Here is a 123,414-nt window from a genome sequence, read left to right as displayed (position 1 = left end):
CGCACAGTGACGTCACAAACTGGGAAGTGGCATTACTGTTCTTCACCAAGATGAAGGCCCCCATAAAAGGACCTTTAAATAAAAATTACTCTCAATTAAAAAAGCTTATGATTTATTGAACAGTATGAAATAATTTTATATTTAAAGTACTTTCAGCAGTTTGAATTCTGATTTTGACCGGACTTCTCCTTTAAGCCATCTGGCTCACCACGGGATCCAGTCCCTCCTCGATTTTTAAGGTCTTTCCCAGTATTTCACAATATGTCCTCACCATTGTTAACTGCAGTCTTAACCCTGGTGTGGTTCCTGCTAAACTTAAACATGCAGTAATTTCACCGCTTCTTAAGAAACCTGGGCTAGACGCACCATATTTTCACCATTACTTTGGTACTACCAACATTGCTGAACTTTTATTATCCATTTCAATAGCACATAACTTACCGTTTACTGCATTTTTGCACATATTATTTTACACTGCAACATACTTTTCCATAAGAATGTCTTTTTGCACCATTATTTTTAAGCCTTAAGCCTCCCTGGTAAGGTCTATTCTGGGGTTCTGGAAAGGAGGGTCCGTCAGATTATTGAATCTTGGATTCAGGAAGAGCAGTGTGGTTTTCGTCCTGTCTGTGGAACACTGGATCAGCTCTATACCCTCAGCAGGATTCTGGAGGGGGCATGGGAGTTTGCCCAACCAGTCTACATGTGTTTTGTGGATCTGGAGAAGGCATTCGACCGTGTCCCCTTGAGGGATCCTGTGGGGGGTACTCCGGGAGTATGGAGTACTGGGCCCTTTAATAAGGGCTGTCAGGTCTCTGTACGACCGGTGTCAGCGTCTGGTCCGCATTGCCGGCAGTAAGTCGGACTCGTTTCCGGTGAGAGTTGGACTCCGCCAAGGTTGCCCTTTGTCACCGATTCTGTTCATAACTTTTATGGACAGAATTTCTAGGCGCAGCCAAGGTGTTGAGGGGATCCGTTTTGGTGGCCTTAGGATTGCGTCTCTGCTATTCGCGGATGACGTGGTCCTATTGGCTTCATCAGGGCGTGATCTACAGCTCTCACTGGAGCGGTTCGCAGCCGAGTGCGAAGCGGCCGGGATGAAAATCAGTGCCTCCAAATCAGAGACCATGGTCTTGAACCGGAAAAGGGTAGAGTGCCTTCTCCGGGTTGGGGAGGATGTGCTGCCCCTAGTGAAGGAGTTCAAGTATCTTGGGGTCTTGTTCACGAATGAGGGGAAGATGGAGCGGGAGATCGACAGGCGGATTGGTGCAGCGTCTGCTGTGAAGCGGGCGCTGTACCGATCCGTTGTGGTGAAGAGAGAGCTGAGCCAAAAGGTGAAGCTCTCGATTTACCGGTCGATCTACGTTCCTACCCTCATCTATGGTCACGAGCTTTGGGTCGTGACCGAAAGAACGAGATCCCGGATACAAGCGGCTGAAATGAGTTTTCTCCGTAGTGTGTCTGGGCTCTCCCTTAGAGATAGGGTGAGGAGCTCAGTCATCCGGGGAGGACTCAGAGTAGAGCCGCTGCTCCTCCACATCGAGAGGAGCCAGTTGAGGTGGCTTGTGCATCTGGTCAGGATGCCTCCTGGACACCTCCCTGGTGAGGTGTTCTGGATATGTTCACCCAGGAGGAGGCCCAGGGGAAGACCCAGGACACGCTGGAGGGACTATGTCTCTCTGCTGGGAACGCCTTGGGATTCCTCCTGAGGAGCTGGCCCAAGTGGCCGGGGAGAGGGACGTCTGGGCCTCCCTACTGAAGCTGCTACCCCCGCGACCCGACCCCCGGATAAGAGGAAGAAGATGGATGGATGGATATTTTTGCACATAAACAACAGCTGAATGTTATTCTGCACACTGCTTTTCTCCTGCATGGTTACATTCTGATTACTGCTGCACTCTATATTTTAATGTTGCCTTATTCCACCTGCAATCTCATAACTCTGTCGTAAGATGTATGCAACAAAATTTCGTTCTGTGTGAACTTTGTACATACAAAATTACATTAAAGTTGTCTAAGTCTAAGTTATTGACAACTGTCTTACCGTTGATCTGGGGGTCCAGGATTATTACGGAAGTGTATAGGAAGATCCTTGGACTCATCACTCTTCAGAGAAACACAGCTGGGTGCTGGAGGCGCTGGTCTGTTCTCCTCCATCGTCCTCCAAATGTTCCTCTGTGTTTCCCAGCCTGAAGCCTCACTGAGAGGGAAACAGACAGTTAACATGTGATTCAGTTCCAGTTTTCTCAGCTAGCTGCTCTCTGAACCATCCTGTAAAGCAGGAGGCTGATTACATCCTGTGTAAAACTCTTAGTTCACCCACTGATGGCTCACAGTGTCTGAACATCACATCAGCTAATCACAGCAGCAGAGAGTTTTTGAGCTTGGGATGATTTGATGGTTAGTTTCTGCTGTAATATCAGAGCACGGTGATGGCAGCTGTATGCTGAGGTTCTCATATTTCATCTGATCTGATGACCTCTACTAACATTTGTACTAAAAACAATCAGTGAACAGCTGCTGATAGAGAGGACAGCATGAAAAACGACCATGTCTGCTGTGTTTCTCTTTTTTCACTTGAATCAATTTGTTTTTGTTCCTGAACAGCAAACAACTAGATGATATAATGAGGCAGAAACTGAGTAGTTTCTCTCTGAAAATTATTCAGTATTAGTTTTCTTATCTCTGTTGGGTTTTAAACTGTCAACAATCAATTTGAGATTCATTGTGAGAAAAGTTTGGCAGTAAAAACCAGGAAAACATTTGTCTCCACTAGGGGTGTGCATAAAAATTGATACAAAGATTAATATTGATGTTTTTAAAAACAATTTAATATTGATATTCTGGCTTTCAATATATATGTACCTCCCAACCCCTAGGGGGCGATATTACAGCCCACCATTACTATTCACAGTGAGGAAGAGCAAGTGAGACTAATTTGAGGAATGGCCGACAGGATTTTAGAAGCGTTTTCATCCCTAAAATCAGACGTTTGAGCACATTTTTTGGTTTCTGTGACACGTTAAATGCATTGAACAGAATGCACTTTATCTTCCTGGTAATATATAAGTGTTTAATAAATTGAACATAAATATAATATGCGACTGGTTGTGTTAATTGAATGACTGTGCCCATTAATTTGAAAGTAATAAATATATTGATATTGGAGTCATATCAAATCAAGCTGAGCTATATTGAGAATCGTATTGTATATGCTGACGACTGCCAGCTCTATCTACCCCTGAAACAGGGTGATGGCTTCTCAGTGCTGGCCCTGCTGGACTGTTTGGAAGACATTAAAGCCTGGCTCGCCCTGAACTTTTTAAATTTCAACAATAAGAAAACTGAGGCTATACTTTTTGGACCAAGTCGCTCCTGTGACCTAGCACTGTTAATTTGGGACTCCTGACAACATATTTTAAACCAAATGCTACAGATTTGGGTTTTAAGTTAAACAACGATTTTAAATTAGATGGTCAGGTCAGAGCATGTGTTAGATCATGTTTTTATTCACTAAAGGCAGCTGGTAAAACTGAAATTCTTTCTGTCAAGACAACTCCTTGAAACGTTGATCCATGCTTTTATATCATCCCGCCTGGATTGCTGTAATGGACTCTATGTTGGAGTGAATCAGTCTTTGCTTTCTCGTCTACAACTGGTTCAAAACGCTGCTGCTCGTCTTTTAACAGGTACTTCGAAAACAGAGTGTATTACCCCTATTCTGGCCTCACTCCATTGGCTCCAGGTACATTTTAGAGTTCATTTAAAATTCTAATTTTCGTTTTTAAGTGTTTGAATGACCTTACCCTGCTATACCTCTCTGAGCTTCTTCATCCCTTCCTACCTTCTCGGCCCCTCAGTTCAGCTGAACTGCATCTCTTAAAGGTACAGAGGTCTAAGAGGAAGCTCAGAGGGGGCGGAGCCTTTTCTATTGTTGGTCGTTAATTGTGGAATAACGACCCCTGGACATAAGAGAAGCTCCTTCACTGCCCATCTTTAAAACTTGCCTTAAAACCTACTATTATTCTATGGTTTTTACCACTAAAGAGACTTAATTTCATTCTAAATCTGTTTTATTGTTTTGTTTAAGTGTTTTCATGCATTATCATTTATTTAAGTTTTTTAATGGATGTGTTTTAGCTTGTAGCCATGTACAGCACTTTGTTTTAGCTGCTATCTGTTTTTAAGTGCTTTGTAAATAAAGATGGTATGAGAATGGTTATTGACAGCTGTCTTACCGTTGATCTGGGGGTCCAGGATAATTACGGAAGTGTATAGGAAAATCTCTGGACAGGTCACTCTGCAGAGAAACACAGCTGGGTGCTGGAGACGTTGCTCTGTTCCCCTCCATCTTCCTCCAAATGTTCCTCTGTGTTTCCCAGCCTGAAGCCTCGCTGAGAGAGAAACAGACAGTTAACATGTGAGTCAGTTCCAGTTTTCTCAGCTAGCTGCTCTCTGAACCATCCTGTAAGCAGGAGGCTGATTACATCCTGTGGAAAACTCTTAGTTCACCCACTGATGGCTCACAGTGTCTGAACATCACATCAGTAAATCACAGCAGCAGAGAGTTTATGAGCTTGGGATGATTTGGTTGTTGGTTTCTGCTGTAATATCAGAGCACGGTGATGGCAGCTGTATGCTGAGGTTCTCATATTTCATCTGATCTGATGACCTCTACTAACATTTTTGTACTAAAACAATCAGTGAACAGCTGCTGATAGAGAGGACAGCATGAAAAAATACCATGTCTGCTGTGTTTCTATTTTTTCACTTGAAACAACTTGTTTTTGTTCCTGAACAGCAAACAACTTCATGATATAATGAGGCAGAAACTGGGTAGTTTCTCTCTGAAAATTATTCAGTATTAGTTTCCTTATCTCTGTTGGGTTTTAAACTGTCAACAATCAATTTCAGATTCATTGTGAGAAAAGTTTGTCAGTAAAAACCAAGAAAACATTTTTATCCACTAGGACTGTGCATAAAAATTGATACAAAGATTAATATTGATGTTTTTAAAAACAATTTAATATGGATATTCTGGCTTTCAATATCTATGTACCTCCCAACCCCTAGGGGGCGATATTACAGCACACCATTACTGTTCACAGCGAGGAAGAGCAAGTGAGACTAATTTGAGGAATGGCCAACAAGATTTTAAAAGCGTTTTCATCCCTAAAATAACACGTTTGAGCACATTTTTTGGTTTCTGTGACACGTTAAATGCATTGAACTGAATGCACTTTATTTTCTTGGTAATATATAAGTGTTCAATAAATTCAACATAAATATAATATGCGACTGGTTGTGTTAATTGAATGATTGTGCCCATTAATTTGAAAGTAAAAAATATATTGATATTGGAGTCATATCAAATCAAGCTGAGCTATATTGAGAATCGTATTGTATATGCTGACGACTGCCAGCTCTATCTACCCCTGAAACAGGGTGACGGCTTCTCAGTGCTGGCCCTGCTGGACTGTCTGGAAGACATTAAAGCCTGGCTCGCCCTGAACTTTTTAAATTTCAACAATAAGAAAACTGAGGCTATACTTTTTGGACCAAGTCGCTCCTGTGACCCTAGCACTGTTAATTTGGGACCCCTGACAACATATTTTAAACCAAATGCCACAGATTTGGGTTTTAAGTTAAACAACGATTTTAAATTAGATGGTAAGGTCAGAGCATGTGTTAGATCATGTTTTTAATCACTAAAGGCAGCTGGTAAAACTGAAATTGTTTCTGTCAAGACAACTCCTTGAAACGTTGATCCATGCTTTTATATCATCCCGCCTGGATTGCTGTAATGGACTCTATGTTGGAGTGAATCAGTCTTTGCTTTCTCATCTACAGCTGGTTCAAAACGCTGCTGCTCGTCTTTTAACAGGTAGGCCTACTTCAAAAACAGAGCTTTTTACCCCTATTCTGGCCTCACTCCATTGGCTCCAGGTACATTTTAGAGTTCATTTAAAATTCAAATTTTCGTTTTTAAGTGTTTGAATGACCTTGCCTTGCCGTACCTCTCTGAGCTTCTTCATCCCTTCCTACCTTCTCGGCCCCTCAGTTCAGCTGAACTGCATCTCTTAAAGGTACAGAGGTCTAAGAGGAAGCTCAGAGGGGGCGGAGCATTTTCTATTGTTGGTCCTTAATAGGGGGTTTTCACCGACGTCACTGGCCAACTTCCGGTCCGCCATATTGGGTGGTACACTTCCTTATCTCTAGTTGTCGTACACGTATTATCGTATCGCGAATGGATAAGTACGCCAGCACGCTAGAGCGACCAGATAAGGACGTATATCTGAGGAAATGTTCCGTGATCGACCATATGGACCCCTATGCCCTCCACGGTGCCTTGTTTAGCCGTAATCCAGATGATTGGCCAAATGTAGAGCACGGCGACATAGTGCATTACCTGGTGTTCGGTGAAAACCCTCTGCACACTCTTGAGGAAATGAGAGCTTACAAGGGTCTAGAGGCTCACAACTAGTTCACATCTGGTTATGTACATCAAGGAAATCGCCATCATACATGGACGGGTGAGTTTTAATAAGATGGTAAAAATGTAAACAATCCGACGCAAATGAGTCGCATGCTTCTGCGGTGGCTGGCGGCCGGCGGCGGGCGGTGCGCGAAGGCGCTAGGCTGCAGGGCCGATCGACGCCGCTCGCGGCTTTAATTATTTAAGCAGAACAATGACCAGTGCAAAATTAAGTTGTATTTACCGTATTGGCGCCGGTAGGAGCTGCAGATCATAAAGCCAGCAAACAGTGGGAACACAGTAACTCGTTCAAAGGTAAGCTGTGCTCAGACGGGCTCTGGCACATGCTAACCGTTAGCGCTAACAACCACTCACGCATGTAATGTACTTTTAACTAGCTGCTATGTGTTTTAAACGTTTAGAACACACTCTCATTGACATCGGGATACTGTGGAAAGTTATGTTCGGTCGACTTACAGCCGCGATCCAAGCGAGCCGACGATCTCTTTGTTATCACTAACAGTTGTTCTCCGTGGTTGCGCCTCCAGGCAGGAAAGCGGTGGAAAATTAATCTGTTTCTATGTTTTTCCCATGGCGATCATGTGTTGCGCTGTTACAGCCCACAATACAGCAACGGTTTACCATGGTTGAAATCAAGGTGAAATTAATCAAATTAAAACACGGCTGAGAGAGGGAGTACAGTACGCGGTAGTAATAGGCAGTAGAGGCGGCGGAGGCAGTCAACATGGCAGCCGCGTAAAGTAATAAGTCATAACGCCCAAGCCCTATTATTAATATATTCTTCTTACATGTTTTAAATACTTAACAGTTAATTACCTGTGACAAAGTGAGCACCGCAGACTCTGGCGTATTCCAGCTTAACACCGTCCAAATCGGACCTGGATATCCGTGTCAGCCATAGGTGACGGCGTTGTTCAGACAGCTGTTTTTTTTTCACACTGATTCACTATTACAGCTGGTAGGCGATAGAAAGAGCGTTGATCTCCACCTCCACGGGCCGTGCAACCAACCATTAAACACGTTTTCCCCATTGTTCACTTCCAATACTGCCTAAGGCGTCATACAATGCTGGTCAACGGTGCGAAACGACTGCCACCCAATATGGCGGACGCGCTGAGTAGTCACGTGAGCGTGACGTCAGCTGAAAACCCCCTATTGAGGAATAACGGCCCCTGCACATAAGAGAAGCTCCTTCACTGGCCATCTTTAAAAACTCGCCTTAAAACCTACTATTATTCTATGGTTTTTACCACTAACGAGACTTAATTTCATTCTAAATCTGTTTTATTGTTTTGTTTAAGTGTTTTCATGCATTATCATTTGTTTAAGTTTTTAATGGATGTGTTTTAGCTTGTAGCCATGTACAGCACTTTGTTTTAGCTGCTAGCTGTTTTTAAGCGCTTTGTAAATAAAGATGGTGTGAGAATGGTATGGTTATTGACAGCTGTCTTAACGTTGATCTGGGGGTCCAGGATAATTACGGAAGTTTATAGGAAAATCTTTGGACAGGTCACTCTGCAGAGAAACACAGCTGGGTGCTGGAGACGCTGCTCTGTTCTCCATGTTCCTCCAAATGTTCCTCTGTGTTTCCCAGCCTGAACTCTCGCTGAGAGAGAAACAGAAAGTTAACATGTGATTCAGTTCCAGTTTTCCCAGCTAGCTGCTCTCTGAACCATCCTGTAAAGCAGGAGGCTGATTACATCCTGTGTAAAACTCTTAGTTCACCCACTGATGGCTCACAGTGTCTGAACATCACATCAGCTAATCACAGCAGCAGAGAGTTTTTGAGCTTGGGATGATTTGGTTGTTGGTTTCTGCTGTAATATCAGAGCACGGTGATGGCAGCTGTATGCTGAGGTTCTCATATTTCATCTGATCTGATGACCTCTACTAACATTTGTACTAAAAACAATCAGTGAACAGCTGCTGATAGAGAGGACAGCACGAAAAAGGACCATGTCTGCTGTGTTTCTCTTTTTCACTTGAATCAATTTGTTTTTGTTCCTAAAGTCATTAATAGCAAATAAATGGATGATATAATGAGGCTGAAACTGGGTAGTTTCTCTCTGAAAATTAATCAGTATTAGTTTTCTTATCTCTGTTGGGTTTTAAACTGTCAACAATCAATTTCAGATTCATTGTGAGAAAAGTTTGTCAGGAAAAACCAGGAAAACCTTTGTCTCCACTAGGGCTGTGCATAAAAATCGATACAAAGATTAATATGGATGTTTTTAAAAACAATTTAATATCGATATTCTGGCCTTTAATGTCGACATACCTCCCAACCAATAGGGGGCGCTACTACAGGACACCATTACTGTTCACACCGAGGAAGAGCAAGTGAGACTAATTTGCGGAATAGCCGACAGGATCGGCTAATCAGACATTTGGGCACATTTTTGGTTTCTGTGACACGTTAAATGCGTTGAACAGAATGCACTTTATTTTCCTGTTAATATATCAGTGTTCAATAAATTGAACATAAATATAATATGTGACTGGTTTTTTTAATTGAATGACTGTGACCATTAATTTGAAAGTAATAAATATCGATATTGGAGTCAAATCAAATCAAGCTGAGCTATATTGAGAATCGTATAGAATCGGCTCATCCTAGATGATACCCAGCCCTAGTCTCCACGTAGCGCAGGGCTGAGCCACCTTGTCGGTATACATCCTCACCACCTCTCTGTCTGCTATTCTGCCTTTGAGAATCTCTGCTGAGCCCAGTGGTCAGATCCTTCTGTCATGATTTGGGTTTGATCAGAACCAAAATGCAGAAGTCAGGAGACCTGGGGTCCGTTCTTCGTACGTTGCTTTAAACATCCACGATCAAATGACACATCCAAGATGATTTCATCCGGCTAATCCTGATCCGGCTAATTGGGTTCCTCGAACACACCTGTTGTTTATGATTAGTATGGCTGGATTGAGTTATCTGAGACAACTGCGCGTTCATGTGTTTGTTTAAAAGGGGAAATGTATCGATAGTAGAAACAATGATCAGCAGCGCTGCTATTGGCTGTTCAGCATGGCCAAAGAACGCCCACAGTTTTTTCCCCAGCAGAACACAAGCTTTTAAAAGAAGGTTATGCCGAATTTGAGTCAATTAAAACGACAGGGAACATCTCAAAGTCTGCTAAAACCAGGAGAGAGGGCTGGCAGAAAGCAGCAGCAGACAAATTAAATTGTAAATATTGTCCATGATAGATGTTTCTATCACTTTCTACAGTATGTATTTTTGCATTTTAATAATTTCATAAGTACTTTGTTCTTTTATGTCAGAGCCTCCATGGGAGCCACTAGAACATGGGGAAAAAAGTGAAGTACAACAATATTCTACAAAATGATAGCCTTTAATTATTATACTGTATTTTAAAAAGCAACTTCTTCCTCTTTTTTAAAAGCCACTGTTAAATTATGTGTTTGTCTGTTTTTAACAGCCACCAATAAGAAGGCTAAAAAAAATCGGGTTCTTTTTACTTTTACATGTTTAACCCTTTTTCTTTTTTCTTTTTTTTTCACAAAATGACTCAAGGTGCCCTCTGTTCCCTATATTAACGGCATCTTCAACAAAAGAAAAAGTATTTTGTCCTGAAAAAACACAAATTAAGAGGAGAAATTGAACTCCACAACGTGAAAATGAGAAAAACTGCACTAGAGATCGAGTTGCTTCAAAAGGACCTTCAGAGTAAACTCTGATACACCATTTTACATAGTAGTATTACTGACTTTACATAACTATCTTTTACTGCAGGCAAAAGATGACTTGCTGACTTTTCTTTTTAAATAATTATTTAAATAAAACGACAGGAACAAAGCATTATTTGTTTCGTCTTTTATTGAACATAAAAAAATGGTGTTCCACAATTCTGTCCCTTCCTCTGACACTAGGTGGTCCAAGTGCGCTGGCTAGACACAGACTTCCCTATCTCCTCCGCTACGATCTAATCCTGTTTACATCAAATAAACCTGCTCGGGAGCAGGCTCAACTTTGCGCACATGTTGCTATGACAGAAAGTCCGGGATGAGTTTCGAAGAACCAAACGATCCAAGATCATGCCAAATCGTCAACAATGAAATCCAGCTAACTGAGTTAGCGACATACGAAGAACGGACCCCAGGAGCGAGGTGAATAGAGACCTTAGTAAAGAAAACTAGACAGACTGCAACAGAGCAGAGACAGCAGGCTGTGGACAGCAGAGGATCTGACATGGAGTTACTGAACCAAAGGACATGAATTCTGGAGAGTCTGATGACTGAATGCAACACAGGAGGAAAGGAACAGATCAACAACAGCTGCTGTAGTATTGTTTGAAATTATTCAGCCTGGGCTAGATCACACCTTGATGGCTAATTATAGACCCATTTCTAAGCTACCATTTGCTTCAGGAATTTTAGAGAAGATTGTTTTCTGTCATTTTAGCTTGTAGCCATGTACAGCACTTTGTTTTAGCTGCTAGCTGCTTTTAATCCCTTTGTAAATAAAGATGAGTATGGTATGGTTATTGACAACTGTCTTACCGTTGATCTGGGGGTCCAGGATCATTACGGAAGTATATAGGAAAATCCTTGGACCTGTCACTCTGCAGAGAAACACAGCTGGGTGCTGGAAACGCTGGTCTGTTCTCCTCCATGTTCCTCCAAATGTTCCTCTGTGTTTCCCAGCCTGAAGCCTCGCTGAGAGAGAAACAGACAGTTAACATGTGATTCAGTTCCAGTTTTCTCAGCTAGCTGCTCTCTGAACCATCCTGTAAAGCAGGAGGCTGATTACATCCTGTGTAAAACTCTTAGTTCACCCACTGATGGCTCACAGTGTCTGAACATCACATCAGCTAATCACAGCAGCAGAGAGTTAATGAGCTTGGGATGATTTGGTAGTTGGTTTCTGCTGTAATATCAGAGCACGGTGATGGCAGCTGTATGCTGAGGTTCTCATATTTTATCTGATCTGATGATCTCTACTAACATTTGTACTAAAAACAATCAGTGAACAGCTGCTGATAGAGAGGACAGCATGAAAAAGGACCATGCCTGCTGTGTTCATATTTTTTTCACTTGGATCAATTTGTTTTTGTTCCTAAAGTCATTAACAACAAACAACTAGATGATATAATGAGGCTGAAACTGGGTAGTTTATCTGAAAAGATAAACTAATACTGATTCAGTATTAGTTTTCTTATCTCTGTTGGGTTTTAAACTGTCAACAATCAATTTCAGATTCATTGTGAGAAAAGTTTGTCAGGAAAAACCAGAAAAACCTTTGTCTCCACAAGGGCTGTGCATAAAAATTGATACAAAGATTAATATGGATGTTTTTAAAAACAATTTAATATCGATATTCTGGCCTTTAATGTCGACATACCTCCCAACCCATAGGGGGCGCTACTACAGCACACCATTACTGTTCACACCGAGGAAGAGCAAGTGAGACTAATTTGCGGAATAGCCGACAGGATTTTAGAAGCGCCTTCGTCCCTAACATCAGACATTTGGGCACATTTTTGGTTTCTGTGACACGTTAAATGCATTGAACAGAATGCACTTTATTTTCCTGTTAATATATCATTGTTCAATAAATTGAACATAAATATAATATGTGACTGTTTTTTTTTAATTGAATGACTGTGACCATTAATTTGAAAGTAATAAATATCGATTTTGGGGTCATATCAAATCAAGCAGAGCTATATTGAGAATCGTATAGAATCGGCTCATCCTAGATGATACCCAGCCCTAGTCTCTATGTAGCGCAGGGCTGAGCCACCTTGTCGGTATACATCCTCACCACCTCTCTGTCTGCTATTCTGCCTTTGAGAATCTCTGCTGAGCCCAGTGGTCAGATCCTCCTGTCATGATTTGGGTTTGATCAGAACCAAAATGCAGAAGTCAGGAGACCTGGGGTCCGTTCTTCGTACATTGCTTAAAACATCCAAGATCAAATGAGACATCCAAGATGATTTCATCCGGCTAATCATTATCCGGCTAATTGGGTTCTTTGAACACACCTGTTGTTTATGATTAGTATGGCTGGATTAAGTTATCTGAGACAACTGCGCGTTCATGTGTTTGTTTAAAAGGGAAAATGTATCGATAGTAGAAACAATGATCAGCAGCGCTGCTATTGGCTGTTCAGCATGGCCAAAGAACGCCCACAGTTTTTTCCCCAGCAGAACACAAGCTTTTAAAAGAAGGTTATGCCGAATTTGAGTCAATTAAAACGACAGGGAACATCTCAAAGTCTGCTAAAACCAGGAGAGAGGGCTGGCAAACAGCAGCAGACAAATTAAATTGTAAATATTGTCCATGATAGATGTTTCTATCACTTTCTACAGTATGAATTTTTGCATTTTAATAATTTCATAAGTACTTTGTTCATTTATGTCAGCGCCTCCATGGGAGCCACTAGAACATGGGGAAAAAAGCGAAGTACAACAATATTCTACAAAATGATAGCCTTTAATTATTATACTGTATTTTAAAAAGCAACTTCTTCCTCTTTTTTAAAAGCCACTGTTAAATTATGTGTTTGTCTGTTTTTAACAGCCACCAATAAGAAGGCTAAAAAAAATCGGGTTCTTTTTACTTTTACATGTTTAACCCTTTTTCTTTTTTCTTTTTTTTTCACAAAATGACTCAAGGTGCCCTCTGTTCTCTATATTAACGGCATCTTCAACAAAAGAAAAAGTATTTTGTCCTGAAAAAACACAAATTAAGAGGAGAAATTGAACTCCACAACGTGAAAATGAGAAAAACTGCACTAGAGATCGAGTTGCTTCAAAAGGACCTTCAGAGTAAACTCTAATACACAATTTTACATAGTAGTATTACTGACTTTACATAACTATCTTTTACTGCAGGCAAAAGATGACTTGCTGACTTTTCTTTATAAATAATTATTTAAATAAAACGACAGGAACAAAGCATTATTTGTTTCGTCTTTTATTGAACATAAAAAAAATGGTGTTCCACAATTCTGTCCCTTCCTCTGCCACTAGGTGGTCCAAGTGCGCTGGCTAGACACAGACTTCCCTATCTCCTCCGCTACGATCTAATCCTGTTTACATCAAATAAACCTGCTCGGGAGCAGGCTCAACTTTGCGCACATGTTGCTATGACAGCAAGTCCGGGATGAGTTTCGAAGAACCAAACGATCCAAGATCATGCCAAATCGTCAACAATGAAATCCAGCTAAGTGAGTTAGCGAAGTACGAAGAACGGACCCCAGGAGCGAGGTGAATAGAGACCTTAGTAAACAAAACTAGACAGACTGCAACAGAGCAGAGACAGCAGGCTGTGGACAGCAGAGGATCTGACATGGAGTTACTGAACCAAAGGACATGAATTCTGGAGAGTCTGATGACTGAATGCAACACAGGAGGAAAGGAACAGATCAACAACAGCTGCTGTAGTAGTGTCTGAAATTATTCAGCCTGGGCTACATTACGCCTTGATGGCTAATCATAGACCCATTTCTAAGCTACCATTTGTTTAAAGAATTTTAGAGAAGATTGTTTTCTGTCATTTTAGCTTGTAGCCATGTACAGCACTTTGTTTTAGCTGCTAGCTGCTTTTAATCCCTTTGTAAATAAAGATGAGTATGGTATGGTTATTGACAACTGTCTTACCTTTGATCTGGGGGTCCAGGATCATTACGGAAGAATATAGGAAGATCTTTGGACCTGTCACTCTGCAGAGAAACACAGCTGGGTGCTGGAGACGTTGCTCTGTTCTCCTCCATGTTCCTCAAAATGTTCCTCTGTGTTTCCCAGCCTGAAGCCTCGCTGAGAGAGAAACAGACAGTTAACATGTGATTCAGTTCTAGTTTTCTCAGCTAGCTGCTCTCTGAACCATCCTGTAAAGCAGGAGGCTGATTACATCCTGTGGAAAACTCTTAGTTCACCCACTGATGGCTCACAGTGTCTGAACATCACATCAGCTAATCACAGCAGCAGAGAGGTTTTGAGCTTGGGATGATTTGGTTGTTGGTTTCTGCTGTAATATCAGAGCACAGTGATGGCAGCTGTATGCTGAGGTTCTCATATTTCATCTGACCTGATGATCTCTACTAACATTTGTACTAGAAACAATCAGTGAACAGCTCCTGATAGACACGACAGCATGAAAAAGAACCATGTCTGCTGTGTTTCTCTTTTTCACTTGAATCAATAAAGTCATTAACAGCAAACTCGGCGCTGCATCGTGGCAGCCCACTGCTCCCCAAAGGGATGTGTTAAATGCCGAGAACAAACTTCATTTGAATGTATGCTAACATAGACTATAAAGATTATTATATTTGGACCCAGAAAAAAGTTTATACATGAATCCTAAATATCAGATACATGAACTTTATTGAAACCAGAAACAGTGATTCTTACCTTTTGGGGGAAGGAGAAGAATCCTTCTCCTTTAGTCATGAAGTAATGTCCTTAATTTCTGAAAACAATACGTAACAATCGGTTCCCACTGACTCTCTGAACTGTCCTGTAAAGCAGAAATCTGGTTACATCCATGCATGTAGGAGATCAGACATGAACACTAAGAGGCTGGAGGTACAATCTAAACTGATTAACATATTATTGTATATTGTAGACACAAAGATGACAAGCTGTTAGTGGATTTAACTTAATTTACTTTTAGCATTTACAGCATACCTGTAAATGTAGTTATGACCAACTGCTGACAAATGGGACCCACCCTGAATGGCTGACAGAGGGCAGAACAGCCCCTGAAGGGGACGGCCCTAACCAACTATCGGCCAATAACCTGTCTCTCCACAACATGGAAGCTCTTGTCAGTCATCATGGCGGCTAAGATAAGTGTGCACATGGATCAACACATGACACAGGCCCAGAAAGGCATAGGTAAAAACACCAGAGGAGCCAAACACCAGCTGCTGGTTGACAGAAGAGTCACCTAAGACTTCACTAGGCCTCTGCCTCCTTCTTTGCGCTTAGTGTATAGCCTGTGGATACTGGATTTGGGGTGGAATCCACCATGCATGGTGAGTAGCTTTCATGTTTTAATAACAGTGGTCTGGATTTCCTCATTTGGCCAATTTATTTATCCACCAGGGTATGTGATTGCTGGCAAGGCAGAGCTGTTGATTGACCAGACCTTGTTGCCATTGAGCTGTCTTCTCAGAACTTGCCTTACTCGTTGCAGGTATTTCACTGTTTCTGCTTTCCTTGTGGCCTCTTCATGGTTGCCATTAGCTTGTGGTATTCCAAGGTACTTGTAGCTCTCTTCAACATCTGCTTTTCTCCCTTCTAGGAGTGCAATATCCTATGTATGGATTACCTTCACTCTCTTTGTCATCATCCGGCCACATTTCTCCAGCCCGAATGACCTTCCGATGTCCCTGCTGTAGATCCTGGTGGTGTGGATCAGCGAGTCAAAGTCTTGCTTACTCTTAGCGTACAGCTGAGAGCCTGCAAGGTGAAGACAACACTCGGGCCAGTAATCCCCACTCTGGAGAAGAGGCTCCAACAGATACCTGGAGAAACATCAGACATCTCAGTCCAGAAGAGCGCAATCTTAAGGACAGCTAAGATTCTAAAGCCCCATTTCCATGCCGAGCTCGGTCCGAGCTTGGATCAGTTAACCAAGCCAAGCTTGGTTCTGACGACCATTTACACATCACGCTATCTCGGTTCCTCGGCTCCTCCTCGCCTCCAAGTGACGATCTGCACTACTGCTCTCTGGGTTTTAAGGAGGGACCAAGCTAATCAAAATGGCGGCACCCGTAACATTCAGGCAGTTATGCTTGGTTATAATTGTGATACGTCGTTGTTCTTCACGGTAAGGAAGCTAGTATTTTTATGAATGTCTGAAATGTCCGCTGGCTGTAAGGAGATGACGCGGTCTGCTCATGCGCTCTTTGTTATTAGAGAACCGAACCAGTGAAAAACTGGGCCAAGTCCACAGATGGAACTGGTCTGCATTCAGCGCGCTCCGGTTGTGTCTGGCTCGGTTCAGTTCAGTTCAGTTTGTGTTCCATTTACACTCGATAGTTATCTCGGTTACCGAGCTCAGACTGGTCTCGGCACGGTTAAAAGGGGGTAGTGTAAACGGGGTAAAAGAAGAACCCCTTTAAGCTCCCAGACCTGTGGTAGAGGACCTGAGCTGGAGAAATGGAGAGTCATCCACCCTGCTTAGCAGTATGACGGGTCGGTGAGAGAGCAGTTTTTCTTTTTATATGAATATCCTCTAACGACCCAGAACGGTCATTGATTTGCATCTGACTTAGAATGCGCCTAGAAGGATGGGCCTCCATGTCCTTAAAAACAGCAGCGCACCAACAGCAGGTTGCTCTAGTGCAGTGATTTTCAACCAGTGTGCCGCGGCACACTAGTGTGCCGTGAGAGATCATCAGGTGTGCCGCGGGAAATTATCTAATATCACCTAATTAACCACTGTCGGGTGTCTGTGCTGTAATAAAGTGTAACAGATAATGTAATACTCTTCTATTCCAGAGGGTGGCAGCAGAGGGTCATAAATGCCTGTAAAGACAATAGAGTTAGTGCTGCACGACGCGTAACAGTTTGGGATCTCAGCAAGACGAGCAAGTGACAGTGATGGAGAAGTTTTTGAGAAGGGAAAATGCAAATGCCGAACAGGGCCCTGGACAAAATTCTGACACAGATGAAGGCACTAGTATGAGTGGTCAAAAGAAAAAAGACAAGACGGTGAGCTTGAGGCAATACAGCGAAAGCTATCTTTCATTTGGATTTACTTTCACCGGGGATCCGAATGCTCCGACGCCACTGTGCTTGGTGTGCGGTGAGAAGCTATCCAATAGCGCCATGGTGCCAAGCAAGCTTAAACGCCATCTCCAAACGAAACACCCTTCCGTTCAAAACAAGCCGATGGACTATTTTGTACGCTTACGTACAAACAATGAGAAACAGGCAACTTTTTTTAGAAAAACCACAAAGTCAAACGAGAGAGCCCTCAAAGCTAGCTACCTTGTTGCTGAACTCGTAGCTAAATCAAAAAAGTCACACACTGTGGCAGAAAAATTAATACTGCCAGCTTGTAAAGCCATTGTAAATGAGATGCTAGGCCCTGACGCGGCCAAAGAGATAGCTAAAGTGCCTCTCTCAGATAACACAATTGCCAGACGTATTGATGACATGTCTGCGGACATCGAAACTGTTGTTTTGGAAAAGATGCGCATCAGTAAGAAATTTGCCTTGCAACTTGATGAGTCAACGGATATTAGTGGACATTGTCAGCTCTTGGCCAACGTTCGTTTTGTGGACACCGATACCATTAAAGAAAACTTCCTATTTTGCAAGGCACTGCCAGAAAAATCATCAGGAGAGGAAATATTTCGGGTCACGTCGGAATATCTTGACAAAAGCGGGCTTACGTGGGAAAACTGCACAGGTGTCTGCACTGATGGAGCCGCAGCCATGGTCGGGCGTGTCAAAGGCTTCGTAAGTAGGGTCAAAGAAAGAAACCCAGATGTTATTGTTACTCACTGTTTTTTGCACCGTGAGGCCCTTGTTGCAAAGACCTTACCAGCAGATCTAGCTCCAGTGTTGGATGATGTTGTGCGCATAGTGAACTTTGTGAAGACGCGACCTTTGAAATGTCGCTTATTTGCGTCTTTGTGTGAGGAAATGGGAGCGGAACATAAGGACTTACTGCTCCACACGGAGGTCCGGTGGCTGTCGCGCGGCAAAGTGCTGGTCTGTGTGTATGAGTTGCGAGAGGAACTTAAAGTATTTCTGACAAACGAGAGGTCTGATTACTCAAAGCTGCTTGCAAGTGATGAGTGGTGTGCAAAGCTGGCATACCTGGCTGATATATTTTATGATCTGAATGAACTGAACACATGGATTTAAGGCCAAAATGAAAACCTGCTTACAAGCACTGATAAAATGAACGCATTCCGTTTAAAGGTGCAGCTCTGGCAACAACATGTGCAGCGTGGCAACCTTGAGATGTTCCCGCTCACCGAGAAACGTCATGATGGCAACACTGCTGTAATGTGCAAGGTGATTGGCACACATTTGAAAACTCTGGAGGAGAAGTTGTCATTTTATTTCTCTTCAGCCTTCACAGAGTTCTTTGACTGGGTTAGGGACCCATTCAGCTCAGCGTCCGTTGCTGGAAAGGACATGACTTTAAAGGAGCAAGAGGAACTTATTGAACTGAAACAAGATCGTGGTTTAAAGCTAAACTTTGCTGATCTTCCTTTGGACAGTTTTTGGTTATCTGTTGCCAAAGAGTTCCCCCTTCTGGCCAACAAAGCTATTTTGACATTGCTTCCGTTTTCAACCACATATCTATGTGAGCTGAGCTTCTCAAGCTTGACTGCGATAAAAACGAAAAACAGAGAGAGACTGAGAGCTGTTGAGGAAGAGCTTCGAGTGTGTCTTTCTGCTATTCCTGCCAGGATATCCATTCTGTGTTCATCAAAACAGGCCCAGGTTTCACACTAAGTGAGTGTAAATACATTTTGAAACTATATTATTAACTATATGTATTGTATGTACTGTGTTAGAGTGTCATTTTGGTTGGTGGTGTGCCCCAGAATTTTGTAAGTGTAAAAAATGTGCCGTGGCTCAAAAAAGGTTGAAAATCACTGCTCTAGTGTGAGTCTCCAGAACTGACAAAGACTCCTGGATAGGTGTTACAAAGTTTTCAGAAAATGTGAGCCAAAGTCCAGTTGCTGAGACCTAAGAATACACAGATTACTCTGGTTACTCATGATCGGGTGTTAGGCTTATGGTCCTGTTTTGCATGTGAGCAACTGGTTTTATTGCCGTTAAACTAATCGATCCACTATGTAAAGCCACTCATTATAAGGTTTACCTTCAAGTCCTCAGACTAAAAGAGTCTCTTAGAGAACAGACGAAACATTTTAACAAAGAAGAACCGTCCAAAAAACCTGATCAATGTTTTTATAACTTTATTATTAAGGTGCATCAAGACTTGATTGCTCTGTGTTTAAGAATGTTTTTTTAGTTTGAGCAGAAATTAACAGAATGAGCAGAAATTAGGATGTCTCTAAATATCCTAAATTCTGTATTCATCTTCTAGAGTAAAATGATGAATTAGGATTTTTTTTAATTAATCGTAAACTCAGTCTCTTCTTTCTTCACTTCAACTACTAAGAATTAAAACCAAGTAAAATTACTGTAAAACTTTTGTTTAAAATTTTTCACTTAATTAAAATTGGTCCATGGCGGAGAACTGATACAGCATGTTCTATATTAATTTATCATATAATGTTTTTCCTTTGCTCAATGTTTACGTCAATGTTTACCCATATATTCTACTCTTGGTGTTTTCTTTAGAGCTAACTTAAGATTTTAGATTTAGTTAACTTTTTTCTTGTATTCTTTATTTCTTTTTCAGAATCACTAATTCTGAAAAAAAAAAACAGATTCTGAAACAGATTTTTCAGAATCTGTTTTCCACTGTCACATCTGAATTTCCCCATTGTGGGACATTAAAGTTTAGTTTAATTTTAAATTACTTGGAAACGAAGTAGCTGTCACATGAAAATTAAAGTATTTTTGAGTTAAAGTCCCCACAGACCCTAAAAACACTCCTTGGTTAATCAAAGTTAATTAATGTTTTAACAAGCATATAACCATATTTTCATATAGGACCAAGTTGGTATGGATAGCTTCTTTCCTTATTATCTGAAATTATTTTAAAACAACATTTTCTGTTTACTCAGGTTATATTTGTCTCACATGAAAATTAGTTAGATGAGCTGAAATATTTAATTGTCACAAAAAGCACATCAGGAAGAAATGTTATTTTCTTTTGGTATAACAGGAGCCGTGTTGATTAGCAGGAACATCTAAACGGACCAGAACAGAGTTTAGGACTCATTGAATCAAAGTCAGTTCCTGTTCTCACGCAGAGCGCTGATAAACAGGAGTTTTATGGTCGGCTGCCGTTGGAACCAGTCAGGACAGAACCAGGCGTTGCCCCAGCAACCTTTGCTTTAGCAGAGATCTGACTATCATTGCTCCTCCACAGTGTCATGATTTGGGTTTGGTTATGTGTTTTGTTTGTTATTTGATTAATTACTTTACTCTCCTGCCTTAAGTTCAGTTTCTAATTTTGGTTCTGTCTTAGTGTTTGATTTTGTTTTAGGTTATAAGTTTATCCGGCCTGCTCAGACCATTTCTGTCACCAGTCTAAGTTCAGTTCACCTGCCAGCATTCTTTTGTCTTCCTGTCACTCCCCTTCACCAGTCACCATCCAATCGGCTTCAGTTTACTCCCAAGCACTTCCCTGTTCCCGATTAGCTCCACCCATGTCAGTAATTAGTTTCACTCCATTCACCTGATCACTCCCTTACTTATACCTGCCTCTGCCCCCTGCAATCTGCCACATCATTGTTTGTTTTTTCTGTGCCCAGTTGGTGAGTCAAAGTCAGCTTTCAATGCTCTCTGTTTCCCTGTTCTTCTGACCCTGTTTGCCTCTGGATATTTGAGTTAGCCTGTCCCCTGTTTTTGCTTATAGTTTTGTCTGTGACTGCCTTTTTGTTATTTTTGGTTATTGGATGCAGTCTTCCCATTTTTGTCTTGATCCCCGTTTTGGCTTTTGCTTTTTGTAAATAAATGTTCTTTCAACTAACCTCTGCTTGTCTGGTTGAATACTGGGTCCCCTGTCTCTGATTCCTGACAGAATGATGTGGCCATAACCGGACCCATCGCCAGACAAGTACGTTGTTTTTGTTTTTTTTCTCTCCTCTTTTTTTTTTTTTTTTTTTTTTTTTTTTTTTTTTTTTTTTTTTTTCCACCATGACCCGACCACAGGAGGATCAGGCTCTATGGGAGAGGGTTTTTGCTCAGGTGGTATTCCTTCGAAGGCTGAGCAGAAAGCCTGAGAGGTTGGACATGGAGGCGATCAGGGCGGAGATCCCGTTCATCCTCCGTGAAGGACTTCATCCCCTGCCTATTCCCCGCCTGGTCCCTGCCTCACAACTTCGCCTAGCAGCGCCCAGCCGTGTTTCCCCTGTGCCACCCAGCAGTAGTCCAGCAGCTGCATCACACGCCACGGCCCAAGTCTGCGTGGGTGTGGAGCACGCTGCGCCGCCGGGCACAGAGGTTCCTGCCGCGCACGCCACGGCCCAGGTCTGCGTGGGTGCGCGCACTGCTGCTGCCTGTGCGGAGACGGTGCATGTCGGAGCATTGGGCACAGAGGTTCCTGTTGCACACGCCACGGCCCGAGTCTGCGTGGGTGTGCATGCTTCAAGACCTCTGGCCTTCGCCGATGTCCCATCTCAGCCTGGGGTTTCTGACTCACCGGAGCTCCATGAGGGGGTCCAGGAGGACCTGCCTCTTCTCAAGCTCCATGAGGGGGTCCAGGAGGACCTGCCTCTTCACAAGCCCCAAGAAGGGGTCCTGGAGGACCTGCCCTCAATCTCAGCCCCAGTGCCTGCTCCCCGCAGCTTAAAGACTGAGTGTCCAGTGCCAGCTCCTTGTAGCTTTAGAGCACTGTCTCCAGTGCCAGCTCCTCGTAGCTTTAGAGCACTGTCTCCAGTGCCAGCTCCTCGTAGCTTTAGAGCACTGTCTCCAGTGCCAGCTCCTCGTAGCTTTAGAGCACTGTTGCCCGTAGCCTGTAGTCAGGCCCTGCCCGAAGCCTGTAGCCAGGCCCTGCCCGAAGCCTGTAGCCAGGCTCCCGCACCAGTCGCCTGTAGCCAGGCGCCCCCTGTAGCCGGTAGTCCGGCGCCGTTCCCAGCTTTTAGTACAGCGCCGTCCTTAGCGTTTAGTCCGGCGCCAGGGTCTGTTTTTTCCCTCTCCAGGCGAAGGCCTCCGAAAGCCCTGCTCCGCCGACGTTCTCTGGGAGGTCCGCCGGAGAACCTGACACGCCGGGGCCGTCCTTCGGGACGCCCACCAGACATCCTGTCTCGCCTGGGTCATCCTCCGGGACGCCCACCAGACTCTTGTTTTGCTCTGTTCTCTGATTGTTTCTGTTTTCGCCCTGTGGTTGGTTTGTGTTTGGACATTTGTTTGATTCTGACCCTCCGTCCTGAAACCCCCTCCACCCGCCCGGTCCAGTCTGTTTTCTTTCTTTTCATTAAGGTCGTCTGGAATCCGCCCTTGAGGGAGGGGCTCTGTCATGATTTGGGTTTGGTTATGTGTTTTGTTTGTTATTTGATTAATTACTTTACTCTCCTGCCTTAAGTTCAGTTTCTAATTTTGGTTCTGTCTTAGTGTTTGATTTTGTTTTAGGTTATAAGTTTATCCGGCCTGCTCAGACCATTTCTGTCACCAGTCTAAGTTCAGTTCACCTGCCAGCATTCTTTTGTCTTCCTGTCACTCCCCTTCACCAGTCACCATCCAATCGGCTTCAGTTTACTCCCAAGCACTTCCCTGTTCCCGATTAGCTCCACCCATGTCAGTAATTAGTTTCACTCCATTCACCTGATCACTCCCTTACTTATACCTGCCTCTGCCCCCTGCAATCTGCCACATCATTGTTTGTTTTTTCTGTGCCCAGTTGGTGAGTCAAAGTCAGCTTTCAATGCTCTCTGTTTCCCTGTTCTTCTGACCCTGTTTGCCTCTGGATATTTGAGTTAGCCTGTCCCCTGTTTTTGCTTATAGTTTTGTCTGTGACTGCCTTTTTGTTATTTTTGGTTATTGGATGCAGTCTTCCCATTTTTGTCTTGATCCCCGTTTTGGCTTTTGCTTTTTGTAAATAAATGTTCTTTCAACTAACCTCTGCTTGTCTGGTTGAATACTGGGTCCCCTGTCTCTGATTCCTGACACACAGAGCCAAAAACTATCATTATAAATACATTTATAGCTGCTGACACCAAACACTGTAAACAGCGCTGCATACGCAGATATAAAAAGTAACCCTCCGTAAAAAAGATCTGGATGTTAACAGAGGATCAAACAGAGCTCTGATTCTTTCTCTTCATAAAGAGAAAAACTCACTAAGCAACAGTAAAGTTAGAAGAAAATGGGATTTTACCTTCAGTTCTGATAAAAACTTGTTTTAGGACATTGTTCTTCGGAGACAAAAGTAAGTCTGAGCTTCTGTTTACTTTTTTCTTCCTGCTTCAGAGTAACATGAGAACCTGGAAGAGTTCAGACCCCTCCTGTCCTCATTTATAGGAAGTCAGCTGGGTTTCTCTCCGGTGTGTCACACAACATGATGTGTTCAAGGACATCCAGTAATATTCATGGTATTTTATCATATGAAGCCCTTTAATGAGACAAGATGATATTTTCTGGTTAATTAAATATATGACAGTCATTTTGTCTGCTGCTCTATTGTTCTACTTTAAATCTTGGCATTTCTAGTTAAATTTCATAAACAACACCTCCCTGAATTCCCACATGTATCAACACCATCCATGAGTCATAGTTTTTTACCCCCAATTTAGATTCATCTGTATTTAAGCTGTTTGTCATTTGTTGATGGGTGTTGGTGGTTCTTTTTGGTTATACTGGAGGCTAGAAAAAAGAAGAAGAAGAAAGCTGAAAAAGAATAACTCATTTCTCCTCACATAATTTGAACATATCGTTGATCGTTATTGTTTTGGTGAGAAACTGAGACGTGTTGTAGGTTTTAAACCGATGCCTCCGCAAGTAAATACAACAGCGTTCAGGAGTCACAATCTGTCATTTCAGGAATGTATCTAAGTCTTTCCCCAGATTTATATTTAGTAAATAAGCTGTGATCACTTTTTGGCAAGTGAAATAGTTATATTTTCTTTATTTGGTGGAATTTTTGGTGTGGGAGGGGTTATGTTCAGCAGGATCTATACAATATAATCGCTCTAAATGAAATAAAGCCATTTTAAACAGAACTGACATTTCAATATTCATATAAAAGCCATAATCTATTTTTGACAAGTCGTCCTATTTTGTCCTTTCTGTTAATTTATGCAGGGTGGGAAGTTCAGATCAAGATCAATCAATTATAATCCTTCCTTGAACCTTTGCAATTGGGCACATTACTATCTGTACTTACATTTTTCAAAATAAATAGAAGTAATGCCCTCTGTAAAAACAAAATACAATAAAGAAATATATATTTTTAATAATTTATTGAGTAACATCCATCACACTACAGTTATGTGACAGAATGGATCAACTCTAAGCAAGCTCAGTGCAGATAAAGTTTATTTTTATTGTTCCATTTAGAAAGTAAATTTGCAGTTATTGATCAGGGCAAACACGTGAAACTGACACTTTCACGCATAGAAGAGGAAAAGAAAGATAAACGAGACACACTTTTGATTGGTCATACAAATAAAAACTGTTTCATTAGCGTTCATATTGTTTGATTTTAACAACTAAACCACAGAGAAAGACGCAGGCCGTGCTCGCTCCCGCGGTAAGCAGTTCCTCTTCCTGCTGCTCCGAGAACGCGCAGGATCATTTTATGCAGACCATAACTTAAAATGGCGTGACGATCGTATCCTCCATATAAGTTCTCCATAAACCACCCTTCTCATTGCATTTTTCATTCCGATTGATCTTAATCGATCACAATATTGTTATATTGTTAGCTATTGTGACTTTTCTCTTTAGGGCATCTAAAGTGGGTTGAGAGACTCAGAAGTGAAACGACAGACGTGTCAGAAAGTCGTAAAGAACCCGTTTAAATACCAGTCTATCTACATAAAGGCATTTTGACCAGTAAAACATGTTAATCAAAATATGTTTCTCCTCCCCTGTATTTAATTCAGTCGTACATCCTTGATCACTACATTTATTTCTAAGGGGACGGGAGGAATATCACTCAGTTTTATGACGTCACAGCACATTTTAACCGACTCGCACTTACAAATGTTTCAACAAAAGTTGGTTCTCACTGAGACGGAAGGGTTCGGTCCTTTCTCTCTTCCACGACCCGAAAACACATAAAAAAGCTTTAAAACGGAACCGACACAGTTTAAAAAGAACCAGGACTCACCCGGCAGACACACCGTCAATGCCACAGATGGCTCCACAAAAATGGAGTCCAGAACCGATGAAAAAAAGTTCTGAAGAACTTTCAGTTTCAGTTCTGAGCTGGGTGTGTTCTATGAAGCTAAATTAAAGCCAAAAGTTTTGTTAATTTGAAAAATGAAAATTTAATTTAAAAACGTGTTCTGTCTATATTTTGAAAAGAGATACTCATCTATTCAACATAAATAAAGTGTTTTTTCCAGTTTTAACAAAACACTGATTTGATTGTGGAAGTATTTTCAGTTCAGAATAAAAGCTATTTTTTTTTTTTACAGCTTCAATTTTTTTTTCAATTTCAGATCTTTTTCCCCCCAGGTTTATATCCCCTAAATGCAAAAATTTTGTTTTAAAAAAGAACAAACAGTTAACAGTAATACGTAACAAATTGTACATTGAAATTGTCTGAAATGCTTGTTACTGACAGCAGTGAGGCTACACAGTATAAATAGTACAAACATTGAACTGCGTCTCAGAGTACTAGGTTGCAACTTGTGAGACAACATGATGCAAATCATTCAGACATATAGATGAGATATCAACAAACTACTTTTTTTAAAATATTGTAGCAAGGTTACTTTCTTAACCGTAACTTGTTTGTAAGAAATGTTCAGCAGTACTGCTATTAAACAATTAAATGTTTGCTCTTGAGTAATTCCTCATTCAAAATATGATTACTGGATGACTGCATTAAGAATTATGTTTTATTAATCAGATTACAAGTAAAAGTATAGCAACTGATGATAAACATTTAGCATTTAGGTTAGGAAAATAAGTCAAAAATGGTAAATATTTACACCAAACTAAACTGTTGGCCTAGATGAAAAGCCGTATTCAGAACCTTTTTGAATTGGTCATGAGGCCTCATGTTTGTAGTGCATTCCTCTTGGCACATGCTGACACAATGGGGTAACGCACACTATGATGACCCAAGTCCGACCTAAAGTCATGGTTAAACTTGATTATCACAACGAAATTTTTCTTTGAAGTCATGGTTTTAATTAATGACTCAAATTCGGCATAACCTTCCATTAAAGCTCGTGTTCTGCTTGAGAGAAAAACTGTGGGCGTTCTTTGGCCATGCTGAACAGCCAATAGCAGCGCTGCTGATCATTGTTTCTACTATCGACACATTTCCCCTTTTAAACAAACGCATGAACGCGCAGTTGTCTCAGATAACTCAATCCAGCCATACTAATCATAAACAACAGGTGTGTTCAAAGAACCCAATTAGCCGGATCAGGATTAGCCGGATGAAATCATCTTGGATGTCTCATTTGATCTCGATGAATGTTTTAAGCAACGTACGAAGAACGGACCCCATGATGAGTTTCGAAGAACCAAACGATCAACAATCAAATCCAGCTAACTGAGTTAGCGACGTACGAAGCATGTGTCCCTGCAGGAAGCTGCTGCTCTCCCTCTGTGTGCCATGCAGCAGCGCCACCTGCTGTCCACACCAACTAACTGCAGCCATCAATCCTTCCTGTCTGCATCTGCTTCAGTTTGTCTTTAAACCATCATCTGTGTTGCTGCTCTGCTGGAATCAGACAGGAATCATGGAGGAAAGTTCAGATCTCTGCAGGAAGGAACTAAAAGATCATCTGAACTGAACGCAGTCAGAAAAAGATGGAAAAGCTGCAAATATTCAGCAATTTGGGGATCATGATTTCCCTGCTGTAACCTACCTGACCTTTGACCTCACAGAGCCCAGCCTGGAGGATCTTCTCCACCATCACTGTCACTATTTAAACGAGCAAATCAATCATCTGTTGCTCAGATAGAAAAGTTCAAACTGTTATGTTGAGTAAAGTTTCTCTCCTATCCTTGCTTTCTAAATGCCAACAGCCTGACAAAAGGATTCAATCTATGTTGCGCGGTTGAAGGCCTGATTGTGTTTAGTCTCAGAGAGAGAGCCAAGGTTGAGGAGCACAGATAGCGGTAGGCAGAAAGGAAAGCTGCAGGCGTCGGGGAGTCGCTCTTGAAGGCTGCCTCTAGTGAGCCAGATCTAGAAAAGAACATTTCTCTGTCTAGTTAGAGCAGATTGAACATCTTCCACAGACTGGTTCTGTTCTCCCTGCAAGGATCCAATAAATGCTGATTAATGAAGACCACCCATCTCCTCCTTGTTAATTCAGAATAGTCATTTATTTCCATCAACATGTCAATAAAGTCACGTCTTCATCTTCAAACGTCCTTGATCCTCAGCGAGCTCTGAGCAACCAGAGCTAACCTTCTGGTCTGAGCATCAAGTGTTGGAGGAAAGAAACCTGCCTAAAACCAGCAAAGTTCAACCAGAAAATAAAGCCACAGAAGTGAGAAAGTTTCCTTTAGACCTCGTCTACAAAAGCTTTAGAAGCCAAACTGTCAGATATTTAGCAGATAGAAGCTGCAGCCGTAGAACAGGATCCTAAAGAAGCACTTTGCAGATTTTCCTGCTTTCATTTCTAATCATCAGAGGATGGAACAAGTCGCTGCTTTGCCTCTTTTTTCATCACTCCACCATTTGGACTTTTTCCCTCTGCAAGGTCTGCAGCTGGAAAGTTAGTGAGAACTGCTTTTCTAACTATTGCTCTGTTTTCTCTTCTGCTGGGGAGTCCAGAGTCCGTCTGAGCAGCAGAACCGGTTCCCCTCGTCTCTCATTTAGCTTCTTAAATGCACATGAGCAGCAACACTGGAAAAAACTGAACTTTATTAAAAAATCTTCCTCCCAGAATCATGTCTACAAAGTAGCTAAAAGCTGAGCTCCTGGTTCTGAATCTGCTTTTATTCTGATCGGTTCTGGATCCGTTCAAAGCTAAAGATGATATTTGTGTTTAAAAGTTCATGAAAAATAAAGTTAAACATTTAACTTCATAAAGAATATTTTAAAGTTGTTCAAAGGTTCTGGGGAAACAAACCAAAGGCAGCAGGAGATGGTTTCCACATTCCTCAGACAAGGATCATTATTTAATGTCTAGAACTGGACCAGAACCAGCCAGCCAGGTTCTGCTCCTTTAGCCAAATCAATACATGGTTCTGGTCGGATGGTATTAAGGTTTTAGGACAATAAACAACTGCAACATATTTCCATCATTATCAACAGGGTTTAGTGCTTTCATTTGCTTTGTTCTGGTTCTGAAAGCTAAAAGTTCTGGTCCAAATGGTCCTATCAGCTGATTAACACACATATTAAACCAAACCTTCCTGCATCTTTGTCTTTTTATTCCACATGGCAGCTGCCCGCTAACCTTTAGCTAACATATTTATTATAAAATGAGCAGTCAAGGTTCTCCTGAGGAGATCCATATAGAACCAGAACCGATCTGATAGAACCTCTGCAGGTTTTAGAAGCAGCTGCTATTTGTTTTAAAGTCAGTCAGGCTGTTATCAGCCAGTGAGCTGAACCACCTTAATGACTCCATCTAACAGACTAGTAACACAGCAGTAATAACGCCATCAGTGGAAATATGGAACATACTAATAAACTGAGATTTACAGATGAAAATATGAATCTTAGTTATTGATCACAGGTTCTACAGCGGCTGGGTTCTGGTCCACAGAGCTGGATAGAAAAACAGGCTCAGAATAGACGTCTATTTTCCAGGTAGAAGCAGCAAATCTTCTAATGGACATGTGGAGGTAAAACAGCTACAGAACAGATATTTACTTCCTTTAAACAGAGCCTCTGCCTCCAGATTGGAGAAAATTACAGATTTATTCCTGACAAACGTTTCATTGCAGAGAAAAACACAGCAGGGATGATTCTAGGAGGAATATGTTGCTTTCTTTAACTTGTTGTCCATTTTATATTAATTTATTGATATTGATTTATTGATATTGATTTATTGATATTGATCAGATTTCCATCTCTGGGTTAAAGCGTTTCTTTTCTCTAATCAGTAACAGCTTCATGTTCTACGTCACAGAACTATGTTCACTAAAGCAACACTTTTTAGAACCAAGTTAATGATGGAAAAGGACAATAATATGTTGAGATGACGGTTAACAGTGAAGCAAACAGAACCAGAACTGTTGTGGGAACTGAGCGGGTCCAGAACGGTGCCTCCTTCCTGTTTTCCCTCCTTTCATGCCAACAGCAGCGTGCTGTGTGTTTTCTCCCTGGCCATAAATGCCCTCATGGTGGCCCACAGCCCTCTAGATCTCAACCTGCAGCAGCACTGAGCGACCAAACGTCTCAGCAAATTCCTGCATGTAGTGGAAGTTCAGCGCTGAGCAAATATTCTCCCTGGGTCCAAAAAACAGCCAAAGTTCTGGTTTCACCGCAGCATTTCCACCGTTCTCCAAGATCTCAGTCCAGACTCACCGCAGATCTGATCCTTGTTAAGGTTTAGAGATTAAAAAGTTAAAGGCCAACCGAGCAGCACCACAGAACTCACTGGTAGAAACTGGATTCTACTGAACAACCTCAACCTGCAGTCGGGTTCCTGAGCCCGCTCCAGGGTCCGACTCCTACAGAACCGCCTGGAACCAAAACGTCTTTAAATGAAACTCTGTTAGGACTGTAAACTTTTCTGCAGTAAAAGCCCATTCTCTAGTTTCTAAGGTTCTGTTTTAATGAGCCTTTCATGGACCACGGTACCTTGATCCATAACAGAACCACGGCTGCTGCTTCTTCTCTGGGTTCTGCTGGGTTCTGGTGTCGTGTGATGACTGCAGCTCTGTGATGTCCTCACAGTCTGATTTCTAAATGATGAACAATGACAAGCGGTCGGCTCTTTGGCCAAATCTCCATCTGGCTTCATGTTGAGCTGCTGGAACTGGGCTAGAAAAGCTGAAGGATGGAAACATTTCTGAGAGCCTCCATGTTGCTTTGCTCCCCATTCTAGAAGCTCCCAGCTTTCAGCTTCCTCTGACTCCCAGAAGCAGAGATTTCTATTTGCTGGATTAAAGATGGAGTTTTATCTAACATCAGGGCTGTTAGAACTGCAGCTCTTCTCTTCCTAAAATGCAGCGTCTTATTTCTAACGGTTCTACCTTCAGACTTCAGAGTCTCCCTTCAGTCCAACTCTGCAGTCTGCTCACTGCTCAGAGAAAACCTTCAACTGCTTCTGCTGCTAGGAAAGTTTACACACCATCAAAGCTGAGCACATTCATTTTCTCTGGCTTTTCATCCACACATCAGCTGCTCAACATCCATCACCTGCTGCAGAGTCCTGCTAGCAAACTTAGTTACAATACAGGCCCCTGCTAAAGTATTCACACCCCATTAAACTTTGTCTCATTTTATCAGCTGACCACCACAAACTGCTGATTTTATTGGGATTTTATTTGGCAGATCAACACAAAGCAGCACATCCAGGCTCATTAGTGGAAACTTTTTCACACTGAATAACTTTATCTAATAAAACTGAAAATGTCTCATCAGTCCACAGAATATTTCCCCAAAAGTCTTGATGATCATCAAGATGTTTTTGGTAAATGTGAGACGGGTCTTTGGGTTCTTCTGGGTCAGCAGTGGTTCTGGTCTTGGACCTCTCCCATGGAGGCCATTTTTCCCAGTTTCTCTCTAATTGTTGAATCCTGACCTCTGACCTTAACTGAGGCAGTGAGTCCTGCAGAGCTTCAGATGTTGTTCTGGTTCCTCTGGGACCTCCTGGATGAGTCCTTGTTAAATCACTCAGTCATTTAGATTTTACTCAGATTTTTATGCTAGATGTGCTTCGTTCCACCGGCTCGTTTTTTAGCTCGGCTTTTTTCACTTCATTCCACTATTCAGTTTAGAGCATTTTAGGATTCTAGATTCAAACTAAAGACAGCTGACCACATGGAGAATTGTGATTTTCTGGTTAAATTTCATGTGTGAAACATTTATAAATGTGCTAAAATTGAATGTTTTGGCCTCTTTTAATGTTTTGTTTCCCCACGTGTTAAAATGACTGCTATGCTGGTTAAGGCTAGTGTCTCGTGTTTTGTATTAAACGATTGCCTTTCTCCTTGATCTGACTTTCTAGCTTTATTCATCTGTATCAGTCTGTTGAATATTTCTCCATCATTATTCTTCTGGTGCTTCAATTTGCAGACGGTCCCTAAGCATCTGCGGAGCAGCGAGCTCTGCATAGAGTCCAATGTAATTCTCCCAGCGCGGTGGGAGACTCGTTTTGAGGAAACTACGATTGTAGCTCACTGTCTGCCTTGCTGTGGTTGCAGAGAGGTGTCGCTTTGTAGAAGAAATGATCCTCCGATGAGTTCTTGACCCGGAAAAGCCCAATCTGTGAATATCTTTCTAACTTTAGCGAAGTGATGTGAACTGGCTCCGCCGTCTGTTGCTCCGCATCTAGAAACCCTGCGTGCTGCGGTGACGTCACAGACTCGGTGCTCGTTAACCGCCAGATGATTAACAGGAAATCAGTTCTTGAAATGAATAAACGCTTGTGTCCATTTCCTTGTTTTCTCCGTCAAAGTAAACTTTGTTGTTAAGCAGCTTCCATGAATTTGGGGCGTCTGCAGGATTCTATGTGGAGGCGGCGCACAAACCATCAGCGCACCTGAGCCACACCAACACTACTCCTACCACATGATGCGTGTGGCGCACAGAAACAGCGCATCCATCCACACCATGGCCCAGTGCGCACCACGTGACGCACGCTCTCACCAACAAACGTAGAGATATGCCCACACAGCTGATTTCTAAGCAGTGATGCCAGGAACGCGTTACTTAGTAGCGCGTTACTCTATTGTGCCTACTTTTTTAATGAAGATCAAACAAACGCGTTACTTTTTCCAAACTAGTAATCAGATTAAAATTCCTTATCCAATCCACTCTACGTTACTTTTTTGGTGATTTTACTTTGGGGGGAAAATGGTTTGCTTCTCTGAGAGTGACGTTGCGTCACCTCCACCACACGAGGAAAGACGCAACCGGTGACACACACGTCAATAACAATGCAGGGAGAGGAAAGGTGTGCGTTTTCCAGCTGGAAATATAGTCCTTACTTTGAGTTTGTGTCATCTAAAGATGATAATATCAAGGTTGGTTGTACTCTCTGTGCTGGTGACAAAGTGTTATCCAGCTTCAAAAACACAACGTCAAACCTGAAGTAACCTTTGACCTCACAGCACAGCGCAGTCAAACTAAGCGGCTTTGACTGCAGGTGGTTCCAAGCAAAGAGCCGTGACTGCAGGAGGGCCCCTGCCAGCCAAACAACAAAAGCTGCACTTCGCTGCCAAAGCAGTAAGTGGTGGAGAGCTGAAGAAGTTGGTTGGGCGATATGTTGTTGAAGAAATGCTGCCCTTAAACACTGTTGATTGGCCCTCGTTTGGTGCCGTCATAAACCAGATTCCTACCACTATCAGTGCCGAGCTGCCCCACACAACATCCTTTTCATCTGACCTGGAGAAGGAGAATGCAGAGATGGAGAGAAGTCTAAAAGCTGCGCTGAAAGATGTCCACTTTGTTTCCACTGCTGCTGATATCTGGTCTGCTAACAACAGAAGCTATCTGGGCCTAACGCTCCACTGGATCAGTAAATCCACATCGGAGCGCAACAAGGCTGCATCAGCATGTCGGAGAATTCACGGTAGACACACGTATGATGTGATCGCTGCAGAAATGGAAAACATCCACTCTTCTTATGGATTACTCAACAAAGTAGCTGCAACAGTGACCGATAACGGATCCAACTTTGTTAAAGCGTTTCAAGTTTATCGGCCAGCTGAAGAGTCTGATGATGATGATGAGGAGGAGACGGGGGAGGAAGAGTCCACTTCCACAGACGATGCTGTCATTTTCTGGGATGTGTCAGAAATCCTCTCAGCTGAGAACCAAAGTGACGGCCAGCTGTGTCTCCCACCCCACCGCAGATGTGCTTCACACACCATAAACATCATTTCCACCAATGATGTGGAGAAATATTTAACAAGCAATGCAGAGAGCAAGGCTGTGTTCAGGAGCAGCAACATGCACAGCTCTCTGGACCAAATCAAGGAGATCTAGCCTTGCATCAGAAGCAGTGGAGGAAGTCAGTGAAAGAAAGCTGCTGCTACCAACATCCACAAGGTGGAATTCATTTTCTGATGCTGTGAATAGAATCATAGAAATGCCCATGAGTGAGCTGAACATGCTGTGCACCAAGCTGGGAGTTAAGTGTTTCAAAGACAAAGAGTAGCAGTTCCTCCATGAATACTGCTCTGTCATGAAGCCTATGACTGCAGCCCTAGACATTCTGCAAGGTGACTGCCCATGTGGGACTTTACTGGCCACACTTGAAGTCCTGATGCAGAGGACCCTGGCAGGTAAAGATGTCCTCTCCAGGATGACTGCAGGCCTTCCAGATGCCACAGTGAAGGCATGTTCCATCTTACACTGCTAATGAATATGGAACAGAATATTCAGTGTCATTGCAATTCTGGGATAAGAAGATAAAATTAATACAAATTTTAATAAGTAACCTAAAACAGAATTTGATCCATGATGCTGATCCCACAGTACAAGTAATACATTGAAATTACTTTTTGGCCTTATAGCCATAAACATACAGAATCTATTATATTTTTCAGGCTATCCATATTGGTTTTGCTGCTGTGCTGGATGACAAAGATGATCTTCTCACAGCTGCCAGTTGTCCAAATTTAAACTTGGATGGCTTAGAGCTGCAGGTAGGAAGGATCTAGTAAAAGAACTTCTACCAACTGCTCCTGCTGCACAGAGTCCTCCAGGTGTGGCCTCCACATCTGCCAGCCAAGGTGAGATGGACTTTTTCTCCTTTGAGGTGGAGCCAGAGGATGACACCTACTCTGCAGAAAAGGAAGTCATGGACTACCTGAGCTCAGCATATGACCTTCACATTCTGCATCAGTTTTCAAACAGAAAGAATATTTTCTTGAAGTATAACACTCCAACCCCATCAAGTGCTCCTGTGGAGCGGCTTTTCAGTCTTGGAGGTTTGCTGCTCACGCCTAGGAGAAATAGACTTTCTGATAAGACGTTTGAAAAACTTCTGTTAATGAGCTACAACCACTGGTTCAATGGCACCACTCCACTGTTTCACTTCTAGCCATTACAGAATAAAAATAAAACAAAGAAACAAATGCAGACAATAGAGGTTACATTTGGTGTTATAAGCTGTTGCTCTTTTGTAGAACCACACTTTGCTGCTCTAATGCTGTAAATAACAGGTTCAGTGTTTATAAAATGTTTGCTGTTCTCTTGGAAAGGTTTAATAATAGCTAGATTAAAAAACAGTTTAAACAATGTTGATTATAAATGGCAAATTTTGCATTTACAATATAAGCTGTTCAATATATCAGGATCAAGGGACTGTTATTATTTTATTTAAAGAAAAAGTATTTTTTGTGAAGTCAAGGACTGTCTTTGTTTTATTTTTTCAAAAAGTATGTATGTTAAGTAAGCTAAAAAATACTTTTTATTCATTTTCAAAAAGTATTTTGGCAAAGTCAAAAGGGACAGTCTTTGTTCATATATATTTTTTAAAAACATACTGTTTTCAGTTAAAGTTCTTAATTTGAACTTAAAATTTCAGAAGTTGTTAATTTTATTGATGAAAATTTGCTTCAAATAAAGTGAGTATTGGCTAAACTGGTTATGGTCTTTATGGTGAGGGGGGCGGGGGGGGCGTTGCCGGCAGCTGTAAAGGTAATGTAGCACTTTTAACCCCAAAGTTAGGAAGAAACCACATTCTCTAGGTTCAGAAAGTTGGACTCTGAGTGGAAGTTGAACAATGATCATTTATTGCATTCAACAAGTATTATTTCTTTTAATACAAAGAATTAAAACAATACCAACAAAATAGAGCTCTTTGATAAACAAAAATATAATAGAAAAGTTAAAATAAAAGTGTCCTTTTCTTCGATGCCAGAAGAAAAGCTTTGTTCTGTGTGGTGTATGTGTTGTCTGTTCATTTACTCTTCTACTACCCGGGTAGGTTTTAGTTCGTATTGAGCGCGCTTATCTGTATCAGAGAAGTAGGAAGATGTCTGCAGTTCTTGTGAAGTTGATCCCGTTCTCCTTTCCTGTCGCCACTGAAACATGGAAGGCTCAGAATTCTTCCTGTAGATCAATTCCTGATCCAGCAGAAATATAAAACCAATCTACACACATGGTGCAGAAACTAATTTCTATTAGTACTATATTCATCACTACTCTTACTCTGATTCTCTGCATTTTCTTAACCAAATCATTGTAAATGATAGTGTACAAAACTTTAGTGTTACTTCAACACAATTATACATTAAGAACTTATATTCTTAACACAAATGGACTTCACAGTCTTTTAAAGCAGTATTTGTATCAATAACCAGCTTTTAAATCAATATTTATCTTTTTTAACTAGAACACTTTATGTCTTTTAACCTTTTTAACCATGAATACATTTTATCCATTCACTCTTTTTAATCATCATGAGTATTTGAATAACCACAATGAAATAAATCACATTATGTACACAAAAACAGTACATAAGAACAATGTTCTTGCATCTTACCATCAAATTTTATCTCTCTCTGTGTCTAATGACACAGTAGCATTGTAGGCTACCTGTGCTAGCATAGCAAGCTACCCGCGATTAGCGTTAGCACTGTAAATAGCCATCTTTTCAGTTATTTTTCATAAAGCACAATGATACACAGTACCACGGTGGGTCAAACATTGGATAATAACTCCGACTGGTTTTATGAAACTGCCTCAGCAAATAACATCCTCACTCCTACAAGCTAATAAGCGAAGCCCAGCATCTTAACATGCTAGCACGTAGCCCAACTCTTAGCGGAGTTCAGAGGGCTTATATGTGGTCGAAGCAGCTCCTCTCTTCCTCTCAAGGCTCATAAGATTCTCTCTCCTAATAACGAAAGATTTATGAACACTCTACACGAAAATGTATTGTAAATTTATGAGTTTGACTTTATGTTCTTACTCAGTCTAATTAGCTCAACTGGTGTGTTGCTCTCGGCTCGGTCTATCAGTGTGAGTGTTTATGCTCACTGGCGGTGACCTGATACAAAGCGCCACCATGTGGTAAGAGGTAATAACTACAGTTTTTTTCTCTTTTTCTTTTAAATTACATACATGGGTCTGGTAACCATGTGGGTTACAGTAAATAATAAAGTAACTTGTAATCTAACTCAGTTACTTTTATATTTAAGTAATCAGTCTTGTAACTTAGTTACTTTTCAAAGGAATAATCAGTAATCAGGCTACTTTTCCTAAGTAACTGTTTCTAACACATTCCAAAAGGAAGAAAAGTGCTAAGCCTTCACACACGGGTTAAATCCTAACCCACAGCTTAACTCCTAACCCTGATCTGCGTGATCAAGTCTGCGTGATGCTGGTGAGAAGGAGGACTGCCATTCCCAGGTTGGGGCGCTGTGTCTGTGACATCCAGAGGAGCAGCTGAAGCCACAACATTCGCTTCATTTCTGCTCTCTGGAAAACCTTTCAACCACATTTAACAGCTTAAAAGTCAGTTTTTATTTTTAGTTAGCTTCACTGCACAGTCACAGTAAGCTCATGGAAAAAGCCTCAGTCAGCAGAAAAGTAAATTCAGTAATTAAATGTTACTAAGGACGTGTGTAGGTTTAGCCATAAAAGACAATTTCTAACAGTTTCTTCACAGTTTTGGTCATGATAAACAGAAAAAAAAATCAATGAAAAGTAAATTAATTCTGCTCAGACTCTTTAAATCACAGTAAAATCATGTAGGGTAGCAGCCGTCCAGCTGCAGACCCACTGAATGGTTTTCTTTCCTCACCATCTCCAGTGTTAGAAGACCGGCCAAGTTGGTTTCTGCAGCACAGCGCCAAACTGTGTCCTTGCACCAGTGGAGATTATTTCCTGTTGTCCTGCTCAGGATTTAGATATCAGTTGCTTTTATTGATGATCAGCATTCTCAATAAATCACCTGGATAACTTTTAGAAAATGAAACTCATATTTTACATAGATTTCTTCCACTTAAGTGCAAACTTTCCTTCCATCAGAACAGAGGACTTCAGACACTGAGCAACAGTCCAGCTGTTTCTCTCCTCAGTCCAGCTCAGACGTTTGTAGCCCATGTGGAGGATCCGTCTGTGTGTGGCGGCTCCTGATACACCGACTCCAGCCTCAGTCCACTCCTTATGAAGCTCCCAGATTCTTGGATGGATTCTGCTTCAATCCTCTCAAGGCTGCGCTTCTCCCTGCTGCTGCTGCACCTTTTCCTACCACACTTCTTCCTTCCACTCAACTTTCTAGGAATCCTTGGATCCAGAACTGTGTGAAGCAGCAGCTTCTTCAGCAATGACCTTTTGTGTCTTGCCCTCCTTGTGGGGGGTGTCAGTGAGCGTCTTCTGGACCTCTGTCCAGTCAGCAGTCTTCCCCATGATGGTGTCGCCTACTGACCCAGACTGAGACCATTTAGAGGCTCAGGAAACCGCTGCAGGTGTTTGGAGTTAATTAGCTGATTAGGGTGGGACACCAGGAGTTTTATTATTTAACGCTTTTACAAGATTCTAATTTTATGAAACTGAATTTTGGGTTTTCATTCTTTGTAAACCAGAATTAGAATAATTACAAGAAAAAAAGGCTTGAAAATTTCACTCTGTAACAAATCTATGAGTTTCACTTTCTGGAATAAGTGACAGATAAAATAGAACTGTTTCACAATATTCAACTTTTGTTAAATATACTTGTAAATAAGTATGTTTAATTTCTTTAAAAGTCTAAATATTCATACATATTTAAGGATTTTTAGATCAGTTAAAAAAATAAAAATTTCACATGTAGTGCAAATTAGATGGTAAATATTAAAAATATTCAGATATCTGAACTAACTCAGGGAAACTGAAGTCATGTTACAATGATGGACATTTTAAAGCATTTTCACATCAGACAATAAACAGATGGATTGTTATTTAATAAACATTAAATAACTTAAAAACCTGCGTAATGGCCCAACACTAAATCAACCTTTTTAAATCCTCCTGCTGTTTTTACCAGAGGTTAACGTGCTCTACAGAGCCCTGGTGGAGAATCCATTTCCCAGTTTGGTCACTACTACTCCTGACCAAGAACCTTAGCGGCTCTTTGGGACCAATGTGATGATGGGACAGCAGGCCCAGCAGGTCCAAAGGTTGGACATCATGATAGAAACTGCAGAGCAGATTTCTTAGAAAGGATTTCTATTAAAGCTTCATGCAAGGATCATGTTGAATATTCTCTTAGATGTCGTCCAAGTTCTTTATTATCTCATTAGAAAATGTGCTGACAAATCAGAAATTCATCAGTGATTGTTGCTGTTTCTGTTTCAGACTGATGGCACCATGATGGTGACAATGGATGCCAACTTTGGCCTTGCGAGAAAAAGGAGCTCTGGAAGAAGTGTGACAGAGGCCTTGATGGTAGCAGCATGTTTGTGAGGATGATGAAGATGGAGAAGAAGATCTCCTGTCACATCCTGATGGCTCCAAACCAACTGAAGGGAGAAAATATTGTCATATTTCTCCTGTCATTCCTGTGTCATCAGTCCTCATTGCCTCTAAATGATGTTTCTGATAGAGAACAAACTGATTTCTGCATTTGCAGATGTTAAGTGTTGGGATCCTGAGTTTCTGTGAGATAATCTGGATTTTGTTCCAGTTATAATATCTTGACTGACGACCTCTGTTTTCTGCATTGATCAGGACTGTAGCAACTTCAAAGCTGCAAATTTACTTGGATCCAAAAGCAGCAAAGCAAACGTGACGTAACTGTTGTATGTGGAGCTGCTGCCGCCATGAAATACCATTAATGTTGTTGAACATGACTGGTGGAGAAAGGTGCGTTCATTAATCTGTGCAGAAGTCATTACCTGTGGTTAAAAATGGAAAAGCCTCAAATGCTTTCCAGAAATGCTGAATTCTCTGTTTTTTCCTCTATTTTCTCATGTATTGGTGATGGCCGAGTAGTGTCCATGTTATTCTGAGCAACAGAAAACTAATGAGTCCAACAGCGCCACCTAGTCACACTAGGAATAAAACAGCTTTGACATCGCAGGGGTGAGCAGTGCATTTAAAAGCAACAAGATTAAAAGTTTAACAACTTTACTAGGATAAAAATAAAGCCTACAAAGTGTACAGTGGATGATAGCTAAAAGCTTTGCTAAAAGTGCAACGGCCCGTTAAAATGGTTCCAAAGTGCAGCAGCAAAACTAAAAGCTCCAGCGGTGTCAGCAGTCAGAGGGTACCGAGGACCAGCCGCTCCCGCTCGGCGTCCTTCTGCAGTCCACCCCCCAGCTATCCATCCAGCGGTAGAGCCGGTGGGGCCAGCGTCTCCCCCGAGCCTCTTCTCCATCCTGCCCTCGTCCCTGGCTCGGATGGCTCCGCCTCCATCCAGCCAACGTGCGCAGCAACGTCAGCGACAGGTCCCGGCTCAGGTGCGCCTCCTCACCATGGCCCCACTACGGCCTCGCTGCTCCCGGTCCCGGGCTTTACTTCTGCCTCCACCCAGTCTGGATCTGCCGCGTCCCCATCACTGCTCGTTCTCGTCGCGGTGCCGGTAAACGGCGATTCTCTGATGATGCCTCCGCTGCTTCCTCCCCATCACATCTGGGCTGCCGGCCGGGCGCTCTGTCTCTCTCTCCTCCTCCCGTCACTGGCTGTGGCCGCCCCTTTTCTTCCTGTCTCCCATCACTCATGATGGGATACACCTGTGGAATCAGTCGCTGGCCAGAGGGAGGGAGTAGGAACCGGTGTCTCCTTCAAAAAGCATGCACACAAATATCCACCAAGCATGCGACAAAGCAAAGCTGGAACCACAACATGCACATAAAACAGCCTCCTTCCTACACATTGATCAGTTTGTTCTTCTGGAAACAGGCTTGCAGATCCACAATCTGTCATCAGTGAGCTGCTGAAAAGACGTCAGGACAAAAACATTCATCTGCATTTCATAGACGACGTTGAACATTTATTGGCAATCAAGTGAGACACGACCTGCTGATGTTTGATTCTAATGGATGTTTTAAAGCTAGAAACTGAACCAAAGCATCCAGATAACTTGTTAAACTTCTGCTTTTAAACTCAGTTTTGACTAAATCTAGTAATCCCTGTTTGATGCATGAATCATTTTAATAACTCCTCATTTTAACCCCGACTTTAACTTTAAAATTCAACACATCTAAAATGATTTTCTATCTTTCTGCCTGTCTGCTTGGATGCCAGATGTCGTCTTTCTCAGGTTCTAAAGTTATTTATGTAACAGGGAGACGATCTAAGGATCCAGGTTCTGTAGAGCAGCTTCTGGTTCTGGTCCATCTGAAATGTCCGGACAGGAAAGGAGAAAAAAAGGAAATGATTCATGTTTGAATTCATGATGAAAAGAGAAAATCTTCTTTCCTTCTTCAACGTCCACAGTGGACTTCATGAGGAGCTGCAGGTGAAGGTTTTACCCCCACAGTCCCTAAACAGGATTAAAATCTATGTTCTGACCTCAGCAGAGCAGAGCTGCATGATGAGCCACAGATCCAACAGAACCAGAACCGTTCTGCAGGAAGAACAGAGAAAATCCTCCAAACAAGATCTGAAAGTCTCTGAGCTGCTGCAGAAAGTGTTTCCATGCTCACCAAAGGAGAAGCTGGAGCAGATCAAACTTTATCTTTACTCACTTTTAGATTTTACCTTCAGAAAGAAGGAAATAAAAAATATTTGATATAAAATCATGAAGAAAAGCTTCATCCTCTGATTGAAGAAACCATCATTTACTCACTGAGCTGTTTGCAGCAACAGATAAAATAACCAGAGCTGCCCAAACATTTGCAGAAAACATCTAAAATATCCTGAAAAACCTCCAGAAACTGCATCACAATGAAGCAAACATGCAGCCTGAAAACTTTAGAGTTGAGCTTTATTTCAGATTTCTTGGTTACAGGCTGAAAATGAACCAGAGAGAAAAAGATCAACTTTCCAGTTTCATCAGATTCAGATCAAAACTACATGGAGCCACTAAATGCAGCTTAGTTTTCATTTCATCCTCATTGGTCCACAGAGACAAACAATATCTGACACTAAATGACAGACATGATCAGATAAACAGGATCAACATCTCTAAGGTCAGAGTTCATCATCAGGATCCAGTCAGAGTCTCTTTAAACTCAAACTGCTGCAGCTTCAACCTCTGGATCATCAGGACAGCTCAGCTTCTCTCCTCCACTAAGATCATCACCTCCACTCCCTGCAGAGAGAAGAAGGAGCAACAGAGGAGATCAGTGAGTGTTTCCAGCCTCTGGAAGCTGAACATGAACATCTCATCTGTTTGTGAAACATCAGCTGACTAAGAAACATGGAGGCTGTCCCTGAACACATCTGGATGAACCTAATGAGAGAAGGACACATGTCCAGATGTGCTGAGTGGACTTCAGCAGAGCTTCTGCTCTGTAGAAAGACCACATGGTGACTAAATGTAATGATGGGCTGTGAAATCAGTGATTTGCAGGCTGCAGTCAGACTGATCTCAGAGCTGTGACTAAGATGAAACTGATCAGCTGTTTCCTGTTGAAATGAGAGAACAAAGAGTCTGAGATCAGATCTGATGCTCCACAGCTTGATGAATGAGGACCACTGTCTCTAGACATGGTGGAAGGCTGTCAGCTGGAATCCAGCTGCATTTCCTGGAGACATGAACACAACAACAACAGTCATCTTCACATGGACACAAACACAGGAACACAACAAGCTGCTGGCTCCTCTGATTGGCTGATTGTTGTCTTTGTGTCCAATCAGGAAGCCTGTCACCATTCTCCTCCCACTGAGAAGCTGCAGCTTTACTGGAAACACTGGATCTTTGCTTTGGTACCAAATGGGTTCAGAACAGTTCTGCTGACAGCAGCTGGACTCACTCCAACCATCTACTTACACAGATTCCAGTTTGTAGTCTGGACTCTTTACAAGATCCTGCAGCTGCTGAACATCTGACTCCTTCAGGTCGTTCCATTCCAGGTCCAGTTCTGTCAGATGGGACGGGTTGGACTTCAGCGCCAAACACAGAGAATCACAGCTGATCTTTGACAACCTGCAGCTCCACAATCTGAGTAAAGAATAAAAGATGTGAGCTGAAGCCACCAGGATGCAGGTTCTAACAGTCCAACAGAACCAGTTAAAGAACTCTCATTAATATTAATGACAACAAGCTGCTGCTTCAATAAAGACCTGCTGACTTCAGCTCTTCAACAATCAACAATATCAGAACTTTCAACATTAAAACTTGTTTAGCAGTTTTTACAGTCCTGGGGTCTCATTTATAAAACTTTGTGTGGAATCTGTACTAAAAGTGAACGCCAAGAAAAAGAAAAAGTACAGCAAAAATATTCAGATTTATAAAACAATGCACTCACACACCAGCAGCCATTTTCATTTATAGATCACAGCTGTACCTGTACATTTGGTACCAGGTTCTGGTTCAGGTTCTGCCCTCTACACGCCCAGATTCAACCAGAAACGGTCGATGCAAAGCACCTCATGAATGTTAATGTGTAGAAAATGTGCCAGCTGATCATTTTATCATCATGGTGACGTGGCAGCCACAGAGAAAAAGCAAAGAAACGGGAAAATTTCCCAGAGAGGCGTTTATTAAATGTGGAAATCAGAGGTAAAAGCTCAGATGTTGTCCACATTAAAACAAGTTGTTAATAAGGTGTTAAAATAAGTTATTATAAATTAAACAACGCTGTGCTCCGTGTTGAAATTCCCCTGTGGCTGTGGGTTCAGATCCACATTCAGAGGAGAGAGGTTTCCCCTCCATTATTACCCCCCTCTCCCCCTAAAAAGGTGATGACTGCCTGGGTGTGAGCAGAAAGCCTCCTTCTCTGCTCTCTGGGGGTTGGAGAGCTGCCTTTCAGCTCCTCAGAGGGAGGTGGAGCCACTTTCCCCCGTGGGTAACAGCACAATGCATGCTGGGAGTCAGAAGCAGGACATTGGCCAGTCCTCATTATTGACTTTAGGAGCTGAAAGCCCCAGAACCAGAACCTGGTACTGTGACATGTTGTGTCTGAGTGTTTTAGTCAGTAAAATCCTTCCAGAGCTTCTAAAAGTGCTGAAGCATCAATCAGGGATTATATATTTGTTCCTGTCAGACAGATTCCAGGAGCTGAAATTAACTTTTCTAAACTGGCTTGAATCCCCTCTGACCCGCTTCACATGAGGGGCATTTATACACACTAGGGGTCCGAATGCTGTCCGGTTCTGACCTGAGATCAGGGCTCAGACTCAGTTACACAGAGAGACAACATTAAAAACTGGCTCCAAGTCCAGGAACAAACTCAGGAAATATTTATTAGAATAGAAGATCTGAACTTTGTGTTTCAGCTGAATTTTATCCAATTATTCACAGAAATATAAACTTAATTATTTTAAAATCATCCTATTGAAAATGTAGAAAAAGTGCTTTAATTAAGTTTTAAAGATATTAAAAACCTTCAAATAAATGAAACATCAGTATTTTTCATTTCTTCTATTTTCCTCTTTCTCAGTTCTAGATAAAAACTCAGTGTGGATCAGTAGAATATCAGCCAGATGTCTGCAGTTTAGTGTCAACACAACTTTCACATCACAAATATCAGAACTAAAACATGGAGTCTGACCTCAATATCTGTAGTTTGCAGAGGGGAGTCTGGAGAAAACCACAGAGCTCCTTCACTCCAGCATCTTTCAGGTCTTTGTTCCAGCTCAGGTCCAGTTCTGTCAGATGGGAGGGGTTGGACTTCAGAGCCAAAACCACAGAAGAACAGCTGATCTCTGACAAACTGCAGTTAATCAATCTGAATAAAGAATAAAAGATGTGAGCTGAAGCCAACAGGATGCACGTTAAAACTGAAATATGAACAAATAAATAATAAAATGTAGAAAATTAATTTCCCTGAATGTAAAAGTCCCAGAAACATGATGAACTGATGTCTGATATTTGATCCAGTAGAACTGATTTAAAGAGTTAAACCCAGCAGAACCAGAACATGTTATCATGACGTGTTGTTAGAATATTTCAGTCGGGCCTTCAGTGGTTCTGAGCTGGAACCAAACTGGACTTTAATAAGCAAAGTGTGACATCAGAGCTGTTAATTACTGCCCTGTAACAGTAATTACTTACTGTTAATTACTACAGTTCTGGCCCGTATGAGTTCTTCTTCCAGTTCTCCAGAACTACAGTTTCCTGCCAGTTTGTGTCCAGCTGTAATAAATGGTTCTGCTCTCTCTCCATCTTGGTGACGTCTGGAACTGAACTGGGCTCTTTTAAAGATGATGGAGGATTTCCCCACATAGTGCTGCTCAAACACAGCTTTTCCAGCTCCAGGCATCTTTTCTCTGCTCTAGTCAAAGGTCCAACAGCTAAAATGTCATCTGCAGCTTCTCCCACAGCAAACAGGAGGGAACTAACTTGATCTTCCTCACATTTCTCATCTAGAGCTGTTGCAGTCTTAAACCTCTCCAATCTTCTGGCCCACCTCGCCCGTTCTGCAGGACAGGAGAAGTCCAACGGTTCTGGAGGGGTTACTTGTACTGCCGTCTCCATCTTTGTTCTTCTATCCCTGGTTTCCTCACCTTCAGGATGTAAACCTCTGGATGTGTTGTCTCTCGGTACCTCTCCCTCAGCCCACATGGGCCCGTCAGGACCACATCCTAGCAGCACCAGCAGCTATAGTGAGGTGGTCAGCTTAGCGCTGGCTTTCAGTAGTGATGGTCTGCTTGAAGCTGAAGCTCTGGAGCATTTGTCAGAAACAGCAACACAGTCCTTCAGAAGAACTTTGTTGGGGCTTGATTCATGGGGCCGGGTCATGGGTCAATGAAGTCCAAAGCTTCATTTGGGACGTCATTGATCTGGTGGTTCAGCACCTGCTTCATGGCTTTCAGCAGAAGTCCATCATGTGTAACAGCCGCTCCATGTAGCTCTATAATGAACCAGCAGGTTAAATAGGGATGTAGTACTATGGACCGGGCCCTGGAACCTTTAATCATGGCTCAGCGTACCACCTATTCACAGGAGATACTACTTGTTATTTATTTAGATTTCTCCTCAATAATTACTGTTTACTTTAATGCTGCTGCCTCCACTTAGCAGCAATTTATCAATTTATAAACCTTAGATAACCTACGAAGAATTAAACTTTAGTCCATTCTAATCTGATGTTAGAAACACTCCCATGAAATGGAAAATAAAGTAATATATAACTGGAAAACAAAACAGAGATTCAGGAAATAAGTCTAGATGAATGTTTTGGTAAAACAATAATAATTAAATTAAAAATAATTCCAGTCACACCAAATGTGATCTCAGCAGTGTCACAATAGTTTCTAACAATATTCACCTCTCAGGTTTATCAGGTCAAACTGCTCTCAGTCCAAAACATCACTTATCAGGTCAGCTAATATTGACTAAATACGGATAAATGAAGCCAGAATAAAGCGCTGCAGACCTGAGTCGTTGCTTGGGTTTGTTGTGGCTAAAAACAAACATCCAGTTCACTTGCTGAGCAAACCAACTAATATCAAGTGAACTTGTTAGGTTCATGGAGCCCAAATCCTTTAGAGTTTGGACTGGATGGGGAAGGCTAGATAGGGGATCCCTTTAATGTGCAGCTGGTCCAGATGAGGAGGCAGGTGAGGGCAAAGGTCGACCCTCAAGGTCGTCCAGGGCAGCAACATGTGAAGCCAAAGCAGCTGAATAACCAACGTCTGCTCTTCCAGCGGGTCCAAAGATTGGCTCCTGGTCCACTCTGGACATCAACAGCTCTTAGCTCCTATTCATTTATTTACAAAACTCATTTTCTTCTCATATCGCGTCAGTAAGAGTTTAACTGGCCAATAATGTTAGAAATTATTCAATATACAGTAAAACCAGCTGCTACCTCATTTAAATACATGCTAATAGTTCTTAGCAATGCTAACTTTGGCTCAAAGCATCATTCTGAAGCAGCAGAAAACACAAAGACTTTTATCTTCAGTTTGCTTCTTAAAGTCTGTTACTTGTCTGTAACTTTGCATTAACCTCAGTAGTAGACAGCTTTAATCTCTCATCATTATAATTCTGCTCCACACCGGGCCCTCTGGCTTGTCTGCTCATGCCTGTGCATATTCTCAATCATCAGAGTCATGGCAACTACAACAGGATTAAATCCAAGGTTAGCAGACTTTCACTCAGTTTCTGTGAAAACGTTTCAACACCTGATCCAGGAGTCTTTGACAATCCTGGAGGCTCTCAGTTGAGCAACGTGGAGTTTAGGAGTTGCTGTTTTTAGGCAATAAATCCTGGCAGGAAGTTGGAAACAGAAAGAAACTTTAACTGGAGCAAAGCAGTGAAGAAGAAAGCAGACTTTACCATGAAGATCCTCAGTGTGGATCAGTAGAATATCAGCCAGATGTCTGCAGTTTAGTGTCAACACAACTTTCACATCACAGATATCAGAACTAAAACATGGAGTCTGACCTCAATATCTGTAGTTTGCAGAGGGGAGTCTGGAGAAAACCACAGAGCTCCTTCACTCCAGCATCTTTCAGGTCGTTCCAGCTCAGGTCCAGTTCTGTCAGATGGGAGGGGTTGGACTTCAGAGCCAATCCCACAGAAGAACAGCTGATCTCTGACAAACTGCAGCTCTCCAATCTGAATAAAGAATAAAAGATGTGAGCTGAAGCTAACAGGATGCAGGTTAAAACTGAAATATGAACAAATAATTAATAAAATGTAGAAAATTAATTTCCCTGAATGTAAAAGTCCCAGAAACATGATGAACTGATGTCTGATATTTGATCCAGTAGAACTGATTTAAAAAGTTAAACCCAGCAGAACCAGAACATGTTATCATGACGTGTTGTTAGAATATTTCAGTCGGGCCTTCAGTGGTTCTGAGCTGGAACCAAACTGGACTTTAATAAGCAAAGTGTGACATCAGAGCTGTTAATTAATGCTGCTGTGATTGAATGGAAGCAGCTCATTTTCACAGTGACAGTAACCTTCTATTGAGGGGAACTGAGGGATTTATCTGAAGGATCAACAGCTGCAATAATTACACTTCACTCATTTCTAAACACATGAATACATGACTGAGAACAGAAGCGCTTCTACCTGTTCTACTGTCACACAGGATGCTGCATCACAAACACAACCAGTCTGATATCAATGTTATCAGCAAAGAAAGCAGAACAAATTCCCAACAAACATCAGATTTCTTCATCCAACCATCCAAGCTGAGATTTAACTGGAGGCCAACAGTTCAGAGCTCAATGTTGCTTCAGTCCAGAAGCTGGAGCCCAGAACAAATGGACCTTTTCCAGTTTTTACTCTGCAGAACATCTGGACCACATTCAGACTCTTCAGGAAAAATGCTGCTTATTTTTTTCCTGGACTTTCCTGCTTGTGTCTCTGACTCCTTTATTGTCGGCTATATTAGATGATGCTGGATTCATGGTGAGGATATTTACAGAGAGTCTGCAGTCATTTCAACAAGTCCTCCCATTGTTTAGATCCTGGCTCACTGAAAAGGGCTCCTAGAAAGTAGAGCTGAACAATATCAGGAGAACATGGCTGTACAACCAGCAGACAGGACCCACCAGACTCTGGTTAGGAACATTTTTACTTCAACTTCCCAGAAACCCCTACACCACTCCCATATCTGTCATGGTGGTTCATCTGGACCTTTTCTCTCCACGGTTCTGACCTCCTCAACCCTCTTTCTCCTAGAAATCCATCATCCTGCCTGTCTGGGTCATCTTGGGGTTCTGGGACCTCCTGTAGTTTGGCTGCTGGGCCGAACCAACAAACTCCAGCAAGAAGCTCCTTCTAACAGCTCCAACACTGAACATCTCTAGCTGGGCAGTCTTTCCATGAAGCTTTCTGCTTTCAGCCACATCCACCACACTCTTTTCCTCCCAGCTTCTCTGGCTTTGGTCCCGTTCTGACTGCTGCCGGGTCTGGCTCTTTATTTTTCTCATCTTGGTCCTTCTGGCGTCCATGTTGGATCTGCTCCCCTCTGCTGTGCTGCTGAGCAGAACTGTTTATGGTTCTTCTCAGTTTCCCTCTGCTGGACTTTTTCTTTGGCCTTTGTGAGCGTTAACTCAGAGTCCATTGGTACCGGTTCAGACAGCTTTATGTCCTTTTATCCCAGCTACAGTTCTGGCCCGTATGAGTTCTTCTTCCAGTTCTCCAGAACCACAGTTTCCTGCCAGTTTGTGTCCAGCTGTAATAAATGGTTCTGCTCTCTCTCCATCTTGGTGACGTCTGGAACTGAACTGGGCTCTTTTAAAGATGATGGAGGATTTCCCCACATAGTGCTGCTCAAACACAGCTTTTCCAGCTCCAGCCATCTTTTCTCTGCTCTAGTCAAAGGTCCAACAGCTAAAATGTCATCTGCAGCTTCTCCCACAGCAAACAGGAGGGATCTAACTTGATCTTCCTCACATTTCTCATCTAGAGCTGTTGCAGTCTGAAACCTCTCCAATCTTCTGGCCCACCTCGCCCGTTCTGCAGGACAGGAGAAGTCCAGCGGTTCTGGAGGGGTTACTTGTACTGCCGTCTCCATCTTTGTTCTTCTATCCCTGGTTTCCTCACCTTCAGGATGTAAACCTCTGGATGTGTTGTCTCTCGGTACCTCTCCTTCAGCCCACATGGGCCCGTCAGGACCACATCCTAGCAACACCAGCAGCTATAGTGAGGTGGTCAGCTTAGCGCTGGCTTTCAGTAGTGATGGTCTGCTTGAAGCTGAAGCTCTGGAGCATTTGTCAGAAACAGCAACACAGTCCTTCAGAAGAACTTTGTTGGGGCTTGATTCATGGGGCCGGGTCATGGGTCAATGAAGTCCAAAGCTTCATTTGGGACGTCATTGATCTGGTGGTTCAGCACCTGCTTCATGGCTTTCAGCAGAAGTCCATCATGTGTAACAGCCGCTCCATGTAGCTCTATAATGAACCAGCAGGTTAAATAGGGATGCAGTACTATGGACCGGGCCCTGGAACCTTCAATCATGGCTCAGCATACCACCTATTCACAGGAGATACTACTTGTTATTTATTTAGATTTCTCCTCAATAATTACTGTTTAGTTTAATGCTGCTGCCTCCACTTTGCAGCAATTTATCAATTTATAAACCTTAGATAACCTATGAAGAATTAAACTTTAGTCCATTCTAATCTGATGTTAGAAACACTCCCATGAAATAGAAAGTAAAGTAATATTCTCAATCATCAGAGTCATGGCAACTACAACAGGATTAAATCCAAGGTTAGCAGACTTTCATTCAGTTTCTGTGAAAACGTTTCAACACCTGATCCAGGAGTCTTTGACAATCCTGGAGGCTCTCAGTTGAGCAACGTGGAGTTTAGGATTTGCTGTTTTTAGGCATTAAATCCTGACAGGAAGTTGGAAACAGAAAGAAACTTTAACTGGAGCAAAGCAGTGAAGAAGAAAGCAGACTTTACCATGAAGATCCTCAGTGTGGATCAGTAGAATATCAGCCAGATGTCTGCAGTTTAGTGTCAACACAACTTTCACATCACAAATATCAGAACTAAAACATGGAGTCTGACCTCAATCTCTGTAGTTTGCAGAGGGGAGTCTGGAGAAAACCACAGAGCTCCTTCACTCCAGCATCTTTCAGGTCTTTGTTCTCACTCAGGTCCAGTTCTGTCAGATGGGAGGGGTTGGACTTCAGAGCCAAAACCACAGAAGAACAGCTGATCTCTGACAACCTGCAGCTCCTCAATCTGAATAAAGAATAAAAGATGTGAGCTGAAGCCAACAGGATGCAGGTTAAAACTGAAATATGAACAAATAAATAATAAAATGTAGAAAGTTAATTTCCCTGAATGTAAAAGTCCCAGAAACATGATGAACTGATGTCTGATATTTGATCCAGTAGAACTGATTTAAAGAGTTAAACCCAGCAGAACCAGAACATGTTATCATGACGTGTTGTTAGAATATTTCAGTCGGGCCTTCAGTGGTTCTGAGCTGGAACCAAACTGGACTTTAATAAGCAAAGTGTGACATCAGAGCTGTTAATTAATGCTGCTGTGATTGAATGGAAGCAGCTCATTTTCACAGTGACAGTAACCTTCTATTGAGGGGAACTGAGGGATTTATCTGAAGGACCAACAGCTGCAATAATTACACTTCACTCATTTCTAAACACATGAATACATGACTGAGAACAGAAGCGCTTCTACCTGTTCTACTGTCACACAGGATGCTGCATCACAAACAGAACCAGTCTGATATCAATGTTATCAGCAAAGAAAGCAGAACAAATTCCCAACAAACATCAGATTTCTTCATCCAACCATCCAAGCTGAGATTTAACTGGAGGCCAACAGTTCAGAGCTCAATGTTGCTTCAGTCCAGAAGGTGGAGCCCAGAACAAATGGACCTTTTCCAGTTTTTACTCTGCAGAACATCTGGACCACATTCAGACTCTTCAGGAAAAATGCTGCTTATTTTTTCCTGGACTTTCCTGCTTGTGTCTCTGACTCCTTTATTGTCGGCTATATTAGATGATGCTGGATTCATGGTGAGGATATTTACAGAGAGTCTGCAGTCATTTCAACAAGTCCTCCCATTGTTTAGATCCTGGCTCACTGAAAAGGGCTCCTAGAAAGTAGAGCTGAACAATATCAGGAGAACATGGCTGTACAACGAGCAGACAGGACCCACCGGACTCTGGTTAGGAACATTTTTACTCCAACTTCCCAGAAACCCCTACACCACTCCCATATCTGTCATGGTGGTTCATCTGGACCTTTTCTCTCCATGGTTCTGACCTCCTCAGCCCTCTTTCTCCTAGAAATCCATCATCCTGCCTGTCTGGGTCATCTTGGGGTTCTGGGACCTCCTGTTGTTTGGCTGCTGGGCCGAACCAACAAACTCCAGCTAGAAGCTCCTTCTAACAGCTCCAACACTGAACATCTCTAGCTGGGCAGTCTTTCCATGAAGCTTTCTGCTTTCAGCCACATCCACCACACTCTTTTCCTCCCAGCTTCTCTGGCTTTGGTCCCGTTCTGACTGCTGCCGGGTCTGGCTCTTTATTTTTCTCATCTTGGTCCTTCTGGCGTCCATGTTGGATCTGCTCCCATCTGCTGTGCTGCTGAGCAGAACTGTTTATGGTTCTTCTCAGTTTCCCTCTGCTGGACTTTTTCTTTGGCCTTTGTGAGTGTTAACTCAGAGTCCATTGGTACCGGTTCAGACAGCTTTATGTCCTTTTATCCCAGCTACAGTTCTGGCCCGTATGAGTTCTTCTTCCAGTTCTCCAGAACCACAGTTTGCTGCCAGTTTGTGTCCAGCTGTAATAAATGGTTCTGCTCTCTCTCCATCTTGGTGACGTCTGGAACTGAACTGGGCTCTTTTAAAGATGATGGAGGATTTCCCCACATAGTGCTGCTCAAACACAGCTTTTCCAGCTCCAGCCATCTTTTCTCTGCTCTAGTCAAAGGTCTAACAGCTAAAATGTCATCTGCATCTTCTCCCACAGCAAACAGGAGTGAACTAACTTGATCTTCCTCACATTTGTCATCTAGAGCTGCTGCAGTCTGAAACCTCTCCAATCTTCTGGCCCACCTCGCCCGTTCTGCAGGACAGGAGAAGTCCAGCGGTTCTGGAGGGGTTACTTGTACTGCGGTCTCCATCTTTGTTCTTCTATCCCTGGTTTCCTCACCTTCAGGATGTAAACCTCTGGATGTGTTGTCTCTCGGTACCTCTCCCTCAGCCCACATGGGCCCGTCAGGACCACATCCTAGCAACACCAGCAGCTATAGTGAGGTGGTCAGCTTAGCGCTGGCTTTCAGTAGTGATGGTCTGCTTGAAGCTGAAGCTCTGGAGCATTTGTCAGAAACAGCAACACAGTCCTTCAGAAGAACTTTGTTGGGGCTTGATTCATGGGGCCGGGTCATGGGTCAATGAAGTCCAAAGCTTCATTTGGGACGTCATTGATCTGGTGGTTCAGCACCTGCTTCATGGCTTTCAGCAGAAGTCCATCATGTGTAACAGCCGCTCCATGTAGCTCTATAATGAACCAGCAGGTTAAATAGGGATGTAGTACTATGGACCGGGCCCTGAACCTTTAATCATGGCTCAGCGTACCACCTATTCACAGGAGATACTACTTGTTATTTATTTAGATTTCTCCTCAATAATTACTGTTTAGTTTAATGCTGCTGCCTCCACTTAGCAGCAATTTATCAATTTATAAACCTTAGATAACCTACGAAGAATTAAACTTTAGTCCATTCTAATCTGATGTTAGAAACACTCCCATGAAATAGAAAATAAAGTAATATTCTCAATCATAATAGTCATGGCAACTACAACAGGATTAAATCCAAGGTTAGCAGACTTTCATTCAGTTTCTGTGAAAACGTTTCAACACCTGATCCAGGAGTCTGTGACAATCCTGGAGGCTCTCAGTTGAGCAACGTGGAGTTTAGGAGTTGCTGTTTTTAGGCAATAAATCCTGGCAGGAAGTTGGAAACAGAAAGAAACTTTAACTGGAGCAAAGCAGTGAAGAAGAAAGCAGACTTTACCATGAAGATCCTCAGTGTGGATCAGTAGAATATCAGCCAGATGTCTGCAGTTTAGTGTCAACACAACTTTCACATCACAAATATCAGAACTAAAACATGGAGTCTGACCTCAATCTCTGTAGTTTGCAGAGGGGAGTCTGGAGAAAACCACAGAGCTCCTTCACTCCAGCATCTTTCAGGTCTTGGTTGTGACTCAGGTCCAGTTCTGTCAGATGGGAGGGGTTGGACTTCAGAGCCAATCCCAGAGAAGAACAGCTGATCTCTGACAAACTGCAGTTAATCAATCTGAATAAAGAATAAAAGATGTGAGCTGAAGCCAACAGGATGCAGGTTAAAATTGAAATATGAACAAATAATTATTAAAATGTAGAAAATTAATTTCCCTGAATGTAAAAGTCCCAGAAACATGATGAACTGATGTCTGATATTTGATCCAGTAGAACTGATTTAAAGAGTTAAACCCAGCAGAACCAGAACATGTTATCATGACGTGTGAAGGTCCAGATCAAGGTGTCTTCCTCAGCAGTGGCGGCTGGTGATGAAGATGTTCTGGGGTTAGGGTTGGGGGGGGGGGGGGCACTAGAGGTTGGAGATTACCACACAACAATAAACTCTACTTGAACATAAATCCATCCATGATCACTTGCTGCTGCTGGATATTTAAGTCTGATCGCTCTGGCGTCTGTTTAAAATGCTGCTGTCTTCTAGTCTGGGTCAGGGTTCTGGTAGAACAATGGTTCTCAGACCCAGAATGTTCTAAACATGGATCATTTAACAGAGTTTCAGCTCAGATTGTTCTGGATTTATCTTCAACCTAAACCAGCAGCCTGCATGGAGGGTTTTCTCTAAGGAAACATGGCGTCTGTTTAAAGTTCTGCTCATTCAGTCCCTGATGACTGAACATTGGTCCGATGTTCTGCTGCTGGGCTCAGATGTTCTCCATCATACTGGGTCAGTTGTTCTCAGTGGGTCTCTGTGTGTCTGGTGGGTCATTCTGAGAACTAAAACCTACCATGAGGAGACTTTCTCCACCTCTGGCCCTCAGCTGTGGATCAGCCTTCCTGAAGACCTGAGGGCAGCTCAGAGGTTTAAATAAATAATAATCATCTTGATTTTTTATTCCATCTTTCAATAAAGTTCTTACTGTTGACCCCCTGAAAGGTGAAGGAACAGGAGCTAGGAGCTCTTAGTAGAACGTTGCCCATGCAGCCTTGATCTGACTATCCAGATCAGCCATTTTTTGTCATATCAAACACACCCATCCTGTCTTTGAGCAGCTCACCCTTTCTCACAAACACCATATATGAACACAAACAGCCGCTTGATTGGGATATTGCTGCAGTGAGAATTACTCTGTTGTTTTTCTACAGATAACCTTTTATATTTAATTTCAACTGAAAGTTTCTAGTTTAATCATCAGAGTTTATTGATTTAAGTATTTCGGAAAGACTTTTATGCCAATGTTCTACATCAGTCCAAAACATTTTTAAGTATAAACTATGGTTAGTAGGGCTGGGCGATATAGAAAAAAAGCTTATGGATAAAAAAAAAATGCACATTGATCGATATCGATAATTATTGAAAATATTTAAAACCATATTTTATGTGCAGCTCTGCCTGGACTTTTTATGATATTGCTAAATGATTTGATTTAAATAAAGAACACAAACACAGAATTCCAATTAAATCTTTATTTAACCAACTTTGGTTGGTTAAATAAAGATTGGCAGGTTTTTCAGCTGCTGAGAACAGCAGACATATCCATCACTATGAAGCACGTTACTGCAAGCGTTATGTCCTTATGCCGCTTGGACGCTTTGTCATTTTATCACAAAGAAGGGAGCCCAGTTTAGCTGCTGTACCTGCTTCGTTTCGGAAGAACTTCCAGAAAATTCCGACGACGCGGAGCCGCGCGGAGCCGCGCGGAGCTGCGCAGCTCGCGCTGCTGCGGGTGTGAGCGGCTTACGTGATAAATACTGGTGGGTTGCGTTACCAGACTCTGCTTTTACCGGTTCCTTGCAAGTTTTACAAATCACTGTGGTTTATTTCTATCAGGCTGGCGAACTAATAAAGCCTCGTTTTGGGACAATTTCCTCCGCCGCTACTTGCTGCGACATATTCACGTGTTATGTGTTGTGGTTTGAGAGGGCGGCGCTTAGTGACGGCGTGCCGACTGTAGCAAGGAAGTAAAACTGTCTATCAAAGCTTTTATCGACCCTATTTTTTCCTATCGCGCCATACGTCTATCGATCGATATTGTTATTGAATTATCGCCCAGCCCTAATGGTTAGTAAATATAATATGAATATTCTGAGATTCTGAAATCAGGAAAGAATTTATTTACATGATAAAAGTGTTTAAAAATTGTATTCAAGCACAGACAGTTATTTATAAAAACAAGTATTAAAGCATGAGTGAATGATGTTACTTGGATAAATAAAGAAAACTAACCTCAGGATGTTAACTCTGCAGACTGAACTCTTCAGTATCTCACACAGATGCTTCATTCCAGAGTTTTTCACTCCTTCGATCTCTCTTATCTCCACTTCAGTCAGATGAGAGGGGTTAGACTTCAAAATTGAGGCTACAACTTCAACTTCAGTCGCTGACAGTTTGCAGCCATTAAGTCTGTGATTAGGGAAAAATAAAGTAGTTCTTATTAAACCAGACAACATGATAAACAAAGACTAAAATAGGATGACTGAACAGTGATGACATCATCTGATCTTCCCATCAGTGTCTGTGTTTGACACGACAAAATGAGTCTCTTCATTCTCTTCAGAGGGCTGTTTGACAAAACCAAGATAACAGGTTAAGCCAGGATTTTCCAGATATCCTGGCTAAATTAAGCCTCGACTTGGTTTCCCAAAAGCAGTAACATCAGTTACCATGGTGATTTATTCTCTCAGCTAGCATGCTCCAGACCAGGCTAACAGCCAGGCTTAGTTAATCCTGATGCCTTCTCTGTTCAGTCAGCGGTCACACTGATCAGAAACCAGTGAGTTTTCTCTATGATTCTGTTTTATTATCTGTGTGTTTTGGTATTTTTTATCAGCCTACATCAATATACCACTGATACACACTGGCATTCAGTCAAGTACTATTATTATTTAAACACTTGTTTCAAGGTGGATGAACATGTCTGTTCTCAGGACCTTCAGATCACTTCACTGTGATATTCAGTGGACCCCAGTGGTAACTTTATCAGAGGTGATGATTTAAAGAACAAGCTTGGGCCTCTGATAGGAAATACAGGTGCTGGTTATATAATTAGAATATCATGAAAATGTTTTTCTTTTTTTAATAATAATAATAATTGTAATCCCCTGGAGGCCCAGGGGGAGAACCAGGACAATCTGGAGGGACTATGTCTCTCTGCTGGGAACGCCTTGGGATTCCCCCGGAGGAGCTGGCCCAAGTGGCTGGAGAGAGGGACGTCTGTCACAGTGGGTAAAAATGTTTGAAAAACTCCTTGTTTTTCACCCATTTTCCCCATTCTCTAGCTCTTTCTCCGCCTCGTGCTTCTTTTCTGAACATAGTAAAAACATACGGCTTTGAGATCAACCGAAAGCAGTTCAGTGTGTTTTGCTCTGCTGCTGAATCAGTTATATCTGATATAATATATCTGACAAAAAATTTTTTATGAACGTTTTATTTTTTAGAAAAAAAAATAAGGCATTTAAAGCTACCGATAATCACATTTAATGACTTTTAATGCCATTTAAGGCCTTAATTTGAAAAAAATCATTTAATGACTTTTAATGCTTTTTAATGACCCCTGGAAACCCTGTGTTTATTCCTTTGAATTTCAATGATTATAACAAATGAAAACCTCAAATGTTGGTCAACTGACAAGTATGAACATGAAAACTGTGATCATGTACAGCACTGAATAATTAGTTGGGGCTCCTTTTCCCTGGATTACTGCAGCAATGCAGCAAGGCCTGGAGTCGACCAGTCTGTGGCGCTGCTCAGGTGTTATGAGAGCCCAGGTTGCTCTGATTCTATTCTAATTCTCTGAGATACTGAATCTGGGGTTTTCATTAGTAATCAGTGATAATAATTAAAATTTAAAGAAATAGACACTTGAAATATGCCTGTCTGTGTGGACCATGGGATCCTCTTAACGCGACTTGAGCAGTGGGTGGGCATTACAGGATCTGCTCTCTCATGGTTCCAGTCTTATTTGACTGATCGGAGCTTTTCAGTGCAGCTAGGTGAATTCACCTCATCTTCAGCTCCTTTGAGTTCTGGGGTTCCCCAAGGCTCCATTCTTGGACCTATTCTTTTTCTTCTATATATGTTACCATTAGGATCAATTTTCAGGAAACATAATTTTTCTTTTCATTGTTATGCTGATGATGTTCAGATCTACTTTCCTTTAGTATCAAAATCCAACAACCCTGTACATTAATTTTCTGACTGCTTAAACGATGTAAAATCTTGGATGACCTCAAACTTCCTCAATCTAAATGAAAATAAGACCGAAATTATTACGTTTGGTTGTAGTCCAGCAGTTTTTCCTCCTGGCTCCTTGGGCCCTCTTACACCTAACATTCGATCATCAGTAAAAAATCTTGGTGTAATATTTGATGATAGGTTGAAATTCGATCGCCAGGTAAGTTCGGTCGTAAAAAACAGTTTTTACCAGTTAAGAATTTTATCAAAAGTGAAAGGGTACCTGCCACGCAGAGATCTGGAGACTGTAATCCATGCTTTTATTAATACAAGATTAGATTACTGTAATTCATTATATGCTGGCTTGGACCACTCACCTTTACACCGTCTACAGTTGGTACAAAATGCAGCTGCCCGTCTCCTTACTGGCACACGTAAACGTGACCACATATCACCCATTCTAGCCTCGCTGCATTGGCTTCCGATTGTTTTTAGAATAGATTTTAAAATTTTATTGTTTGTTTTTAAAGCTCTTAATGGTCTAGCCCCCCCAGTATTTGACTGAGCTTCTCAGAATCCATGTCCCAGCCAGAACACTGAGATCCTCTAATCAGTTGCTACTGGCCATGCCTAAAACCAGACTTAAAACCAAAGGTGACCGTGCCTTTATGGCAGCGGCACCGAGACTCTGGAATAACTTGCCTTGGCATATTCGATCGGCAGGCTCCTTGGAGGTTTTTAAATCCTTTCTAAAAACACATTTCTTTTCCCTGGCTTTTAATCAAGTCTAGGTGGACATTTGGCAAATTATAATCTATTGTAATATTTTATTTAAATTGAAACATTTATCCTATTATATTTTTATCTGCATTCAATTTTTCTTTTTGCATTGTGTTTATGTATTTTAGCATTCAGTTTTTATCTTTTATTCTGTACAGCACTTTGGTCAACCCCGGTTGTTTTAAATGTGCTTTATAAATAAAGTTTGAGTTGAGTTGAGTTGAGTAATGAAAGAACATAATATACAAGTTTTACTTTTTGAATTGAATTAGTGGGGGGGGGGGGGATTACTTTTTCATAATATTCTAATTATATGAACAGCTCAATCAAGTTTCATCTTCTTAGCCTCAGCTGAAGTTCTCCATTCTCAACCTGTAAGGTAGCTACAGATGTCCTAAAAGCTCCACAGCATACACAGACATTTAGATTGTTCTTTATTAAGCTTAATTAAGTGGCTTTCAGCTGCTGACATGAATTTTATACAACCAGAATCCAGGTTTGGTCTCATTAGAGCCTGATAAATCCCCATCAATTATCTTCTCACTGCCCCCCCCCCCCCCCCCCCCCCCCCCAATCCTGTCCAGATAGACATCACAACACAATATTTACTTTTTTTTACATTTATTTTGACTGACTCTATATGCTGATTCCATGTAAGATACTCTACAACCTCCTATGTCCAGCTGAGTTAGTGAACAGCAGCCTAGAGTCCATTAGCCAGCTTGTTAGCATCGGCTAGTTGCTATGCTAAGCTAGCAGCAAAACACAGTACAAAAAGCTTTGAGTAGAAACTTCTCTGTCTTCTACCTCAGACTTAAGCACACTTACTCTCTGTGGATTATCGTGGGGACAAACCACGGCACAAATTACTGTTTATAGTCCAAAAACAAGCCAGTTTAACATGGAGATGTTGGCTTATGGCCGCCGAACCGGATCTCTGCGGCTTCTCGTGCTGCGCTCTCTCACCCAAACTCACGATACATTCACTGACTGCCTCTGTGTAGGAAATTACACTTCTCACATGAACCATTATTAAAATGAAATACAACTATGCAAATAGATGTTTAAACACATTATAAACACATTTTAAAGATGAACACTTTTAATAAAGCAATAATTTAACAATTTTAAACTATTTCTTGTGTTTATGAATTTAGTTGTTTAATTCATGTTTAAATAAATAGCTTCTTGTTTATTTCATGGACTTTTTACTGCATCTCTTATTTATCCGGGTTACACCGGTCTGTTTCAGTCAGTCTAATTCAGCTTTTTAAAATATTTGGCACAGTTTGAAATATAAAAGTTTATTCAATTCAATTCAATTCAATTCAATTTTATTTATATAGCGCCAAATCATGAAACATGTCATCTCAAGGCACTTTACAAAGTCAAGTTCAATCATATTATACAGATTGGGTCAGATTATACAGATTGGTCAAAAATGTCCTATATAAGGAAACCAGTTGATTGCATCAAAGTCCCGACAAGCAGCATTCACTCCTGGGGAAGCGTAGAGCCACAGGAAGAGTCATCTGCATTGTACATGGCTTTGCTGCAATCCCTCATACTGAGCAAGCATGAAGCGACAGTGGGAAGAAAAACCATCCATTAACGGGAAGGAAAAACCTCCGGCAGAACCGGGCTCAGTATGAACGGTCATCTGCGTCGACCGACTGGGGTTACAGAAGACAGAACAGAGACACAACAAGAGAAACAAAAAAGCACAGAAGCACACATTGATCTAGTAATCTGTTCTACATTAGATGGTAGTAGCGGGTGAGCCGTCTTCTCTGGATGATGTCACAGTTAACAGAACGCCAGACCAGGTGTACCTACTATGAAGAAAAAGAGAGAGAGCAAAAAGTTAAAAGCTGAAATGACGATAGTCATTTCAATGTAATACAATGCAAAACTGGAGAACAGTAGACTGAAGAACAGTAGAAATCAGTAGAGTGAGAAAATTAGACCCTGATGTCCTCCAGCAGCCTAGGCCTATCACAGCACAACTATAGAGATAGCTCAGGGTATGAGCCACTCTAACTATAAGCTTTGTCAAAAAGGAAAGTTTTAACATTAGTCTTAAAAATAGATAGGGTGTCTGCCTCACGGAACAAAACTGGGAGTTGGTTCCACAGGAGAGGAGCCTGATAGCTAAAGGATCTGCCTCCCATTCTACTTTTAGAGACTCTAGGAACCACCAGCAGACCTGCAGTCTGAGAGCGAAGTGCTCTGCTAGGAACATACGGGGTAATCAGAGCTCTGATATATGATGGAGCTTGATTATTAAGGGCTTTATACGTTAGAAGGAGAATTTTAAATTCTATTCTTGATTTAACAGGAAGCCAATGAAGGGAAGCTAAAATTGGAGACATATGATCTCTCTTGTTGATTTTCATCAGAACTCTTGCCGCAGCATTTTGAATCAGCTGAAGACTTCGAACTGCATTTTGTGGACTTCCTGATAGTAAAGAATTACAATAGTCCAGCCTTGAAGTAACAAATGCATGGACTAGTTTTTCAGCATCACTCCTGGACAGAATGTTTCTAATTTTGGCGATATTCCGGAGGTGAAAAAAGGAAACTCTGGAAACCTGTTTAATATGGGATTTAAATGACATGTCTTGGTCGAAAACAACACCAAGATTTTTAACTTTATTACCAGAGGCCAAGTTAATGGCATCCAGATTAAGGGATTGATTAAGAACTTTATTTTTTGAAGACTCTGGCCCAAAGATTACAACTTCTGTCTTGTCAGAATTTAAATGCAGGAAATTTAAAGTCATCCAGCTTTTGATGTCATCAAGACATGACTGCAGTCGAAGTAACTGATTGGATTCATCAGGATTTATGGATAAATATAGCTGAGTGTCATCAGCATAACAGTGGAAATTAATCCCATGCTGTCTGATAATTTTGCCTATCGGAAGCATATATATAGTAAATAGAATTGGTCCAAGGACTGAACCCTGTGGTACTCCACAAGTGACCCTAGAGTTTGAGGAAGATTTATTATTAACATGAACAAACTGGAATCTGTCCGACAGATAAGATTTAAACCAGCCTAATGCTTTTCCCTTAATCCCTACAGTATGCTCAAGTCTTTGTAGGAGAATATTGTGATCAACTGTATCAAATGCAGCACTGAGATCTAACAGGACAAGTATAGACACAAGTCCATTATCTGAGGCCATGAGAATATCATTGGTGACCTTCACCAGAGCTGTTTCAGTGCTATGATGAGCTCTGAAGCCTGACTGAAACTCCTCAAGTAGGTCATTACTTTGTAAATGTTCACATAGTTGATTAGCAACTACTTTCTCAAGAATTTTAGATAAGAAAAGAAGATTAGATATAGGTCTGTAATTTACTAACTCATCTTGATCAAGAGATGGTTTCTTAAGTAAAGGTTTAATAACAGCTACTTTAAAAGCCTGTGGTACATATCCATTTACCAAGGATAGATTAATCATGTCTAAAATAGGACCACTGATCAGAGGGAATACCTCCTCAAACAACCTGGTTGGGATTGGGTCCAACATACAGGTAGAAGGTTTAGATGAAGCTAAAATTCTAGATAGCTCAGAAAGCTCCACTGCTCCCAAACAGCTCAGACACTGCGCAGGTTCCAAGGATTCCTCCAATGCTGCCTCACCTACTGAGGATGAGGCAATCATGTTTGGGAGGATGCCAACCACTTTATTTTTAATGGAATCAATTTTATTTATGAAGAATCCCATAAAATCATTACTGCTAAGAGCCAAGGGAATGGATGGATCAACAGAGCTGTGGCTCTGGGTAAGTTTGGCAACTGTACTGAAGAGAAATCTAGGATTATTCTTATTCTCCTCAATTAATGATGAAAAATATGCTGCTCTAACTCTGCGAAGGGTCTTGTTATACAACAATAGACTGTTCTTCCAGATTAAGTAGGATTCCTCTTGGTGTGTAGAGCGCCATTTTCTCTCCAATTTCCTAACATTGTGCTTCAAGGAACGCAGCTCTGAATTAAACCAAGGAGCCAGCTTCCTGTGAATAATCACCTTCTTTTTCAAGGGAGCTACATTGTCTAATGCAGAACGCAATGACGAAGTCATACCGTTTACAAAGACATCTATTTGTGAATTGGAAGAAACAACATTGCTGCCATCTACAGGGCATTTCTGCAATACGGAGGATATTAAAAAGGGGACAGACTCTTTAAGTTTTGATACAGCATTATCCGATAAAGATCTACTATAATGGAACCCTCTTTTGGGGGTGGAGAACTCAGTTAGATTAAACTCAAATGTTATTAAAAAATGATCAGATAGGACAGGGTTGTGAGGAAATACTGTTAATTCTTCACAATCAATGCCATATGTCAGCACAAGGTCTAAAGTATGGAGCCAAGAGTGCGTCGGTTTATGCACATTTTGAGCAAAACCAATTGAATCTAGGATAGTTTTAAAGGCTACACTAAGGTTATCACATTCTGTGTCAACATGGATGTTAAAATCACCCACTATAATAGCCTTATCAGTATTTAACACCAAATCAGATAAGAAATCTGACAACTCATCCAAAAACTGAGTGTAAGGGCCTGGTGGACGATACAAAACAACAAACAGAAGAGGTTCTATTGCTTTGCAGTTTGGATGAGGGAAACTGTAGGTTAAATGTTCAAAAGAACTGTAGTTATTAATTGGCCTGGGACTAATTAATAAATCAGACTGAAAGATGGTCGCACTCCTCCTCCTCTTCCCACAGATCTGGGAATGTGGAAATTTGAATAATTGGAGGGAGTTGACTCATTTATACTAACGTAGTCCTCTTGTAGCCAGGTTTCTGTGAGACAAAACAAATCAATCTGTTTATCAGAAATCAATTCGTTAACCAACAAAGTCCCTGGAGGGAGAGACCCTATATTTAATAGACCACATTTAATTGTTTTATTTTTAGGTTCAAGGTGAACCGTATTGATTTTTATTAGGTTTTTATGATTTGTTCCTTTTAGATAAGTTTTTGATCTGTTAAGTTTTGGCCGTGGGAAAGACACCGTCTCAATAGGATAATAGGATACATTAGATGGTATGCTTTTGTTATTTTTTTAGATGTCTGAGCTTAAAATGAATCCCTGTGAGACTGAATGTGTGTAAACAGAGAGGCAGAGGACAAAATGATTCTTCAGAAGGAAATATTCTACTTGTTTCTGTGTCCACAATCTTTAAATTATTTTAATTCCAGTTACTAAACCATCTCAACTAGAAAACATGTTTAGCTTTTGTTCTGTCAGATTGAAATGGTTTATTTAGTTTGATTTATAGATTATTTTACAGACATCAGAGATTGCAGCATAAATGGGGTTATTAAGAGTGCAGAAAACTGAGAGTGAAGATGAGTAATGATTTTATATTTTTCAGTTAAAAACACAAGACTGACTACAATGATTTATTGGTGTTACACAGGACCACCAAAGTAACAAGGTGCCATTTTCTGTCCTCCAAAATAAGAGCTTAATCATGTTTGAACAAAGTCGGTATTTACTGCAGTACAGTAAATTAATTGGTTTTATATTATTTTAGCATTTTTATAAAGCTGGTTATTTTTCTTTGCAGATCCTGGCATGAAGGGAGCATGCTTTCTAACATACTTGCTTCTTTCTCTAGAATATCTGTGGCATTTGGGAGCTCACAGAAGGAAGCACAGGAGAAAGCTTCTCAGTTTTCTGGACCAGACTGAAGGTCTCATGTGATGCTCAAAATTTTGTCAACATTTCCAGCCTTTTATTTGGTCTTTTGCTTGGTGATGGATATAAATGTTGTTGTGGCCCACTCCAAAAGCCCCACATAGCTAGATTTGGACTCCCCAATTAATGACAATAAATTGTAAGCCACCACTTGCTTCCATCTCGTTGTGCTTCCTGCTGACATAAAGACACATGCATGAGTTGCTGCTCTCCTCTATGCCCAGGCAATGTCACATCCAAAAAGCTTCCCTGTTCCCAGGTGCAGCTCCACACATTTCCTCCAGAGTTAAGACACCTGGTTCCAGCTTAATGTGTTAAAGTCTTCTTTGCTGGTTTCTGATATCATGGAGAGGAAGACTCGTGTTCTGAAGAAGCTTGTAGCCTGTTGAGCGCGCTGAAAAACGTATTATCTGCTTTTATGTGCATTTTCTCCATCTAATCTATATGCCAGTGGCTTTCACCTGATTTTTTGTAAAAATATGACCCAATTTATTGTCCATAGTCAAAAACTTCTTTTGTAGGAGTGGATAAATTATTCTTTGTTAAGTTCTCCTATGATTATTTCACGTGATTTTTTTTTTTTTTTTTGCTTTTTAATTCCTCCCTCAGCTTTTTTCACATCAGGTCCCTGCTTTGTATAATGAAATACCTTAAATAATAAAATGTTTGGTTATTTGTTTTTGCACAGTGGACACGTCTATTTTATCGCCTCATACAGTTTTAACTAAACAGTTATTTAAATTAACATTTTCATGAATTACTAATATATAATAAATGCACAATAAACTGGGTTATACATACATGCAGTCCACATTTGAAAATTAGCAATACAATAGTTGTGTCTTCCCCAGAGAATACTTCATGCCGGGTCATCAGTCAAAACATCTACAGCCCATATTTTCCTCAAGTTATTTGAATCATTTTTTAAATAATTTAGTTCAGCTCTATCATTCAGCTCCTTTTCCATCTGATACCAGATAAAACAGACTGACATCTGTTAAACCTGGGTTTAACGAAATATAGAAGTAAGTCCTGAAATTAGTGATAAACAACAAGGTCTTCTATTGTTCATGATGGCTCCACCAGAGGGCGCATTAACAGCATAAATGGTTTAAGCTTTTTCAAGTTTAATAAACAATTTTCTAATACAATATATTTTTTGTGCAAAATAATTACAGTTGTTATAAAATTAACCGTATTGTGTTTGTGCATGCCCAAAGGAGCTGATGGTACGGATCGTGCTACTGGTGCAGATCAGGTTGTGACATTCACTCTTCCTTCTCTTCATCTTCATCTTCACCCGGCGGTGTTGTTGTGCTGCTTGCTGGCAGCCTTCCGTCGCCATTAAAACAGAGCTCCATTAATAACTTCTCATTTCTTTGGGCACCGTCTGAATTTTCTTGTCCACTACGAAACATAACAAATGTCCACCTCCATGCTGGGCCACAGTATTGATTTGAGAGCTTCCATACAGCACTTTGGGTGGTCAGCATGACTGGAAAAGCACTATATAAGTTCAGCGGAATTCTGGCATACTGTTATGCAAAATGTGATTCCACCCCTTAGCCAATCAGAGACAGTCAGGCATCTGAAAAGACGCCTCCAAGTCGACTCGCTGCGATTGGAATCCCAGAGAAGAAGGCACTAGAAATGGTTACAGTTCTATTGAACCATTACTAGTGGGAAGGCCAGAAATGCGACCTCAAATGGCCTAAAATGGAAAGTAAAAAAAACTTTGCAAAACTGCAAAAAATAATAAATGTTAAATTTTTTGTTTAAATTGACACTTGTGTAAAATTTGTTATCATTGTGTCATTCTTATCATGTAAATGGAAGTAGAAAAAGCAATATTGGCTTCAAGAATCGGCCAAAAAAATAAATAACCAGCCCCCTTATCTGGTATCGGTTTGCCTGATGTCAGAATAATCTGTATCGGCCTTAAAAACTTTTATCGGTCAACCTCTACTATATTCCATTTTTTTAATTTTCCCCGCACTTCCATTCCTCAAACTCACTTCCTGACACATCACTTTCCTCTAAGTCCAATTGTCACTCTTTGAGTAGTACTGCCTTTTTTCACTTCTTTATTCACTTCCATCAAAGTCTGCACTCATCCGCTTAGCTGAGAGTTCAGAATGATCAATTATTCATTTATATCTCCAATTACAGAGACAATAGAGCAATCATGATTGCTTTACCTATGCAGCACATTTTTACCCTAAATGTTTCAAACTATGTTTAAAACAGGTCAGTCGTCCACTGCTGGAAAGTTAACAGTGCAGCTCAAAGCAACTATAACATCAGAAATATTCTGCTTAATACCTTTCCTGTCTGACAAAGGTCTATCAACAGTTTTTGCTATCATAATAAATCTTCTCAGTTTATTTGTCTTCCATAGTTTGTTGTTGTTGATGATGTTTTGCTTGTTCAGCTTGTTCCAATCTCTGTCCTGTAAATTATTCTGGGACATAGAGAACATTGATAAATAGATACATGATCAGATAAACAATGATGGAGGCTTTTCAGATACTTCTTCAGGTTTTTGTTGGATGAATGAAGACTAAAGTATCATCAGTGTTACCATGGTGACCAAATATCCATCCATCCATCTATTTTCTGACCCGCTTAATCCCTCGTGGGGCCTCATGTTTTAGTTTATCCTGTTATTTATTAAGTTTTAGTCTTAGCTTTATCTTCTGTTTTAGGTTTGTACTTCAGGTTTTTTTCTGTTTTTATTAAATCTGGGGTAGTTTCTGTTCCTGTCCACGTGTCCTGTCAGCTTTTTAGTTCTCTCCTCCTTGATCACTTCCACCTGGTTTTGGTTCATTAGTCCCTCCGTGCTCACCTGTCCGCCCGCCTATTCATACCTGCCTCAGTTCTCTGCACTTTGCCAGAACGTCTCTTCTCAAGCCAAGGGAAAGAGCCTCCCAGCTTTCCATTTATTCTGTGTCCCTGCCTGTTTGCCCGTTTATTGCCCGACCTGTCTCTCCCTTCTGTCTCTGAGCCTCACTGATCCTGTTTGGTCCTGTCTCCCCGTCTGGAACCTGCCCTGTCTGTCTCTGGAGCCTGGAACCTGGTTACTCTGGATTGTGTGCCTTGGACTCTGTTCTGACCGGTGTACCTCCCTTCCCTGTTGTGTCTGCTTATCATCATTTAACCAGCCCGGTCGAGTTTGGACTCAGTTTTTTTTCCTGTTTTTTCCCCTTTCAAGTCTGTAAAATAAAACCGTTTTTGAGCGCAGCTCCGAGTCTGGCTGAATGTTGGGTTCACTCAAAGCAAATTCATTACACATAATGCTTGTTTTTTGTTTCACTCTGTCATCATTCAATAGCACAATGAGCATTATTTCCACATTAATATGGAACATTCATTTGATTTAATGGTGTTATGTATAACTTTAGGGTTAACCCATCAAGTGACCGATCGCTACAACGCTACCTAACTTCCAGGAGGAATGATTGCATTAATAAAATCAAGTGTCCTAAAGATTGATTTCTACTGAGCAAATCATTCTTTAAAATGTTATCTTATCTAATAATGTTGATTAATTCAGGATTTGCATTGTGCATGGATTGAAACAGGTATCAAATGTTGACAACTTCTTGAAGAGAAGTTGTCACTCTATTCTATGTCTATGCAGAGTTTGTTGTTAAAAGATCGCCAGTGCTCGAATAATTCCTTTCAACTATTTGTTATATCAGCTGTTTGGGCTGATATTCACTGGACAATACTTAACAGACCGAGAGTTATTTATTAAACATTAAATAAATTAAAACAGTGGGTAATGGCAAACAATTTTATGCTTCACTTTGGTCATTTCAGCATGTTTTATTGTAAAGCACTTTGGTCCTCTTTATTAGTCATGCAAAGGGTTATATAAATCACTGATGAATATAAATATTAGAAAGCTCTTATGTTATAATAATAATGTCATAACTTCTCTCCACAGACGTGATCAACTCTGGAGATCTGAAAGCTGCAGAGCAGTGAGATCAGCAGAGAGTGAAGCCTTGTTCCCTCCTTTAACTCAGCCAAGGTCACTGATGTCAAACCTGTGATGGTTTCTAACATCACTTCCCTCACTCCACATGAAATGATCCACTGTGGGGACCCCAGATGTAGGAGACCAGAACAGGATGGAGCAGGTAGATTAGACAAAGAGATGCAGAAAGAGGAGCAGGTTGAAGGTGGCTTGAGGAGGAAGCTGTGGAAGGTGGAAGAGGGAAGAATGCAATAATGAGGGGATGAAGAACATTAAACTGGGAGGATGAAGAGATGTGAGGAGAACAGATGAGTAGAGATAAGGTGAGGATGAATGGATTAGAGAGGAAGGAAGCAAGTAAATAATGAACGTCCTGCAGAGGACAGAGAGATAAAATGTTTGTAGTTAAAGACCCAAAAACATCCAGAAGCAACTTGAATAATGAAGAATAAACAGGATGACAATAATGCTGAATCAGCATCACTCAATGAAGACATCTGGACTCACCGAGCCTTTCTGCAGTTCCTCACAGCTGGAATCAGTCTCAGTCGTCCTGCTGCTGATGTGTTGTACTTCTCCAGGTCCAACTCATCCAGAACCTCCTCTGACATCTGCAGCATGAAGGCCAGAGCTGAACACTGGATCTCTGAGAGCTTCTCTGATCTGTTCTCTGATTTCAGGAACTGTTGGATCTCCTGATAAACTGAGAGGTCCTTCATCTCCATCAGACAGTGGAAGATGTTGATTTGTCTGTCTGGAGAGATATAATCAGTGTTCATCTCCTTCAGGTTGTTGATGACTCTCTGGATGGTTTCTGGACTGTTCTCTGTCTGACCCAGCAGGCCTCCTAAGAGTCTCTGGTTGGACTCCACAGAGAGGCCATGAAGGAAGCGAGCAAACAGGTCCAGGTGGCCATTTTTACTGAAGAGGGATTTATCCATGATTTTCTTCATGAAGTCCTTCAGAGATGTTTCACTGTATTTCTTTCCCAGGAACTTCTTCACCACCTCTGTGTTCCTGCTGGTGAAGCAGTGGAACATGTAGACTGCAGCCAGAAACTCCTGAATGCTCAGATGAACAAAGCAGTAGACTGCTTTCTGGAACATCACACTCTCTCTCTTGAAGATCTCTGTACAAACTCCTGAGTACACCGAGGCCTCTGTGACATCCAGACCACACTGCTCCAGGTCTTCTTGGTAGAACATGATGTTTCCTTTCTCCAGATGTTCTAACGCCAGCCTCCCCAGCTTCAGGAGAACTTCCCTGTCAGCCTCCATCAGCTCCTGTGGACTCCTCCTATGTCCTCCATGGTACTTGTTCTTCTTCCTCCTGGTCTGGACCAGCAGGAAGTGAGAGTACATGTCAGTCATGGTCTTGGGCAGCTCTCCTCTCTGCTCTGTGGTCAACATGTTCTCCAGAACCGTAGCAGTGATCCAGCAGAAGACTGGGATTCCACACATGATGTGGAGGCTCCTGGAGGTCTTGATGTGGGAGATGATTCTGCTGGACAGCTCTTCATCACTGAACCTCCTCATGAAGTACTCCTCCTTCTGGGCGTCGGTGAAGCCTCGTACCTCTGTTACCCTGGCAACACATGAATGAGGGATCTGATTGGCCGCTGCAGGTCTGGAGGTGATCCAGACCAGAGCCGAGGGAAGCAGGTTCCCCTTGATGAGGTTTGTCAGCAGAACATCGACTGATGACTTCTGTGTGACGTCAGAAACAAGCCGACTGTGGTTGAAGTCCAGAGAAAGTCTGCTTTCATCCAGGCCGTCAAAGATGAAGAGAAGTTTGTGGGCAGCCAGCTGCTCTGCTGGGAGCTTCTGGAGGGTTGGATGGAAAACATGGAGCAGCGTGAGAAGACTGTGCTGCTCACCTCTGATCAGGTTCAGCTCCCTGAACGACAGCAGAACCACCACACGGACATCTTGGTTCTCCAAGCCCTCGGCCCAGTCCAGAGTGAACTTCTGCACTGAGAAGGTTTTTCCAACACCAGCGACGCCGTTGGTCAGAACCACTCTGATGGCTCCATGTTGGTCAGGTAAGGCTTTAAAGATGTCGTGGCACCTGATTGGAGAGTCATGGAGGTTCTGGATCCTGGAAGCTCTCTCCAGCTGCTTCACCTCATGTTGGGTATTAACCTCTTCACTCTGTCCCTCTGTGATGTAGAGATCAGTGTAGATCCTGTTGAGGAGGGTTCTACTTCCTGGTTCATCACTTCCTTCAGTCACACGTTCACATCTCCTCCTCAGACTGATCTTATGTTCCTCTAGAACCTCCTGCAGACCAACATCTGCTGGAACAGAGAAGAAAAGACAACTGAAGGAAAAACATGATTTAGTGATGAAGTTGGAACAGAAACATCTGGAACATCAGGAGGTGTTATCATTAGAAGGTCTCTTAGTTCACATGATGTGATGCTAACCAATGGGATCCATCCTTAGAAGCAGAACCTTGTTAGATGGTCAGACAGCAGAGTTCTGCCTCTGCTTTATGGCCAGCATCTGTTCACTGTCAGGATCTGATTCACAAAGCAGATCAGATGAAGAAATGCTGACAGAAACATGCAGCAGCTTTCAGCAACATGAACTCTTTAGCATCAGGTCACCATTGTCCTCATTTCTCTGTTTCTATCTGACCTTCTCCCACAAACACAGCAGCTACAGAAGAGGCAGAGAGACAGAAAATGTTTCCTGGCAGCATTTTCAGCCTTAATGAAGGAAATCTGGAGGAAATGCTCTAATCTGCCAGAGAAACAGCTCATTGGATCAGGTAGTGTTCACATTTCAGATGCTTTTCTCCCTCAGAGACTGGATTGGATGTTTTTAAAGAATAATTACAGATTAGAAATGACATGGGACTGATTTGGCCCTTTAGAAGTAAACAGCAGATAGAAATATTCCATGTTTCTACAAATATATCTCCTGTAATCTGTGATCTATTGTCAGAGTAAATAAAGGTTTCTGTCTCTCAGACTTTCCTTCCCTCTTTCTGTAAAGCAGCAGTGCAGCAGGTTGTTTTCTCCACCTTTTTGTTTCCATCAAAATGAGCAGCAGCTTTAAGGAGATGTTCAGTTTTAATGCATTTAGCACAAAGGGCTGAAAACAGAACCACTTCAAAGCAAACCCAATAGGTTGTTGGGTTGAACACAGACGTTACATTTACAGCAGCTGCAAATCCAGAGATTCAGGGGAAATAATTGATCACAGAAAGACTTTTAAACACTTAAATTTCCAAATCCCAACTAAAATCATGGAATTAGTTCAACAGAGACGATAGAAGGAAGTTCTGATTGGAGATGTTCAGTCTCACCTGGAGCAGAGCTGCTCTGATTGGCTGCCAGCAGTCCAGCTCCTGTTCTGAAGAAGTAAAACATGTAATCACACCCCTTCTCCTTCCTTTAGATCTTAACATAAATAATCCTCCAAATTCTAGCTTTACTTATGAGTTTATAAAGCCATAAAGTTATTATTTAAACAATTTAATCAACATGCATATATAAAAATACATTTAAATCCCAACAATCATACCTACAGGCTGTAGGCTACAGCCAATGTGACTAAGACTATTGTACATGTGTGTATAACCAGGCCAATGAATACTACTGGTTTGTTGACTAGTAGCTTATGATTATGTAGCTGTAAGTTAAGTTAAAATAAGAATTAATTTACTTTTAGTTTATAAACTGAAGACTGAGTCAATATTATGTTTTTATATCTCTGCAGAGTCACATCCATCAGTTAGAAACTGGTTTCTTACTCTGAGTCTGAGGGTCCAGGTTCAGCATTAAAATCTGGATTGTGATTTTTGGACCGGTCACTCCTCATAGACGGACAGCTGGATCCTGGAGGTTCTGCTCTCTGTCTGTGGTTCTGACCTCTGAAACACCAACATGTTGTTATTCAGATCACATCAATCAGTGAGAAACTCTGTGATAAAAACCAGAGAAGAAGCTCTGAACACAAACTGCTGCAGAGAAGCAGAAGGTTTAAAGATCCAGAAACATTCAGACGGTTCTGTTGGACCAAACTGAACATTATCTTAATAACCGGGTTCTACTGGTCTGGATCACATGGGTCCAACCAACACCTGCAGGACAACAGGCTCATGTCACAGTTTAATGGAGCTGATGAGATCAGATTTATATGAATTATTCTACAAAGTACTTCTATAGTATACACTACTAATACTACAAAGCCCAGAAAGTTCTGGACACGGTCCGATTGATCACATCTAGTCTGGGAAGGTGGAGAGCAGAGGATCTGGTCCCTGATAGCAGAACTAAAGCTGTTGATCTGGTCTGAGGAGCTGATGTGGCCGTCATTAAAGAACAGAACACATGAACGGACCATGAAACAGAACCTTAGAACAAGAACAAAGTTCTGGACAGACAGGAGACATTTAGGGAACCAGGAGAGTTAAAATGCAGTTTGGTATCAGAGCAGATCATGTTCATCAGAGCAGGATGTTAAAGTGAAGCTGATGTTCAGAAGACAGAAATCAGTTCCTTTGTTTCCAGAGGGAGAGTTTATCAGAAGAAGAAGGATTAAAAGGTCCAACTTGATGAGAACAGAACCAAAATCAGAGGCAGGTGGACGTTAAGGTTGGTTTCATGCTGGGAGGAAATCTCTGAGTTGATGGAAAGTAAAGGAAGAGACGCCACAGAGCTGCAGAATGAACAGCTGCTGTGTGAGTTTTGGGTTCTGGTCAGAAAAAGTTCCCAGTAGGAGTTCATACTGGACCTGATATTTGTCCCTAAAAACAGCGTCAGCAGGAATTATTACTGGTCTCAGCTGACAGCTCTGATGGCCCATGGATAAAAACTATGTTTCATCCAGGAGGTTCTGGCTTTCATGGACCGGTACCGCTGGTCTGAAGGCACCAGTCTGAACAGTGATGAGCTGGGTGGGAGGAGTCTTTGAGGATGTTTGTGGCTCTTCTGATGCATCTGGACTTGGTAACCTCCTGATGCATCAGCAGAACCACAAGCTGAACAAGGTCCAAACCAGAGAGACGCTGAAGATCAACCAGTTAATATTCTAGATATTATATCTCTGTGGAGTCACATGGATCAGTTAGAAACTGGGTTCTTACTCTGAGGGTCCAGGTTCTTTGAATGCTAGAGGGCTGTCTTTTGACTGGTCACTCCTCATAGATGGACAGCTGGATCCTGAAGGTTCTGCTCTGTCTTCCTTTAGATCACAATCCTCCATCTTCTGGACTTCAGTCAGCCTGAGAGAGAAACCAGAACCAGTCAGTTCCCAGTGGTTCAGGTCCAGTCAGTGTCTGTAAAGCAGAAAGCTGATTCCCATCATGTGTGTAGAGGACCAGAGGAACCTGAGTTCAGCAGGTACCATCTGGGTCTGGATTGTCCTCTCCTTCTCTACTTCATGCACCTCCTGATGTCTGCTGGCTGATCTCCTCAGAACCATCTGGAGAAGTTCTGGTTTATTTAGAAAATGAAGCTAAAACTGAGAGTGAAACCTTTTCAGGTCTAAACTGGAATCATGTTCCAGGTCTGTAGAAACATCCAGAGTGAGGTCAGATGTAGTGAATGAAGGAGGGAACATTTCCTCTGAAGTTCTGATGTGTTGGTTCTGAACACAGCGGCCCGCTCACATGTTGGAGCCGGCTCCTGTTAGAGAGCCTTCAGTTAAAGCAGCGCTTCTGAAACCTTTCAGGTCCAGATCTCCTTAAATAATAATAAATAAATAGTGATAAATAAATAAATAAAGATGTTCTGCTGGGGTCCGTTCTTTGTACGTTGCTTAAAACATCCGAGATTAAATGACACATCCAATTGGGTTCTTCGAACACACCTGTTGTTTCTGATTAGTATCGCTGGATTGAGTTATCTGAGACAACTGCGCGTTCATGCGTTTGTTTAAAAGGGGAAATGTATCGATAGTAGAAACATTGATCAGCAACGCTGCTATTGGCTGTTCAGCATGGCCAAAGAACGCCCACAGTTTTTCTCCCAAGCAGAACACAAGCTTTTAATGGAAGGTTATGCTGAATTTGAGTGATTAATTAAAACGACAGGGAACACCTCAAAGTCTGTTAAAGCCAGGAGAGAGGGCTGGCAAAAAGCAGTAGACAAATTAATGCATAAATACTGTCCATCGTAGATGTTTCTATCACTTTCTACAGTATGAATTTATGCATTTTAATAATCTCATATTTACTTTGTTCTTTTATATCAGAGCCTCCACGGGACCCACTAGAACATGGGAAAAAAAGTGAAGTACAAGAATATTCTACAAAATGGTAGCCTTTAATTATTATACTGTATTTTAAAAAAAGATCTTCTTCCTCTTTTTAAAAGCCACTGTTAAATGATGTGTTTGTCTGTTTATAACAGCCATCAAGAAAAAGGCTGAAACAAAACAGGTTATTTTTACTTTTGTTGCATGAGGCATGTTTCACCTTTTCTTTTTCTTTCACAAAATGACACAGGGTGCCATCCGTTCCCTATATAAACGGCATCTTCAACAAAAAAATTTATATTTTGACCTGAAAAAACACAAATTAAGAGGAGAAATTAAACTCCACAACTTGAAAAAGAGAAAAATTGCACTAGAGATCAAGTTGCTTCAAAAGGACGTTCAGAGTAAGTTCTAATACACCATTTGACAGTAGTATTGCTGACTTTACATAACTATCTCGTATTGCAGGCAAAAGATGACTTGCTGTCTTTTCTTTATAAAGAATTGTTTAAATAAAATGACAGGAACTAAGCATTATTTGTTTCGTCTTTTATTAAAGATTAAAAATGGTGTTCCACAATTCTGTCCCGTCCTCTGCCACTAGGTGGTCCAAATGCACTGGCTGGACAGACTTCCCTATCTCCTCCGCTTATAAAGCTGCAATCTAATCCTGTTTACATGAAATAAACCTGCTCGCGAGAGGGTTTAAGCTTGTGCGCATGTTGCTATGACAGCAAGTCCAGGATGAGTTTCGAAGAACCAAACGTATGGGGTAAGAGAGCTTTCTTAATAAACTTGTACATAAAAGGATAGTTGTGTCCATATTAGTCAGAAGTTGTGCATAACAAACATTTGTAAACTCATAATAATTTAAATTGTATTCAAAAGACATAACATACAGGTTAAATAGTTACAACTTCAATAACTAATAAATACAAATTTCAAGTTTAAATTTGTGCTTTACTCTTTATGAACACAAACAGCAGCGGCTGCTTGAGAATACGGATTTTTTCTTTGAGAATACGAATTCACAACAGTGGTCTGACGTCACGGTTTCCAAGGCTGGTTAATGGAGCACAGAGTGCGAAGATAGGAGCCGCGCATTCGTTCTTCAGACTGACCGTCTCAGAATGCACCGCGTCCGCAGCTTGATTCCAGACAGCGCAGTGTCTGATCCATGCTCCATTCTGGAAGGTGGCGGTAATGCACCTATAAGTTGTTTTCCGACTGCCATTAAAAACAAGAGAAGAAGAAGAAGAAGAAGACTTTTTTTTTTTGACTTTTAACAAAACTTTAATTACAAAAGGCCAAACAAATAAAAAATTGAGTTAAAACCAAATGTCATTTACATAAAATTCTTACATAAGAAGCTTGTTAAATTGAAGTTCTTTTCCTTCAGACACTTCACATAAAATCTTTTTAAAACCCCACAACTGCATAAAATCCTCCATGTTCTGCGTGACTCTGTGGAAGTGAAACTCCAGCCTAATTCTAGCTTTAACGTTGCACTTCCACAGAGCCACAGCATCAAGGTGAGGTCCTCCCTGCAGTCTGTCTCTACGGGACAAATAAATAGCCATCTTTGCCTCACTGATTAAGAAGTTTAAAAGTCTGGCCTTTGCCTTATTATTTTTATTTTGGCACACTCCTCCAATAAATAAAGAAGTAGTAAAAACAGTGCCAAAAAGACTAAAAACATTTGTTAAAAGGCTAAAAATGGTCTTTAGTCTGTTACAGTCCATAAAAACATGAAAAACGTTCTCAGACAGACTGCAGAAAGGACACTCATTTAAAACAGCCCGATTAATAACGGATAAAAAAGAGTTTGTGGCGATGGCACCGTGTAAAATCCTCCATTGGAGATCACCAGTTCTCTTTTTAATTGGAGGCTTATATAAAGTCCTCCACTGGGGTGCTCTACCAGCAAGTCTATCAGTCCATACACAGACTGCGCGGTTCTCGAAGTGTCTTCGATTTATGGCTTTGGAGCAAACTCTATAAACAGTTTTCTGATCCATAGTGGATAAAACCATCTTCTGTGGGTCCAGGCTGGAGAGCAGAGGTCCACTTCTCTCCGGGAACCCAGGATCCAGGATCAGGCCAGGAAAGGAGTCCATCGGGTCTGGCTGGCTCTGTCTCTCACAGTAAGCACGGAGGAGGCTCCTCTCCTTGGCCGACATCTTTCCCCTCAGGAGGTCCAGGAAGCGCCGCACCAGCCTGGCAGACCGTACCCCCATCACGGAACCCATGGCCTCGACGTTGGAGAGGGACGGTCCTGCAGTCTCCACCAGCTGTTTCACGGTTGTTATCTTTGACCGGCGCAGCGCCTCCGACAGCCCTGGTCCAGCGCCGTCACACACGTCCAGCCTGGACCCACAGATTAAAGGCTCCTGTAAAAGCCAGTGCAGAGAGTTAGTCGTTTGGGATGGCTTTAAATTGAACAGGGTACATGATTTAAAAACACCCTGATAAAACCTCGGTAATCCCCTTAACTTTAAAAGATTTAAATCAGTTAAAAACAGAGCCGCATCCAGCCCCAGGTTATTTACACCTCTAAAAATGCAGCTGGCCACGTCCCTCCACACTAAGTCAGAGGGCCCTGCCAGGTATTTCTGTACAAAACGTAATCTAAAAGCCACTGTTCTCCCGGCTAAGTGGACAAGGCCCTGGCCCCCCTCTTCTCTGGGTAAAAACAACACAGACTGTGGCACCCAATGAAACCCGTTCCAAAAAAAGTTGACCATTTTTGCTTGTATGTTGGCCAACAAACCAGACGGTGGGTCTAAACAGGAAAGTTTGTGCCACAGCTGAGATGCTACAAGGTTATTTAAAACCAAAACCCTTCCCCTGTATGACATGTGGGAGTGTAGCCATCTCCACTTTTCTAATTTACATTCTATTTTCTGTTCCATGTTTTCCCAGTTCTTTTTTTCAATGTTTTCATTGCCTAAAAACAGACCGAGATATTTAAAACCATCTTTTTTCCATAAAAGTCCCTGAGGGAGAACCGGGAGCCCTTCACGCCATTCGCCCACTGCCAGGGCTTCACTTTTTCCCCAGTTCACCCTCGCAGAAGATAAAACAGAGAACTTAGTTGTTATCTCGTTCAGTACGTCGACATCTTGCTGGTTTTTAGTAAAAACAACAACGTCATCAGCATAGGCAGATAAAACCACTCTACTATTAAAACCAGGTAAAACCAAACCATGAACAGTAGAACGTATCTTTTGAAGCAGGGGTTCCAGGGAGAGCGCGTAGAGCATCCCGGACATGGCGCAGCCTTGGCGAACACCTCTACGCACCCTAAAAGGAGCACACAGACCACCGTTAATCTTTAGCATACTCTCAATGCCACTGTACATCACCTGGATCTTGGCGATCAGACCAGCGGCGAACCCAAACCTCTCCATAGTTTTCCACAGGAAGCCGTGTTCGACGCGATCAAACGCCTTTTCTTGATCTAATGCGATCAAGCCCGTTCTTAAACCCAATGAACCGGAGACCTCCAAAACATCCCGAATTAGGTAGACGTTATCTACCATGGACCTGCCGGGGACGCAGTAGGTCTGGTCCCGGTGGATGACCTGCTCCATAGCTTCTCTCAGCCGCGTTGCCAAGGCTTTGGAGAGGATCTTGTAGTCGGTGCAGAGGAGAGACACAGGGCGCCAGTTCTTAATGTCCTGCAGGTTCCCTTTCTTGGGCAGGAGGGTGATGACTGCCCTGCGGCACGAAAGCGGGAGTGAACCAGCGGCCAAACTCTCATTATAGACCTCCAGTAGGTCTTCTGCCAGGATGTCCCAGTAGGCTTTGAAAAACTCTACTGTAAGACCATCGATGCCTGGGGCCTTCTGGCCCTGCATATTCAGGAGGGCTGTATGGAGCTCTTGTACCCCCAGGGGGCGCTCCAGTTGTACATTGGTCTCCTCAGAGACCTGGGGCAGCCCACCACAGAACTCCCCAAACAGCTCCTCATTCTCCTTATACTCACTCTCAAACAGAGAGGAGTAAAACTCAACAGCCCTCCTCCTGATCTGGCCCGGTTCACTCACCTGCTGCCCTGTGTCAGATAGTAGAGAATGGATCACCTTCCTCTGCCCGCGTTTCCTCTCCAAGCTGAAGAAGAAGCTAGAGGGAGCATCCATCTCTGTGATGTTCTGAACCCGAGACCTGACCAACACGCCTTGGACTTTAGACTCCAGCAGGTTGGCTAAAACTAGCCTTTTGGATTTGAGAGCTTCAATATGCTCTCGATTTCCTGTGGACTCACTTAAATGTTCTAGTTCCACTATATTCATCTCCAGATCTCTGATAGATCTGGTGACGTCACGAGTGACATTAAGAGTATGCTGTTGACAAAGTTGTTTTATTTGAACTTTTCCATGGTCCCACCACTGCCTTAGACAAGTAAAATCACCCTTTCTTTGTCTAAAAACAGTCCAAAAATAACTTAAAGCTTCTCTAAAACTACGATCATGAGTTAAAGCCAGATTAAAATGCCAGTAGGCGCTTTTAGGTAAAATGTTTGTTATAAAAACATTCCCTAAAAGCAAAGAGTGGTCTGTAAAAGCTACTGGTAAAATCTGACATGCTTTAAACACATTAAAATGATATTTAAAACAATAAAAACGGTCAATACGTGCTAACGAGAGGCGGTTTTCTTTACTGTGGGACCAAGTGTACTGTCTGGAGCCTGTGTGCATCCTCCTCCACACGTCCACCAGGCCGTGAGACGAGACAAGCTTCTGCATGGCTTGCTGGGAAGCTTTGTGAGGCTCTTTATGATTCCGGTCTAACAATTCGTTTTCTGTACAATTAAAATCCCCACCTAAAAAAACATAATCATCAAACCCGCAATCTCCCAACCTCTCCCCAATTTTCTCTAAAAAACGCTTCCTCTCTGCACCGACGTTAGGAGCATAAATATTGATAAAAACTACGTTAAAATGATCAAACTGAGCTTTTACTAAAAGACACCTTCCCTGGACGATACTTTCTACATTAAAAGAGTTTGGGGTGAAAGCTGAGGAAAAGAGGAGGCCCACCCCAGAACTCTGGGAGGTGCCGTGGCTAAAAAAAGCTTCTCCCTTCCATTCCTTGCGCCAGTCTGCTTCATTGTTAAGATCACTGTGCGTCTCTTGTAAAAATAAAACACTAATTCTTTTCTGTTTTGCTATTTCATAAATCATGGTGCGTTTAACAGCCTCCCTAGCTCCATTAACATTTAAAGAAGCTATTTTAAAATTATCCATGTTGGGTAAAAGGCTAAAAACAACACCACAATAAAATACGCACAATAAAAATAATAAGTTAGTGCTCATCATTCTATTCAAAATTGTTTTCTCACTTTTCCCATAATTTTCTTCAGTCTAAAAACCTCCTGATCAGAAAACCCAGACTCTTCTTTTCTTCTAATATAATATCTCGCAGAGAAATAAAATATTTTTAAATTGGGAAAATATTTTTCTACTTTTATCCCTCTTAATCCTTTTGTTTCTTGGAGAAAATGATTAAAAGATTCAACAGGATAACGTGCCTCTGCACTGCTACCCTGTGACAGAGACACCTCACTGCTGTCAGACAGCTCACCCTCACTGTCACTGCTGTCTGACACATCTTTTCTCTCTGTGGCCAGCTTGCTGACCTGTTTACTGCTCTGAACAGCAGTCATCACATTTTTTCTCTTACTGCGCCTTTTTAAATTCATAGGCGCCTCCTGCTCCATCACCTGCTCTCCCTCGCCTTTCTCCTCCACAGGAGCTACCACAGGCTCCCCCACAGACTCCTCCACAGGAGCCACCACATGCTCCTCCACACTCACCTCCCCTCCACCTACCACCACCTCACCTTTCCCTCCCTGCTCTCCACACACACCAGTCACACCCTCCTGCTCTTCACACACGCCATCCTGCTCCATCTCACCCTGATTCTCCACTTCCCCACCAGTCACACAAGTTTCCCCACCACCACACACCACCGTGCTGCCCTCACTCACCACACAATCACTCCTTTGTGGATCAGATGTTTCATCCACGTTTTTCTCCTCCACTAAACTCTCCTGCCGGTCTCCAGCGACCGGAGCCAACGCCACGGCTTCCTCCGCGGTTACGCTGGAGTTCCCCGCAGCGCCAGACTCCTCCACCGCGGCAGGAGCTCCAGCCTCGCCGGACACACCCACCTGCTCCCCGGCTGCCGCAGGCTGCTGCTCCGCGGAGCTCGACGGAGCCGCCCCGACTCTGTTTGGGCACGATTTTATCAAATGTCCCTCCTGTCCACAGCCGAAGCACTTCATGCCGGATGAGGTGGCGAACAAGACGTAGTCAAATTCGTCCACTCTCACCCGGAAACGCAGGTTTAGCTCCTCGTCACGGTTGTTGAGGATCATGAAGAGTTGTCTCCGGTGGGAGACAACATGCTTCAGCAAAGGTGATTTACACCCCGACAGAATCTTTTTAACGGGGGAAACCACCTTTCCGTGACGAGAGAGCTCTTTAACGAGAAACTCGTCACTAATGAACGGAGGGACATTCGATAAAATCACCCTGGTAGCGGGCTGCGTGAGCGGCGACACCTGAAGGAACGAGCCGTTCACAGAAATGCCCGACTCGACCAACAGGTTCGCCTGCTCAACCCGCTCAACAAACAATACAGCAGCTCCGTTCATTCGAGCCGCGGACTTGATGGATCCATGTCCAATAACCTCACCCACTGCCAAACAAACGTCCTCCACGCTGCACGGAGACCCGGCACCCACCTTGATGCCGTTCCTCCGTGTCAGCGCGGAGAAGACGCCAGAACCACCACCCGCCACCATGGCGTTCAAGACGCCAACCTGCCGCCGGGCAAAACCCGACGGCCACCAAACCCTACAAACCCCACCAAAAAACCCTAACAACCAAAATAAAACAACTATATACACAATATATACACTCACCCAGTGAAAAAGGACAGAAAAAAGTAAGAAAAACCACTCAAAACAGAGTTTTTCACTCGCTCTCTCTTCCGCTCCTTCACTCACACTCCTCCCACACGAAGAAGAAGAAGAAGAAGACTTTTGACTTTTAACAAAACTTTAATTACAAAAGGCCAAACAATTAAACAATTGAGTTAAAACCAAATGTCATTTACATAAAATTCTTACATAAGAAGCTTGTTAAATTGAAGTTCTTTTCCTTCAGACACTTCACATAAAATCTTTTTAAAACCCCACAACTGCATAAAATCCCCCATGTTCTGCGTGACTCTGTGGAAGTGAAACTCCAGCCTAATTCTAGCTTTAACGTTGCACTTCCACAGAGCCACAGCATCAAGGTGAGGTCCTCCCTGCAGTCTGTCTCTACGGGACAAATAAATAGCCATCTTTGCCTCACTGATTAAGAAGTTTAAAAGTCTGGCCTTTGCCTTATTATTTTTATTTTGGCACACTCCTCCAATAAATAAAGAAGTAGTAAAAACAGTGCCAAAAAGACTAAAAACATTTGTTAAAAGGCTAAAAATGGTCTTTAGTCTGTTACAGTCCATAAAAACATGAAAAACGTTCTCAGACAGACTGCAGAAAGGACACTCATTTAAAACAGCCCGATTAATAACGGATAAAAAAGAGTTTGTGGCGATGGCACCGTGTAAAATCCTCCATTGGAGATCACCAGTTCTCTTTTTAATTGGAGGCTTATATAAAGTCCTCCACTGGGGTGCTCTACCAGCAAGTCTATCAGTCCATACACAGACTGCGCGGTTCTCGAAGTGTCTTCGATTTATGGCTTTGGAGCAAACTCTATAAACAGTTTTCTGATCCATAGTGGATAAAACCATCTTCTGTGGGTCCAGGCTGGAGAGCAGAGGTCCACTTCTCTCCGGGAACCCAGGATCCAGGATCAGGCCAGGAAAGGAGTCCATCGGGTCTGGCTGGCTCTGTCTCTCACAGTAAGCACGGAGGAGGCTCCTCTCCTTGGCCGACATCTTTCCCCTCAGGAGGTCCAGGAAGCGCCGCACCAGCCTGGCAGACCGTACCCCCATCACGGAACCCATGGCCTCGACGTTGGAGAGGGACGGTCCTGCAGTCTCCACCAGCTGTTTCACGGTTGTTATCTTTGACCGGCGCAGCGCCTCCGACAGCCCTGGTCCAGCGCCGTCACACACGTCCAGCCTGGACCCACAGATTAAAGGCTCCTGTAAAAGCCAGTGCAGAGAGTTAGTCGTTTGGGATGGCTTTAAATTGAACAGGGTACATGATTTAAAAACACCCTGATAAAACCTCGGTAATCCCCTTAACTTTAAAAGATTTAAATCAGTTAAAAACAGAGCCGCATCCAGCCCCAGGTTATTTACACCTCTAAAAATGCAGCTGGCCACGTCCCTCCACACTAAGTCAGAGGGCCCTGCCAGGTATTTCTGTACAAAACGTAATCTAAAAGCCACTGTTCTCCCGGCTAAGTGGACAAGGCCCTGGCCCCCCTCTTCTCTGGGTAAAAACAACACAGACTGTGGCACCCAATGAAACCCGTTCCAAAAAAAGTTGACCATTTTTGCTTGTATGTTGGCCAACAAACCAGACGGTGGGTCTAAACAGGAAAGTTTGTGCCACAGCTGAGATGCTACAAGGTTATTTAAAACCAAAACCCTTCCCCTGTATGACATGTGGGAGTGTAGCCATCTCCACTTTTCTAATTTACATTCTATTTTCTGTTCCATGTTTTCCCAGTTCTTTTTTTCAATGTTTTCATTGCCTAAAAACAGACCGAGATATTTAAAACCATCTTTTTTCCATAAAAGTCCCTGAGGGAGAACCGGGAGCCCTTCACGCCATTCGCCCACTGCCAGGGCTTCACTTTTTCCCCAGTTCACCCTCGCAGAAGATAAAACAGAGAACTTAGTTGTTATCTCGTTCAGTACGTCGACATCTTGCTGGTTTTTAGTAAAAACAACAACGTCATCAGCATAGGCAGATAAAACCACTCTACTATTAAAACCAGGTAAAACCAAACCATGAACAGTAGAACGTATCTTTTGAAGCAGGGGTTCCAGGGAGAGCGCGTAGAGCATCCCGGACATGGCGCAGCCTTGGCGAACACCTCTACGCACCCTAAAAGGAGCACACAGACCACCGTTAATCTTTAGCATACTCTCAATGCCACTGTACATCACCTGGATCTTGGCGATCAGACCAGCGGCGAACCCAAACCTCTCCATAGTTTTCCACAGGAAGCCGTGTTCGACGCGATCAAACGCCTTTTCTTGATCTAATGCGATCAAGCCCGTTCTTAAACCCAATGAACCGGAGACCTCCAAAACATCCCGAATTAGGTAGACGTTATCTACCATGGACCTGCCGGGGACGCAGTAGGTCTGGTCCCGGTGGATGACCTGCTCCATAGCTTCTCTCAGCCGCGTTGCCAAGGCTTTGGAGAGGATCTTGTAGTCGGTGCAGAGGAGAGACACAGGGCGCCAGTTCTTAATGTCCTGCAGGTTCCCTTTCTTGGGCAGGAGGGTGATGACTGCCCTGCGGCACGAAAGCGGGAGTGAACCAGCGGCCAAACTCTCATTATAGACCTCCAGTAGGTCTTCTGCCAGGATGTCCCAGTAGGCTTTGAAAAACTCTACTGTAAGACCATCGATGCCTGGGGCCTTCTGGCCCTGCATATTCAGGAGGGCTGTATGGAGCTCTTGTACCCCCAGGGGGCGCTCCAGTTGTACATTGGTCTCCTCAGAGACCTGGGGCAGCCCACCACAGAACTCCCCAAACAGCTCCTCATTCTCCTTATACTCACTCTCAAACAGAGAGGAGTAAAACTCAACAGCCCTCCTCCTGATCTGGCCCGGTTCACTCACCTGCTGCCCTGTGTCAGATAGTAGAGAATGGATCACCTTCCTCTGCCCGCGTTTCCTCTCCAAGCTGAAGAAGAAGCTAGAGGGAGCATCCATCTCTGTGATGTTCTGAACCCGAGACCTGACCAACACGCCTTGGACTTTAGACTCCAGCAGGTTGGCTAAAACTAGCCTTTTGGATTTGAGAGCTTCAATATGCTCTCGATTTCCTGTGGACTCACTTAAATGTTCTAGTTCCACTATATTCATCTCCAGATCTCTGATAGATCTGGTGACGTCACGAGTGACATTAAGAGTATGCTGTTGACAAAGTTGTTTTATTTGAACTTTTCCATGGTCCCACCACTGCCTTAGACAAGTAAAATCACCCTTTCTTTGTCTAAAAACAGTCCAAAAATAACTTAAAGCTTCTCTAAAACTACGATCATGAGTTAAAGCCAGATTAAAATGCCAGTAGGCGCTTTTAGGTAAAATGTTTGTTATAAAAACATTCCCTAAAAGCAAAGAGTGGTCTGTAAAAGCTACTGGTAAAATCTGACATGCTTTAAACACATTAAAATGATATTTAAAACAATAAAAACGGTCAATACGTGCTAACGAGAGGCGGTTTTCTTTACTGTGGGACCAAGTGTACTGTCTGGAGCCTGTGTGCATCCTCCTCCACACGTCCACCAGGCCGTGAGACGAGACAAGCTTCTGCATGGCTTGCTGGGAAGCTTTGTGAGGCTCTTTATGATTCCGGTCTAACAATTCGTTTTCTGTACAATTAAAATCCCCACCTAAAAAAACATAATCATCAAACCCGCAATCTCCCAACCTCTCCCCAATTTTCTCTAAAAAACGCTTCCTCTCTGCACCGACGTTAGGAGCATAAATATTGATAAAAACTACGTTAAAATGATCAAACTGAGCTTTTACTAAAAGACACCTTCCCTGGACGATACTTTCTACATTAAAAGAGTTTGGGGTGAAAGCTGAGGAAAAGAGGAGGCCCACCCCAGAACTCTGGGAGGTGCCGTGGCTAAAAAAAGCTTCTCCCTTCCATTCCTTGCGCCAGTCTGCTTCATTGTTAAGATCACTGTGCGTCTCTTGTAAAAATAAAACACTAATTCTTTTCTGTTTTGCTATTTCATAAATCATGGTGCGTTTAACAGCCTCCCTAGCTCCATTAACATTTAAAGAAGCTATTTTAAAATTATCCATGTTGGGTAAAAGGCTAAAAACAACACCACAATAAAATACGCACAATAAAAATAATAAGTTAGTGCTCATCATTCTATTCAAAATTGTTTTCTCACTTTTCCCATAATTTTCTTCAGTCTAAAAACCTCCTGATCAGAAAACCCAGACTCTTCTTTTCTTCTAATATAATATCTCGCAGAGAAATAAAATATTTTTAAATTGGGAAAATATTTTTCTACTTTTATCCCTCTTAATCCTTTTGTTTCTTGGAGAAAATGATTAAAAGATTCAACAGGATAACGTGCCTCTGCACTGCTACCCTGTGACAGAGACACCTCACTGCTGTCAGACAGCTCACCCTCACTGTCACTGCTGTCTGACACATCTTTTCTCTCTGTGGCCAGCTTGCTGACCTGTTTACTGCTCTGAACAGCAGTCATCACATTTTTTCTCTTACTGCGCCTTTTTAAATTCATAGGCGCCTCCTGCTCCATCACCTGCTCTCCCTCGCCTTTCTCCTCCACAGGAGCTACCACAGGCTCCCCCACAGACTCCTCCACAGGAGCCACCACATGCTCCTCCACACTCACCTCCCCTCCACCTACCACCACCTCACCTTTCCCTCCCTGCTCTCCACACACACCAGTCACACCCTCCTGCTCTTCACACACGCCATCCTGCTCCATCTCACCCTGATTCTCCACTTCCTCACCAGTCACACAAGTTTCCCCACCACCACACACCACCGTGCTGCCCTCACTCACCACACAATCACTCCTTTGTGGATCAGATGTTTCATCCACGTTTTTCTCCTCCACTAAACTCTCCTGCCGGTCTCCAGCGACCGGAGCCAACGCCACGGCTTCCTCCGCGGTTACGCTGGAGTTCCCCGCAGCGCCAGACTCCTCCACCGCGGCAGGAGCTCCAGCCTCGCCGGACACACCCACCTGCTCCCCGGCTGCCGCAGGCTGCTGCTCCGCGGAGCTCGACGGAGCCGCCCCGACTCTGTTTGGGCACGATTTTATCAAATGTCCCTCCTGTCCACAGCCGAAGCACTTCATGCCGGATGAGGTGGCGAACAAGACGTAGTCAAATTCGTCCACTCTCACCCGGAAACGCAGGTTTAGCTCCTCGTCACGGTTGTTGAGGATCATGAAGAGTTGTCTCCGGTGGGAGACAACATGCTTCAGCAAAGGTGATTTACACCCCGACAGAATCTTTTTAACGGGGGAAACCACCTTTCCGTGACGAGAGAGCTCTTTAACGAGAAACTCGTCACTAATGAACGGAGGGACATTCGATAAAATCACCCTGGTAGCGGGCTGCGTGAGCGGCGACACCTGAAGGAACGAGCCGTTCACAGAAATGCCCGACTCGACCAACAGGTTCGCCTGCTCAACCCGCTCAACAAACAATACAGCAGCTCCGTTCATTCGAGCCGCGGACTTGATGGATCCATGTCCAATAACCTCACCCACTGCCAAACAAACGTCCTCCACGCTGCACGGAGACCCGGCACCCACCTTGATGCCGTTCCTCCGTGTCAGCGCGGAGAAGACGCCAGAACCACCACCCGCCACCATGGCGTTCAAGACGCCAACCTGCCGCCGGGCAAAACCCGACGGCCACCAAACCCTACAAACCCCACCAAAAAACCCTAACAACCAAAATAAAACAACTATATACACAATATATACACTCACCCAGTGAAAAAGGACAGAAAAAAGTAAGAAAAACCACTCAAAACAGAGTTTTTCACTCGCTCTCTCTTCCGCTCCTTCACTCACACTCCTCCCACACGAAGAAGAAGAAGAAGAAGAAGAAGAAGAAGAAGAAGAAGAAGAAGACATCGCAGAAATCACAGTGGTAAGTTAAACATTCCCAGCAGCATATTTAATAGGGCTGGACGATAATTTAATAACAATATATATCAGTCGAAAGACTTGTGGCACAATAAGGGAAAAAAGGGTCGATAAACGTTGGTTATAGAGACAGTTTTCCTTCCTTCCTTTTAACCTATATTAGTTGATGCTGCAGTCACTGCTTCCTCTCAACCAATCGTAATCGCGGACCCAGGCACGCCGTCACAAAGCTCCGCCCTCTCAAACCACAACACAGAGCACGTGAATATGTCGCAGCAAGGAGCAGCGGAGGAAATTGTCCCAAAACGGGGTTTTACTAGTTCGCCAGCCTGACAGAAATAAACCAGTGATTTGTAAAACTTGCAAGGAACCGGTAAAAACAAAGTCTGGTAACGCAACCAACTTGTTTCATCACGTAAGCCGCTCACTGCCGCAGCAGCGCGAGCTGTGTCAGCCCCGCGCGGCTCCGCGTCATCTTCTGAGGAATCTTCTGGAAGTTCTTCCAAAACAAAGCAGGTACAGCAGCTACTGGGCTCCGTTCTTTGTGATAAAATGACAAAGCGTCCAAGCGGCATAAGGACATAACGCATGCAGTAACATGCCTCATAGTGATGGACATGCTGCTGTTGTCTGCAGTTGAAAAACCTGGCTTCAAACAACTACTTGCCACTCTTGATCTGTGATATAAAGTTCCGGGACGCAAGTTTTTCTCTAACAGCGCCGGTCACTTTAGTTTATTCTTTGTCAGTATTTAATAACATCACCCAGGTCTCTTAAGTTGAGTTATTTTTCTTTTAAAAAAACAGTTATGGTTAAAAATGTTGGGTAAATAAGAATTTATTTGGTGTAGATTACCTTTAATGTAATCTAATTTGTTGTTCTTTTTCCTGTGTAATTTGTGTTGTAAAATAACGAGGCTAGATTAAGATTTCGTTATGGTTGAACGAAGCGTTTTATTTTGAAGGGCTTTCGTGAGATCTCAGGACTTCCGGGTTATCGGAGTACTTCCGGTTTTTCGGAGTTGTAGAGAAAGTTAAAAGGAAACGGTCTACATATTAAAGTATTAAACGTTTATTTAAAGATATTAGCTCCTGGCTAAAAGGGCACAAGGTTTGTATCTTAATTTGTATTATATTGTGTCCGTTTTTGAGTTATATGTTTGTTTTTAAATAAGTAAAGTATGTTTGCAGTATTAAGTGTTAGCATCGTGCTGATCTATTTCTAGCTAAGCTAACACGGTAATTTGTTTATAAGGTTTAAAAGACTGTTTATTGGAATGTAATTGTATTTTTATTTTCTAATTTCTTTTAGCTCTTACGGTGAGTTCATGTAATACCTACATTGACCGTTGGAATAAAGGGATATGAACCATCAGTAAAAGAGTCCGACCATCTATTAGCCGGGGACGCTACAGTAAGAGCTTCACCTCATCAAACCCTCCACGCTGGCAAAAGGGAAGTTGCAGAGGGACTTGATGTGATGGTCAAAGATTGTGACACCTATACAACATGGAAGCATCAGCCAAAGCACCTCCAAAAGACAGAGACTCTGAACAGACAACGGATAAGGCAAATGAAGAAGAGTATCTCCGTCGCTCTGGTCGTGTACGGAATCCAACAGACAAGATGCTTGCATATCAGGAAGAGGAAGCTCACAAAAAGGAAAAAAGGTTAGTTCACATCTATGAACAATGGAAAACACAAGCACGTAAGGCTAGAGAGCAACTAAAGGAAAACATATCTGAAAGTGACATTGCAGCTCTTATAGACACACTAGAGGAAGGAAAGAACAGTGTCATAAACATGTATATGGAAATTAGAGCTCACCTCACTCCATCTAGTGACATAAGGCGTCGTATTGATGCTTGTGAAGCTGTTACAAAGGACATTGTAAAAATTGGTCTTGAAAGGATATCAGGCATTGATGGAGAATATGACAGTGAAACAGTAAGGCAACGGCTACATGAGCTTCTTAACAGAGATTATGCTCGCTCCATCTACGGCTCCACAGCTTCACCTTCGAGTCGTCATTCAAGTAAAGGTTCCAGCCAATGTTCTGTCATGGCTGCAAAGAGAGCAGATGCTGCAGCAGAACTAGCAGCTAAAGAAGCCGAGTACGAAGTATTATTGGAGGAAGAGAAACAAAAAGAAAAGATTCAACTCCTAGAGGAGCAGCAGAGAAAAGAACTTGAAGCTCAAAAACGTGAACTGGAAAGATTAAAGGCAGAGAAAGACATTAGAGCTGCACGAGCAAGGTTCACAACTTATGATCGGGAAGTTTTGCAGGAAGCAAGTGTTCACTCCACTGATCATAGGAGAACAAGAGAACAACAGTATGCGTGTTCTGAAAAACCTGTGTCCTCAGCTCTCATCCAGCAGCCCACTGATGTCACAGAAACAGCGTTACCTGCACGGACAGATGTAAGTTATTTGGCTCAAGCTGTCCAAGATAGCATAGCTTTGAACAGGCTTCCAGCGCCAGAACCGTCTGTATTTACTGGTGATCCTATTCAGTTTGTTGAATGGAAGGCTTCCTTCACGTCTCTCATTGATAAAAAGAACATTGCTTCAGCTGATAAATTGCATTATTTGAAAAAATATGTTGCAGGTCCAGCTAGAAAGACACTCGATGGCATATTTTACAGAAATGACGATGAGGCTTACAATGATGCATGGAACCGTCTCAATCGTAGGTATGGTCAGCCATTCGTTATACAAAAGGCGTTCAGGGAAAAACTAACAAACTGGCCAAAAATCCATCCAAAGGATGCTGAAGGACTCAGAGCATTTGCTGATTTCTTACACTCGTGTTTAGAAGCAATGCCTTATGTGAAAGGTCTTGATATTTTAAATGACTGTGAAGAAAACCAGAAACTTGCACAAAAGTTACCTGATTGGACAGCATCACAGTGGAATCGGAAGGTTACCCAAGTCATGAGAGATGATCAGGAATTTCCCACCTTCCAAGAGTTTGTCTTCTTTGTTGTAACAGAGGCAGAGATTGCGTGTAATCCCATCACCTCATTCCATGCTCTCCACTCAACAGAGACTAACTCTTCACGTCACCCGAAGGAAAAGAAATATAAATCCAGTGTTTATCATACACAAGCAGTTACAGAGACTGAAACACAAGGACAGTTAAAAACAAGCCTAAGGCCACCTTGTGTGTTTTGTCAGGACAGTAAGCATCAACTTCATCACTGTCCTGAGTTCAAAGAGAAAGCTCTTGAGGATCGACGGAAATATGTGAAAGAAAAGAAACTTTGCTATGGCTGCATGAGGTCAGGCCACAATGCAAAAGATTGTCGCAATAGACATTCATGTGAGAACTGTAAAAGTAGACATCCCACACTTCTTCATGACGACAATTACACCAAAGCTAAACCCACATCGATCCCAAATCAAGGCACCACAGAGGAAACACCATCCACATTGTCTCTCAGTGTGACAACTAAGGAGCCATCTACTAATACTTCGATGATCGTGCCTGTGTGGGTTTCTTCTATCACTAATCCAGGTATGGAAAGACTCGTCTATGCTCTGCTTGATAGTCAAAGTGACACGGTTTTTATTGATGAAGAAGTTAGCAACAGTTTGCAAGTCAAGACACATCCTGTAAGGTTGAAGCTAACAACAATGACAGGAAAGGACACATTGGTGCATAGTCAAAGAGTGTCAGATCTGAGAGTGAGGGGTTATAGCTCTGCCACCTACATTGATCTTCCCCCTGTTTACACCAAGGACTCCATACCAGTGAATCGAACGCATATTCCTACCTGTGACACAGCACGGTACTGGAATCATCTAATAAAAATAGCAGATGAAATCCCACCACAGCTGGAGTGTGAAGTCGGTCTGCTGATCGGCTACAACTGCTCGAGAGCACTGGCACCACGGCAGGTAATCCTGGGAGGAGACAATGAGCCATATGCTGTTCGTACAGATCTGGGGTGGAGTATTGTAGGCTGTTCATCACCTCATCACGACTCACCAAGCAGCACCAATATGTGTCACAGGGTTTCTGTCAGAGAGCTTCCTCCCATAACCCCAGCAGAGGCCCTCAGGGTCCTTGAATCTGACTTTAAGGACGCTAGTAAGGATGGAAAGACTGTTTCTCAAGATGACATCCACTTCCTGGATGTGTTAAAGGAAGGAATCAGGAGAAATATTCATGGACATTATGAGATGCCACTCCCCTTTAAGGAGAGACCCTATCTCCCTAACAATAAGCAACAAGCCATGGTACGGCTCAGTCACCTCAAAAGAAAGTTGGTGAAAGATGACAAGTACAGAGAACACTATGTGAAGTTTATGGATGACATTATCCAAAAGGGTGAAGCAGAGGAGGTTCACGATCAAGGGAAAGAAGGAGAAAGATGGTATATTCCCCACCACGGAGTGTACCACTCTAAAAAGCCTGAGAAACTCCGTGTAGTTTTTGATTGTTCTGCCAAGCACCAGGGAACAAGCCTAAATGACCACCTTCTGCCAGGCCCAGATCTGCTAAACAATTTGAATGGTGTGCTCCTCAGATTCAGACAGCACCATATTGCATTGATGTGTGACATAGAAAAGATGTTCCATCAGTTCCATGTTTATGAAGCTGACAGAGACTATCTACGCTTCTTGTGGTGGAGAGACGGCAACTTCAATGCAGAGCCACAGGAATTCAGAATGACAGTGCATCTCTTTGGTGCGGCGTCATCGCCAGGATGCTCTAACTACGGACTGAAACAGCTCGCTAAAGACAATGAAGCTGAATTCCCTCTTGGATCACAGTTCATTATGAAGGACTTTTATGTTGATGATGGTGTTACCAGTGTAGAAAATCTGAGTGATGCTATTCAACTTGCACAGGAAGCACAGAAGCTTTGTGCTACCGGTGGACTAAGACTGCACAAGTTTATGTCTAATAACAGAGCTGTACTAGAGAGTATACCTACATCTGAGCGTGCTGCTGAAGTGAAAGCTCTGGATCTGGTCTTTAAGGATGTGACTTTAGAGAGAGCCTTGGGGATCCACTGGCACATCGAATCGGACACCTTCAGATTTCGTTTCTGCCTAAAAGACCAGCCAGCAACACGACGTGGTATCCTGTCAACGGTTGCATCCATTTTTGACCCTCTGGGATTTGTTTCCCCTTTCCTGCTCACTGGAAAAAGGGTGCTTCAGGAAATATGTAGGCATGGCACAGGCTGGGACGATCCCCTCCCCTGCGAACTGCAACCAGTGTGGGAGCGCTGGAAGAAGGATCTTACAAATTTGGAGAAAATCACAGTACCTCGCTGCTATGTGCCTCCTGGTTTTGGCCGAGTTGTAGAAAAGGAGCTACATCATTTTTCTGATGCAAGCACATTTGGTTATGGACAGTGCTCATATCTGAGACAAGTGAACGAAGATGGAAATGTTCATTGTGCTCTGGTCATGGGGAAATCCCGAGTGGCTCCAATTAAGGTCACAACGATACCTCGACTAGAACTGGCAGCTGCTGTTGTATCGACCACAGCAAGCAACACTTTGAAGGAGGAGCTTGGTTTAACAGATGTTGTTGAATATTTTTGGACCGATTCGAAAGTGGTCCTGGGATATATTCACAACGAGGCACGTCGTTTTCATACCTTCGTCTCAAATCGGATTCAGAGAATACATCTCAGCTCCTCTCCTCAACAATGGAGATATGTCTCAACCAACGATAACCCTGCAGACATTGCATCCAGGGGATCGAGTGCAAGTGAGATTCTCACATCAAGCTGGTTTTCAGGACCTGAGTTCTTACAGAAAAGGGAGATACCTCCAGCTACAGATGTTTGCACAGAAATACAGATTGGAGATCCCGAAGTCAAGAGGATGCAAAGTCTAAAAACACAGACACAGGAACAGTTAAGTCTCTCAGACCGCTTGTCAAAGTTCTCTTCATGGTCGAAGGCAATCCAGGCTGTAGCTCGTCTCATTCGTCGTGTTAGGAAGGACAAGTCGACAGACCACAGCACTGTACAAGAACGAAAAGATGCACAATGCGTCATCATAAGAGACTTGCAGAGACAAATGTATCCTGAAGAGATAAAGTTGCTCAGTAAGGTAGCTCAACTTCCTTCTCAGAGTAAACTGTTTCAGATGGATGCCTTTCTCGATCAGGATGGACTTCTTAAGGTGGGAGGAAGACTGAAAAATGCATCACTCCCTACCTCACTGAAGCATCCAGTCATTATGCCGAAAAATCATCACATCACTAAGGCAATAATTGCTCATTGTCATGAGAAAGTGCAGCATCAGGGAAAAGGTTTAACTATTAATGAAATTAGATCAAATGGATTCTGGATTCCAGGAATCAACAGAGCCGTGGCAACGCATTTACATCAATGTGTTACATGTCGGAAACTCAGAAGGTTCACTGAGGAACAACGTATGGCGGATTTACCATCTGAGCGTGTGGATCCATCGCCACCTTTCACCTATTGTGGGATGGACTGTTTTGGTCCGTTTGACACCAAACAAGGACGCAAGGTACACAAGAGATACGGCTTGCTTTTCACCTGTCTTTGCTGTCGAGCTATCCACATTGAAATGTTGGACGACATGTCGACGGACGCTTTCATAAACGGACTCCGTTGTTTCATCGCCATAAGAGGAGCAGTACGCGACATAAAGTGCGACCAAGGAACGAACTTCGTTGGAGCAAGAAATGAACTGAATGAAGCTCTCAAGCAAGTGGATGTTAACCGCCTAACTACGTTTTTGGCTGAGAAACAATGTGACTTTAGTATGAACGCTCCTCATGCAAGCCATGCTGGAGGTGTATGGGAGAGACAGATCAGAACAGTTAGGAATATTCTTCGTTTCACTCTCTCATCTTCTTCAGGCAGGCTGGACGATGCCTCTTTACGGACATTCTTTTATGAGGCAGCAGCTATTGTAAACAGTCGTCCACTCACAGTTGACAGCTTAAATGATCCAGACAGTCCAGAGCCACTAACACCTAATCACCTGCTCACCATGAAACCCACTGCCGCCTTACCACCTCCTGGCAAATTTATCAGAGAGGATCTGTATGCTCGCAAGAGGTGGCGTCGTGTACAGTATTTGGCCGAGCAGTTCTGGGGTCGGTGGAGAAGAGAGTATGTCTACAATATTGCCACAAGACAACGCTGGCATAATCCATTGTGATGGAAAGGACGGAGGATTTGCCTCGCAACGTGTGGAAATTGTCTAAAGTTGTAGAGACAGTAACTGATAAAGATGGACTAGTGAGGAGAGTAAGGATTCGTGTTGGAGATCAGAAGATGGAAAAGGATGGACATCGTTCAGGCAAGCCATCCGTTGTTGAACGTCCAGTACAGAAGCTGGTCCTACTTCTAGAGAATGATTAATCTTTACCTTCATTCCTCAGCCTTGTTCTTAGCAGTATGAAGATGTTTAAGGGACATTTTTGACCCAAGTATTTAAGATTAAGGGTTACACGGTTCAGAAATCATTCATGTTTTACATCCCATAATTGATGAAAACCAGTAATGATTTGGTGGGAGTGTAGATTACCTTTAATGTAATCTAATTTGTTGTTCTTTTTCCTGTGTAATTTGTGTTGTAAAATAACGAGGCTAGATTAAGATTTCGTTATGGTTGAACGAAGCGTTTTATTTTGAAGGGCTTTCGTGAGATCTCAGGACTTCCGGGTTATCGGAGTACTTCCGGTTTTTCGGAGTTGTAGAGAAAGTTAAAAGGAAACGGTCTACATATTAAAGTATTAAACGTTTATTTAAAGATATTAGCTCCTGGCTAAAAGGGCACAAGGTTTGTATCTTAATTTGTATTATATTGTGTCCGGTTTTGAGTTATATGTTTGTTTTTAAATAAGTAAAGTATGTTTGCAGTATTAAGTGTTAGCATCGTGCTGATCTATTTCTAGCTAAGCTAACACGGTAATTTGTTTATAAGGTTTAAAAGACTGTTTATTGGAATGTAATTGTATTTTTATTTTCTAATTTCTTTTAGCTCTTACGGTGAGTTCATGTAATACCTACATTGACCGTTGGAATAAAGGGATATGAACCATCAGTAAAAGAGTCCGACCATCTATTAGCCGGGGACGCTACATTTGGGATTGAGTGTTTGTGTGTGATATATTAAAATCAAGTCATTTAGCAATATTATAAGAGCCAGGTTTTAAATCTTTTTGATAATTATCTATCCATCAATATGCATTTTTTTAATCAATATGCTTTTTTTTCTATATTGTCCAGCCCTAATATAAAATCTATAAATAAATAAATTCTATAAATGTTTTTCCTAAGTGAGTTTCCTCTGAGTGAGGACACGAAGAATTGAGAAGAGGGAAAGAAAACAATAGTAACAATTTATGAAAAAATAAACAGATATTTATTTTAGACAAATGTTTTAACTTTGGTACAGAATGAAGGTGTAACATATTCAACAAATTAACAGTTACTAACGTGGTTTAAAACAAAGAAATAACTTCTATTAACATATTTTACAAATAGACAACACCTACAAACATATAATTAAAAATAGTTGGAATGGAAATTAATTCACTGATTATTTTATGTATTTTTACAGGTGGTGAAAAAAATGAAATGAAGCAGCATGTGAACATGACTAGAACTGATCTACATTAGGTTAGATGTAGTCATGTTCACTTAAACATGCAGCCAGCTGGAGCCGCCGGATGGTCATCCTCTTCTGGGTCCACCTCCTCATCTAGCAGGTTACCTGCCTCTATACTAATATTGTGAAGGATGCAGCAGGCGGCGATTACTTTTGGGGCAAACGTCGGGCGGACCTCCAGCACCCTTAAGAAGATGGAACGCCACCGTGTCTTCAGACCACCAAAGGCACGCTCAATGATGTTAATCAGCCTTGGCGTGGTGTCTGTTGTAGCGTGCCTCCACCTGAACTGTACCAAATATAAAATTAACTTGTAATTTAGGTAATATGCTGATATGTCTTAATCTTCTATCCAATTAATATAATCTATGTATCAATTGTGTGTCATTGTTGGCTCTATTTAAGGACAAGAAGGTAAGAGATCTTACTGACAAGCTGTTTTCACTGCGGGCCAGCCAGTAGAGGGTTACCAGCACCTCTATCTCCTGTGGCCATCCATGGACCTTCTGATGGGCAGCAGCTGATGGAGGAGGACGACAGTGGCCCTGTTTAGCCTGAAGGCTGGTTTCAGGTCCCCTTCATTAAAAAATATTTGGAGGATTGGCACAGAAGTGTTTATCCTCACATATTTTGTTTCTTTTTCTTCCTGTAAATAAAAAATGCCAAATGTTACCATAATTGTTTTTTCAATTCTCACCTTTTCACACCATAAAACTATATGTGGTTTGTCAGGATTTGTTTAACGATGAACTCAGAACACACACACAGGATAAAAGTTTGAGAGGTTTATTGAAGAGTAGATGATAGATGAGAGGTGAAACCAGAGATGCTGAACTACAGAGGCTCAGGGATGCAGGTGAAGGCAGGAGCTGACAGCCTGGAGAGAGAGTTCAGCTAAGCTGGAAGGCTTGGCACTGAACCGAGTCTTCTCAGAGTGGCTAGTCAGGTTAGCAGAACTCTGGAGACACCAAGGCACAGAGCTGAGTTTCTCCAGGGCGGCTAGTCAGGTTAGCAGAACTCTGGAGACACCAGGGCACAGAGCAGAACCTCTCCAGGAACAAACAGTGAAGGAACAGTCTTTAGAGTGACTGGCAGGACTAACCTTTACAACAGGAGCAAAACAAAGCTTCCAAGGCAAAACGGGAACTGGCATGGAGAGGTGTAGTATGATGATGGACCAGCACTAAAGTGAGGCAGAGGGAGGTTTAAATAGAAAGACTAACAGGTGAAATGCATCTGACTGAATAATTACTAACAGGTGTGACTGACTGCAAGGAGAGTGGAGTGAAGGCTGAGTGGAAGGGAAGGAGGAAACTAAAATTTAACAAATTAAAACCCAAACAAGGTGGAAAAACTGAGAATAATAGTAAACCAAAGCCGAATCAAAACTAAACCATGACATGGTTAACATGCAGATTATTATAGTTCTCAAGAAAGAAAGGGTCAAATGTAACAAATGGCTTCCCTTCTCTGGTATTTCTACCATTTCACTGAAAGAATTTGTTACAAAGGCTCTAGTGTTTATTACTTTAGTTTGGGAAGGGGAGGTGCGCCACCCGGTGGCGAGTTCGAATAGTACATGCAGCAGCTGCAGAAGCACTGTAGCTCTGAGGGAGGAGACGTGCAGCTGCTGCTGACGGCTCCGGTTGGGGTCTATGTGCGTTCCTGACTGAATACAATTTGGTCCTTCGAGCCGGAGTGGGACACTTACCCCTGTTTCAGCATGCAGTTCAGCCGTGATGCAGCAGTTAGACCGAAGCGGCAAACCCACCCACCTTCATACTTAAAGGATTATGAAACCAGCGAGATGGGACACTGGTTTCAGCCTCTATTTGATTATCGAGGAGTACGAGCTGAGACGAGATGTGATGATAGCTTGTATTCGCCGCCAGAGGAGGGAGCTGCCAAGATGACACCCCTCACCCCCCCATCTATTAAAGCCGGATGGCCCAGTAGTCAGTGGGAAATTACGGTAGATGAGTGGGTTGGTTCCCCAGAACAGACGATTACCGAACCACAACGGCGGAAGAGCGTGGCAGAAGAGGACAGCAAAGATTATTCTGCACTATCATCGCATCACAGGCAGTTGACGCCGACCTTCTCACCATACCGCTCAGAGCTGGAGATGTTAAGGAGGCAGGGAGCCGAATATGAACGGTCTAAAGAAGCAGTACGTTCGGAGTTGGCCGAACTCAGAGAATTAAAGGAAGAAATGAGGAGGAGGCTGGGATATTCTTCACAGAGCACAGCTACGTTCCAGCAACAGTTCGAAATCCACCACCAATATATGCACCGCCACCCCCTTCGACATGGCGGGGAAATGGAGAGGAAGAGGAGGAGGAATGGCCTGATCCTCCCCCGTGGCCCGAGACAGAAGAGGAGGCTGAATGTTCTCCATCAGCACAGCCCGTCTCGATCATGCTGGAAAAGCTGATGAGTGATTTACAGCTCATAAAGGATCAGAGCACGGCAGCACAAGCCAGAAAGCCACGGTTCTGTAGACCCGCCACGCCACGAGAGAAGATGCCGACAGATCTTCGGGCATCGTCGAAGGCAAGAGGCTGGGATCGAACGAGTTTGCACCCCCCTTCAACGTTGCCAGTTCTCACGGAACAAACCTATCGAGGACCTAGACCGAGTATTCCCTACTTCGCTAGACGAGACCCCAGTGACTTTGCTCGGTTGAAGATAGCTCTGACTAATCTATTACCACCTGATGGAACAGAGCTGTTCAAGTATCAGATCCTGGTGGACCACCTCAAACTCGAGGAAGCCAAACTCATAGCAGATTCTTATCTGAACTCTGCCACCCCATACTCAGACACGATGGAGGCTCTAAGTGAAAAGTTTGGCCAGCCGCACCAGATGGCATTGAATAGGATTGCTGGGGTAATGGATGCGCCAGACGTCCGCCGAGGTGACTCAGCAGCATTTGAGAGGTTTGCCCTCGAAGTTCAGTCGCTGGTTGGGTTACTCAGAACCTTGGGACCAGAGGGTGACGCCGAGCTGAGATGTGGATCTCATGTGGCCCGCTTGCTGAGTAAATTACCTGCAGAGCGGCGTGCAGACTTCCGTCGAGCCATGTTCCACCATCCCAATGCAGTCTACACTTTAGTGGATTTTGCTGAATGGCTTCAGTATGAAACCTGGTGTCATAATTCAGACAATTATGATTCTGGAACAGGAAATAAAGACAAATTAGGAACTCAGAAGAAGAGAGTCACGACGGTGCTGCATGGAACCAAAGACGGTTCCATTCCCAGGACTTCGGGGAACAAAGGCATTAAATCAAACCGTTATTGCCCATACTGTGGAAGTACTCATCATTATCTCAGCCAATGTGCGGACATTCAGAAGTTGTCCAAGGACCAACTGTCATGATGTGAACACCAGAGATAAGAAGGAGACAACTAAAGAGGAGAGTTGCCTCATCAGTACCGCCACTGATATGCTGTACCTGGATCGACCACTAGAGGGCGGCAGAGTCTTATTGAAGGTGGTCCAAGTCACTTTGCATCATGGAAATCAGAGTCTCAAAACATATGCCATTCTCGATGATGGTTCTGAGCGCACCATGCTCCTGCCCCCTGCTGCTCACAAGCTTGGTCTACAGGGAACCCCAGAGACTCTGCATTTAAGAACCATAAGGCAGGATATTCAAATTTTGAAAGGCGCTTCAGTCTCTTTTCACATATCTCCTTCCTTCAGCAGTCGCAGCCGCTTCACGGTGAATGGAGCCTTCACCGCCGATCGTCTGGTCCTAGCAGAACAGTCCTACCTAATTGACAGACTCCAGAAGCAGTTCAGGTATTTGTCCGATCTGCCTCTACATGCTTTTAAGAATGCACAGCCTCTGATCCTCATTGGTACAGACAACCCTCACCTCATTACCCCCATTGAGCCAGTTAGGTTGGGTCCACCGGGTGCGCCAGCAGCAGTCAGAACCAGGCTCGGATGGGCTCTCCAAGGACCGATGAGATCAGAGGGCAGTGGTCTCCAACACGCCCAGTGTTTGTTTACATCTGCTTACCACGCTAATACGGACCTACTGAAGAATGTGGAGAAACTCTGGCAGACTGATGTTCTTCCCTACCAGAACGAAAAGACAGTGGCTCGTTCCAAGCTGGATCAAGAAGCTGTGGACCTGTTGGAGAAGAGAACGGAACGGGTGTGCGTGGATGGGATTCTTCGTTACGCTACACCACTGCTACGGAAGAAAAATATGCCTGTTCTTAAAGCCTCTCCCGAATCAGTGATGTTCAACTTGAGGAGCAATGAGAAAAGATTGAGTAAGAACCCAACGATGGCTAACACATATCAGGAGGAGATTCGGAAGCTGGTCCAGGCTGGTAGTGTGGCGAAGTTGGACCCCCAAGACACTACATCTGATGGGGAGTCGTGGCTCATTCCTCATCATATGGTGAGCCATAACCACAAGAACAGGCTGGTGTTCAATTGCTCTCACCAGTACCAAGGCCTCAACCTCAACGACTTCCTACTACCTGGACCTACCCTCAGTGCATCACTTCTGGGGGTGTTGATTCGGTTCCGGGAACATGCCGTCGCCATCAGCAGCGATATAAAAGGGATGTTCCACCAAGTTCGCCTCCTCCCAGAAGATAGACCCCTTTTGAGGTTCTTGTGGCGGGATCAGGCTAAAGACCGACCACCAGACATTTATGAATGGCAGGTGCTTCCCTTTGGCACCACCTGTAGCCCCTGTTGTGCGACATATGCCCTCCAGCGTCACGTCACTGACAACAGTCAGGAGGGAGAGGATGTGCGGTTTTCGGTGGAGCGGTGTTTCTACGTCGACAACTGGCTACAAAGCTTAGCATCTGTGGAGACAGCCAGAGCCTTGGTGGATAAGCTCCAGGCGTTGCTCCTCTCCGCAGGATTTGACCTTCGTCAATGGTCAAGTAACGCAACGGAGGTGATTAGTCACTTACCAAGTGAGGCCCGTTCCCCTGCGACAGAGCTCTGGCTGGCACAAGACAAGCACGATCCATCGGAAAGCACACTTGGACTTAGTTGGAACCCTCATAAAGACCTCATCGGTTACAAACACCGTCCCCTCAGTTATGGGACATTGACCATGAGGAACATCTACAAGGTTCTCGCCTCCCAGTACGATCCCCTGGGTTACATCTTGCCATACACGACCCGTGCCAAGGTGATGGTTCGTCAGCTGTGGGAGAAGCGGCGGGATTGGGATGACCCTCTGCTCCCTCTGGATGTCCAGCAGCTGTGGGCACAGTGGGAAAGTGAACTTCAACTACTTCCCCAAGTTACCTTACCCAGACATTACACACAGGCAGCTGATGATGCTTCAATCATCAACAGACAAGTACACATATTCTGTGATGCTTCGGAACAGGTTTATGGGTCGGTGGCGTACCTCAGGTCTGAGGATAGTCAGGGTCAAGTACACCTATCCTTTATCCTCGCTCGCTCACGGGTGGCACCCAGGCGACAATTGTCCATACCCCGGTTGGAGCTTTCTGCAGCCCTAACAGGAGCCCAACTAGCTAAGCTGTTGAATGCAGAGCTTACCCTGAAGATCGACACTACAACCTTGTGGACAGATTCCACCACAGTGTTAAGATGGATCCTTGCAGACTCCTGTCGCTATAAAGTATTTGTGGGCACCCGAGTGGCCGAAATTCAAGAGTTAACTGACTTGAAGTCCTGGCGTTATGTTGATTCAGCCAGAAATCCGGCTGACGACATCACTCGGGGTAAGACCCTAAAGGATCTGTCTGAGCCGAACCGGTGGAACCAAGGACCCCCCTTTCTACTCCAGACTTCAGATTGCTGGCCTACCGATCCAGCCACCCCACTGGAAGAGGAACACACAGAGCTGCGGAAATCAGTCTTTTGTGGTGTAACTTCAACGATTACCTCCTCGAACGCCGACCCTGAAACCTATAAGGACTGGCAGGAATTGCTTGAGTCCACGGCCCAGACTCTGCATACGGCGGATGGCAAAGATGGACACCTGAGTGCGGAGGACTATCGCAAAGCGGAGAGACACCTTGTCAAGAGGATACAACACGATAGCTTTCCCGAAGAGATCAGGCGTCTGAGTTCTGGCAAGCCGGTTGCTAACAACAGTAGGTTGCGTGCCTTAGCACCCCAGTTGGATGAAGACGGAGAAATCAGAGTAGGGGGTCGGCTGAGATACGCGAAGGACCTGGAGCTGGGAGCGGTGCATCCCATCGTTCTAGATCCGAACCACCCATTCACCAGACTGTTAATACAGGATTACGATCGACGTTTGTGTCATCCAGGCCCTGAGTGATTGTTTGCGGACATACGTCGGAACTTCTGGATACTGCGAGGAAGAGAAGCGGTTCGACGGTATCAGTCCCGATGCTCTGACTGCAGACGTTGGAAGGCCAATCCTACCGTTCCTCAGATGGCTGATTTGCCCGCTGCGCGTCTCCGCCTCTTCAAACCTGCTTTTTACTCCACAGGGACAGACTGTTTCGGACCATTTCAGGTCAGAATTGGGAGGCGCAACGAGAAACGATGGGGTATCATCTTTAAGTGTTTAACTACCAGGGCAGTCCATCTTGATATCCTCACCCACCTTGATGTTGACTCCTTCCTCATGGCCTTAAGAAGATTTATAGCCCGTCGGGGTACGCCCTCGGAAATCCTCTCAGATCGAGGAACTAACTTCTGTGGAGCGGAACGAGAGTTACTTCAAGCCATGGCAAAGATGTCTCCGGACCTACAGCAGGCCCTCGCCAAGCAAAAGATTGCTTTCAAGTTTAATCCCCCTGGCGCCCCTCATTTCGGCGGAGTGTGGGAAAGAGAAATACGCTCGGTGAAAACGGCTCTGTATGCCACCGTCGGGGCTCAACCGTTGCCCGAGGAGGTGCTGAGGACAGTTCTTGTGGAGGTGGAGGGAATTCTGAACTCAAAGCCATTAGGTTACGTTTCCTCCAGCATCGCTGATCCAGACCCAGTGACACCAAACCACTTGTTGATGGGGCGGCCAGATGGGTCGCTGCCTCAGGTTGTGTACCCTGCAACTGAACTTCCCAGCAGACGCCGCTGGCGGCACTCCCAGGCGTTGGCCGATCAGTTCTGGTCCAGATTCGTCAGGGAATACCTTCCCAATTTACATGTCAGACAGAAGTGGCAGACCACCCAACCTGACCTGAGAGAAAATGCTGTGGTCATGCTCATGGATCCTCAACTTCCCAGAGCCCTTTGGCCAGTTGGACGAGTGACTAAAGTTCACCCCAGCGCTGACGGCCACATCAGGTCAGCAGATGTTCGAGTTAAAGATCGAGTTTATACTCGACCGGTAGCGAGGATGATTGTTCTTCCGGCAACACCCGAAGAGGCCGGCGGCCATGATTCATCATCAAAGACTTAGTTCATCGCCTTTGTTTGAAACAAATGTACTTCATACATTTGGGGGCGGCTGTTACAAAGGCTCTAGTGTTTATTACTTTAGTTTGGGAAGGGGAGGTGCGCCACCCGGTGGCGAGTTCGAATAGTACATGCAGCAGCTGCAGAAGCACTGTAGCTCTGAGGGAGGAGACGTGCAGCTGCTGCTGACGGCTCCGGTTGGGGTCTATGTGCGTTCCTGACTGAATGTAAGTGCTTGTTGTTGAATGTATTAAGGCAGTTTACTTTGTAGTTCGGTCTGTATTACATGCTGATGTTGTAGTGTACGAGTTGCCGGTTTATTGCAACTTTTAATTACTCCATGTGAGTAAGCCTGCTAGCTCTCGGTTGTAGCATTTGTTCAATGTATGAGGTGACTTAATGTGGGCTTATTTCTGTTATGTTTAGACCACACACACATACCCAATCGTACCAATACCCTACCTACCTCTCCATCTCCAAGCCTACCTCATACTGCATGTTTGTATTGCTGCTGAACTGCAATTAAAGAGAGACTCAAACCAGAAAACCCCCTCCTCAGTTTGTCCTGATCGACACACAGTGGCGAGTGTAAATTCTTCACCAGCCTCAAGTTTAAAACGTGGAACCTCCACTACAGAATTAACTGAACTAACCGTAATCACGGTAAAGGTGGGCAGACAGAAATAACTTTTCCTTAATGAACAACGCTGTGAAGGTTGGTAGGTGCAACAAAGTAGCTTAACTCTACTCCCTTTACTGTTACTAATATATACAAATTATGTTTTCATTTTAATTATTTACAGATAAATAGTCACAATTTCAACGTGATCACATGTTTAATACCATCCTCAATGTTGTTTTTTTTAAAGATAAAAGTAGGAAATAGGTTGTCAATCTTAAAAAACCTACCAGTTGGCACAGACGCTCAACGTCGGACTTTTACGCACTAACTCTGTAAACAGGCCACATAGGGAAGCTTAAAAGTATAATGTTCTCGCCTCAAACGATTTGAAAACGTACTTTTGAACAACAGCAGCAGAAAAGGGAGTGTTTAACTTACCACTGTGAGCTCTGCGCTGTCTGGAATGAAGCTGCAGCCGAGGTGCATTCAGAGACGGTCAGTCTGAAGAGCGCGTGCGCGGCTCCTATCTTCGCACTCTGTGCTCCATTAACCAGCCTTGGAAACCGTGACGTCAGACCACTGTTGTGAATTCGTATTCTCAAAGAAAAAATCCGTATTCTCAAGCAGCTGCTGCGGTTTGTGTTCATAAAGAGTAAAGCACAAATTTAAACTTGAAATTTGTATTTATTAGTTATTGAAGTTGTAACTATTTAACCTGTATGTTATATCTTTTGAATACAATTTAAATTATTATGATTTTACGAATGTTTGTTATGCACAACTTCTGACTAATATGGACACAACTATCCTTTTATGTACAAGTTTATTAAGAAAGCTCTCTTACCCCATACAAACGATCCAAGATCATGCTAAATCGTCAACAATCAAATCCAGCTAACTGAGTTAGCGACGTACGAAGAACGGACCCCAGGTCCCTCTGCTGAGAGTCAGAATCGCTCAGACTTTCCTCTTCCTGCCAACCTGACCCTTTTGCCACTATCACACATTTAATAATAAAACATTTAAACCCTATGCTGTCGACTTGAACGTCTTTTATACGTCCTCATTGCCTCTAAATTAGGGTGACCAGACGTCCCCGTTTTCCGGGGACTGTCCCCGTTTTGGACCACCTGTCCCCGGCTAAAGCTGTCCCCGGAAATGTCCCCGATTTTACCGAGGGGGAAAATGTGTTGCGGTAGCTGGTTGCGCTGCTGATAATATAAAGACGAGGAACAGAGTGCACCACTAGATGGCGGTAATGATCCTTTTGGGTGTCAGATACCATTAAAACACGAAGAGGAGGAAGAAGAGCGCACCACTTTTAAAACAGAAGAAGAAGAAGTGAAAAGTCGTCAACTGGTGGCAACTGATTGGGAGCTGCTGTGTTATGGTAAGTGTGTTAATCGATTCATTTTATTTGGATCAAGCTGATCCTGTGAGAAATGTTTTTTTTTTTTCAGGTAAAAAAATAATCAATAAAAAGTAAGACAAGACCACGAGTTGCTGCTCACATGAGTAAAAGACACTCAGATAAAATGTAACAGAATGATTGAAAACTCTTTGTAAGGCGCTAATCTGGTTCGCTGGTTCTCCAGGGATCAACAAGGGTTCGTCTAAAGAGGTTTTAGAACTGATTGGTGACCTTTACTTTATATTTCAGATAGTTAGTTAATAGTAGAGTTATTACAAGTTGTTTTGCTGATTTATGGTTGTGATTTATGAGCATAGACTTCCAGGCTTAGGTTTAGCTTTTCTACTGCTCAGTTTGGATTTATGAAAGTTCCTCATGAAAAAATAGGAGTCAGTAACAGGAAAACTGAATGAGAAAATATTTACATGATCTGAGAACGATGGAGGAAGAGATAACTGCCTGTTTAAGGTTCATTTATTATGTTGTTTTTGCTTGTATCTCCTAGTATTGTGGTAATTAGCATTTTTTGTATTTAATCAGAGGAAATAATAATAATAATAATAGGACATTTTCATGTTGTACAATCTAATGTTTTTGGAAGTGATTTTAAATATATAATGTCTCTGTTTTAGAATAATGTAAGATTGATACAAGAGGAGAGAGGAAAAAGATAGGAAGACAGTAAGGAGATTAAATGAGAGTGGAGGAAAATAGGAATATTGATGTAAAGAATGATTGACGAGAAGGGAGAAATATTTACTTAGAATATTAATAAAGTTCAAGTGATAAAGCTCTGACATGATATACTCAGGTTTGAGCTGAGAAGCCCAATTGTCTGAGGATATAACCTCTTTCTGAGTCTCTGCACTGAACATGAGTTTCAATGCACTTCCCTAGCTGTGGCACAATAAAGAGGCAGTTTAGTTGTTGTTTTTTCTTGTGTTTTAAAAATTTCAGTTCTGCACATAATATATCCTCTTCTCCTCTTATTTTATCCAGACCTTTGGATACCGTGGCTGATGGCTCTTCAGACACAAAACGCCTTGAAGAAACCAGAGATAAACTCATGTTAGCTGACTCACTGACCGGAGTTAACTCACCTTAAAGGATCAAACAATATACTCACACATCAGCTACTACCATACACATACACATAATGTAGTTATACACACTTTGTGTAAGTTTATACATGCTCATGCTGCACTACACACAAAATCACTTGCATTCATGTCAAGGGGTTTTCAAAGTCTGTGCCTTTGTTTTACCTCACATCACCACAATCCATTGGACAATGTCTTGTCCCAAACAGGCTCTATGCACTATGTGCTCTATGTGCTTATAGCTCATTAGTGGGAGAAATTAATCGGCTTTGTGATGCACAGAACCCTTATGTGGTCAGTTGACAGTAAGAAACATATATCATCCTTTACCAGTGGACCTGACTGCTACTTTTTGATGTTAACGCAGAAAAACCTATTTTTCATAGGTATGTAGATGTGAACAGAATGAGTATTTGTTGCAGTTTTTTTAAATTTGGGGGACTCTGTCTCCACAGACAGCCACAGGCTAAATGTTTGTATTTACTGGTTTTTCTTTTCCTCATGTCACTCTACCCTTAGGAGGTGGCAGAGCTCTTTGGGCCCCACAAAATTGAAAAACCCTGCTAACCACTCTGGACCCCTCCACTCCCACTCCCACCACTTTGCCCCAACCCAGAGACACAGTTCTAGTTTCTATTAATAACACTATTTATTGATTTTATTAATCTTAGGATGCACTAAAGGTCTGGAGAGGCACATTCCTGTCTTTTACACTTGATTTTTATTGTTTAAATATTAATAAACATGTAAAAATAAATGAAACCATTACTGTCCCCGTTTCCTAATTTCATCTTGATTAGATGTATTCATTTTTATCCACGAGCAAGAAATGTCCCCAGATTTGATTTTAGAAATCTGGTCACCTTACTCTAAATGATGTTTCTGATAGAGAACAAACTGATTTCTGCATTTGCAGATGTTAAGTGTTGGGATCCTGAGTTTCTTTGAGATAATCTGGATTTTGTTCCAGTTATAATAGCTTGACTGACGACCTCTGTTTTCTCCATTGATCAGGACTGTAGCAACTTCAAAGCTGCAAATTTACTTGGATCCAAAAGCAGCAAAGCAAATGTGACCTAACTGGTGTATGTGGAGCTGCTGCCGCCATGAAATACCATTAATGTTGTTGAACATGACTGGTGGAGAAAGGTGCGTTCATTAATCTGTGCAGAAGTCATTACCTGTGGTTAAAAATGGAAAAGCCTCAAATGCTTTCCAGAAATGCTGAATTCTCTGTTTTATTTTCATATTTTCTCATCTATTTATCAGTTTTTCCTTCTGGAAACAGGCTTGCAGATCCAGAATCTGTCATCAGTGAGCTGCTGAAAAGATGTCAGGACAAAAACATTCATCTGCATTTCATAGATGACGTTGAATATTTTTTGGGAATCAAGTGAAATACGACCTGCAGAGAAACAGAAGGTTTAAAGATCCAGAGTGAAACGTTCAGACGGTTTTGTTGGACCAAACTGAACATTATCTTAATAACCGGGTTCTACTGGTCTGGATCACATGGGTCCAACCAACACTTGCAGGACAACAGGCTCATGTCACAGTTTAATGGAGCTGATGAGATCAGATTTATATTAATTATTCTACAAAGTACTTCTATAGTATACACTAATACTACAAAGCCCAGAAAGTTCTGGACACGGTCCGATTGATCACATCTAGTCTGAGAAGGTGGAGAGCAGAGGATCTGGTCCCTGATAGCAGAACTAAAGCTGTTGATCTGGTCTGAGGAGCTGATGTGGCCGTCATTAAAGAACAGAACACATGAACGGACCATGAAACAGAACCTTAGAACAAGTGAGACGACCCAAATCCTCTGGTGCTGCTTTTAACTGTTAACCTTTTTTTTTTTTCTGAGTATCAGATGCTCAGTAAACCTGCTGGGTCATCAGCCTGTTTGGATCACCTGGGTCCGGTTTCCCAGTAAATAAAGCAGAGCTTAAAGCAGAGTTGTAAAATACTGAATATTTTGGTATCAATCCAATATAGGGCCAATGTTTCCGATTCTTATTAACATTTAAAATTGACATTAAATTTCTGACATTTCGATGTTTTTGTGATATTACTTCTTTGGATTATTTTTTTAAAACCTAAAACAGGGTTTGCCTGTCAACTCTTTGATGAAACCCTAACAGTGTAAGAGAATCTGAAAATAAAGTATCAGCCTCACCATGATGGTGTCGATCCGATATAGACATGGTATCGATATTATCAATATGTTGGATCAATCCACCACCCACTTGTTCCCAGTATAGAACCTCCTGTGGTTCACTCTTCTAACATCCTTCATGATTATTTAGCTTTAAGTTAAAAAGAAAACTGAGTTTTGCTTAATACACAAAACAACACCAAACAGCCAATATTTTATTATATCTCTGCAGAGTCACATAAATCAGTTAGAAACTGAGTTCTTACTCTGATTCTGAAGGTCCAGGTTCTTTATTGAAGTCTGGAGGTTTAATCCCTGGATCAGTCACTCCTCATAGACTGACAACTGGATCCTGGAGGTTCTGCTCTGTTCTCCTTTAGATCCTTCCACAGTCCACAAAGATTAAATCCACTGAATGGAAAACCAGGAGAAGTTAACACTAACCCTGACCCAGGATATTCTCTTTGTTCTGTTCTGCTACTAAACGGACTCTGAACCCGTCTCTCCTGATCTGATACCTGACTATCACTGACTCACCTGAGGCTTCGCCCATCTGTCAAGGTTTACCTGTGTTTAAACACCTTTCTTTTAATTTATTCTTCTCTTTGTATCAACAGTGAACTGAGCTGTAAAACACTACGGTCAGATTTAAACTTCTGGGTTTTTAAGTCTGGATGTGACTGCTGTCACTTCTTCTTTCTCTCCTTTTTCCTCTGAGGTAAACATCCACCTTCATGCTGCCAATCCTACTTCAAGGTTCAAGGTCCAATGTACATTTATTATCCTAGGGGGCAATTATGTTTTACAGCCAGCAGTAAAAAGACAGGAGAAACCAAACACACTTTCAACATTCATACAGTTAAATACTAAAGTTTAAAACATGTAAAACTGATGGTTAGAGTGACTTTCTGAACCAGTTAGTTCTGTGTGGCAGCAGAGTAGATCTGCAGACTGATGGGAGGAAAACAAGGTCTGTACTAGTTGGATGGATTGAAATGGATCCGACTTTTATCATTAACAGGATCCCGTACAGTTCACTGAGGTCCTGAAAGGAAGCCATGAAGTCGTAAACATAAATCTTTATAATACTCCAAAGTTTAATCCTCTGTTTGACACAAAGTGACCTGAACCAGCAGATAAAAGAAAACGTAGGAACAGATTCTACAGAATAAAACATTTCTATAAAAGTTGTATCAACATGCAAACAAAGCTTACAGTGGCTTACCACAGCTTGGAGAGATCGGTCTCCTGGTGGGGGGAGACCAGTAAAAGGTTTAAATCAAATAAACTCAGATGGTAGGACGGATATATTTGAATAAAATAAAAAAACATTTAACGACAGCACATAACCACATCTGAAGGTTAAGACTAAAGTTTCAAGAGGAAACCTAAACCTGATTTGCAGCCTGTATTGCAACTTTAAACAGGGAATTATATTTTATTTGTAGAAATCAGAAGCTTCGAGGCACCGCTGCCTTTTTGTTTTGCCTTGTTTTCAAGATCAGTGAACACTTTTATTCATGTTGAAGGGCCTGTCTGCTACTGCACTGTGGAAGGCCCACTACAACAAACACTAGGTACACGGTACAATGTCGGACCGTTTGGTCAGCCCTTTGTGGGACAATCTGCGCTCATGACCCTCGAGATTTTGGTTTTGCCTTTAATCACTAACTCCTGGTTGTCATTATACTCCATGCTGCTGCACAGCCTTTTGTGGCATCTCTGCAATGGCTTCAGCATCTCTCTCTCTCTCTCTCTCTCTCTCTCTCTCTCTCTCTCTCTCTCTCTCTCTCTCTCTCTCTCTCTCTCTCTCTCTCTCTCTCTCCACCCCCTCTTTCACTCTGTCCTTCCCCTCCACTCTGACACACACACACCTACAGCAGCGAACGCTAGCTTGGCTGCATTTTAACTTTTAATCAGGAGTTGTTTAGCTAACTACAAAAAATACGTGGAGATGGAAAGCTCAGGCAGAGGTGAAAGAAGTTTGAAGATGCAGCGGCATCTCTCAAATCTCCAGTGTGGAATTACTTCAGCTTTGGTGTGTAGTACAAAGATGAAGGAGTTACAGTCTGTAAACGTTGTTTGGCAAATGTGCCTTACTCCAAAGGAAACACCAGCGATATGTTACTGTAAAGCATATCTAGTGAAAACATCCTGATATGACGCTTCCTGAACACAGATCAGTGGAGCGACCTGAACAGGTAGCAGCAGAAAAAAAGCAAATGTCTCTGAGAATGCTTTTGCTCAGACCTACCAAGACTCTACAGATAAGCATAAAATAACCAGTGCATTATGGGTGTTCATTGCTAAAGATTTACAGCCTTTGCTGTCGAGGATGTGGGGTTTCAACATTTAATCAAAACCTTCAGCCCCCGTTATGCTTTGCCCAGCCGTCCACATTTTAATGAAACTGATTCCTAGTCTTTAGGACAAAACACACAAAGCCATGGAGAACGACTTGGCTAGAACAGAAAGCCTTGCTCTGACAGCTGGACCTCTGCAACACGGAGCTCCATGACTGTGACTGTTCACCACATGCTGGACTGGAAGATGAAAAGCTCTGTGCTGCAGACCTGTCCACTGCATGAAAGCCACACAAGAGCACATTTAGCAGAGGAGCTGAGAGATGCTGTCACAGAGTGGAAGCTGCAGCGGCCAAACACGACTCTACCTGTGGCCACAGATAAAGCAGCAAAGAATGGAAATGCAGTCAGAGAAACTGTTGAACTGGGACCCCAAACAGGATGTTTTGCTCTCACAGTGAATCTAGTGGCTAAAAGGCAGTGTCTGTTAACAGGGTGTCCCGCCTTCTTGGGAAAGTTGTCACCTTTATTCTCAGAAGCACCACAGCTCACCAAGCTCTGACTGAAACAAGAAATGCTAAACTTGCTGAAGCACAAGTTAATTCCTGATGTGATAAATGGATGGAGGACATCACATGACATGTTGTCCCGTTATGTTGAACAGCAGCCTGCCATCTACTCTGCTTTAACTAGGACAAAAACCTGAGGAGTCAAGTCAAGGACACTGCAACGATAACTGATGCTGAACAAAAGATGTCAGAGCAACTAATTGAAGAAGTTAAACCGCTGAAAACTGTGACATCACTCATGAGCAGCGAAACAGCCCCCACATCATCAATGGTCCTCTCACTAAAGGAAATGATTCTCAGATCCTCGGCACCGAGAGATGAAGACAGTACAGTAATGAAAGAAGGCTTTTTCTCACATAGTTGAGGATGACGTTGCTTCATACAGGTCAGCAGACTCCATTGATGTTGATGCTGATCCCTTTATGTGCTGGAAGTCCAATGGGTTTAAGTTCCCTCATGTTGCAGAACTGGCAACACGTCTCCTCTGTGTCCTCTGGACTTCAGCTCCAAGTGAGAGTTTTCTCCTCTGCCGGGGACATTGTCAGTGCAAACGGTCTCACCTTGCACCACACAGTGTTGGTAGATTCATCTTCTAGCACAAAAATCTTTCAATAGTGGATGAGTAGATAACGATGCACTTTGCACCCAGAATGTTGTTTATTTTGCTGTATTATTTTGTTCTGATTTAATTCAAATGACAAGCGTATGTATGTTTGCTAAAGGTAATGTGCACTTTTTCTTTCAAATTGATTACCTCATGTACCAGTTTTCTTGGGATGCAGTTGAACATTTTTAAGTGTTCTGGTTTACATTTTGTACATTATTTATATTTCAGACAAGTGATTGAGGAACAACAAGAAGAGGTACGTAGGCACCATGGTTGCTGGTGCCTATCTCCAATGTTCAATGGGTGAGAGGCGGGGTACACCCTGGACAGGTCACCAGTCTGTCAGAGGGCAACACAGAGAGACAAACAGGACAAACAACCATCCACACACACACACACACACACCTAAGAACAATTTAGAGAAATCAATTAACCTAACAGTCACGTTTTTGGACTGTGGGAGGAAGCCGGAGTACCCAGAGAGAACCCACGCATGCACAGGGAGAACATGCAAACTCCATGCAGAAAGACCCAGGGTAGGATTTGAACCCAGAACCTTCTTGCTGAAAGGCACCAGCGCAAACAGAGAACAGGGAATGCTGGACAAGACTCACCAATAAGTATGTTAAAACAATGACCTGAACAGAGTGCAGGGGACAGAGGCAGGTATAAGTAGGGGAGTGAGCAGGTGAACAGAGTGAAACTAATTACTGGAATAGGTGGAGCTGATCAGGGGAAGGGAAGTGACTGAAATTAAACTGAAGCTGATTGGATGGTGACTGGTGAAGGGGAGTTACAGGCAAACAGACAGGATTTTTAGAGAGATGTGATCTGAATGACTGTCGTTTCAGGACAAATCAAGACAAACCCAAACTAAAACAGAACCTAAACCTATGACAGAAACTTACACTGAGGCAAAAACTCAAAACGTGACAGTAAGAGAAATTGATTTTGAATGAGTGTCTAATATACTGTTGACATTGAGTACTCTATTGATACCAACTTGCTGTATTTCAGACCTTCTTATTTGTTTGATCAAGAAATTTTTTTCTTCAAAAATTTTTTTCCCACATTTCCACTATTTCCACATTTAACCATTCACTCCAGATCTCCTGTAGTAGCTGAACCTGCTGACCTGAACACCCTGCTTATTCATTTAGCTCCAACCTTATGCTTTTCTCTCATTCTGCAAAGTTATAAGTGTTACATATTTGTTCAAAATACAAAATAGAAAACCGAAAACTGAACGGCTTGAAAAATATGACCCAAAAATAATAGAAAGATATCTACCCAGCACCTGAAAAGACTATATTCAACTTTTCTGCAGTTTTAGAGACTCCAAGTACACAAGAAAACATACTTAAGGGCTAAAAAAGTGGATTTTGCATGATGCGTCCCCTTAAACAGGTGTTATATCAGTTCCCTTTGAGCAGGCCAGTCAACTCACAGCAAAGTTTTGGACAACCTGAACAGTTTTCATCACTGTGATGGCTGCAGATACAGCCACACAAACAGGTTACCTCAGTGGCAGCTGCTCCAGGCCTCTGTTTGAGCAAAGAGGTGGAAAAGGGGCGGAGCCAGCTGACATGGAGACTGGCTAATTGGCTCATCCCACATTTCAAGATCAAGGGGGTGGAATGGGATCTGTTTTTGTTAGTTTCAGTGAGGTTTTTGTGTTTTTTAACCCCTTTTTGTGCCTTTGTAGGCTGATCAGTTACTATTTAAGTTTTCCCTTCTGTGTCATTAGGGAGGTCTGTTAGTTTGAGTTAGTTTGATGTTAATTGTCCTGAGTAGAGTTTTGGTATTTTGACCTCTTTTATGGCCCCAACATTTTGATTCTTGTATAATTTCTGTAAAGCAGTTTTTTGGGTTAAATAGAACCCCCGTTTTGTGAACTTCTGCATCTGCAGACTGTCCTTTACTGCTTGGACCATCAAAGTCACATTGCTGTGACTTAATCAGTCGACAAATCCAGCCTTCAAAGGATTAAGTCCCTGAATCTGGACACAGCATCATTTGAATGTCACATTTATGGGCTGAATAGGTAACGGCGATACGACAAAGGCTGACTAAATTAGACGGTTCCTCCAAATGCAGCCGACAAATCTTCTTTTCTCCAAATTTAAGGAAGGCTTCAAGGACCATCCTATCCGTTGATTCATTGGAGGTTGAAGAGGATTGTTAAAGAGGAAACAGCAGTAGGGGAAGAGAGTGGCAAAAAGAGGTTAAAGTTTAATATGTTACTCTTTCTGTGACACAAAATGAACTTTTGCAAAGTTTTTAGGTGAGATTGTAGCTGTGTAAACCTCAAATATCTGCTCTGTTTAGTTTGTTGTTTTCAATCTCCTGCTGGCTTTCACTGCTGAGAGGAAGATATACAGATATCATTCATTCAGACTAAAGATAGGCTTCACAATGGCATCATGTCAACTTTAATATCTAACTGGAGAGCAGGAAGACATGAAGGAGTTTGTAAATGAGTAATTTGCTTATCTTTAACAAATGCCTTCACAGGCAGAACTACTAGAGTTTCTCTAGAATTAAGTAAAGAAGCCAAAATGGAGCAATGGTTTGGGCTCCATGTTTCCAGCTTCACAGCACTTTGCTTCATTCTGTCCCATTTGGTAAAGAACAAAAGTTACTCTGAGGTAAAGACTGGAACAGACCTGGAAAGCTACACCATCCAGTTTCACAGTCATTAATTTCCAGCCTTAGCGTCTCCACAGCCTCAGAAGGATCCAACCAGGGAATTTGGACTCAGCTAATGTCCAACAGAACCAGTGGAGTTCTGCAGTGGGATCTATAAGCTTTATCAATTCTTGATTGACTCAAAACTAACATTTAGACACATAGAGCAGAAAACTGGCCATGACTAAAACCACATTATTGTTTCTGATGCTTCTCTGGAGCTTCTGGGGCAGGAAGCAAAGCAACATGTTGGTTTTGCTGAATCTCCTCCAGCTGCAGCAGTTTTCCACCTTAAAGCTGCTTCAGGGCAGATCTGAGGGAAAGAGGAGCTGAAGAGTTCAGCAGATGTTAAAGCTTCATGTCTCCCAGCTCAGCTTCATGCTGCTCTTCATGTGTCCCTGCAGGAAGCTGCTGCTCTCCCTCTGTGTGCCATGCAGCAGCGCCACCTGCTGTCCACACCAACTAACTGCAGCCATCAATCCTTCCTGTCTGCATCTGCTTCAGTTTGTCTTTAAACCATCATCTGTGTTGCTGCTCTGCTGGAATCAGACAGGAATCATGGTGGAAAGTTCAGATCTCTGCAGGAAGGAACTAAAAGATCATCTGAACTGAACGCAGTCAGAAAAAGATGGAAAAGCTGCAAATATTCAGCAACTTGGGGATCATGATTTCCCTGCTGTAACCTACCTGACCTTTGACCTCACAGAGCCCAGCCTGGAGGATCTTCGCTGCTTTGCCTCTTTTTTCATCACTCCACCATTTGGACTTTTTCCCTCTGCAAGGTCTGCAGCTGTAAAGTTAGTGAGAACTGCTTTTCTAACTATTGCTCTGTTTTCTCTTCTGCTGGGGAGTCCAGAGTCCGTCTGAGCAGCAGAACCGGTTCCCCTCGTCTCTCATTTAGCTTCTTAAATGCACATGAGCAGCAACACTGGAAAAAACTGAACTTTATTAAAAAATCTTCCTCCCAGAATCATGTCTACAAAGTAGCTAAAAGCTGAGCTCCTGGTTCTGATTCTGCTTTTATTCTGATCGGTTCTGGATCCGTTCAAAGCTAAAGATGATATTTGTATTTAAAAGGTCGTGAAAAATAAAGTTAAACATTTAACTTCATAAAGAATATTTTTAAGTTGTTCAAAGGTTCTGGGGAAACAAACCAAAGGCAGCAGGAGATGGTTTCCACATTGTATTAAGGTTTTAGGACAATAAACAACTGCAAAATATTTCCATCATTATCAACAGGGTTTAGTGCTTTCATTTGCTTTGTTCTGGTTCTGAAAGCTAAAAGTTCTGGTCCAAATGGTCCTATCAGCTGATTAACACACATATTAAACCAAACCTTCCTGCATCTTTGTCTTTTTATTCCACATGGCAGCTGCCCGCTAACCTTTAGCTAACATATTTATTATAAAATCAGCAGTCAAGGTTCTCCTGAGGAGATCCATATAGAACCAGAACCGATCTCATAGAACCTCTGCAGGTTTTAGAACCAGCTGCTATTTGTTTTAAAGTCAGTCAGGCTGTTATCAGCCAGTGAGCTGAACCACCTTAATGACTCCATCTAACAGACTAGTAACACAGCAGTAATAACGCCATCAGTGGAAATATGGAACATACTAATAAACTGAGATTTACAGATGAAAATATGAATCTTAGTTATTGATCACAGGTTCTACAGCGGCTGGGTTCTGGTCCACAGAGCTGGATAGAAAAACAGGCTCAGAATAGACGTCTATTTTCCAGGTAGAAGCAGCAAATCTTCTAATGGACATGTGGAGGTAAAACAGCTACAGAACAGATATTTACTTCCTTTAAACAGAGCCTCTGCCTCCAGATTGGAGAAAATTACAGATTTATTCCTGACAAACGTTTCATTGCAGAGAAAAACACAGCAGGGATGATTCTCGGAGCAATATGTTGCTTTCTTTAACTTGTTGTTCATTTTATATTAATTTATTGATATTGATTTATTGATATTGATTTATTGATATTGATTTATTGATGTTGATTTATTGATGTTGATTTATTGATATTGCTTTATTGGTGTTGATTTATTGATGTTGATCAGATTTCCATCTCTGGGTTTAAGCGTTTCTTTTCTCTAATCAGTAACAGCTTCATGTTCTACATCACAGAACTATGTTCACTAAAGCAACACTTTTTAGAACCAAGTTAATGATGGAAAAGGACAATAATATGTAGAGATGACGGTTAACAGTGAAGCAAACAGAACCAGAACTGTTGTGGGAACTGAGCGGGTCCAGAACGGTGCCTCCTTCCTGTTTTCCCTCCTTTCATGCCAACAGCAGCGTGCTGTGTGTTTTCTCCCTGGCCATAAATGCCCTCATGGTGGCCCACAGCCCTCTAGATCTCAACCTGCAGCAGCACTGAGCGACCAAACGTCTCAGCAAATTCCTGCATGTAGTGGAAGTTCAGCGCTGAGCAAATATTCTCCCTGGGTCCAAAAAACAGCCAAAGTTCTGGTTTCACCGCAGCATTTCCACCGTTCTCCAAGATCTCAGTCCAGACTCACTGCAGATCTGATCCTTGTTAAGGTTTAGAGATTAAAAAGTTAAAGGCCAACCGAGCAGCACCACAGAACTCACTGGTAGAAACTGGATTCTACTGAACAACCTCAACCTGCAGTCGGGTTCCTGAGCCCGCTCCAGGGTCCGACTCCTACAGAACCGCCTGGAACCAAAACGTCTTTAAATAAAACTCTGTTAGGACTGTAAACTTTTCTGCAGTAAAAGCCCATTCTCTAGTTTCTAAGGTTCTGTTTTAATGAGCCTTTCATGGACCACGGTACCTTGATCCATAACAGAACCACGGCTGCTGCTTCTCCTCTGGGTTCTGCTGGGTTCTGGTGTCGTGTGATGACTGCAGCTCTGTGATGTCCTCACAGTCTGATTTCTAAATGATGAACAATGACAAGCGGTCGGCTCTTTGGCCAAATCTCCATCTGGCTTCATGTTGAGCTGCTGGAACTGGGCTAGAAAAGCTGAAGGATGGAAACATTTCTGAGAGCCTCCATGTTGCTTTGCTCCCCATTCTAGAAGCTCCCAGCTTTCAGCTTCCTCTGACTCCCAGAAGCAGAGATTTCTATTTGCTGGATTAAAGATGGAGTTTTATCTAACATCAGGGCTGTTAGAACTGCAGCTCTTCTCTTCCTAAAATGCAGCATCTTATTTCTAACGGTTCTACCTTCAGACTTCAGAGTCTCCCTTCAGTCCAACTCTGCAGTCTGCTCACTGCTCAGAGAAAACCTTCAACTGCTTCTGCTGCTAGGAAAGTTTACACACCATCAAAGCTGAGCACATTCATTTTCTCTGGCTTTTCATCCACACATCAGCTGCTCAACATCCATCACCTGCTGCAGAGTCCTGCTAGCAAACTTAGTTACAATACAGGCCCCTGCTAAAGTATTCACACCCCATTAAACTTTGTCTCATTTTATCAGCTGACCACCACAAACTGCTGATTTTATTGGGATTTTATTTGGCAGATCAACACAAAGCAGCACATCCAGGCTCATTAGTGGAAACTTTTTCACACTGAATAACTTTATCTAATAAAACTGAAAATGTCTCATCAGTCCACAGAATATTTCCCCAAAAGTCTTGATGATCATCAAGATGTTTTTGGTAAATGTGAGACGGGTCTTTGGGTTCTTCTGGGTCAGCAGTGGTTCTGGTCTTGGACCTCTCCCATGGAGGCCATTTTTCCCAGTTTCTCTCTAATTGTTGAATCCTGACCTCTGACCTTAACTGAGGCAGTGAGTCCTGCAGAGCTTCAGATGTTGTTCTGGTTCCTCTGGGACCTCCTGGATGAGTCCTTGTTAAATCACTCAGTCATTTAGATTTTACTCAGATTTTTATGCTAGATGTGCTTCGTTCCACCGGCTCGTTTTTTAGCTCGGCTTTTTTCACTTCATTCCACTATTCAGTTTAGAGCATTTTAGGATTCTAGATTCAAACTAAAGACAGCTGACCACATGGAGAATTGAGATTTTCAGGTTAAATTTCATGTGTGAAACATTTATAAATTTGCTAAAATTGAACGTTTTGGCCTCTTTTAATGTTTTGTTTCCCCACGTGTTAAAATGACTGCTATGCTGGTTAAGGCTAGTGTCTCGTGTTTTGTATTAAACGATTGCCTTTCTCCTTGATCTGACTTTCTAGCTTTATTCATCTGTATCAGTCTGTTGAATATTTCTCCATCATTATTCTTCTGGTGCTTCAACTTGCAGACGGTCCCTAAGCATCTGCGGAGCAGCGAGCTCTGCATAGAGTCCAATGTAATTCTCCCAGCGCGGTGGGAGACTCGTTTTGAGGAAACTACGATTGTAGCTCACTGTCTGCCTTGCTGTGGTTGCAGAGAGGTGTCGCTTTGTAGAAGAAATGATCCTCCGATGAGTTCTTGACCCGGAAAAGCCCAATCTGTGAATATCTTTCTAACTTTAGCCAAGTGATGTGAACTGGCTCCGCCGTCTGTTGCTCCGCATCTAGAAACCCTGCGTGCTGCGGTGACGTCACAGACTCGGTGCTCGTTAACCGCCAGATGATTAACAGGAAATCAGTTCTTGAAATGAATAAACGCTTGTGTCCATTTCCTTGTTTTCTCCGTCAAAGTAAACTTTGTTGTTAAGCAGCTTCCATGAATTTGGGGCGTCTGCAGGATTCTATGTGGAGGCGGCGCACAAACCATCAGCGCACCTGAGCCACACCAACACTACTCCTACCACATGATGCGTGTGGCGCACAGAAACAGCGCATCCATCCACACCATGGCCCAGTGCGCACCACACTGCAAAAACGGATCTAAAAATAAGTAAAATGTTCTTAAAGTTAGTGTATTTATCCTTGATTTAAACAGGTAAATAAGATTATCTGCCAATGGAATGAGCATTTTTACCCCTAAAATAAGATAATTAGACATCCTGCACTTGAAATAAGATGATGGAGATGAATTGTTCCTATTTTAAGTGCAAAAATCTTATTTCATTGGCAAATCATCTTATTTACCTGCTCAAATCAAGAACAAATACACTCATTTTAAGAACATTTGACTTATTTCTAGTTCTATTTTTGCAGTGCACGTGACGCACGCTCTCACCAACAAACGTAGAGATATGCCCACACAGCTGATTTCTAAGCAGTGATGCCAGGAACGCGTTACTTAGTAGCGCGTTACTCTATTGTGCCTACTTTTTTAATGAAGATCAAACAAACGCGTTACTTTTTCCAAACTGGTAATCAGATTAAAATTCCTTATCCAATCCACTCTACGTTACTTTTTTGGTGATTTTACTTTGGGGGGAAAATGGTTTGCTTCTCTGAGAGTGACGTTGCGTCACCTCCACCACACGAGGAAAGACGCAACCGGTGACACACACGTCAATAACAATGCAGGGAGAGGAAAGGTGTGCGTTTTCCAGCTGGAAATATAGTCCTTACTTTGAGTTTGTGTCATCTAAAGATGATAATATCAAGGTTGGTTGTACTCTCTGTGCTGGTGACAAAGTGTTATCCAGCTTCAAAAACACGACGTCAAACCTGAAGTAACCTTTGACCTCACAGCACAGCGCAGTCAAACTAAGCGGCTTTGACTGCAGGTGGTTCCAAGCAAAGAGCCGTGACTGCAGGAGGGCCCCTGCCAGCCAAACAACAAAAGCTGCACTTTGCTGCCAAAGCAGTAAGTGGTGGAGAGCTGAAGAAGTTGGTTGGGCGATATGTTGTTGAAGAAATGCTGCCCTTAAACACTGTTGATTGGCCCTCGTTTGGTGCCGTCATAAACCAGATTCCTAGCACTATCAGTGCCGAGCTGCCCCACACAACATCCTTTTCATCTGACCTGGAGAAGGAGAATGCAGAGATGGAGAGAAGTCTAAAAGCTGCGCTGAAAGATGTCCACTTTGTTTCCACTGCTGCTGATATCTGGTCTGCTAACAACAGAAGCTATCTGGGCCTAACGCTCCACTGGATCAGTAAATCCACATCGGAGCGCAACAAGGCTGCATCAGCATGTCGGAGAATTCACGGTAGACACACGTATGATGTGATCGCTGCAGAAATGGAAAACATCCACTCTTCTCATGGATTACTCAACAAAGTAGCTGCAACAGTGACCGATAACGGATCCAACTTTGTTAAAGCGTTTCAAGTTTATCGGCCAGCTGAAGAGTCTGATGATGATGATGAGGAGGAGGAGACGGGGGAGGAAGAGTCCACTTCCACAGACGATGCTGTCATTTTCTGGGATGTGTCAGAAATCCTCTCAGCTGAGAACCAAAGTGACGGCCAGCTGTGTCTCCCACCCCACCGCAGATGTGCTTCACACACCATAAACATCATTTCCACCAATGATGTGGAGAAATATTTAACAAGCAATGCAGAGAGCAAGGCTGTGTTCAGGAGCAGCAACATGCACAGCTCTCTGGACCAAATCAAGGAGATCTAGCCTTGCATCAGAAGCAGTGGAGGAAGTCAGTGAAAGAAAGCTGCTGCTACCAACATCCACAAGGTGGAATTCATTTTCTGATGCTGTGAATAGAATCATAGAAATGCCCATGAGTGAGCTGAACATGCTGTGCACCAAGCTGGGAGTTAAGTGTTTCAAAGACAAAGAGTAGCAGTTCCTCCATGAATACTGCTCTGTCATGAAGCCTATGACTGCAGCCCTAGACATTCTGCAAGGTGACTGCCCATGTGGGACTTTACTGGCCACACTTGAAGTCCTGATGCAGAGGACCCTGGCAGGTAAAGATGTCCTCTCCAGGATGACTGCAGGCCTTCCAGATGCCACAGTGAAGGCATGTTCCATCTTACACTGCTAATGAATATGGAACAGAATATTCAGTGTCATTGCAATTCTGGGATAAGAAGATAAAATTAATACAAATTTTAATAAGTCACCTAAAACAAAATTTGATCTATGATACTGATCCCACAGTACAAGTAATACATTGAAATTACTTTTTGGCCTTATAGCCATAAACATACAGAATCTATTATATTTTTCAGGCTATCCATATTGGTTTTGCTGCTGTGCTGGATGACAAAGATGATCTTCTCACAGCTGCCAGTTGTCCAGAATTTAAACTTGGATGGCTTAGAGCTGCAGGTAGGAAGGATCTAGTAAAAGAACTTCTACCAACTGCTCCTGCTGCACAGAGTCCTCCAGGTGTGGCCTCCACATCTGCCAGCCAAGGTGAGATGGACTTTTTCTCCTTTGAGGTGGAGCCAGAGGATGACACCTACTCTGCAGAAAAGGAAGTCATGGACTACCTGAGCTCAGCATATGACCTTCACATTCTGCATCAGTTTTCAAACAGAAAGAATATTTTCTTGAAGTATAACACTCCAACCCCATCAAGTGCTCCTGTGGAGCGGCTTTTCAGTCTTGGAGGTTTGCTGCTCACGCCTAGGAGAAATAGACTTTCTGATAAGACGTTTGAAAAACTTCTGTTAATGAGCTACAACCACTGGTTCAATGGCACCACTCCACTGTTTCACTTCTAGCCATTACAGAATAAAAATAAAACAAAGAAACAAATGCAGACAATAGAGGTTACATTTGGTGTTATAAGCTGTTGCTCTTTTGTAGAACCACACTTTGCTGCTCTAATGCTGTAAATAACAGTTTCAGTGTTTATAAAATGTTTGCTGTTCTCTTGGAAAGGTTTAGTAATAGCTAGATTAAATAACAGTGTAAACAATGTTGATTATAAATGGCAAATTTTGCATTTACAATATAAGCTGTTCAATATATCAGGATCAAGGGACTGTTATTTTATTTAAAGAAAAATTATTTTTTTGTGAAGTCAAGGACTGTCTTTGTTTTATTTTTTCAAAAAGTATGTATGTTAAGTTAGCTAAAAAAGACTTTTTATTCATTTTCAAAAAGTATTTTGGCAAAGTCAAAAGGGACCGTCTGTGTTCATATATATTTTTGAAAAACATACTGTTTTCAGTTAAAGTTCTTAATTTGAACTTAAAATTTCAGAAGGTGTTACTTTATTTGAAGCAAATTTTCATCAATAAAATTGAGTATTGGCTAAACTGGTTATGGTCTTTATGGTGAGGTGGTGGTGGTGGGGGGGGGGGGGGGGGGGGGCGTTGCCGGCAGCTGTAAAGGTAATGTAGCACTTTTAACCCCAAAGTTAGGAAGAAACCACATTCTCTAGGTTCAGAAAGTTGGACTCTGAGTGGAAGTTGAACAATGATCATTTATTGCATTCAACAAGTATTATTTCTTTTAATACAAACAATTAAAACAATACCAACAAAATAGAGCTCTTTGATAAACAAAAATATAATAGAAAAGTTAAAATAAAAGTGTCCTTTTCTTTGATGCCAGAAGAAAAGCTTTGTTCTGTGTGGTGTATGTGTTGTCTGTTCATTTACTCTTCTACTACCCGGGTAGGTTTTAATTCGTATTGAGCGCGCTTATCTGTATCAGAGAAGTAGGAAGATGTCTGCAGTTCTTGTGAAGTTGATCCCGTTCTCCTTTCCTGTCGCCATTGAAACATGGAAGGCTCAGAATTCTTACTGTAGATCAATTCCTGATCCAGCAGAAATATAAAACCAATCTACACACATGGTGCAGAAACTAATTTCTATTAGTACTATATTCATCACTACTCTTACTCAGATTCTCTGCATTTTCTTAACCAAATCATTGTAAATGATAGTGTACAAAACTTTAGTGTTACTTCAACACAATTATACATTAAGAACTTATATCCTTAACACAAATGGACTTCAGTCTTTTAAAGCAGTATTTGTATCAATAACCTGCTTTTAAATCAATATTTATCTTTTTTTAACTAGAACACTTTATGTCTTTTAACCTTTTTAACCATGAATACATTTTATCCATTCACTCTTTTTAATCATCATGAGTATTTGAATAACCACAATGAAATAAATCACATTATGTACACAAAAACAGTACATAAGAACAATGTTCTTGCATCTTACCATCAAATTTTATCTCTCTCTGTGTCTAATGACACAGTAGCATTGTAGGCTACCTGTGCTAGCATAGCAAGCTACCCGCGATTAGCGTTAGCATTGTAAATAGCCATTTTTTCAGTTATT

General features: G+C 42.5%; 2 protein-coding genes and 2 long non-coding RNA genes across 4 annotated transcripts; 1 reads left to right on the top strand and 3 right to left on the bottom strand.

Annotated features, from left to right (window-relative positions):
- Window positions 1-2,044: 2,044 nt before the first annotated feature.
- LOC105923838 (protein NLRC3-like) lies at window positions 2,045-23,626 on the bottom strand (the record flags this gene model as incomplete). The annotated part of the gene is given in 8 exon segments (XM_036133648.1): window positions 2,045-2,200; window positions 4,239-4,394; window positions 7,950-8,102; window positions 11,021-11,176; window positions 14,125-14,280; window positions 14,875-14,980; window positions 15,797-15,992; window positions 23,453-23,626. Coding segments are annotated over 5 exon segments (734 nt in total), but the record flags the coding sequence as incomplete, so codon positions are not given.
- Window positions 23,627-35,110: 11,484 nt separating this feature from the next.
- On the bottom strand, window positions 35,111-37,011 carry LOC118561519. The gene is made up of 2 exons (XR_004930102.1): window positions 36,309-37,011; window positions 35,111-36,233 (listed from the first exon to the last, which is right to left on the bottom strand). It is a non-coding gene; the product is annotated as an uncharacterized LOC118561519 (long non-coding RNA).
- A 4,430-nt stretch (window positions 37,012-41,441) lies between these two features.
- LOC118561495 (NLR family CARD domain-containing protein 3-like) lies at window positions 41,442-73,038 on the bottom strand. The gene is made up of 9 exons (XM_036133631.1): window positions 72,874-73,038; window positions 71,539-71,658; window positions 71,092-71,138; window positions 70,419-70,439; window positions 68,287-70,072; window positions 55,346-55,522; window positions 53,003-53,179; window positions 42,258-42,428; window positions 41,442-41,576 (listed from the first exon to the last, which is right to left on the bottom strand). The coding sequence occupies exons 1-9, from the start codon at window positions 72,990-72,992 to the stop codon at window positions 41,564-41,566; spliced, it is 2,631 nt and encodes an 876-aa protein (XP_035989524.1). The 5' UTR covers window positions 72,993-73,038; the 3' UTR covers window positions 41,442-41,563.
- A 29,612-nt stretch (window positions 73,039-102,650) lies between these two features.
- LOC118561523 lies at window positions 102,651-103,402 on the top strand. Its single transcript, XR_004930106.1, has 2 exons — window positions 102,651-103,082; window positions 103,282-103,402. It is a non-coding gene; the product is annotated as an uncharacterized LOC118561523 (long non-coding RNA).
- The last annotated feature ends 20,012 nt before the right edge of the window (window positions 103,403-123,414 follow it).

This window comes from Fundulus heteroclitus, unplaced genomic scaffold, assembly GCF_011125445.2.
Source record: "Fundulus heteroclitus isolate FHET01 unplaced genomic scaffold, MU-UCD_Fhet_4.1 scaffold_65, whole genome shotgun sequence".
Lineage (NCBI taxonomy): Eukaryota > Metazoa > Chordata > Actinopteri > Cyprinodontiformes > Fundulidae > Fundulus > Fundulus heteroclitus.
The sequence above is the reverse complement of the archived record's forward strand: the minus strand, read 5'-3'. Positions and strand labels throughout refer to the sequence as shown.

What these genes read in the sequence shown, in the direction of transcription:
- LOC118561495 (XM_036133631.1), bottom strand. Translation starts at nt 72,992, where the DNA reads ATGGAGGATTGTGATCTAAAGGAAGACAGAGCAGAACCTTCAGGATCC. An exon ending in CCTGGACCCTCAGACTCAGA is followed by an intron (nt 71,139 to 71,538) that starts GTAAGAAACCAG and finishes TTACTTCTTCAG; the next exon opens with AACAGGAGCTGGACTGCTGG. An exon ending in TGCAGAGTTAACATCCTGAG is followed by an intron (nt 53,180 to 55,345) that starts GTTAGTTTTCTT and finishes TTCTTTATTCAG; the next exon opens with ATTGATTAACTGCAGTTTGT.